At 41.7% G+C, this 144,179-nt stretch overlaps 1 protein-coding gene across 1 annotated transcript; it reads left to right on the top strand.

The window, feature by feature from the left end:
• Window positions 1-37,813: 37,813 nt before the first annotated feature.
• mav (maverick) lies at window positions 37,814-84,187 on the top strand. Its single transcript, XM_067139437.2, has 3 exons — window positions 37,814-38,406; window positions 49,822-49,978; window positions 81,118-84,187. Exons 1-3 carry the CDS (start codon window positions 38,122-38,124, stop codon window positions 81,975-81,977), a joined length of 1,302 nt encoding a protein of 433 aa, XP_066995538.2. The 5' UTR covers window positions 37,814-38,121; the 3' UTR covers window positions 81,978-84,187.
• Window positions 84,188-144,179: the final 59,992 nt, after the last annotated feature.

The following is a 144,179-nucleotide window of genomic DNA, read 5'->3' as shown; positions in this document are numbered from 1 at the left end:
GGAGAAAATTCAGAGATATGAATTTTTCAATATTAGTAGAAATCTCAATCCAACTGAGCTATACTATTTATACGGTACAGACTTGTACCAAATTCAGTAGACTTGAACTAAACATAGTTCTTCGTCCACAATATTTACTGAATATCACACAAGCCATAAGCTTGTTTCGTTTCTCGTAGATCCGATAACATAACCAAAAGTACTGTATCGAAGTGATAACACATTGTACAAAAATAATTATGTCGCGGAGCGACCACACACTGTTTCAAAAATCACATCACGTCGTTCAAAGTAGATGTTCACAGTAGAAGTACTAGTGATGGAGTATCTCGTTAGGATGTTAGCTTCACAGCAGAAGTTGTACTTAGTTAGGTGCCGTTCTCGTGTTAAGAATCAGTATATATCCGGGCTCACCCCCACTCTTGGTAACAGTTCAATCTCAAAACTCATATACAACGAAGTATCTGATTCGATAGATCGAAGCATCAACTCCCCTTCTCTTCCTCGACAAGTCCAGAAGGCGTGGTGATGATATCGCTGACAAGCTTGCAAGCCTCGCGCACGGGTCGCTGTTTACTAGCCTTGGTCATAAAATAAACCCATGACTAACGCAAAATCCCAAGCTTCAAGAATAACCCTCCGTATACACAAACATGAGATGAAATGAAAACAACTATGTCTCAACATATTGACCGTATTTACAACATAATGAATTCTTATCCTACATAATATAATGATTTAAATAATAAAACCATGTTATTATATATACAATATGATTCCAAAAAGCCTTGATTACAAATGATTGACGTTGAATAAATATGTTATTACAAATAATTGCCGATGGCGGATAAACTTGATATCAAATGATATCGCGTAAAATGAGATTATATTAAATTAGTATGGCTGGAGAAGCCTGGACGGTTACATCGTCTCGAATTACATCTAGATTTTCTAAATGAATTTAATTCCAGATACTAATGTGTTCTAAATTTGTTGGGGGATTATTGTATGTAAATAAAATTATAGATGCTAAACCTATAAACTCGGTCATAATTAGAGACGGGATTTTGAAAGGAATAACTTTTTTCCTACTTAATTGGGAACAAGAAATAATCGATACTATGAATGAAACTGTATTTAAAACTCAAGATTTCCGTGTTTTTACTTCCCGTTCTTAGCCCTTGTTCCCTTTTTCTCCTACATCTGTGCTTCTTTTCCCTTGTTTTAAGAATATACGGCAAAAACCTCAAGGATGTATTTCACTTTGAGGGAAAATACCTGCATAAAATACTGATGCAGCGTAAGAGAAGATCAGTGATTTTATGGGTTTTAAAGTTAGGTTTATACTTCCGCACACTATACGGACCTTACCAACGATTAACCAAATGACTATCACAATGGCGAATTTCCTCCATACTTTTACCGTAGATGTAGTTATTCATGAGTTTAACACAAGTAGTTTCAAACGTAGTAGTAGCACCTTGACGATACTCTGTATTTAAATCCATTTACTGACAGTGCTTGCTGTATAAAAGGAACGATATAATGAACGTACTCTATTTGTAAACTATGTTAGACATTGAACAAGACACTGAATGTGAATAACATATCGCTTCTTAGGTTTAGATGTTTAGATGTATGGTCAGGTGGAATCATTCGCACAACACAGAAAGGAACGTCGGAATGACCATTGTGTAATTTAGAGGGTTAAGCCAATTCATCTCCTTAAACATACCCGCGATTGGGACTTTTTGCAGCTAGATGAACGTCAAAATGTTCAGTCTCACTCTTCGACAGCCTGATAAAATATTTACCTGGTAATGGTTGTGACATCGCATATCCGTACAAGTTATTAACATCATAGTGCATGAGACAAGAATCGCCTTTCTGAGAATGAGAATGATCCAGTTACGGATTATTTGCAGTTAACGAGTGAGACTAATCTTCATCGAATGCCACATTCGGAAAACAGAAACATGTCTATATTTGTGAGAAGATGATGTTCGAAACCTGAGTATCTCAAGATAGCGCACCACGAGAGACCTGTGCTCGCGTAGTGGCATGGTCTTCTAACGTTTCCCAGCTGTTTACGTAATCGTAAGGAAGTACTCCCTTCCGAATAGAGAGCTGAAATTCATTAGGATCAGAGAAATACTGGCGGATGTATTTCAAACCATTGGTAGGAATACCATTGACGAGCGTATCAAGGTAAAATCTCATAAGTTCGTAAGAGTCTAGGAAGCGAATTCTAAAGTCGTCTACACGTTGTGTAGACGAAATAAATCGTTCTGGTTGTGTACAATCACACAAAAACGACTGCATTCTAGACTTAGGAGCTTCTGTACAACGGAGTGCAAGCAATATCCAGAGAGGTTATGAAAAAAGCAGGTAATGAATTGGGCCACACTATCGCATGATTGATGAGCAGGTCCACGATAACGATATATGAAGTGCCAGTGATCTCTAGCTTTGAGCTCTCTGCGTGCGATAGGTTGTTTACAGATGTGACACTGATCTGCTTCATCATGAGCAACCGTTATCGTCTAATGTAATTTCAATAGGATATGGAGATGCTATGAGTGAATGAACTCGGCAAGTTAAATCCTCAAGTTCATTCAACAGCCCTGCAGTGCAGATCGGCGCTTGAAACGTCTTAAAACTTACAATGAGGGATCGAAAGAACAAACAACATGATAGACCACAGAAAAAGGTGTATGCCTCTGAATGCAGTGATTATCCGTCTGTGACGAATCTGGCTAGCATTGTTCAATAAGGAGTCTGAAAGACTTGAAATCTGCGTAAGCAGTAAACGGAAATATCATCTTCGCTTCTTCATCTTTGAGAAGAATGATCTTTACAGCAGTATGAGAATCATAATCAAATACGTGACTATCTAAAGTACTCTACGATGAAAAGTACTACGAACGACGTTCAAGAGCGTAGTGGCTAGTGTTTCATTGCAAATGTTCAAGAGTTCGGTATCATGTGTGTGTGCTTTTTTTTCAAGTTGCTTTACGTCGCACCAACATAGATAGGTCTTACGGCGACGATGGACAGGAAAGGGCTAGGAGTGGGAAGGAAGCGGCCGTGGCCTGAATTAAGGGACATCCCCAACATTTGTCTGGTGTGAAAATGGGAAACCACGGAAAACCATCTTCAGGGCTGCCGACAGTGGGATTCGAACCCACTATCTCCCGAATACTGGATACTTGCCTCAATTAAGCGACTGCAACTATCGAGCTCGGTATCATGTGGTTTAGGAAGAGTAGCTGCATGAAGTGGTTCTATGATACGATCTCCCTCTAAACTGAGCATCTGAAACGAAAAATATGGATTGTTTCTCTCAAATTTATATATATTCGACAAGTCTATGGGAAAGATAATGTCTTTAAAATTTAATGCGTGACTTAACTGATTAAACATATTTTCATATACTGCATTTTTATTGCGATGTTGATAAATTGGTTTTAATGCTACAGCTACACATCTAGAAAAACAACTGAAGTCGTTATTCTGAACATTGATGACAGATTTTTTATTTGAAATGGGTGTTTGAAGTGCGTAAAACCGCTGGACAGGATATAGAGGGTAAAACTGACAGACTCCAAGCTGAAGATGTAAACTACTTTCTAGCGCTTTACCACTAGACCCTTCTTCAAACTTTTAAAATTTAGCGAGAAAAGGGTCTATTATACACTGACTGACAGAGCAAATGCAACACCAAGAAGGAGTGGTTCGAAAGGGATGAAAGTTGGGGAAAAAACAGAGACGGCACGGACGAATAATTGATGTTTATTTCAAACCGATATGCAGGTTACACAATGCGCACGGCATCGACTCAGTAGGATGTAGGACCACCGCGAGCGGCAATGCACGCAGAAACACGTCGAGGTACAGAGTCAATAAGAGTGCGGATGGTGTCCTGAGGGATGGTTCTCCATTCTCTGTCAACCATTTGCCACAGTTGGTCGTCCGTACGAGGCTGGGGCAGAGTTTGCAAACGGCGTCCAATGAGATCCCACACGTGTTCGATTGGTGAGAGATCCGTAGAGTACGCTGGCCACGGAAGCATCTGTACACCTCGTAGAGCCTGTTGGGAGATGCCAGCAGTGTGTGGGCGGGCATTATCCTGCTGAAACAGAGCATTGGGCAGCCCCTGAAGGTACGGGAGTGCCACCGGCCGCAGCACATGCTGCACGTAGCGGTGGGCATTTAACGTGCCTTGAATACGCACTAGAGGTGACGTGGAATCATACGCAATAGCGCCCCAAACCATGATGCCGCGTTGTCTAGCGGTAGGGCGCTCCACAGTTACTGCCGGATTTGACCTTTCTCCACGCCGACGCCACACTCGTCTGCGGTGACTATCACTGACAGAACAGAAGCGTGACTCATCGGAGAACACGACGTTCCGCCATTCCCTCATCCAAGTCGCTCTAGCCCGGCACCATGCCAGGCGTGCACGTCTATGCTGTGGAGTCAATGGTAGTCTTCTGAGCGGACGCCGGCAGTGCAGGCCTCCTTCAACCAATCGACGGGAAATTGTTCTGGTCGATATTGGAACAGAATGGCGGTTGACGTGGCGTGCGGGGCTGCCACCGCTTGGCGGCGGATGCGCCGATCCTCTCGTGCTGACGTCACTCGGGCTGCGCCTGGACCATCTCGCACGTGCCACCTGCGCCAACCATCTTCGCCACAGGCGCTGCACCGTGGACACATCCCTATGGTTATCGGCTGCGATTTGACGAGGCGACCAACCTGCCCTTCTCAGCCCGATCACCATACCCCTCGTAAAGTCGTCTGTCTGCTGGAAATGCCTCCGTTGACGGCGGCCTGGCATTCTTAGCTATACACGTGTCCTGTGGCACACGACAACACGTTCTACAATGACTGTCGGCTGAGAAATCACGGTACGAAGTGGGCCATTCGCCAACGCCGTGTCCCATTTATCGTTCGCTACGTGCGCAGCACAGCGGCGCATTTCACATCATGAGCATACTTCAGTGACGTCAGTCTACCCTGCAATTGGCATAAAGTTCTGACCACTCCTTCTTGGTGTTGCATTTGCTCTGTCAGTCAGTGTATGTTCGTGAGACCATCCAGAGATATTATAAGAACGATACAACTTTTTCATTTTTATTATCAAACATAAAGTTTCATGTACTTCAGCATCTTCTTAGTATAACACAAACATACACACAAATTTCGCTGTTTAGTTTAAGTTATTCTAGCCATAATGTTTCTTTATCGCCAAACACGTTATAACATGAATTTAGAAAATATTATGGATCAATAGTGTTCATAGAATTCTTTATGATACCACTTGTTATACGTGTTCAAAAACATGTATTAATTGTTTCCCGGTGAGAAGCTATGGTAAAAGTAAACAAAAACAAGTTTTTATTAAAAAGCTGAGATTATTCAAAATCTGTAACATATATCAGGATCGAATAATTCGGTGCGATTACTAGCTCAAACGTATTTAATTCTTTTCTACACTCAAATTAGAAGCATGGTTAGTTTACTAGAAGTAATGTGAATAATTTTCATTAGAATCTATACCTCATTCAAGCGGAAGATACACGTAATTTTTGCATACCCTTAAATTTAATACAGATGCTACCTTTGTTTAAATTCTCTAGTTCGTTATCTGAAAATGCACTGAATCTTGTATATAAGAACACTTTAAAATGTTCACAAGTATATATTATGTGACGGTCAAATCTTTTGTTTAAATTCTCTAGTTCGTTATCTGAAAATGCACTGAATCTTGTATGTAAGAACACTTTAAAATGTTCACAAGTATATATTATGTGACTGTCAAATCTTGTAGATATTGTTAGAAACGAGATAACACGGAAGATTACTTGACGGGTAACACACTAGGGCGCCGCGTTTCAGCTCCTATAGTACGACCGACTAGGAGAGGGCCACCTATCCGTAACCAACGATTGCACTCAGAGAGGTAATCAAAGAGGAACCAGTAAAGGAGGAACCTCATAAAAAAGATGCGGCAATCAGACGAGATCTGAACTTCCCCATCAACAGCTTTTTCAGTGTTTCCGTTGTATGAATTGGGGCCAATGTCAATTAAGTTGGCCGGGCTGAGTGGTTCAGATGGTTGAGGAGCTGGCTTTCTGACCCCAACTTAGCAGGTTCGATCATGGCTCAGTCCGGTGGTATTTGAAGGTGCTCAGCTACGGCAGCCTCGTGTCGGTAGATTTACTGGCACGTAAAAAGGACTCCTGCGGGACTAAATTCTGGCACCTTGGCTGCTTCGAAAACTTTAAAAGTAGTCAGTGGGACGTAAAGCAAACAACATTATTATTATTACAAGCAAGCTGTGGACTCCAGGTACACTGCAACCACTGCTCTGGTGATCTCCACCATACAGCTTGCATGGCACCTAGGCAGGGTGCGAAATCAGTAAAAACTGGTGGGGGGAAAAGGATCGTAGGGCTTAACTACTAGTGTTTACTTCAAACAGTATATAGGGGTATATACATGCCTTCTAAGTAAAACCCCCTCCCCTTAAAAATGTAAATTTAAAATGTTTTCGTTTGAATTCCGTTGTTATAACGAGAAAGATGTTCAATGGAAAATGATTCCCGAGTTTCAGATGGACTTGTCAGAATGAAACATGAAAAGTAGGCTGCATGTGCGGAGTTGCCACCGCTGCGTTGTTTTATTGCTCAAGGTCTGGCAGTCATCCTGTTATTTCTAACTTATGTGTATTATTGTTGATGTTTTTATGAAAATATGTACAGTAAAATACATTTATTTCAGTAATGTATGTGTTAAATTGTCCTCATTTTATAACGAAAGAATCCCACCTGGGCAATTTTAGTTGGGGGGGAACCTTTGAGATAAAATCATCGGGGGGGGGACCCTCCCATCCCCCCAGCGATTTCGCACCCTGCACCTAGGGAGGCGCAGGTGTTCATTGTAAGAGGAGAGACAGCAAATAGGATTGTGAAGAAGTGATACTGTGGGGAGTATCCGCCAGTCACCTAGGCCAGATGAAACATTATTATTACTACAATTAAGCTGTGGGCTCCAAGTACACTGCAACCACTGTTCTGGTGATCTCCACCATACAGCTTGCATGGCACCTAGGGAGGCTAGATGAGGTGGTGAGGTACCATAGTCGCATAATCGGGTAGTAGGTGTCAGGGAAAACCACATACGCAGACATAGGAAGATGTCTATATGTAAAACCTGACAAGATAAATTGTAGATAGCACATGCAGGGATATGGGCTTGTGACTTATCCTGTCATAATATGCCCACTAGCTCAAGGGGGTAAAGCGCGTGTTAACGTCCGATGCAAGGGCGAACTGAAACATTTCAATAATATCATACTAATTAGTATATCGACAGGAGATATGGATACATCATTTTGAATGGGAAATATCTGTTAGGGGGAGAATGGATCTATTGTCAAACATATCAGTGATCCATACTAAGTTAAAAATCATGTAACTGGCAATACAAGTCTAGACCTCAAATGTGGTCTTAAGACACAAGATAGCTCGAACCATAAAATGAATTTCAACGAAATAAATCTATAAAACGTAAGAAATTGGGTAACGACCCATGAGAAGACAAAATAACACATTATTTACATGGGGTTCATCTGAGTTAACGAGATCATATGTGTGCCTATGTCTGATGGCCATCGGGTTCTGGTGCCAGGTGTCAGGCCTATTTTATTGTGTTAACAGAACTATCCGTTTCAATATCTTGGGTGTAATATCGACAGGAGATATGGATACATCATTTTGAATGAGAAATATCTGTTAGGGGGAGAATGGATCTATTGTCAAACATATCAGTGATCCATACTAAGTTAAAAATCATGTAACTGGCAATACAAGTCTAGACCTCAAATGTGGTCTTAAGACACAAGATAGCTCGAACCATAAAATGAATTTCAACGAAATAAATCTATAAAACGTAAGAAATTGGGTAACGACCCATGAGAAGACAAAATAACACATTATTTACATGGGGTTCATCTGAGTTAACGAGATCATATGTGTGCCTATGTCTGATGGCCATCGGGTTCGATTAAGAACCATCCTAGCATTAGTTCTCGATGTACGAATACACTAGTTTCAAAATAACTAACCTAAATTTACATTCCGACATGTTCGGATAAAAGTATAACACACTTTGGTAAGAGGATGGCTCCGTACACTGTCCCCTCTAAAATAGCACAAAATTGAATTATGAGTCGTGGCTCATATGCAAAGGAACAGGCAGAACTGTGAACCTTGACAGTCAAATTAGCTTGCGAGCGAACATCCCACATTACACAACAACAGACATAAATATCAACACACAAGGATAATACGACAAAATACAATCCTGAAAAAGAAATACACGTAAATAAAGTAGGTATCGGGTGTGGCTCCCGACTGTTGTTGGTTGCATATTCTAGCGTCTCGGAGCAACACAACTATTCACTTCACGTGGTTTACACACAGCTGTCAACAACAAGATCAGAATGAACACATGGACTTGGCAGGTGGGTTGGAAGACCTTCAGTAAGGCATGCATATCACTCTCAATGGGCTAACTGTACATAACCAGCTGAGCACAACCACTCCACGGGGAGCTAGATTCACAACGGCCAAGGCCGGTATTTGAGACAAGGGACAGCAGTTTCTCCCTCAGAAAAATCGATACAAGTGAACCGCTCTGCGTTTCTAACCTTCGCAATACATTCAAATATGTACTCATATCATAATCATGGCTCACTGGCCTCTCATATATAACTTCTTGGCTCCACGGCCTATCACATATAAATCAGCTTCAAACATAGTGTACAATAACAGTGACCCTCTATACCGCATATCCAGGTTTCGACCACCCTTTGCCATCTCCAACCAAACCTTCAATCCATTTAAATGACCCTACGATAAACCAACGGCGCATACGATAATACTGTGCGTCTCGTAGTCTCTGACATAAAGCATTCCACATGCATAGATGGCAACCTAGCTATTCTTTGTTTCTAAATATATGAAAATATAACAACGCAGCGAGCGTATTGCTCATATGATATTAAAGGATTCAACCGATATAATCCATATAACTCACGACAATGGAGGAATAAATACACTGCACAAACATGAAAATCATCTACAATAAACCTAATATTCCCTTGGTTCCCATCTATCTAAGTATATACACAAAGTAATAAACTGGATTAACACATGCATCACCAGCCCTGACCAAGATTTAACGTTAAGTTTAACTTAAGCAAATCATTTGCCCATCTGGCGGACATTTAAATAATAAAATGCGAAATATAACCTGCACTAGCGTTACGTATATATGAAAACATGCTTAAAAGACATATTAGCATACAGCCTTTACAGCCACACAGCATCAGCTCACGGTTCACATGACAGATTTAGCTCGCCCTCTAGCCCATCATGGTCACAGATGTCACAGGTAGAGATGTCCTGGGCTCACGTCCTGGCGTCTTCATCATCTGCTTTAGCTGGTACCTGTTGATATCTGCATTAGGATGGTGATTAGCTAGTCTTCTTCACAGCTTCGTACGCACGGTTGCACAATACTGAACCTAGTTTAGGGCTTCAATTGACTAAGCCTACGCACTAGAATTAGTTCAGAATCGTGCGCAATTAGATCAAGGGTTTGTTACCCACTTAGTATATGTCCTTCACAGCGGTTTAGCATTTTACGGATCGCACACGCACTTTTCAGGACTCGCGACCGCGTACCGACCGGGTAGGTGATAAGCGTCAGTAAAGTTATTATTACTGCTACTGATATTTGTTTTACGTCAAACCGATACAGATAGGTCTTATGGTGACGATTGGATAGGAAAGGCCTGGGAGTGGTAAGGAAGCGGCCGTGGCCTTTATTAAGTTACAGCCCCAGCATTTGCCTGGTGTGAAAATGGGAAACCACGCAAAACCATCTTAAGGGCTGCCGACGGTGGGGTTCGGACCCACTATCTCCCAGATGCAAGCTCACAGCTGCGGGCCCCTAACCGCACGGCCAACTCGCCCGGTGAAAGTTATTATTATTCTCAACGAAGATTTGAGTAAAATGTTTATAAGTCTCGTTGCTATCTACAGCTTACTGGTGCCTGCCCGCTCTTGGCATATTAAAAGATATCTCTACTGAACTAAAGTACAACCGTTAGTCACTATGTCAATCCACAAAGAAAATACCGTCTCTCGCGGACATCGATGCGCGCTACATGCAACTCTCAGAAAATACTACCTGTGAATGAGAGAGCTTCTCCCTCCATAGGGTTTTAAGTAGACTCAGAACTTGGTCTTTGACTTCGGAGGTTCCCCGTATGAAGAAGGCGACAGCCTATCAGTGACTCTGCTCAGCCTAACTGCTATGCTTTCAAACTAATCGATACGTAAGAGCGCTCAAGTACTCAATGTTATAGTCAAAACGTGAATCATAAATATGCTCTTAATTTCTGACTGATTCCGATCTGTGGAGTAGCAGCTTGATAACGGATATCTGCAATTGAATTCAGAACATATCAGCACTAGGAATAGGAAGTTGGTCACTCTGATTTCCTTGTCTCACGGTTCCTTTCGTTCGAATGCACCACGCCCTCAGGATGTAATTGGCTGTATTTGAACGGTGGAGTGAGATCTCCTTGCTTCAATCTGCCAACAAAGGTTGGCTTTAAATTTGAAAGAAGTTCGCTACAAATGGAAAAGTACTAGTAACCTCGCCTTGTATGCAGGCGTAACGGCTTACTGGCTTCTCCTTCAGCGCCTTGCCTTAGAAATAAATAAAATCATTTCCACAGTGCATTAAATATGTAATTGAGGCATCTATGGAATGGCTCAGGCTGGAAAAGTTCAGAAAATATTGTTGCTGAGGAACAGGTATTATGCACACGTCAATAACCCAGTCCAAGCTGGTCCAGGTATTCGGAGTATCAGACTTTCTAGGCACTGCTGTGGCTAGCGTGGGCCTTGCCGGTTACGATGCCATACCGCGAAAAATCCTAAGACCTGCTGCACAGCCTGATCTCCTTGGGGTCCTTGGTACCCAGTCTCCCATCCCGCAGAATGCGGCCACGCCCACCGAGGCGCGGCCGCCTGGAGGGGGTAGACACATGACGACGGGCCTCCAACCTCTCTGCCCGAGCCATGGCTCTGTATACTGGGTAAATGCGATGAGAGGCCGGATGGCCCCACGTGCCATGGCTGATCGCGACGAGAGCGGAGTGGACTTTGCCCTTCCCCCGAGAAAAATAAAAGTGGAGTTCTTCACATTCTATCTGCGGATAGAACGCCAACAGCTGGTTCCCCATACTCTTACACCAAGCCTGTGGAGGACTGCTAAAGAGGCCAGGTAATATTTTGGTGGACAGGGGAGCGACTCAGGGGCAGACATTTCCCCCAATTTCTTTCGGTGGACCGAGGTACAGCCCAGGGTATAACCCGTCTCATCCCAAAACTGGTCACTAACCTGAGCGACGCACTCTTCTATGCAGTCTGTGAGGTTAGGTTAGAACTGTTAGGTTTAGATGTCATGATGACGTCAGAGATCATTGCCTTTGTTGACGTCTGCATCAATCAAAAATTCTGAGTCATCAAAAACGAGCGGTTGCATAACTGAAATTTGGCGTAAATATGGCTTTGCTGAACTAGATATCCAAATGAAAAGTAATCTAGAGAAGAGAGAAAGTGCAACCTCGTAGACTTCTTTGGTGCTGGTTTTGTCATTGTGTCGGACAGTATCGTATTGGGTGCTTAAAGGTGTCCTTATATGTTATAAAGGAACTCGAACAGCCAAAAAGTACCAGAATGCCATTCCGAAGTAATACGTATAATTAATCAAGTGTACAACATTTGTTTGACAAGACTCCTCCACCTAGAACTACCATAGTGGATGCATCCAGCTGTGTGGAATGGGCAATCGATTCCTCTCATCCGCACTCTATGCGATACGAATGGAATGCACTTGTACGACTTGTCGGGAGACGTCGGTACTCTTCGGGGACATTTCAAGGCCCTAAGGAGGAGTAGGTGGAACAGTCTTACTACTAGACAAACTTGGGAACAGTGGAGAAGGCAGTTGTACTGTGTATGCAGATGTAAGGAGTTGCTATAGGCCCCTAAGTGTGTTTTACCTCCAGAAGTCGGCATTATGGTAAGGAGTGACCTTTGCTGTGTAGCCCTAGATGATTGATTGCGGTTGGCTGTTAAAACGGTTGTTAAAATAGAGACTAGCGATTCCTGTCTTCAGAAGGTGAACCTTGAAGTCCTTAGGGAATTATACTATCGCTTGTTTTCTTCACATTTGTAATATTTTGGCCCCAGTAACGTACGATATTGGGTTGCAAAAACGATTACCGTCAACTGGCCTGACTATGGCCAGAGAGGTGAGTATGCTCAAAAACTAATAAACCTGCGACTAAAACATATTGAAGCCACATCCTGAACAGTCAAAGACAACGCATAGGGTGTCAAAGTACTTGTGTGAGCCGGAGAGCGAGCCTCAATTATCATTTCATAGCGGATAAGAAAAATCGATATTTTGGAACCTTGCAGGTCGATTGCTTGGCTGAGCGTCCCGTGACCCGAACCATTGATGAAGGCGGGAGATTTTCTGAATTCTTAGGGGTTATACAATACTAAATTATTGGTAACCGACTAAACTAAGATATTTTGGCCTGCATTAAATATATATATATAAGTCGTATGGTTGTACAAGTACACAAAAGTTTACAAATAATCAAATGGAAATATCCAAATTTGATAGCCATTCCAGAGCACATGGTGTCACTTGGTGAAGAGTCTTCAGACCACCGTCAAATGCACGAAGTGGGCACTCTTGAACAATGTGTTGTATGGTTTGGTCCTCCACTCCACAGTCACAGGTAGCAGATGTACGGAAAACCCATTTATTTAAGGTGTGACCACACCTCCCTTGACCCGTTCTAATGCGGTTCAGCTTCAACCAGGTTTGGCGTGGTAGTTGGAATCCCTCTACCTTCTTTGTAGGATCTTCAACCAGGTGAGCATTGTTTTGTTTGGATGTTCGTTCCAACGTTGTTGCCACTTGTAGATCATGTTGAAAGAATTGATACCTTCTAAATCAACCCAGGGTGGCTTACGTGATTTCAAGCGTGTTGTTGGTGGATCTTCGAGGGCAACGTACAACGGAGAGTTCTTATGAGAGATGATCTTCTTGAGCAAATTTACCTTAGCTGCTTTCCTCCTTAGATCTTGCGGAGCGATATTAGCTAGGACTGGTAACCACTGTGTGGGAGTAGATCTAACAGTACCAGTGATAACCCTCATGGTCTCATTGAGTTGCACATGAATCGAGTGGTATGAGCGCTGTTTTCCCATACAAGGGCACAATATTCACCAGCAGAATACACAAGAGCGAGTGCAGCAGAACGTAGAGTATTAGCGTCTGCACCCTAGCTGCTTCAGGCAAAATTTGCGGAGTAGATTCACTCTTGAGCCAAGTTTCCTCGATAACTTGATGCACTGTTGTTTGAATGCCAAGGACCTATCCAGAGTGATTCCAAGATATATTGTATTGTAGTTATGGGGTACTTCGATTCCGTCAAAAGTCACATGTAGTTTCCTTTAGGCTTCTTTATTATTTAGATGGAATGCAGTAACCTCAGTCTTGTTTAGGTTGGGTTGAAGTCTCCATTTGTGGAAGTAATCACTCAGTTTCGCCAGATCACTAGTTAGAACATTTTCACAGTTCATGAAATATTTACTCTGGATAATTAATGCTAGGTCGTCTGCATACTGGATTTTCACGGAATCTGTGTGAGGCATGTCATGGATATACAGGTTAAACAAAATGGGGACCAGAACTGATCCCTGAGATAGGCCATTGTTTAGAATCCTACGCTTCCTAGCTTGCCCATTCAGGAACACCTTAAAGCGCCCGTCAGAAAGCATATTGTTCTTTAAAAGTGCCAAATTTTTGAAATGGGATGATTTCAATAAATTTGGACATCAAGCCCTCACTCAATACAGTGTCGTAAGCTGCTGTAAGATCCACGAAAATTGCAGCTGATTTGATATCTCGTTGAAATCCAGCTTCTACTACAGTTGTCAACGTTAAGACCTGGTCGCAGCAACTCCGATGTTTCCTAAAGCCACCTTGTTCGATCGGGATGATTTGATCAATGGCCTCTTGAATGCGATTTAGAATAAGCCTTTCTAGTAGCTTATAGGTCATGCTGAGTAGTGATATTGGTCGATAATGAGAAGCATCAGTTCCATATTTTCCCGGTTTCAGGATGGCAATTATCTTAGCCTGTTTGAAAAGCTTCGGTAATTTTCCAGTTTTCAGAATTTCATTGAAAAATCCAATAAGCCATATCTTTGTTTTTGGTCCGATGGCTTTAAGAAACACTGGATATATGCCATCAAAGCCAGCTGCTTTGTTTACCTTTAGCATATTCAAGGCTTTATAAATTTCCTCAATGCAGAAGTCATGTGAGTAGATTGAGTGTGGTTTTAGATGGGACCACTTTATGAACAGTTCATTCTTCACAGTTCGTGTCTGTTCTTTGTCTATTGTAGTTTTTGAAATATTCATCAGTCTAGAAGCAACAGCATTAGCATTCACATGTGTGACTGTACTTGACAACCTGGGATCTGTACCAAGTTTTCTAATGAGGTTCCAGGCTTTCCGACTAGAATGTGTGAAGTTGAGCCCTGCCGTTGTTTTATGCCATTTTTCTCTTCTGTTCCTATTCAGAGCTTTCATGAGGTCATCAGCTGTCACGTCGTAGTCAGATTCCTGATATTTGGCATATAACTCATCACATTCTTGGAACCATCAAGGGATGTACTCTTTCCGAAAACCACGTGGGATACATCTCCTGGCATTTGCTTTAATCGCACCCACAAATCGTTCGTAATTGGATGGTACTGGAGGAATCCATTGAACGGTATTATCTAGACCTTTCTGAAATAGTTCCCAGTTTGCAAGTTGAAAATTCCATCGAGGTTGAGGTACGAAGGTGACTAATGAAATTTCAGTACCAAAATGAATTATGACTGGCCTATGCTGGCTGTGTGGGAAAGACTTGATGACTTTTCGTTGTGTCATTTCATTATTTCCAGATCTAGATGTGATGAAAAAATCAGGAGAATAATCGTTTAACCATCTGCCAGATCGGAACGTTCCAGGATCTTTATTATTACACACAAGCTGAAGATTATGCATGTCCATACATTCATTTGGAATAGATCCATTTTGGTCTTCTTTCTGGTATCCCCAGACATGACTTTGACTGTTGAAATCACCAACATACACAACTGGATGACTGAAGAATCTTACAGGTGGATTTGGCCAACTAACTTGCGGTTTGTTTGTAAATATTTGCAACCGTGGTGCCGGCAAATTCTACACCCAAAAATATATCTGCCGTTCTATCCTGGTAAGTTACTTTGTAGTCATTATGATGGGACATGACATATGTTGCAATGCCATACTGTTCATCATTTATGGACCCAACCAGAACGTATCCATAAATTCTTCCTCTTCTGTAAAGATCTGCATCATTCTTTGTGTGAGTCTCCTGTATTGCTATAACATCTACTTCGTTCTGCAGCATCAGGCGTGAAAGGTATTGACTCTTAGCAGAGGAAATCGAATCAGTGTTCAAGTGACATATTCGTAAGCTGTAACCAATAGGGATTGATGAGTGTTCTGTGCATGGTTGGTCCTGAAAAGGACTTTTCATTCGTAAGTTCTCTTGCATACTTGTTGCTGTGTAGCAGCACCACTGTGGAAGAATTAGCCGGTATTAAACCCTTGCCCAGGAATCGCCCGACTGCAGTAACCACAATCTTCGGAGAGGCTCCTTCCTTGATCCCCTGGATTAAAAATGACATTATTAGAAGGAATTTACTAAGATTTTGCCACAAATTCTCAGTTCAAATGGAAATATTCATGTTAATATATCATAAAGAGGGATTCATCGTTCAACCAACAGGGAGTAAACACGTGCGCGTGCAAAATTACGTAATCAAGTCGAGGGAAAAGTAGCAAATTACGCTTTTGCGATGCCAGCCTCATGAAGATGCGGAAATTTTGAGGCTGTCACCATTGTAAAGATCGAATTTTAAGGAATTTTCATAAAATTTCAAACGGTATTGGCAATTTATTGTGCAAAAAATTCGACCCTGTGATTGGTGTCATCTAGGAGGCTATAAATATCCCCAACCCTAAGGTCTCTTCATTCTTTCTGGGTCGGCCAATGAGACCTAATATGTTGCTAAGTATCGGGTTTGTTAACAGTGATAAACTAGTACGAGTAACAATTTGTCCACTGCTTAGTGCTGTAATATTAACAGTGTGTCTAAGCATCACGAACTTCTTCAAGGAGAGAGAAATTCTAGGGTTGGTCAGGTTACAATAAAAACATTCAACCCTGCTTTGCTACCCGGGAGTTATTATAAGTCTCGTCAGTCAGGGAAAGTGAAAGACCGGCGAAATTTCGGCTGTGAATTTAATATTAGGGTCTAAACAATTTAAAACATTTAGAATACTTAGACTGTCATAATAAATGGAGAAATCAATGACAGTCCAAGAAGAAGCCGAAGAAGAAGAAGATGGTATGCTCAATTTTCTAGATATTCAAACAATTCGGAAAAACAACATTTTCCAGTTTAAAATTTACAGAAAACCTACTTTTACACTGACCACAATAAAAAGCGATTCTTTACATCCCATTTCACAAAAGAAATCTACTTACTATAGTTTTACCAACAGGGCCTTTGAAATACCGTTAACAGAAACTGACAGAAAGAAGGAACTATCTTACATTCGTCAACAAGCCCTACATAATTGTTTCAGTCTGAAATTCATCAACAAAATCATCTCTAAATGCAAATATCAACAACAAATTTAAACAGCAATCAGAAAAGACTAAGAGGTACGTCAAATTCACCTTTAATAACCCGAGGATTTGTGCAATCACGAATTTGTTTAAGAAATACAAGGCCAAAGTAGCTTTTTCAACCGAAAACAATACGAAACATAGATTCTTTAATCTCAATAGAGCCAATAAACTTCAAGATGACGAATTCCAAGAATCTAGCATTTATAAGTTGATATGTCTTCAGTGTAAAAAAACATATGTGGGATAATCAGGAAGGAGCTTCATAATTAGATATCAAGAACACGTCAATGCAGAGAAATACAGAAGATTCTCTGCTATGGGAGCTCATATGAAAGAAGCGAACCACAAATTCACTAATATCAAACAGGACCTTCAAATCATTAGTAAGATCAATAAAGGAACACTAATGAACAACCTAGAAAACATCTATTTTTTTCTTGATAAATTAGAAAATGGGGAACGGAATCTTAACGAAATGAATGAGCAAAAGACCTCTTATACGAGCACATCAGCAAATACATGGAATGGGTTGAGAGACTACAAATAAGACGAAAAAATGTAATAATCAAGCACGACGTCGCTGAATCAATGCTAAGTCTCCCACCTTCCTCAAATGACGTACTAGATGATGACACAACTCCACTTCCCATTTCTTCTGTGGATTGCACGAACAATCAAACAGTGTCACATCGCTACTACACAAGGTCGTGCACAAAGACAGATCCCCAAGGCAGCGCGGAATAAACATCTTTCCATGATATGATAACGTGAGACAAGCTGCCCTAACCAGATGACCGCCATTTTATAAGAGAGAAGATACCAAAGAACTTTTACCAATCAAACAATCGACACAGCAAATATTTTTTCCATAACCTAAAGATTAACGCTTGTGCTTATTGTCCAATATTTTTCATCTAAGTTTTCCTTATACAGCTGATGATGACCATTAAATGGTCGAAACATGTTCTGGGAGTGATTATGTATATTTAATTTTGCCCAACGCAAAAATAAAGTACCGAGCTCGATAGCTGCAGTCGCTTAAGTGCGGCCAGGATCCAGTAATCGGGAGATAGTGGGTTCGAGCCCCACTGTCGGCAGCCCTGAAGATGGTTTTCCGTGGTTTCCCATTTTCACACCAGGCAAATGCCGGGGCTGTACCTTAATTAAGGCCACGGCCGCTGCCTTCCACTTCCCAGGCCTGTTCTATCCCATCGTAGCCAAAAGACGTATATGTGTCGGTGCGACGTAAAACAAATAGCAAAAAAATAAAAAATAAAGTATCGATTAGGTGGTTCTTTAATTATATTTGTTGATTATACTAATCGGTGCGGTTATGAAGTGGACAACTTGCAATGGGATGAATCTGTTAAGATCGATCACTGGATGCCCTTCCTAACGTCAGAGAAGATAAAATGAATGTCATGATATATGGAGGGAGGGTAAAACGCAGTAGTGGCACATAGTCTTCTCATGTCGAATAGCATCGAGAGGTCTGCTCAAGGCTTTACATATCCATCAAACGGACGAATAACCAACAAAAGCGGTATATGCCCTCACTGCGGAAAGGATTGGAACGCTTTTTTGGGCACACAATCTAGTAATTAGAAATTGTATACTACGACCTAACTTACCCTGCTAGGCTGAATGGCTCAGACGGTTGAGACGCTGGCCTTTCCGTCGCAAAATTTTGCCTCGCCTTATACACGGCCCTCCACTTCCTTCTCCAAAAACTCATCTCTACTTAGTTGTCTACCTGTGTCAGAGTTGTCTCTGACGGGAATGAGCATGTGCTATACTAAGGTCATTCCGTTTTAACCTGCAGCGATGACGTCGACATGGTTATGCATGTTTAGATTTGTTCATTATCAAGGTCACTTTCTATTAAACTCAAGCCGATATAGGTGGTATGAGTTTGAATATTTTCGATAGGTGTGAGGAGGCAAAGAGTATGCAATAAGTAGAACTTTTTGAATTTAATGAAAAACTTATTGTGTAATTATTTACAAAATTAAACCTACTACTACCGGTTATACAACAGTCTTGGTTATGCTGCCGACAAAGGTTGCTGTACTACCTAACAGCTTACTGCGAAGAGGTAGCATGCTTCCAAAATTGTAAACCCTCTGCAACATTCAAATTAAACAAAACATGTATTGTTTATGAAATTAGTTTAATGTATTATACTATGTATGCTATGCTTTACAAAGAAGTTAATGCAGTTCTTGCCTTGTTGTTATTCATATGTTTTTCCTTTATAAATTATTATCAGTTACTGTAATGAAGGGAAAAAGTTCATCGATAAACTGAGTACAGTTTACAATCTTCGGATTAGGTCCATCCCAATCATCTGAAGCATTTTTACCTCGATGCTTGTAATGACGTCGACAGGGTCTGTATAAAGCTACATCGATTGACATCTTACTGTGGAGAGAAAGCATGTCCCAAAAAGTATCCACGAAAGGAGCAGAATACGTAAATAAAAATCCTGGTGGTAAACATTGAATCAGATGTTTTGGCATTTGATATAAGGTTCTATGTTTATAGAACATATTAATAGGCTCACTTACTTGTGTGAGATAAATATGATGTTCCGTTTTAGTTACGTTGGTAAGCGAACGGGATGCACATTCACAGTTTTGTTTGTTATCAAGACTATTGCCTGTAACCGTGTAGTCATTTTCTTATTTCTGTTCCATAGTGTACGATGTAGAAGCACACACTTATGTTTATGATATTTACAGTCTTGTAACATTAATCGTTAGCGGATGGTAAGTGACATCACTCATATGAATAATAATACAATAGGCTATTGTATTAGCAGGAATGTTTTCAGATGTTTCAAATTCTAAACGAATATCGACAGGAGATTGCTTTATAGATTCTTCGTGATAAGAGCAGTCTATAACTGCAATCGGTGCTTTATTTTTAAATTCTTGAAGCGAAAAGAACGAACGATCTTCTTTCTGATAATACGATGATTGGAATTTACAAAACATATCATAGAGCAACGAAAATTTATTTTTCTCAAAATTAAAGCCCATATTTTCGTAGGGATACGTAATTCCGTTGAGATATAGTGTAATATTTCTTAATTTACAGTGATCAAACAGTGAGCTTTTTCATGGTTGAATTTACGATGGGTTTGAAATCCACAAATAATATACAAAGGCATTTCAGTAAAACGTGACGTTTAAGCGAAGCTATGCTTGTTTGTAGGTAGTAACACAGGATATTCATGCAGCTCCCAACTTCGGAAGCGTATTGGTAATGGTGTATTATTTTATACAATCTTAAGCAATTGATGTTTTTCTCGATCAAATAATGTTACGTGTGGAATCCTCCACAATAGAGGATGAAGTGTAATTTTCGAGTCTACTGGTGTTTCTGTTGCTTTATGGGAATTGTAATCACATCGATCACGGATTAGAATTAGCTCTTGTATTGCGTTGAATATAATGCGTCTAAAATCATCTGCAAAGCCGAGAATATGTTCAAATGGTAACATACCAGAAAGAGTACCGTCCTGATTAATCATCCATTTGTTATTAGCTTTCGGACACCATCCTTCCATCCGTAAAATATTACTTTCTTCATCACTATACGAAATGTAGAGTCTCATTGCACTTGTAATACCAACAAGTATTTCCATATTATTTACTTCATAACGCGCTTCAGAAAGAGAAAAGCTAGATCATGGCTGTATAGTTGAGATGTGCTTGGTCTACTTCCATCTACTTTATCTAAGCGTCCTTCAAATGGAGGTAGCTTTCATGTGGTAGGATGTATACATCTTGCTAATTAATGATAAAGCGAATTTCATCACTGTTATACAGTCCAAACGTAAACGGTTGATAAGAATGAAGCTCACTTTGTACTACACCCTCATGAGTTTCTACTGTGATTATAATGTCTACCATTTCTTCCATTTTGTTGTAATAGCGTATAACCTAAATCTTGGATAATCTGCTTATGGTCATCTGTTAACTCATTGAGTCATCGCAAACATGTGGTATGTCTCCAGCATGTACACCGTGTTTTATAGAATTTTCATACTGGTTTAAGATAAAGTTTGTAAGCTACGTACGTGTGTCGATCTAAATTAATAAGCTGATTATGTTTATTCACAAGCGTACAAGTGATGTTACTAATGTGTTTTACAGACACAGAATGATAAGGAACAACGGACGGTTTCTCACGAATAGTATAATCACTTTCCTCTGTAATAATAAAGTCGTGCAGGACGTGTGAATGTTGTAGATTACAATTCAAGTCTGTAATAATATTTCAAGTGATATTTACATGATGATCATCAAAGAGTGTTATAGGTTGATCAGACTCGTTACGTACGTTCGGTATGAGCTCTCTTCGTGAAAATCAAAGCAATGGTCCAATCGAAGCAGGTTGTGATTTGAAGTCAATCTTGAATAATGACTCAATAACACATTTATATTTGATGTTGCTCACAGTAATTGAGAACTTGTAATTATTATTACTAAAACTCTCTTCACTAAACTGTTCAATTAACGTACTTCTAACGTAGTCATGAATATCGTCTACTGAATAAATGCCTGATGGTAGCGTTAGCACATACTCATCGTAATAGAAATTGTTCAGGCAATCGCGCACATTAATGTAGATTCCAAATGACACAAGTCCAAGACTATGTAGCTGTTGACCGAGTTCGATCGGTGGATTAAAGTAGACGGCTGTTTCAGACCCTTCTCCGCGTACAGCGAAGGTTCTTTCACCGTGAGTCATAACGTGTACACTGTTGCTCTTTGCCTACTGTCTGGGTTTGATATAAGAACATATGACATAATCGCCCTCACGTGCGTGTATTGAATTTTTCACGCGGTTTTTATTGTAAACAATGTCTGCACTGCTTCCGAAATAACGTATGAGCTCGAATGAAAGAGGTAAGTCTCCATAGCTATCGAAATACCATACTTTAGATTTACGTTTTACGTAGGGGGCCGATGACCTTCGATGTTAGGCCCCTTAAAACAACAAGCAAACAAGCAGTTTTACGTAGGCAACGTAATGAGTTCCATGTTCGCGACTGTTGTCTAAGTTAATAACAGTGGGTATGCTGATAGTTGATCGCTCATATCCAAACCTCGAAAATAATGAATTCCTAGTTGATTAGCAAACGTAAAAACTTCTTCGTGGGATAGAGCTCGATGTGGCAGTGCATTCAGCAGACGTTTTTGGAGATATGTAGATGATAAGCCCTTTTTTGTATGACGCAAGCGACATCTGTACGCCTTCGCCTCGTAATGCAATTGCCTCCATTGTCTTGTTATGACGTTCACACTCCTTCAACTGTTGCTTCGCTTCTTCTACTGTTTTAACAGTTCTTGCTACAGTACTAGCACCACCCAGCAAAGATCCTAAGGCTGCTTGTCCAGCAAACAGCGCAGGAAGAAATCCTCCTCGTTTTGGTACAGGTATAATTCGTGCATGTTTACCAAATATTGCTCTGCACTTTGGAGAAATTATCGCTTTTGGTGCTCGTAGTGCCTTAGTAATAGCTACTCGCGGATTGCGTTCGCCACAAATAGCTTTTCGTGCAGCCTTTACGACATATTTCCATCCAACTGTTTTTGTTTTCTTTTCATAACGTGTGGATATCTTTGTTTCAACATTCTGTACACAAATTTACTCATCAAGAGTGGATTATGAACTGACAGTTACCTGTTGTTTCGTTTGATATATATATTACTATTGCCTACATTATTATTCAGTTATCTTTTTTGCGATTTGCTTTACATCGTACCGACACAGGTAGGTCGTAAAGCGGCTATGGGAGAGGAAAGGCCTAGGAATGGGAAGGAAGCGACCGTGGCCTTAATTCAGTTAGAGTCCCAGCATTTGCCTGGTGTGAAAATGGGAAACCAAGGAAAACCATCTTCAGGGCTACCGACAGCGGGATTCGAAATCACTATCTCCAGGATGCAAGCTCACAGTTGCGCGCCTCTAACCGTTCGGCCAACTCGCCCGGTATATTCAGTTACCATCAAGATTATAAAGCAGCAAGGCACATTACCTGTTAGTGACGTAGTGCCACATCCCTTACCTAATTCTAGTACAACTTCATAAAGAAGACATGGAACATTGTTTCCGTTTACTATTTGATGTAATATATCTGGCCCATCAGGATGTGGGAAGACAAATCTTTTACTCACATTCATTACCTCTTTAAATGGCATACACTTCGAGAATATTTACGTTTTCGCTAAGTGACTCTATCAACCGATACATACCATTCTATAAATTGTAATGCACGATCTGGTTAAACATGGATTAAAATATTTTCAATTTAATGACATGAGAAAGTACTAACACCGGATGATGTGCTTCCCAATTCTCCTATAATCTTTGGCGATGTCGCAACAGAACAGCAAAATGTCGTTCGTGCATACTTTATTATGGGGCGACATAAATATGAAGAATGCATCTATTTATGTCAAACCTATTCTCGAGTGCCTAAGAAATTTGATACGCGACAACGCAAATATTATTGTGCTTTTTCGGCAAGATGAGCGCAACATGCGGCATGTGTATATTGATAATGTTAACACTGATATGATATTCAATGACTTTAAACGTATGTGTGGTACATGTTGGTCATCACATCGTTTCGGCTTTTTACTTATTGATAAAGAAAGTGATGTTCAGTATGGACGATATCGCATGGTTTTTGATCATCTTATATGCATCAACACAGAGTTACAGTCACCACTTGATCAAAAGCCACCATCATGTCAACATCCAGCAAAGAGGTTACAAAACATATAATCCATGCTCGAAACAATGTTCGACGGTAATTTAAAGAGCTTTAACGTATTTATTTTTGCTAGTTGCTTTACGTCGCGCCGACACAGATTGGTCTTACGGCGACGATGGGACAGGAAAGGCCTAGGAATGGAAAGGAAGCGGCCGTGGTCTTAATTAAGGTACAGCCCCAGCATTTGCCTGGTGTGAAAATGGGAAACCACGGAAAACCATCTTCAGGGCTGCCGACAGTGGGATTCGAACCTACTATCTCCCGAATACTGGATACTGGCCGCACTTAAGCGACTGCAGCTATCGAGCTCGGTTTTAACGTATTCAAGCAGGCACTGATTTATTTTTGAAAACGCTGCTAGGTACACCACTGAAGGAAATGTTTAATTCTACTTCATTGCCCCGGTCTACTACAAGTTTTGTTTCTATGCAATCATCATATAATAAAGAGAAGCATGAACAAGAAAAGCATGAAGAAGAAGAGAAGCATCAACAAGTAAAGCATAAAGAAGAAGAGAAGCGGGATGAGGAAGAGGAGAAGCAGGACAGAGATGAAGAATGGATGAGGAAGAAGAAAAGGACATTAACCGTCTAAGCGAGTCAAGTTTTTAACTACAGGTGTTATTGCTGAAACACCTACTACATCAACACAAGATCTACCTTCTTGGTCTGAGGTTTTGATCACGCCAGAGTATCGTAATCAGTTTAAGACTTTTATTCGAAATACCTATGGATTTCTCTTTGCTCCTTATATAGAGAAACTATTTACAGGACAAATTGACACAATCTACGGTATTCGCTATGAAGACGACTGTTTCTGGATAGGTAATGCAAATGTTAAGATTAATGGCAACAGACTCATCGTAACCTATAAACCTACTAAAGGATTCTTAGAACTTCTTTCTTACGAATACCTGACAAGGATAAAATTTTACAAGATGATCTTAAAAAATATAATGGAATACTTTTTCTACTGACGCAAAACGACGTAATTACAAGAGGACAGAAGCTGTAAACGCAAGAAAGTGTCACAAGTATCGAGAGTTTATTTCTATGCTGTTTCCGTCACATCAACCAACTGCATGTGCTCTTAATATTATCTACAAGCCATTGTTGCCGTATGTAGACGTAAGATACTGGAATGTCCCTGACTCACTCGTTGAACGATTTCAACTTCTAAGAGCTTCGCAGGAGCTGGTCACACAGGTCGGGAATAAGAAATTCTAGAAATAGATAGAGAATTACGACATGTGGGTATGATTCAGTAATGGCTCATCAAGATAAGACCTTGCCTGCAATGATAAGCATCGCACACGAGTTATATAAACCAGCATGTCGCACCTACTGATGCAGACGCGTTATCGCACGCGGAAAGGATGATCTCTGGTAAACAGTCTTAGTAGAAATGATTCAATATGCATCTATCAGTAAGGGGTATAAGTATCTACTTACTGTCATCGATGTGTACTCTAAATTTGATTTTGCACAACCTGTGCGTTCTAAGACAGCACCTCAAGTCAAAGACGCATTTAAACATGTTTGTGAACAATTAAAACGCTGCCCAAGGTATCATCAAACCGATCAAGGTAAAGAGTTTTACAACAAGGATTTTTCTTCATACCTCGCATTCATCACTAATCTACGTACAGCAATCTCAAAGCAAGTGTTGTAGAACGCTTTAATCGCACACTCTAAACATTGATGTGGCAAGAATTTACAGCTCAAGGTTCATATCGTTGGATTGAACTGCTACCTAGACTCGTGTCTACCTACAACGATACACCTCATCGCTCTATCGGCACAAAGCCACGTCTTGTTACATAGAATACACCACGCTTAGATTCTATTCATTGTGTAATGAAAACGGCTGATTCACGCCACAATCACTTTATAAAACGTGATTTCGTTCGTATCAGCAAACACAAGTCTGTCTTTGCAAAAGGATACACACCTAACTGGTGCACAGAAATTTTTCAAATCAGGAGTGTTAAGCTTGCTAATCAAAGTACATATTTACTTCGTGATCTCACAGGACAGCGTACTGAAGGTGGATTCTACTTCGAAGAACTGCAGAAAAAATGTCCTGATCACTGTTTAATCGAACGTGTTATTCGTCGTTGTGGAAATAAACTGTATGTCCAATGGCTTGGTTTTAATAAAAACTTCAATTCATGGATTAGTAAAGAGGATGTACTTTAAAACTTGAGTTTTTATTCTCGAACCTCTACCTCTCCTTTCTTCTATGTCATAAGGTATGATTAAACTTGCAAGACGACATTATTACTACTAGTTAATTTAGGACATAGTGTAGGGTAGCATTAATATTAAAAAATCAAACAACACCTTAAATATGTTTCACAATTCGTATTTATTTTAGAATATATACATTTTTCTTTCTTCAAGTAAATCTGTTCTGTTCTTTCTTACATAGATTATTTCAACGGCCTTCGCTGTTTAATGCCACCATCCAATAACAGTTTTCCTTTCATTGCATCGGCAACGACAAGTGCTGCTTTCATCTCAACAACTGTAGCATTAGGTGACGACACACGCTGCATAGTTTTATGACACAGATTTTCATCAGTTACACGTCTTAGTTCAGGATAGTTTTGACGATAAGCAATGTCATGCTCTTTGCATGCAGCATCTAACATATTAATACCAGGATCACTACATGTCAAGCGGACGTTGAGTTCCAGGGCCGTAGTACTGGTAACTAGGAAGATTAAGCTCATAAGGAAGATCAATCACCTTATTGATGAGTCCATGCCCTGTATGCTTCCTCACCTTTCTCCCAGCACGTTTCTTCACCTTTTTCTGTGACAACTTGCTTACTCTTTTCGTAGCCATGATAAGTGTTTATAGGTGAAGACAACTGGTTAGTTTTAGGCCCGTGATACAGTTTAATGAGATGACATGTACAACACTGTCTCTCTGAAGGTCTAGCTAAACTCACTTGTTCATGATATAAACTACACGTTTGAAGCTCTGACAAAACAGGATCTTGAGTCCACTCACGAGGTACCTTATCCCTGATCTTCTTTACAGCATTTGCACCTAGATTGGCTGAAAATACCTTTGGTAATGCACTCAACTCTTCTCCAGTAAAAATGCTTTTTTTGCAAGCAAAGTACTTTACGATTGCCTTTTCAACTGCGTTACACTTAGTATCAGATAGAAATGACATGATGTTCTTACTCTACGAGTGATTATTTCACACTAACGTCATTTCGGCACTGCAATTTACATAATTATGTTGCTCACCTCCCAGCATGCACTGCAACACAAGCAATCAAAGAGCATGCATGCATATCGTAAAGACTACTTAATTGTTTCTCCATTGTGCTCCTTGTGAAAAGTTTTAAATGATGGACACCCTAATTCATGCATGTCGGTAATTTCACACGTTGATGGTAGATACTCAAGCAACCATTCCTTCTTTTCATAACCGTTTAAAAAACAATACCTTTTCTTGACAAATGAGCGTTCATGTTCATAGTCAGAAAGCGATCAGGTATTCCTTTTTCTTCCCACTTCAGACCTAAATATGTTTTTATTCATTGTGTCTGCTTTTTGTCTTCATCTGTTTACAAACAGTAAGTAAAAGTCAGGCTAAATACTAAACTGACAAGTTTTGGAGCCCTCAACACAGTGCAATCCAACACAGCCATCTCTTTGAACACAAATTTGTTGCCGTTCACTTTGAAGCCTTGTACATCAACTATTAATGTTCTTGTCATGATGGAATAAAGTGCTCTACTCTCTGTCATAGTATCTTAAAGACTAAGGAAAAATTCATACTTATACAATCTATAAAGGCTTGAATTTACTGTAGAGTAACCTTGATAGCGAACAAGTCCAATCTTGCATAACAGTAACAACGTAATCGGTGCATGTTAAAAATGGAATTTTTACATCGCCCGCGCTTATTACGTCACAGCTCTGTCACTACACCTAGGAGGGACTAGGCCAGATGAAGAAGAGGAGGAAAGGGCATCTGACCGTAAAACTGGTCTCCAAGATGGCGACTGTGCGGTTAGGCCCCTCCAAAATGGTGACGTGAAGGGTATCGGTCCATAAAACTGTGCCAAAGATGGCGACTGTGTAGTTAGGCACCTCCGTAAATGGCGACAGGAAGGCACCCATCCGTAAAACTGGGCCCAAGATGGCGACAGTGTTGTTAGGCCCCCTAAATATCGTCTGTGAGGAGAGAAGGGTATATCACCGTAAAACTGAGCCCAAGATGGCGATTGTGTAGTTATGCCCATCCAAAATTACGATGGGAAGGGCATCTGTCCTTTAAACTTGGCCCTGTGTAGTTAGGCCCCTCCAAAATGGCGAGAGAAGGGCATCGGATCGTAAAACTGAGCCAAGATGGCAACGGTGTTGTTAGTCCCCTCCAAGATGACGTCGGGAAGGGCATCTGGCCGTAAAACTAGGTTAGGTCATATGTGCCTCTCTGGTGGTGCCCTTTTATAGATGGCAGGTGAATATTGCTAAGAATACGGACATTTGCTTTCACGGTTTCATTATAATAGAAACAATGCTCAGAAATCTCCAGCCAATACACTTCAGTATTTTGACAGCTTCTACATTCACCAGCACACGACGCTTATGATGGCTATGTTTTGGATTAACAGATATAAATTTTTAGGTATGACACAAAACTTGGTGTTAAAAACATTTTTTCAAGTGAATCTGCCAGGCTGTTAGCTATTTTTTTGTTGTGTTGGTTGCATACTACTGAAGCTATAGACGCTTCTAGTCTTTTGATATTGATCTTTGCGTTAATTATTCTTATCCTCAAAATGGCTGTTGTAGGTCTGTGAATCTAGTGTCCAGCCCGGAAACTCAGTACCTCGAGCAACCTAGGTGACACTCGAAGTAGTTCTCTATCACCGCCATTCTCATCAACTTGAAGTGAATTGCCCGGGATACAGTCTGTTGTTCATGTGGAATTACGTGAACCAACATCATCATCATCCGGTTAATGCATACTATTAATATGCAATCACAAATCACGATGCAGAAACAGCCTGTGTCCATAATATTGCTCAAATGAGTTAATAGTAGTTGTGAGCTTATTATTTCAATATGTTCAAATTGTGTAGAACTCATTTATGTCCAGACTATCAGAGATTGAAGAGAGAACAATGAAGTTTTCATTAAGTTCTGGGCAGTACAAAACTTACTTAGGCAGCCATGTTGATTCTTTCAGCTAACGGATTCGTCTGATTCTGGTGCTGATCTGCGGCGTTTCTTTCCACAATAGTGCAGTTATTCGAGAATTATATGATGCCATCATGAAGTAGGAATGAGAACAATCGAGATGGGCGTGAATGACATTGTACGCCTAAATCGAAACCAAACCCCATGGCGCAACAGCTCCGAAGGGCCTTCGACTACCAAGCGACCGCTGCTCAGCCCGAAGGCCTACACATTACGAGGTGTCGTGTGGTCAGCATGACGATTCCTCACGGCCATCATTCTTGGCTTTCTAGACCGGGTCCACCATCTCACCGTCATATAGGTGGAGCTGTGTGGAGCTCAAACCAGTCCTCAGATCCAGGTAAAATACCTGGCTTGCCGGGATTTGAACCTGGGACCTCCCATACAGCGGGGCGGTACTCTTGAACGCCTACATCATTAGTTTATGTTGCTACGATGCCCAACCACAAGGGGGAGGGGGGGTAAATATTGTTTGTATAAGGGCAATGAACATTCATTAATTTCATGTAGGTACTAAGGGAATTTAACGTAGCAAACCGCTTATTTGTCATTTTTTGTCCTTTCTTTCTTTCTTTCTTTCTTTCTTTCTTTCTTTCTTTCTTTCTTAATCCGTTTACCCTCCAGGGTTGGTTTTTCCTTCGGACTCAGCGAGGGATCCCACCTCGACCGCATCAAGGGCAGTGTCCTGGATCGTGTGCTTTTGACTCGAGGGGATACAATTCGAGTGGGGGACCAGTACCTTGCCCAGGCGGCCTCAGCTGCTATTCTGAACAGGGGCCTTGTGGAGGGATGGGAAGATTGGAATGGACAGGCAAGGAATAGGGAAAGAAGTGGACGTGGCCTTAAGTTAGGTACCATCCCGGCATCTGCCTGGAGGAGAAATGGGAAACTACAGAAAACCACTTCAAGGATGGCTGAGGTGGGAATCGAACCCCCCCTCTCTACTCAGTTAACCTCCCGAGGCTGAGTGGACCCCGTTTCAACCCTCGTACCACTTTTCAAATTTCATGGCAGAGCCGGCAATCGAACCTGGGCCTCCGGGGTTGGAAGCTAATCACACTAACCACTACACCACAGAGGCGTATGTAGTGTCTTTCATTATTTAAATTCTCCCATATCCATACCACTTACTTCCATTTCTTGATTGATGCACACCTGTCTCTTGGTACACGCCAGAGCAAAATGTAGCTTCCACCAAAATCTCAGCCTCATTTACGGCTTTGACATTATGGAAGCTGCTCAGGAATGAGTGGTGCTGAGTAATGACATTCGAAGCATGACTACCGCGCCTGGATGTTATGAAACGTGCTACGCGTAGGGCCGGTCGTGTCTGGTCCAGTTGACAATCTCATAACTAACACTAACCCCATAGCACTACAGTCCTGAAGGGCCTTGGCCTACGAAGCGACCACTGCTCAGCCCGAAGGCCTGCAGATTACGAGGTGTCGTGAAGTCAGCACGACGAATCCTCTCGTCCGTTATTCTTGGCTTTCTAGCCCGGGGCCGCTATCTCACCGTCGGATAGTCCTCATTTCTAATCACGTAGGCTGAGTGGACCTCTAACCAGCCCTCAGATCCGAGGAAAATCCCTGATCTGGCCGGGAATCGAACCCGGGGCCTCCCTACACTATGGTGACAATCTCATACCATCGGTTTTTTCGAGTTCCTTATAAGTGCGTAAATGTTGATGGTGCTTTCTTGAGGGTCCAACCAGCCTCCGGGCTGGAGATCTAACAGAGGGATGGACTTGTCCATGACTTTACTTAGTTAACTACTGTTACAGATATGAACTTGGAACTTTGTAGTAATACTCTTCTGTGATAGGTCCGTTAACCTACAAGCTTTAAATGTGATGCTAGACAATACAATGGTGTTGTGCAGTTACGAGTATTTGTTGCTACTAAGAAAGCACTCGATTAGACATGAGGAGACCGGGCGAGTTGGCCATGCAGTTAGAGGCGCGGGGCAGTGAGCTTGCATCCGGGAGATAGTGGGTTCGAATCCTACTGTCGGCAGCCCTGAAGATGGTTTTCCGTTGTTTCCTATCTTCACACCAGCGAAATGCTGGGGCTGTACGTTAATTAAGACCACTTCAGCTTCCTTCCAACTCCTAGATTTTTCCTGTCCCATCGTCGCCATAAGACCTATTTGTGTCGGTGCGACGTAATGCCACTAGCAAGAAATGAGGGGTTTCTGAATTTTGTGTTCCATAATGAACAGTGCCCGCCCATCTTGCTGTATTTCCTCCAAGTCTGAACATTTCCTGATGGAAGCCTTTAGTGAAGATGCCATCAACTTTCAGATTGCGAAATTAATGTACCTTGCTACGTACTTCTGTATTTCTATGGGATGAGACATGTGTCAAGAGAGAACTGCGAAGACAAGTTGAGTGATGTTAGATCGAGCAACAGCGACTTAAAGCAGTCATCCTCAGAGCTGTTTCGTTCCGCTTTCCCCAGTCTCACTCCATTCAAACAATGTACCTTTCCTCAATCCTGGAACCCATAACACATTCCTAACTTTAAATAAGTGTACATAATCACGTGAAAGCTGTACATATAGCACATATTATAATCACAGAAAAATTTCAGGCATAGAAGTAAAACGGGACTGATGAATACAATATTCCTAGTGGCATCAAATGTCCTACCTTGCATTAGACGATTAGACGATTAGACGAGGTGACTAATATTAACGAGCTATTGAAATTTTCCTATGATAACAGCGACATATATAATAAGATACAAAGTTTGAAAACTAGAAAAGCATCTGGAATTGATAAGATTTATAGGGATATGCTAAAGACAATTGGTTGGGATATAGTACCATATATGAAGTACTTATTTGATTACTGTTTGCATGAAGGAGCTATACCAAATGAGTGGAGAGTTGCTATAGTACCTCGGTGTATATAGGATAAGGTGATAGATATAAAGGTGAACATTACGGGCCAGTCAGTTTGACATGTATTGCATGTAAGCTTTTGGAATGCATTCTTTGTGATTATATCAGACATGTTTCCGAACTTAATGACTGATTTGATAGAAGGCATTTAGGGTTTAGGAAAGGTTATTTCAGTTAAGCTCAGCTTATAGGATTCCAGAAAGATATAGCCGATGTCTGGGATTCAGGAGGTCAAATGGGCTGTATCGCGAGTGTCCTATATCAGACATTTGATAGGGTAGATCTTGGGAGACTACTGGCAAAAATGAGTGCACTTTGGCTAGACAAAAGAGTGACTGAATGGGTTTCTATATTTCTAGAAAATAGATCTTAGAGAATTAGAATAGGTGAAGCTCTATCTGACCCTTTAATAATTAAGAGGGGAATTCCTCAAGACAGTATTATTGGACCTTTATATTTTCTTATATTATAAATGATATGAGATAAGGCTTTTTGCGGATGATGTTATTCTGTATAGAGTAATAAATAAGTTAAAAGAGTGTGGGAAACTACAAAATGACCTCGATAATGTTGTGAGATGGTATGTTGGTAAACGGGGTTAAAAGTCAGGTTGACAGTTTCACAAATAGGAAAAGTCCCCTCCGTTCTAAATATTGCGTTGATGGGGTGAAATTTGGGCTGGGTGTATGTGTTGTCTTCATCATCATTTCATCCTCATCACGACGCGCAGGTCACCTATAGGCATCAGATCAAAAGACTTGTCCTCGGACACTCCCCGCACTAAAAGCCATGCGCCATTTTTTTTCCTTTTGGAGATCATTGTAGGTACCTAGGTCTTAATGTAAGGAAAGATCTTCATTGGGGCAATCACATAAATATGATTGTAAATAAAGGGTACAGATCTCTGCCCAATATTATGAGGGCATTTAGGGGTTGAAGTAAGTACGTAAATGAGAGGACATGTAAGTCACTGGTAAGACCACAACTAGAGTATGGTTCCAGTGTACAGTTTGGGACCCTTGAATAAAGAACTGGAGAAAATCCAAAGAAAAGCAGCTCGATTTGTTCTGAGTGATTTCCGAAAAAAGAGTAAGTTAGTGTTACAAAAATTTTGCAAAGTTTGGGCTGGGAAGACTTGGGAGAAAGGAGGCGAGCTGCTCGACTAAATGATATCTTCCAAGCTGTCAGTGGAGAGATGGCGTGGAATGTCATTAGAAGTTTCAGTGGTGTCTTTAAAAGTAGGAAAGATCACAATTTGAAGATAAAGTTGGAATTCAAGAGTACAAATTGGGGCAAATATTCGTTCCTAGGAAGGGGAGATAGGGATTGAAATAACTTACCATGGGAGATGTTTACTAAATTTCCAATTTCTTTGCAATCATTTAAGAAGAATCTAGGAAATAACAGGTAGAGAATCTGCCACCTGCCCTAAATGCATATCAGTAGTGATTGATTGGTGGCCCCGGATTCGATTCCCGGCTAGATCATGGATTTTTACTTGGCTCTGAGGGCTGATTCAAGCTTCACTCAGCTTACGTGATTACAATTGAGGAGCTATCTCACGGTAAGATAGCGGCCCCGGAATAGAAAACCAAGAATAAGGGGCGACGGAATTCGTCGTGCTGACTATATGACACCTCGTTATCTGCAGGCCTTCAGGCTGATGAGTGGTTGGTTGGTAAGCCATGGCCCTTCGGGGCTGGGGCTGTTGCACTATGGGGTTTGGTTTCTGCCAGCCAAAATGTCTCTATCCCTCGACGTTACCAGAGCTTCTTTCCCAGGCTCTGGAATCAGGTTAACGAAATTAGATTGGATCAGACTATACCCTAAAGTTGCTTGTGCCCCGTTGGAAGAAGATTTCAGGACTTTCCGGCTGATTAATATATTTTAATAGTAAAGCGGAAGAAATAACGAGACAACTGATTCATTCTATCGTTACCAGTAGAGAGAGCAATACATTTCAAGAGGGTTGTGCTTGTTTGTGCGATACATCTGCAGTAACGTTCGTTTCCTCGGAAGTGGAGTAAAGACGTATCACACATGCATACGTGTGTGGGGTGGAGGGGAGGAGGGTGTTGCTGGATCATCAGTTCAAAGTTTGATTCGATCCTCAGGCGCGCTATCACAGGTTCAGTAGTGAGAGGGAAACCCCTAGAATCCAAAGCAAGGGTCAGAGAAGCGTTATAAATAAGGAGACCAATCAGGTGGTAGTAGCGATTTCAAATCTCATTGACTCCAAGTGAAATTTATACAGGAGTAAGTAGAGCAGACGGAGGTTTCCTCCAAAATTTCTGGTTTTCATCCTCTACATTATTTTACCCAGTATGATACGTATATAAGTCTTACGTAGGCCTATTGGGTACCAAAGGAATGTTCAAACATAGAACTGTAAATCACACGTTCAACGCTTAAACTAGTTATGTCTAGGGAGTGTTGACACTTGCTGAAGTTCTCAGCTAAGAATTTTCTTCCCTAGAAATCTGAACGCTAAGTTTTAGATGATAGGGATACGTGTGCGTTCTTACAGTATAATGCTATGTAGGGCCTAATTGCGTTTCCTGGACTACTACGAATGTTTATTCTGAAATAAAGTTGGAACTGGGGAGCTCCTCAACGTAACTTTAAAAGATCAATCAATCAATCAATCAATCAATCAATCAATCAATCAATCAATCAATCAATCAATCAATCAATCAATCAATCAATTATTTATTTATTTATTTATTTATTTATTTATTTATTTATTTATTTATTTATTTATTTATTTATTTATTTATTTATTTATTTCCTAGTGGTTTAATGTCGCTCTAACACATCAAAGGTTTTCGGCAACCGAAGGATGGGAAAGGCCTAGGATCGGGAAGGTAGAGACCGTGGCCTTAAATTAAGTACAGCCCTTGGTGGGATTCGCACCAAACATCTCCCGAATGCGAGCTCATAGTTATGCGACCCTAACCGCATGGCCAGCTTAGTCAGTGAAGCTGAATCTCTTCACATTCAGATGAGAATGTCCGTGGTTGTAGTGACCTGGGATCAAATTGCTCAGTTTTGGTTTCCTTGCTGTGCCATAGGTTGCTGCTGTTGATTCACGTGGTAGTTGAAGCATCATATTCACCAGCTCGCCGTGTGAATTCTGTCCAATAAACTGTGCGTACATGTGGTGTGTATTTTGGTGTATATTTGTATCCCTTGGACCATGACTGGGAAATATGTGGTAATAATAAATGTTCAGTCGAGCTTAAACGAGAAACTTTGTCGAAGATGTTCAACCGTGAGATTCGACGTTCATCAGCCTCATTGGTCGCTCCTATCCCACTGAATGTCATTTGACGCATGCGATTATTTAAGAGACTGAATCCTCTTTGATCATAATCAATAGTCGTGGAAATATCAGGAAAGTCTACAAGAAGTTTCACTGTGAAAGGTGCAAGGGCTGGGAGGATCTTGACATAATATTTGCTGAGGAAGCTGAGACATTTAATTATGAACTATATGAATGATTCTCCGTCCCTTTGGATCTCATCTTCAATTTCCACCTGAAAGTGCTGAAGTTTGTGAGCAGAACTTCTTGTCGAATGCACCCTCTAAAATTAATAAAATGAAGTGTTGTTACAGTTTGTTTAATCTTCCATTATTTGTTGCCTTATCAGGAGACGTTTTTACTGCCTAACAAGGATCCTAACCTTCTAATATCCTCTACAATGAAATATGATACAACGAGCGAGTTAGTCGTAGGGTCGCGCAGCTGTGAGCTTGCATTCTAACCCCACTGTCGGCAGACCTGAAGATGGTTTTCCGTGGTTGCCAATTCTCACACCAGACAAGTGTCCGACTCGTTGGCTGAACGGTCAGCGTACTGGCCTTCGGTTCAGAGGGTCCCGGGTTCGATTCCCGGCCGGGTCGGTGTTTTTAACCTTAATTGGTTAATTCCTACGGCACGGGGGCTGGGTGCATGTGTTGTCTTCATCATAATTTCATCCTCATCACGATGCGCAGGTCGCCCACGGGTGTCAAATAGAAAGACCTGCACCTCGCGAGCCGAGCCCGTCCTGGGATATCCCGGCACTAAAAGCCATACGACATTTCATTTCACCAAGCAAATGCTTGGGCTGTATCTTAATTTAAGGCCACGGCCACTTCTTTCCCACTCCTAGCCCTTTCCTGTTCCTTCGTCGCCATAAAATCTATCTCTGTTGGTCCGACCTACAGCAAATTGTAAAAAAAAAAAAAAAAAAAAAAAAAAAAGGAAAGCAATGAAGGAGAAAAATGTCTACGCATACAGCATTCAACAATAAGTATCTGTGCCACCGTCGAAGTCTACACTACGGCATGTTAGCTTCTTGACAAGGTTTGTCCGAGTTCAATCCTCGGTTTGGAACAGAGAGCCCAAGAGGGCAACTAAGAAGAGAAGTGGTTACAGCAGTAATCGACTTCCTAAATAGTTCCAGTCCTAGTCTCAGTTAGTATGCACCATAGGCGTTAAGGTAATTAGACACACCTCTTGTACATTAAGTACACGGTGCTGTTGACGTCAATGTCCTGAATTCCTATTTTAAAAAAACAAGAAGACAATACCGAGTGAATTGGCTACGCGGTTTGAGGTATGTATTTATGCGCTTGCATTTGGGAGACGATGGATTTGGAACATCCATCGGCAGCTCTGAAGATGGTTTCGCCTAGTTTCCCATTTTCATATCAGGCTAATTCTGGGCCTAAACATTTTTAAGGCCAAGGTAACTACCTTCCTAATCCTAGTCCGTTCCCATCCTCGCATCATCGAAAACCTTCGGAGTGTCAGTATAACGTTAAACCACTATAAACAATAATTATCTGTACTACATATTTTGCGTCACAACCTTCCAAATGACAGTTGTATTTTGATTTTCAATCCAAACCATTCGTGCTGCGGCAGCCTTGAGTTTACCATTTATGACGAATGATAGGTGACACTGAACTTGACTTCAGTGCCAAATGAAACCATTTTTATTTAAAAATTATGTCTGAGATGAAGGGGGCGGTGTTTTGTATGATTTGCAATTTTCCTTAAAAATCTGTAAAACTGGCCAGGGTCGATATTTTTGAACTCTCGATATAACTTTCCTAACAAGCCGGACGTCTTTCGAGCAGATATATATCAGTTAAATGTATTAATCTGCACTTGTATTTCATTGTTTTCAGTTTTCATGGCTCGAATGTCAAAAAACGTCTATCTTTTTTTTATTTTTAGGGTGATTTTTCACATTCTCTTGCAGATATTTCAGTACAGAGCACCCACACATTACACAAAAACTATCTTGAATTTTAAAAACTAGACTATGAGAGCATTAGGGTATAATCGAAAGAAAAATGCCGGTATAATAAACGTCAACACGTTTAGAGAAGAGCGGGGTGAGTGACACGCTTCCCGAGGTTCACCAAATAGGAGATGATACACATGCATAAGCAGACGTTAGGGATTGCTTTACCGTACTTCTAAGTTCTAGAAAATATCCCACTATTCACGATCGAGGCCGGTAGGCTACACAGCATGAGGTTCACTAACCTACAAGAAGATGACACGCCGAGGAGATCCCCTCGTGACGGAGAAGGCAGCTAGACGCTAACCTCCAGCCTTAGCAGGCTCCCAGCCCCACACTGCGACAAGCTCCAAGGCTCAACTCGCTACCAACAGTTCTCCCCACTCCCCCTTCCTCCTCCCCGCCGCCAGGCGCACAGCGCACACCCACGTGGAGTGCATGGCCGTAGCACGCTGGACCTACCTGTAGGTATGTTAGGAGGGGAAGGTGGGGAGATGTTTCCACGAAAACTCAAGCAATGTGAAATGCGTCCCCCACTCAAATAACAAAAAAGGCATCCCCTCTTGCATCCTCATCACCCTTCTGGACACTGCTAGACACGGACCGAGTACCATTTACCTTAAGCCAGACTACAATATCGGTGGAGTTGCTAGTCACTTCCGGCAACAAGATTCTTTGTAGAACGAGAAGCGCGACCAGAGTCAGAGAACTAACGAGGCCCCGCCCCCTCATAGATTAGCTTGGCCAATCAACAGCTCTCAAGAGTACCCCTGATCTCAGCATATATAAAGTATTTCCCGAGCCAGCTCCAGAGTGTTGTGGTCGGGCACCTCGTGTGTGCTAATTGTAGGGCAGTGTGTCTGTGAGTGTGTTACATTGTTACATGACCAGCTAGTGTTCATTACGTCACCGTTCGTTGAGCTCAGGATGAACTTCAGGACCTGTTCCTCGTTATCAACTTGTTAGTGTGTCCAGAATCTCAGCCGACTGGAGCTGGCTATGGGCAGACATCCTGTGAAGCCAGCAGGAGTGCCCGGTCCCGCACGCCTTCCCCAATTCCTTCTCTTGCTTGTGGCATTGTTGTCTTCTCTACCTGGCATTAACTGTCGTAGTTTCTTGAACGCGACGGCCGACGTTTACCCCGTGCCCTCAGAACCCGACGAGCTTGAGGACACTTATTTCGAAGAAGAGGAGGTGCCTCAGCTTAGTACAGAAGAAATTGAAAGACTAAAGAAGCGAATCCTGGAAGGCCTGGGTCTCAAACGAATTCCAGACGTCACAAAGGTAAGCCCATTGAATAGTCCCTACAAGACATAGTGATTTTTTCGTTTGTAATTTGTAATATGACAGTGCTTTCGGTATGTAACAATTGGTCTTTAAATTGCATGGTCCACGAATTAGCTGTTTTTAAAATGTAGCCCATTTCTGTTAGTAGCCTGGGGAGAACGGGTGTCTAGTAAGGGGGGGGGGGGGGGGGGCGGCAGCTCTGCAGAACGCTCAGCGTAGCTTCACACTTGACTCCTTTTTTATTGGCTCGTGGGGAAACCCCAACAGGTGAGGAATTGCAAAGAGACGGAGGGGGTCCTTGGAGCACGCCAGCAACCCTCAGCTCTCCGTCGACATTCCTTCGGTATTTCCGTTCCCTTGCGGCCATTCTAGCTTTCGATCTCAGCATGAAAGAGAGTCACAAATATTTCAGATCATTTTCATCCAGAGAGGACGATGATCTGGTCCACCTAAATTGGAACAGTTTTGTCAAATATTTAATTGCATATAAAATCAACTAAATCCTACAAAGCAGTCTGCTACAATGACCTTTCAACTTAATTGACATATGGAACTTATTCCACTCGATTGTTCCCTTACTCACTACTACTCTAAATTGATTATCCGGCAGGAATATTGTCTAGTAACATTAATAAGATGTATATGATTTCCAGTTATCTGACTATTGACAATTTGTGGTTGGGGGAGTCAGGGGTAGTTTTAGCGGATTAGTTATGTGTGTAATATATTAATAAATTACTGGGGCTGAGTACTCTTCCTCTGCTTGTGAGTAAACTGTGATATTTACGTGACAGAGGTGAAATGATACCGCTGTGATCACAGCAGTTACTCATAAGATCGCGGTCTTGAAATTTAATGTAGAAAGTATGCACAGAATGACGTCTGAATTTTAATTTTAATGTTGGGCTAGAGTGCATAAAATTCCTTAACATTGCATACACGTGAAGCTTGGAACATAGTCCAGGTGATTATTCCCTGACTTACTGCTATTATGGAACGATAAGCCGGCAAAAGTATTGTCTAATGACATTAATGAGTGCTGTACGATTCGCAAGTATAAAACGATTAATAATTTTGGGAAAGGAGATTAGATATCTTTTTATCGGACTATAAATGGCTTTCCTACTCTAAATCCTTTACAGAAACGCTGCTAGACATGAAGCTACTGGATGAAAATATAGGAATGTAATAATCAGTGAAATCCAATAACTAAATTTGCGTATTTCGAGGCTAAGGCTGTGAGCATTAATCAGAACTCTAAAATAAGTCTCCAGCCTCCAAGTACTCAGCTGGTTCTAGTTGCTAGACATGCACAGACAGTCAGAAGGAACATACACTAATTCTAAATACTTTATAATAATACTGCATTTTATTTTAAAGTATGTAGTTCATATGAGACTAACTAGTGAATCTTTTTCTGCCGATGATGGAGGATTACTGACCTGGCAGTGTTGTACATTCATTCGATCCAGGCCTATTCTTCTGTTAGAAAGTTCTGCATGTTGCATGTCTTTTTTGCTGTTTATTACCGAGAAATGACGACTTACTGCCAGCAGAAGGATGTAGTTTTAATTATGTAATGATACACATTTTATGTGCCGGGTATTCCCAATGTAAGTGTAGCCTTCAGAGCTTTGTCGTAGCTCTATCATCCTGTTCTGTTGACATGTAGTAGGAATGGAAATATTTCTCAATGAAATATGTTTTTCCTGTTCCTTCACAATAACTCTCACCACGATTCACTGATTGTCATACCTTCTACCATCCCATGTCCTAGTTAGTAAATGTCTGGACTATAAGAATTTGGAGACCAGACGAGGCATGAGCACTCATGTTGTTCCCTTGGCCATTTGAAAATTCTGAGCGGCTAATGGAGGACACTTTAGCTTAAGAGAGTTTCTTTCTTTAACGACAAAACTGTAAATTTCCTTGTGAGCTTTGATTGCAAACAAACACCAAACAGCGACCGTGTAACTGGGGTCTTGTTCTAGCAGTATTAACCACGAATCTAAGCACAAACGTGAAGGTAAGTTCAACATTCTTTCGGCTGAGTGTATTACTAAACTATAACGTCCAAAGAAGCAAGAACTAGATATAATTATGCCATACTGAAACTCAGTAGCCTACTTGGTTGTAAAATGCGAGTAATTAGTTTTGTGTCTTTAGAAATCCCGTTAAATTTAGAGCTTAACTGTAAGTTTCATAGTATTTTCATCGATGAATATTGAAAACATCCCCGTTCTTTCAGACATTTTTCTCATTAGCTTAGCAATGTCGGCAGTTTTAGCCGGTCGTTAGTTTACTGGGTTCTGGAAAATTATTATTTAAATGTCGGCATTACACGTTACAGGTCCGATCACGCTATGCAGTCCGAAAATTGAAAATCACTTGCTCCAGATTTTGCCGTTCGTGACCACAGTTTGGAAAATAGGTCATCTTCGTTGATAAAGAAAATGAAAAGTGTCCCAAGACTAAATTCTGTAAAGAAATGTGCTCTCTCTTTCAAATAGATCTTCTCAATAGCTGCTAGTTACCTTTCTTTCCTCATGAACTAAAACAGTATATATTCTGATATAGGCATTTTTAATACACAGAAATAACCGTCACAACAACGAAAACAACAACAACAACCACGAATATATGTCAGTAAATGAAAATCAGCGGCGAAAAATTGATACTAACGGCAGTATTGGTAAATGAGAAATGAAATGAAATGTCGTATGGCATTTAGTGCCGGGATATCCCAGGACGGGTTCGGCTCGCCAGGTGCAGGTCTTTCTATTTGACTCCCGTAGGCGACCTGCGCATCGTGATAAGGATGAAATGATGATGGAGTCAAGACATACACCCAGCCCCCGTGCCGTAGGAATTAACCAATTAAGGTTAAAATCCCCGACACTTCATGAGGAGACAATTTTTATTTATAGACAATTAAATGAAGGTAGGAATCGCGGTCAAACATGGTGCCTACTGAGTAGAAATCTACATGTTAGGTCAATATTTTCGACTTCATGAAGATCGAAAGGTGCATGCAGCGTGACAGTGAGAAAGATGATGACTACCATACAACGCAGGTTATTTCGTGTTAGGATAATGTTATACAGTCACACCTACCTGTTTCATGTGTAGCGCTTGATGCTTAGATATTCACCTTGCACTGACCTCAATCTTTTAATGGCCATTCAGGATGATTTCAACACTGAAAACACTGTTTTTCAATTCCCTCACAGGCCGTTCTGTAGATAAGCGATTATGTAGCTGGGATACTTCAAAAAAAGTTGCAAGCATTTTGATATCATGATATACGTCTTGTCTTACCATATTATTCGAGACACAATGCTAATCCATGAGCCAGCTTGTTTTATATTTATACACGAAGGGCCACCGCTTCCGATCATCATCCTGGCAATGACACTGTGTCATACTATTCCTAGTTTTTACTTCAGAAAATCAAGCTTCAGTGCAGGAGAGTCCAGCTCGATGGCAAAATGGTTACGATGCTCGCCTTTCGTTCAGGGGCCTGGGTTCGATTCCCGTCCGGTTTGGTAGGCTACATTTTAACTTCCATTAGTTAATTTGAGTGGTTCGGGGACTGGGTGTTTGTGCCATCTTCGGCATTAGAATTCATCCTAGATAGGGCCCCATCCTCATAGGCGCGCAGGTCGCCTACAAGGTGTCAACTCGAAAGACATGCATCAGGCCTATCCGGAGGCCACACGCAATTGTTGTTGTTATTATTATTATTATTATTATTATTATTATTATTATTATTTTCTCTGTTTCCAATGATAGCTCTAAATATTCAGTAAACTTTATTTCACACGTTTGGGCGTTGGATTTTCCTTTTTTCTAACATGGGCGTCCGACATGAGATTGTATGATAGATGTCTAAATTATCCATGTGGGTTAACAGACCATCCGGCCTATATTTTATCGTTGAAACTCTTCAAGCAGTAATGCTTTACGACGGTATTAGACATAATTTGTTCAGTGCTCCTATCCGAAGATGGGTAATAGAGGTTTGAAAAATTTCAAATGGATCGTCAGCCACACTGCATGAAATCCGAGGCCGTTAGAATAGCTGCTGTAAGAGTAGGAATTTTAATCAAGTGCATTTGCAAGTAATTGCGATGGATAGTGATATAGTTGTCTTGCGATCGAAGACTTCGGTTACTTGCAATTCATAACTCTTTTAGAAAATTACTGTTTGGAAGTTCATCAAGATTAACCTTAGAGGTTCAAACTTGATTGTGCCATCTTTCTTTCTTGCTTTCCTAATCTGTTTACCCTCCAGGGTTGTTTTTTTTTCCTCGGACTAAGCGAGGGATCCCTCCTCTACCACCTCAAGGGCATTGCCCTGGAGCGTGAGACTTTCAGTCGGGGGATACAACTGGAGAGGAGAGCCAGTCCCTCACCCAGGCCACCTTACCTGCTATGCTGAACAGAGGCCTTGTGGGGGGATGGGAAGATTGGAAGGGATAGATAAGGAAGAAGAAAGGAAGCGGCCGTCCCCTTAAGTTAGGTACCATCCCGGCATTTGCCTGGAGGGGAAGTGGGAAACCACGGAAAACCACTTCGAGGATGACTGAGGTGGGAATCGAACCCACTTCCACTCAGCTGACCTCCCGAGGCTGAATGGACCCCGTTTCAGTCCTCGCACCACTTTCTAAATTTCGTGGCAGAGCCGAAAATCGAACCCGGGCCTCCTGGGGTGACAGCTAATCACACTACCCACTACACAACTGAGGCGGACTGATTCTTCCTTCACTGCGGGGAACAGATCTGAGGGAAATTTAGCTGGTAATCAATAGTGTACCAGATACGAACGGTGAAACTTATAGCTTTACTAACGACTTTTCATTAGGAGAATACTCATACGTTAAAATAATGTTTTTACGGGAATTTACTTCGTAAATTTGTGACAAGAAATTTCTACAAGTTCTACGTTTTGAGATGAAATGGATATGATGGCGCGGGAGGCTGCATCAAACCTGTTGATAGGTCGTGTTGGTGTTTATTGTTTTAAGAGTAAGTACAACTAGGCAACCATCCTTTATATAACACCAATCAGAGAGAAAATGGATGGGATCCGACACTTGGAAAAATCAAGGTCTTGTACAAAAAGTGGCAATGTCCAACTGCGCCCTAGTTCGCGCTTATCCACAGTTGTATTTCTCCGTGTGAGATAGTGGTCTTTGGGATCAACCTGTTGTGGCCAGGAATACGTTGACTTACGGAAGAGATTTAGCTAGCCAAACGATGGCTACACCAATCCAGGTAATTCTTGTCACATCAGACGTGTGTATTAGTGTAATAAGTAATGAGTAAAGTAACGAGGACGAAGGGTGAAACCAGGCGAAGGAAGGTAGCCTACTTCCGTCTTACCACACTAAACTGCACCTCGCGCTTTCCCTTTCCCTCCCGCGCCGGCACAAAACGGAATGAATCACCGTGGACCAAGGCCAGTGTCCTCACTCCACATTTGCGTCTGATAGACTGAGTGCCCAACCCCTCCACGGTACTTCTCCCACATCGATCCGGCGAACAGTGCCCTCAGTTATACTGCTTCAGGTAACGCACACTTCATACTTGAAGTGAAAATTCGTGAGGTTTTCAGATTCTCACTCCTTTAAGTTTCGAACTGTCATATTTAAACTGCCAAACTCCGTACGAAATGTTGAATGATCTTAGCGACTACGAATAACCTTGATTCACTGAATTTGTAAAGAAAGATGACAGAGATGAGAAGGGTGCGGTTCATGGTATACTTCATGACTGAAAACTAAAGCTTGTTAGCAGAAGAAAAGTAGGGGTTAATACTACCTAATCCTTTTAGAGAGAATACTTTAATACAGTTCGTGATACGGGTTGCTAGGAGAGAATAGATTACGAAAAATGTAGCCCTTTCAGTATTACTTATATGTTCAGTTCAGGAAAGAAGTCACCAAGCCAATAATAATAATAATAATAATAATAATAATAATAATAATAATAATAATAATAATATGCTGTCTCAACTGTCAATTAGCCTACATGTTTTTGATCTTAGTCGAATAAGCGTCAGTCAGTACTTTTTGGGAACAAGAATGATGATAGAAAAGAAATATTTTTGGAAGATATGTTCAATTTTTGTAGGATGGGTCTGGTGAATGCTGAAATACGATCAGTGCTGTAGCCATTGTAATTTAATGTTAATGTTATTTGCTTTACTTCCCACTAACTACGTTTACGGTCTTCGGAGACGCCGAGGTGCCGGAATTTAGTCCCGCAGGAGTTCTTTTACCTGCCAGTAAATCTACCGACACGAGGCTGTCGTATTTGAGCACCTTCGAATACCACCGGACTGAGCCAGGACCGAACCTGCAAAGTTTGGCTTAGAAGGCCAGCGCCTTAACCATCTGAGCCACTGAGCCCGGCCAATTGTAATTTGGGAGCCGAAAGATCTCCATACAACATCCTCTGTATGAGTGTCTTTATTTCATGTAGCTTCAGCTAGATTAATGATCAGCTCTAACACACTATCAACCAATGAGACAGGCCAAGTTTATGAGAGCATACTTTGTCGGCCAAACCACACTCCATTACTCACCAGTTTCTCAAAAGAGGTATTACAATGGGAGGGGCAGGTTATTGCTTTTCTTCGAAAATACAGCCTGCTTTCCATGAGCGGAAATTGAATCCATGAATTAATAATGCGGTATCGAGTAAAGTACGATGGTTTCGCAGAAATGTGTACACTACGGAGAGGGGACTCACCGATGTGTCATAGTGAGAAATAGTGCTTCCGGGAGGGAGATGGGGTCGGCAATTACGCACCTTGACTTCTCCACGATACACGAAACCATTCTTTGTACGAGAGTGTTTGCTGGGTTTTTACCCACTTTTGTTTATATACACTCTACAGTCTAAATAGAGGCTTGGCGAGTCTACTCAGCTACATTTAATTCCTCGTTGGTCTCGATTTGAGTGATGACGCTGTAATGCTATGTTGTTTCAAGTGATGACGACATCTCTCTATACCTGAAGCAGTGCCTGATAGGTACCACACGAACTCTAAATAGAAACAGCCTCTTACTGTAATTTCATTTACCGGAAGGTCACACAGGTTAATCTACCATTATCACAGTCTGGCACGATTATATCAAATGCTGTAGTTGCGGGAATTTTTTTTCTCCTCTCACTTCACGATAACAGGTGAACCTTCACTTCATACGAACTGTCCAGGACTTTTACCGTTGTACGAATAGATTTCTCACTAATAGATGAGTCCTGCAATGAATGTCATTCCCTCTACACTTGATTTTCATAATCCGTAAATAATAATAATAATAATAATAATAATAATAATAATAATAATAATAATAATAATAATAATAATAATGTGATGGCGGTGTTAGAAACCTACGATATTATCAAGAAATTACTGAACAGAGATTTGAAGGATCCACAGCTGAAGAAAATCAGAAAATAAACAGTGTTTCACGAGGCTTGAGTAGTAATCATTTTTTACAATTTTGCATTACGTCGCACCGACACAGATAGGTATTATGGCGAAGATAGAGATAGGAAAAGACTAGGAATGGGAAGGAAGTGGCAGTGACCGTAATTAAGATACAGCCCTGGCATTTGCCTGGTGTGGAAATGGGAAACCACGGAAAAACCATATTTAGGGTTGAAGACAACGGGTTCGAGCTCACTATATCCCGAATACAAGCTCACAGCTGCGCGACCCTAACCGCACGGCCAACTCGCTCGGTGAAAGTAATCTCGTCTTGTAAAACTATAGCCTATATGGGGAAATCCAGAAAATAATACAAATCTTCTTCTTCTTCTTCTTCTTCTTCTTCTTCTGCAGATTTTATCCCACCCTGAGGGATCGCGGGTGCAAACTATGTAACGCATGTCGATTTGCCACTGTTTTACGGTCAGATGGTCTTAGTGGCGCCAACCCTATGTGGAAGGGATATATTGACACTATTGCGCGTTTGTGTCATGGTTGGTAGTGTGATGTGTTGTATGAATATGAAGAGGAGAGTATTGGGACATACACACAAATCCAGTCCCCGAGTGAGAGGAATTAACCAGAGATGATTAAAATCCCCGACTAGATCGGGAATCAAACTAGGGGCTCTCTGAGACGAAGGCTTCAATGCTGACATTCAGTCAAGGAGTCGGACAGTTGATGACAATAATAATAATAATAATAATAATAATAATAATAATAATAATAATAATAATAATAATAATAATAACAATAATAAGAGAAGAAGATAAAGAATAATAATATCATCTCCATTCGGGCCACAGTGGAGCAGTGAAAGATAAAGGCTTCCACTATCCGTAACTCGGCACTAATTGGGATTGAATGGTTCGTTTTCTGTCTCCGCCTTCATCTCAGGAATTAGACTGGTACATTTTTTCTGTAGCTATAGTAAAGCTGAGGATCATGTGTTCCTGAAGATTTGGTAGTCTTTCTAAGTAGGATTTCGACTTCCTGTTGGGGAATTAATTTCACGTTCTTGCTCGGATACACCATCTCCCAAATGCAAACTTGCAGGTTTAGCCTACGTGTACCATGTGTTTTAGTGTTGTTTCTCATAGGTGAGGCTCGATCATTTTGGTCCTCTGTTTCGTTTTCTTATCACATGTGATAATCTGTGTGTCTGTGGTGCCTCTACTGCTGTATGCACTTGCAATAGGTAAGGGAACGTCACTAACATTTTGGGTACCATCCAGGGATTTGCTAGAATTTGAGGTGGTGAAGATGCCGAGTGCACCCCATTCTTATCCCTAAAAGCTGTCTTAAATGCATGACAGTGCCGTTAATTTAATCGGTGAAATTCGGACTGGAAGTTACCAGGTGTTGTTTGGACCGTGCTTTCCGAACACAACGTTCCACAGAAGCGATGGGTAAGCAAGTACTGTATGCTGACATTACTTCCCTGTGTCGAGAACTTCAGTCGCTGTGGTTCAACACAAGCGTACAGTCCGGGGCGTAAGTTATCGCTCCGAGACAACCTCTGCTAAGTGAACTACGTCATTATAAGTCAATTAGTTAATCATTTTTAGTTGTTAAGTAGACTTGTGTAATGTACTCTATCCCTGGTAACTGAAGTGAGCTTGTTCACACTCACTAGTGGCATGAGATGAAAGTTCACTGGGTTAAGTAAATATGTTGCAAAATGTTAGAACTCTACGTAAACAACTCATAATTGCGTAACTTCCTTTATTGTTTCGGGACATTTTCATTGAGGCTGTGGCAACCTGGCATTGTAGAAAAGATGCCCTCTCTCATCTTTCCTCGATAGGAGATAAGCGCGCGTGGTCGGCGTAGGTCATGCGTGTACAGGAATTTTACAGTATGCCTTCACACTTATATTGAATAGCCTCTTCTGTGAACTGAAGAGAATGAGAATCTGCAGACTGTTTAATTGCTGATGAACTTTATGACAAGGCCATGTTCCAATCATGGGCAAGAAACCTGCTGCTCTCATACCAGAACTTGATCCATGTCCCATTCGTATAATTACCAAAAATTTAATGTCTCGTACTTATATTAATTGAATAATTCTGATTGACTCAGGGGCCGTGAAAGGTATAAGTACTTTCTGATAGTTATACGACATTACAACTAACAAAACACGCTGTGCGCTGGCATTTGGACAGAAGAGGTACAGTCACTCCAGGAAATATTATTCTAAAAATTACAGCTTATGAGGGAAGAATACAAGCCATATCAAATACACACCACACGAAATCTCATTCTGAAATACTGGAATATCATAGCGTCCATTCTGAGATATTATTCCATAGGTGACATCTCTCACCTCGCAATAAGTGCTATATTTCTCCTTTCGATTCTTTAAATATTAAGTGTCAATACTGTTCGTTTAAATGTTTTTGGACGTTTTCCTTACCTTCACGCAGTCTTTTGTGTATTATTTTGGCCGAGGGAATGTGGCAGTCACAGACCTTCATTCTCTGGACCGTTAGTCGACATTCCCTCAGATTCAGCACTTTCGAGTGGGCGATTGCTGCATTTGTATGAAAGAGAAAGTGACTAATCTGCATTTCCATTTCCGAGAACATTATCACGAAAGCAGAGTTACTTACGGTGGTTTTGTATCCTTAACGTTAGGATAACCTTCATGTTAAAGAAGATACGATAAAACCCGTCTCCTATAATGTTGGAACCGCAGATCAGGGAGAGGGTATTGTTCATTGTAACCTTTTGTTATTTTTATACATGCAGTATACCAAAGTTTATAACCTATAGCATAATTATAAAATACAAAAAAACACAAATAGAGAAGTGTCCCGAAAACATCATAAACCGATTCAACACTTAAATGATTTAGAAACTGAATAGAGAAATAATGGCCATAAATAAATGTTAGAAATATTATGTTAATAAATGAAACTTCAAAAATAAAATAAGAAAACACGAAACTTCTCGGACATGTATAGGCCTAGAGGTCCATCGAACACTCCGGAAACGTGACCCCTCCAAAGTGGGGTTGACCAAAGTAATCATCCTCAGCCCCTGCATACCACGTCCGAAATCTCAAATGAGTTTTAATATTATATTATCAACTCAGGCGATTTAAATAGAATGTGCCGGTTCATTATTTATATAGCATAAGTATAATCTACGTACCTAATAGCTCTAGACTTCAACAAAGTTATATTGTCCAGGTTACCTTAGGCACAATGCCGTCACTAACTAGCATGTATGAATTCTTAACTCTATCAGTTTATTTCTCGACATTCCCTTAATAATGTTGAATAATTTGGCAATTTCTCCACTCTCTGTTCAATAACGTTACAACAGTATGCAACTGAGTTTCGTTATCAATGTTTCTCTTATCGCCCTCATCCATAAATTTGTCTCTTATTTCCCTTGTCTCTAAACAATCTTTTATAAGATTTGCCCATCCCATTTCTTTAGAAGATAATAAACACTTTCATGTTAAATAGATAAGCACCGAGCTAGAGGACAACTTTCGTCAGTTTTCAAAAATAGTTCTTACAGATTAGATATTACTTAAAACAAGGTAATATATTTGTAAATAGTTCTTCTATTGGAGATCATCAACCCACCTGTGGCATTATGTGTGTATTCTATGTCTCTAATAACTTGCTGGGGTTAGTTTGGAAGCGGTCATAATTCGTGAGGAAGGGACCATCATAGGACTTTCCCGGAATGGGGACCCATTTCCTGTATGGGTAGTGTAGAATTCGAAATCATTCGTCTCCCAAGCCCAGCTTCCTAGGCTGGAGGATAGATATTTAGACTATACCTGAATTTTGACTATCAATACGAAAAAGAAATGCTTGGGTGGACTTATTTGACGTTGTTCTGTCATATTTTGTGCCCTCCGATTGTATGCATATATTATTTTCTGTGTGCAGATGAATGTGAGTCAAGAGGAGTACGAACGCATGTACAACATGTACCTGACAAGTGTGGACGAGAACAGGAGGCAAAGGGCTCGCCGGTACGCCCTCGAGGAGGATCATATGGATGGGCACATCACGGCGCATCGATTCTACAGCTTCACGCATGCAGGTAATGATCGTGTGCAAAAAATAACATACGTTTATTTAGAATATGTTTAAAAGTAATTTGCTGCTGACTTCTTAAGTTATGTCAGAGTTCACTTAATTCCCACGCTAATATTCTACCCCCACATCCCCATCCTGTCAAGCACTGCCGTCAGCTGTTCGGCCTACATGTGTACGATGTCCAACCCTTGTCCCGTTCCTCTACGGGGTCGTGTATGAAGAGAGATGAATCTTCGTAGCGAGTTATGAAGTATTTGCCTGGTTCTAAATAACTAGTTATTAAACTTCTTGGACTTCATGCTCCATGGACTGTGAGGTGATAGGTCAGTGACATCACTGCGATCTTGTCTGCAGGGTGGTTAGAGTTTGGATTCGAATTGATGGTTACAAATGAGATTGTTATATGAACCTAGCGAGTTGGCCGTACTGTTACTGTCGCGTAGCTGTGAGATTGTATTCGGGAGAAGATGGGCTCGAATCCCACCGTCGGCAGCCTTTAATTAAGACCATGGCTTCTACTTTCCCAATTCTAGCTCTTTCCTTTCCCTGCGTCACCGAACACCTTCGGTGTGTTAGTGTGACGTTAAACCACTGGCAAAAAACAAAAGTTATGCGCAATTGGTTTAGATTTCTTATAAAACGGAAGATACCGGCTAATGATCACACAATATTTAAACCGGTTAAAGTCGTCTTCGGTGCTCAGTGAGAAAGTAAGTGATGGGTAACTTTCAACATCAGAAAGATTAACTTGTCGGTGAAAAAAGTAAAATTATGAAATGGCAGAAACCATTAAAGAAGTTACCAGTAGTTTTAATAATAGGCCGCCTCTGTGGTGTAGTGGTTAGTGTGATTAGCTGCCTCCCCCAGAGGCCTGGGTTCGATTCCCGGCTCTGGTACGAAACTTGAAATATGGTACGAGGGCTGGAACGGGGTCCACTCATCCTCGGGAGGGTTCGTTTTCCACCTCAGCCATCCTCGAAGAGGTTTTCCATGGTTTCCCACTTCTCCTCCACGCAAATGCCGGGGTGGAACCTAACTTAAGGCCACGGTCGCTTCCTTCCCTCTTCCTTGTCTATCCCTTCCAATCTTCCCATCCCCCCACAAGGCCCCTGCTCAGCATAGCACACGAGGACGCCTGGACGAGGTACTGGTCATCCCTCCAGTTGTATCCCCAGACCCAATGTCTCACGCTCCACGACACTGCCCTTGAGGTGGTAGAGGTGGGATCCCTCGCTGAGTCTGAGGGACAAACCAACGCTGGAGGGTAAACAGATTCAGAAAAAAAGAAGCTTTAATAATAATGTTATTTGTTTTTACGTCCCATTTATTACTTTACCTGCGGTTTTCGTAGACGCCAAGGTGCAGAAATTTAGTCCCGCAGGAGTTCTTTTGCGTGCCAGTAAATCTAACGACACGAGGCTGACGTATTTGAGCACCTTCAAATATCACCGGACTGAGCTAGAATTGAACCTGCCAAGTTGGAGTTAGAAGGCCAGCGCCTCAACCGTCTGAGCCAGTCATCCCGGCCCCAGCAGTTTTATAACCATTGCGATTCTTTCACGTCCGTTGCGACGGCTGTCCGACTTTAAATGTTCAGTCCTCTAGAATATATTAACAAAATATACAAGTAGTAATAGAATCGAAATGGAAGGCGCGATTAACCAATTGGCTTCGCTGCCGGCTTTCCAACCGGAAGGCTGAAGTTCGACTCCCGGTCGATCTTGGGTTGAGATTTTTCATCTCAGAATCATGTGGTGTCAGGAAGGGCATCCGGCCTTAAAACCTCCGACCAAAACCAAAATGAGCCAGGTGGCTCCAACCACCCCAGAAATAATTGGGATAAAATGAAGAAAGTGTTTAGTAGTTTAATCTGAATCCCTTCAGGATTCACCACCACACTCCTTACCTTCCAAATCTTAATCATTAGACACCACCTAGGCATCCGTTAGCTTCATAGCCTACTTTATTTACTGTAATCGTATAGCTTCAACACATGTGTTTATTCTTAAAATGGTTTGTATCTCTTTTATTACGCACACTCACCTAATTTTCTTCCTTCAAGTTTATGTCGGCAGTCACTTCCACTGCTTCGATGTCTGTTACCCTCAGATAACGTACTTTCAATCCCCTCCTGGTTGCATTTAAATGCCAGGAATGATGAATGTTTTCATAAAAAACGTTTCAGATTCATTAAACAAATAGTTATCCTAATCACTGATCATATGATCAACCTCCTTGGTCTGTAAAGAAGAGTTCTTTATCTACTGTAGTCAAATACGACAGCCCCGTGTCGGTAGATTTACTGGCACGTAAAAAAACTCCTGCGGGACTAAATTCCGGCACCTCGGCGTCTCCGAAGACCTTAAAAAGTAGTTAGTGGGACGTAAAGCAAATTGCATTATTATTATTATTATTATTATTATTATCTACTGTAGTTATCAATTACGAAACGCTATTCTGTTCCTTCACAACTATCAGGCATTATATAAAACCAAGTACTTAAAAAAGTACTTATTTGTTCAAAAATTTAGCTTAGAAGGACAATGGTAGTAAGTTGTCTCTACTATTTGCTTCAAGTGTGACTTCGATTTGAAGGGAAGTTAAAAAAAAAGGTGGGGGGGGGGGAACGTTCCTGTTCTCACAAGTTCATTATGTCGAAGTTCAAACAACAATAAGTATGATTCGAGAGGCAGATGGTGGGGAACACTGCTATTACATCACGTCCAGGAATGTCAAGTCCGTAAACGTAAATATCAGCTGTCTCATCAAGAATAAAAGTAAAAACGTAGGAGTGCGCCTTACGTTGTCCACTGCACGTTTGTAAGAGAACTCGTTACGGGAATACAGGAGACGATTAAATCTAAATTTTTCTTACTACGGATGTTCAATAACTTTCATAGATTCTATGTTTAGAGGGTAGCAAGTAATATACTAGAAATGTGGCCAGTGAGTCAGTACTTGGCGCCCACGACCTTGCAATACATTCGAGACGGAATTCGTCCACTGTTGACATTGACAGGTCTCCCGCCGGATTCCGCACGAGCCTTCAACTCGCTGCCAGCTGACGCAATCTTATTTTGGAGTTGTAGTGCGGTTAGTTGCGGTGGCGGAGAAAGCGGTGAAGTAGGACGCATGCGTGCTAGCTTGCTAGCTGTGTGTGTTTTCAGGAGAGAGCGGCTAAATTTAACTCGTGAAACGTTTGTGTAGTGAAATACAGGCAGGCAGACATGTCCCACGCTGCACGTGTGTGGAGCTCCATTCATGAACAGAGTCCCCCTAAAAACCGCGCTATGCTGACGCTTGCCTCGACTATTAACGTGGTGCTTGAAATAAAGAATATGAATTCAAATGGAGGAGGATTAAACTTTTCAGTAAAAAACGAAATGGCGTATGGCCGGGAGTGTCCGAGGACATGTTCGGCTCGCCATGTGCAGGTCTTTTGGCTTGACTCCCGTAGGTGACCTGCGCGTCATGATGAGTATGAAATGATGATGAAGACAATACATACACCCAGCCCCTGTGCCAGAGAAATTAACCAATGATAGTTAAAATTCCCGACCCTGCCGGGATTCGAACCCGGGACCCGTGTGACCAAAGGCCAGCAAGCTAACCGTTTAGCCACGGAGCCGGACAACATTTCAGTGACGTAATGTGATCCAAGGCAAGAGTTCCTGTGCTTACTTATCGTTTTTCGTAAGTATTTTTCCATCTCAGAAAGGATGTAAGGAAGCTGTTTAATTTTGAGATTTCATAATGGTTGAGAGACTATTTATAATAATAATTTATACCAGATACAAAATAGGACTTCTAAACAAAGGGGGGAAAATGATTTCAAGATTTTCTGTTCATGGAATGATTCGAAATTATTAATTTTCTACCAAAAGTCGGATCGAACACATTTTTTACAATTTTTCTTTACATTTGCCTGGTGTGAAACCGAGAAACCACGGAAAAACCATCTTCTGGGCTGCCGACAGTTGGTTTCGAACTCACTATCTCTCGAATTCAGCCTCACAGCTATGCAACTCTAACTGCACGGTCAAATCGCTCGGTCTAATACACATAGAGAGAATTGTAATTCATAGACAGATAGATTGATAAAGTGATTGCTTGGTTCACTGAATATAAAAGAAGGATTTAGTAGGTCTTTCAGCCTCGCCAAAGGGGCTGTCTAGCCAAGGTAGTAGAAGGCGTGGTCGGTTCACCCGGAAAGATTTGGGTTCGATTCCTCGCCAGGAAGACGAAAAATTGGGAGAAATGAGATTTTGACTTCAGGAGCGGACAAAGCCGTGAGGTTCACTCTGCCTTCACCAAATTTGAGTATTCTTGGGGTCAAAGGCGGACAGGCATACAGCTAATCCCTTTATCCCACTAAGTACCGAAATTAGTTATAGTGGTAGCCTTTACCTTTCACTATTCCATGGGCCTTCTTGCCATGTACGGAGAAGGCTTGGCTTTGCTTCGCTTTTCACCCTAACTACTTACGTCTGTAGAGATGCGAGGGCGAGCTGGGAATTAGATCTAGGAATGGGATTGATGAACAAGAACAATGGGAATTCACCAATCCAAATGAAAAGGAGAATCATTTCTAGAATTAAAAGAGGCATTTGCGAACAAGATCACACTTTTTGAATTGATGATGTTGATGATGCTTGGTGTTTTAAGGGGCCTAACATCGCAGGTCATCGGCCTCACTTTCTGAATTAGCAAAGAGGGAATAAGTTAAACAACTAAGCGGTTCAATTTTGTCTACACGAACTAGTGGTCGTTGTCTACAGTAGTATTCGGAATCCTTTATTGCTACACTACTTTTTTCCTGAACGAAATATCTATTCGTAATATATCGTGCTGAACTTGGGGATAGTGCATGTCGTAATTTATCACTGCTCTTGAAACATCTGTGAAATACGTGTATTATTTTACAAGTACGGTAGTTCTACTTTCCTTATTTTTAAACGCCCATTTTGATTATAATTATAATATTAATAATTACTATCATTATATTCCCGTTATAACATAGAAATGCCTAGCAATGAAAAGTTATGGTTACTGTATATTTAATTATATATAGACTTCATCTTCACATTGGCCCAGCTTGTTCCTGTAGCCACAACCGTTTGGGAATGGTAGTGCAGGGGACTAAGCCAAAGCAGATAAGGAACGCGGATCGGTGCGGGACTAACAGATGCCTTTGCTGCGTTGGCCTACAGGAAGCAGTAGGCTAAGTTTTATGGGTAGTAAACCGTAATATATATGGGTAGCTCAAAGCATATTTGAAGCATTTTATGATAAAATAGAGGAGAAGTATTCAAATAAATAGCAGCGATTGCTACATCATAATGTGACGCATGATGTCTCCCTAAGTTCTCAGTTCACTGCCGAAAATAGCCCGTTACTCGCTTGCTGGAGTTTTATGACCAGTCGTCATGCACAAATAATAAAGAAAAGGGAAGATGGAAAGTAGCCTAAGGAATGGGAACACAAGAGGAATGAGTGTTATTGTAATTACGGATTAGTCACCGTTATTCCTGAAGCCAAGCGTGCGATGATTTGTCGAATTGCTTTTGAGAAAGTAGTTCCTCGGAAGGAGTACATCGAGACAACACGATGTGATGTGAGTCCAGATGCTGAAGTACACGTTCTCCTCACTTTTGTTGGGAGAAGAATCATTATACCAACTTATAACTTTTTAATAATCGTATTTATAACACCTTACAGCTTACAGCTTACAGTACAGTTAAGGGACTGTAGCCTACTCTGCCGAGTACAATGACGACCCGGCATTCCGGGTGATCTTATTCTTTGCTGCAGTCTTCTTTCCTCATTGCTTACGCTGTGTTACCCATACAGATATAAATCCAAATCCGTCAGTTTAACATCTACATTCTGCGCTTGTCAGAAGGTTCGTTCGTAATCTGTTTACCCTCCAGGGTAGGTTTTTCCCTCGGACTCAGCGAGGGATCCAACCTCTACCGCCTCAAGGGCAGTGTCCTGGAGATTCAGACTTTGGGTCGGGGATACAACTGGGGAGAATGACCAGTACCTCGCCCAGGCGGCCTCACCTGCTATGCTGAATAGGGGCCTTGTGGAGGGATGGGAAGATTGGATGGGACAGGCAAGGAAGAGGGAAGGAAGCGGCCGTGGCCTTAAGTTAGGTACCATCCCGGTATTTGCCTGGAGGAGAAGTGGGAAACCACGGAAAACCACTTCCGGGATGGCTGAGGTGGCAATCGAACCCACCTCTACTCAGTTGACCCCGTTCCAGCCCTCGTACCACTTTTCAAATTTCGTGGCAGAGCCGGGAATCGAACCCGGACCTCCGGGGGTGGCAGCTAATCACGCTAACCACTACACCACAGAGGCGGACTGTCAGAAGGTTAAGGGACGATATGTCTCTCGCAATAAAGTGCAATGACCCTTTGCAATTACGACGAATTAAATTAAAATACCAATATACAATAACCCTCCGTGGCTCAGGCGGCAGCGCGTCGGCCTCTCACCGCTGGGTTCCATGGTTGAAATCCCGGTCACTCAATGTGACATTTGTGCCGGACAAAGCGGAGGTGGGACAGGTTTTTCTCCGGGTACTCCGGTTTTCCCTTCATATTTCATACCAGCAACGCTGTCCAATATCACTTCATTTCATCTGTCAGTCATTAATCATTGCCCCAGAGGAGTGTGACAGGCTTCGGCAGCCGGCACAATTCCTATGCTCGTCGCAAGATGGGGCTTCATTCATTCCATCCCTGCCCGGTCACTGAATGGAAAACAGGTTGCAGGTTTTCATTTTCACCAATATACAGTTTCCCCAAAACGTGCACATGTATCCACAAATCGGATTACTTTACTTGCTATTCTTATATAGAACTAACGATAAGAAAAACTCGTTGGCGCATTCATTCCTTACATTTTCATTACCTCAGTCCGCGCGCGCGCGCGCGCGCGTGTGTGTGTGTCTAGAGATTCAGTAAGGATGTTTAGGCTGTTGGAATTAATTTCATTTTATATAGGCTTGTATTGGCTTCAGCAACCGGCACAATTCCTATCCTCGCCGCTAGATGGTGGCTTCATTCATTCCATTCCTGACCCGGTCGAATGACTGGAAACATGCTGTGGATTTTCATAGGCTTGTATTACGAAAATGACATTTACGGATATACATACTTACGAAGTATTTGATGAATTATCAAGAACTTAAAACTGCACTATTGTCTCGACAATTTTCATTCGGGGGAAATTATGGAATTTACATTGTAATGCTATTTAGCGAAATATACTGCCCGTAACGAGTATGGAAACAATGGCACGATTTCCAAAATAAGTAATTTAAAGAAAATTCTTCCTAAAATTGTTTAAGATAGTTCTTATGTCAAATATATTTTGTGAAATAAATTTAAATTTAAATTCTTCTGTCCTCGCTTACTAAGTGAAATTTCATTTTCTTGCTGTTTAAATAATAGAAATACCTGCAAAGTCTTTTGCATGTATCGTCTGCATGTCCTCGTAGCTACCCGTCTCTGACGAGGGATGTTCTGAAATATGTAGATAAGGAATGATCTAAGAGCCGTCACTTTGACGAACCACTTTCCTCTAACATTCTCTTCATCCCAAAGACTTATCTTGAAAATTTCACAATTTAAACGCATTCTTTTAGGATTAATTTGCAATTTCTTTTGTTGAGAAGTATATTGAAAATGTGGAATTATTTCTTCAAAATTCGTTACTTTATTAAGCTGTACATCCAACGTTGGGAGGCATTTATTTAACACACACACACACACACACACACACACATATATATATACAGGCCCTACATGCTATCTTTAATCTTGTTTGAGTTCACACACTTTTCGAATTGCTTTATTGCCGGGAACATTTAACGAAATGACAAATAATCATGAATAACCTTAATTCCCAATAATATAATATAATATAAACTTAGTAACATGAAAGTTTGTTTCTGACATTATTTTCTTTAAATGAAGACCAAAATATGTTTTTCAGGGCAGTAGGATTGTTCATACCAACATTTGAAATTCTTTTGGGGTTGAGTTTTGTTGAATTTTACATTTTCGACATTTGTAAACATAGTGAGATATAGAGGAAATATTCTGCGCACACCTGTCACCACAGGGTCACCTGGTGCATGATGCAATGACTCGAACCGGAACTTTGAGCTAAAACTAACCTTCATTCATTATAAACTGGCACACTGCTCAGTTAAGGGGAACTCTTCTTTTACGATCGTTGCCGACGAGACCAATGCCTCAGTTCATATGAATTATTATTATTATTATTATTATTATTATTATTATTATTATTATTATTATTATTATTATTATTATTATTTTAGGTTAGGAAGGGTTCACTTTTACCTTCGAATTAACCATAGTAGGAATATTTCTGCTAGCTAAAAGTATACAAAAGCTCTAAGTGGTGTTTAACAACCGACCGGGATAACTCAACGACAAGGTGCTACCCATAGTGGTAGGTGGGTTTCAATCCCATCGTCGTCTATCCGTGAAATCGTACTTCGAGGTTTCTCCTTCCATCTGCCGGGGTTGTACCTGTCTTAAGATCCCGGCCGCTAAACGCCTGCTTCTAATTCTTTTCCTGGGTTACAGCTAGGTGATCTCTGGTCATATTTTATTAGAAGATCAACTAAGAATAGCTCAAAAGAATTTGGGAACGAAGCGATCATGGCTTATGAGAATAATAACAATCCGTCATCTCTCCGATATTCAGTGTTGTACTCCTGGAATATCATTGGGAGATGAATCTAAAAAGGAATTCACGCTCAACTATTTCCTGAATCCAAACTCCCGCCGATGTGGTCTGAGATTATTACATACGTATAACTTAATTCTAGCCTGCTATGCCTTTCAGAATTCAGTCTGCAAGTCTCTGTGAGTTTATTAAACGACTCGACAACACACTATTTGTCACCAGCTCTCTTACCTCATTTAGTTCCATACCTCCTATCTTTAAATCGTTAGAAACACTGTCTAACCATCGTCATCCTCGTCTCTCTGTGCTTCTCTTACCCTCCATGAACGAGTCCGTTATTCTGCTAGGAAACCTATCCCCATCCATTCGCCTCACATGACCCCTCCGCCGAAGACTGTTTTTTTTGCATACACCATTACCATTTGAGTTCATTCCTAACTTAGCCTTCATCTCCTTATTCAGAGTACCCTCCTGCCATTGTTCCCACTTGTTTGTACCAGCGATCATTCTCACTACTTTCATGTCTGTTACTTCTAATTTATGAATAAGATATCGTGAGTCAACCCAGCTTCCACTCTCGTTAAGCAAAGTTGGTCTGAAGAAAGACCGGTGTAAATATAGTTTCGTCCGGGAGCTTATTTTTCTTTCTTACAGAACACTGTTGATCGCAACTGCGAACTCACTTCATTAGCTTTGCTGGACCTTGATTCAGTCTCACTTACTATACTACCATCCTAGGAGAATACACATCCTAAATACTTGATATGATCTACCTGTTCTAGTTTTGTATTCCCAACCTGACATACTGCTATCTTAGGTTTATTCCCTACTGACGTCACTTTAATCTTCAAAAGGCTAATTTTAATTTCATACTCATTGCATCTATTTCCAAGATCCATGATACTAGATTTCAGGCTTTAAGCACAGTCTGTCACTAAGACCAAGTCGTCAGCATAGACCAAACTGAATCCCTCCCTGACATTTCATACCTTTTGGTTGATGACCCACATAAACGCTGAACAGCAAAGGTGAAAAAATACAGCCTTGTCTAACTTCTGTAAGTACCTTGAACCAAGAACTCATTCTATCATCAATTCTCACTGCAGCCCAATTGTCAACATAAATCCCATTGATTGTTTTTAATAATCTACCCTCAGTTCCGTATAATCCCCAAGTACGGCTAACATCTTCTCCCTCCATCCCTTCTCTAGATAAATGAAATATAAGAATAATGCATATTCCTCTCGCAGCATTCTTCAACTACCTGACGCATTCTGAAAATCTATCGTGACAGCCCGTCTGTGGTCTAAAGCCACACTGGTTTTCATCCAACTTTCAATCACTAATCTCAATCTCCTTTCCAAAATGCCAATGAACACCTTGCCTTGTATACTGACGAATGAAATACGAAATACCTGGATAGCTTTTACAATGCTTTCTGTTCCCTTGCTTGTAGATAGGTGCAATTACGGCTTTCTTCCAATCAGAAGGTACCGGTACTTTACTAACAACCCATTCTAATCTTATTACTGTATGAAGCAATTCCATCCCTACTATCCCACTATATATCACCATTTTAGGTCTAATTTCATCTATTCCTTATGTTTTATGCAATGGAGTTTATTTTCCTGAAGCGAAATTTCACTGACATCGTTGTCCTCCTTCCCGTGAGCTCGGTTATTCGCGACATCAACAGAAATATTTCCTTCTACTTTGAGAAAATGTTCAAATAATATTCCTTACAAGTGTCCAGTGATTCCCTGGAATCTAGTCTCTAGTGTAAATTCGCCTAATTTACCCAAAACACTATTAATTTCCTTTTCCCCTCCCTTTCTAAGACTCTTTATAACTGCCCAGAAAGGCTTTCCCGCTGCTTTACCTTGCCTTTCGAGCACGTTACCAAAATATTCCCATAACTTCCTCTTGGATTCAACAATCATTTGTTTCGCTATTTTGCTTTCATATACGTGCAACTCCCTGTCTGCATCAGTCCTTGTTTGGAGCCTTTTCTCATACGCATTTCTTTTACCTTTACAGGCTGTCATCACTTCATCATTCCACCAGGATGTTCACTTTTTCCCATCTTTACTCACAGTTGTTCCTCGGCAATCCCTTCCTACTGCATCCCTGAATGCCACCCATACCCTTTCTACATCTTGAACCTGTTTACTGTTTGGAACTTTTCACTAATCACAGCAATGTATCTACAGTACTTCTGTCTAATGTCCTCGTCCTGGGGATTTTCTACCCTTATTCATCTGCAGACAGATTTCACTTTCCCTATCCTAAGCCTAGATATACTTAGTTCGGTACAAATCAGATAGTGACATGTGTCATCAAAAAATCCCCGGAAAACCCGCACATTCCTAACAGATTTCCTGAATTCAAAGTCGGTTTTGATGTCTTCAATATGGAACCTAATATGTAATTATCACTTATATTTTACTGTTAATTTAGAACTTCCGTCCGACCGAAAATGGCCGACGAGAGTGTTGACCTGTAAGAACTGAACGTAGACATTCCTTTCCCCACCCTCCCACATTGCTTACCACCGTATCCTGACAAGGAGACTAGGGGAGATGGCGGTGTGCACACAGACATCTTACCGGTGACAAACAAACCGTCGAACAGCCTGAGAGCCACTAGAAGTTGAAAAGCGGACGGTACTACTAGTGACCTAATAAAATACAGCAGTCCTCGGTTACAACATCCTTAGTGTAAAATGAAGTGTAGCAAACTTCTATCTGGGTGGCCTCGGGTTCATATCTTCTACGCACGTACTCATTTCTCGTAGACTATGTGACATAGATTCTTTATTTAATGCAAAAAAGTATGTTGGAGGAATAGGAGGGTTCTTTTGTTACAATTTGCTTTACGTCGCACCGACACACATAGGTCTTATAGCGACGATGGGACAGGAATGGGCCAGGAGTGGGAAGGAGGCAGCCGTGGCCTTAATTAAGGTGCAGCCTGATGTGAAAATGGGAAACCACAGAAAACCATCTTTAGGGCTGCCGACAGTGGGGTTCAAACCCACTATCTCCCGAATACTAGATACTGGCGGCACTTAAGCGGCTGCAGCTATCGAGCTCGGAAATTGGAGGTTTAAATCCGAGATACTTCTTGTTTGTACATGCATCCAGAGGGCACAGACATTGCATTCGGTGGAGAGTAATAAGAACCCATGAAATATTCCAATATCCATTCCCGAAAAGTATTGAACTACTTACTACGTTATGCCAATGAAGGAAAGGAGGAACGTCAATGACTGAAGAGATATTAAAAATGTCATTATTTCACAGATCATGAGCATTCCTCCAGCTCTAGTCGATACATTTGAAATATAATTAAATATATACGGTACTTACGAACATATATAGAACTTTCTTAGAAAATTGTACCGATGAAATCGAATGTCTATCGCAATGCTCTCAAAGTTAACCAGAACGAGATTATTCAGTATTGTGTCTACCATATCCGGATTGTTGGTAAGAGGCTGGGACCTGATTCATAGCTCTCAAAACCCGCGGAGTCATCATTTAATTCTGTGGTGTGAATCATTGACGCGGCTGACCCCTGTGTTTGCAAACACACTGCTGCCTGTTAATTGAAACATCCTAGAGGCAGAATGGAGTCTCACGCAATCACGTTTCTCATGAAACCTGACGTAATCTCCAGAGCTAGTTTCGGAATTTTGAGGAACACAGACTAGAGGGTTTCAATGGCGTTAGACGACAACAGAATAGACTTATCACTGTAGTTCGCGACAACTCATTCAGAAACAATGATATATTATATCCTAGTTACTACTCCTGAAGGAACAAGCTCGACAGACCTGTTAGTAGCTTCAGATTAATCACCGTTATTAGCCGTTATTCTCTCTGACATTACGTCACGGTATAGTACGTGCTCTAATTCATTAATACCATCAGGTACAACTTCCATTCTTAGATTACTTCTTCGACTTCTCCTCCACTTGGCGATGGTAGTACTTAAGAATAATAGAAGAGGCAAAATGCGAAAAGGAGATCGAGACATAAACAGTATCATCCTCTGATGTTATTGTCGGGTGTTAAGGTCTTATGACATCTTTGGCCACCAGCCTTTGTACTCACGAGTGAGGAAGCAATCTGCCGAACTAAGGATAGCAGTTGCCAGAACCGGAATTTGGACGTCGGTATTTTGACAGTGCAACTTCGTAGCCCTGTTAAGGAACTTACAAAACTGCTCGACCTCGGAATCCCACAACGTGAAGGAATATCATATGAATAGAAGTGCTAACAGGAACTAGATCTTTCGTTTTCTTAGAAATGCAGCGGTCACGCTGCGGCAGCGATATAATGCGAGGAAAATGTGTGACCAACCTCTAATGAGCTGGCTTCTGAGTCCAGTTGCTATTTGAGTTCAGAAAACACATAATGCGTTATGGAAACTGGATCCACAAGTTATTTAGTTGTCCGGAATCGAGAGCGTGACGATACAGAAATTATTCTGTGCTTAAAACGAATGTCTACAGAATATTTATGAATACAACACTTACAGTCTGCCTCTGTGGTGTAGTGGTTAGTGTGATTAGCAGCCACCCCCGGACGTACGGGTTCGATTCCCGGCTCTGCCACGAAATTTGAAAAGTGGTATGAGGGCTGGAACGGGGTCCACTCAGCCTCGCGAGGTCAACTGAGTAGAGGGGCTTTCGATTCCAACCTCAGCCATCCTCGAAGTGATTTTCCGTAGTTTCCCCCTTCTCCTCCAGGCAAATGCCGGGATGTTACCTAACTTAAGGACACGGCCGCTTCCTTACCTCTTCCAAACTGTCCCCCTCCCACCCATCCCCACCAAAGGCTCCTGTTCAGCATAGCAGGTGAGGCCGCCTGGGCGAGGTACTGGTCCTCCTCAGTTGTATCCGCGGATCCAAAGTTTCACGCGGTAGGGGTTGGATCCCTCACTAAGTCCTAGGGAAAAGCCAGCCCTGGAGGGTAAACGGATTAAGAAAGAAAGACATTTACGGAGCTGGGAAGTGAGATGAAATGGCGTATGGCTTTTTTTGCTAGGGGCTTTACGTCGCACCGACACAGATAGGTCTTATGGCGACGATGGGATAGGAAAGGCCTAGGAGTTGGAGGGAAGCGGCCGTGGCCTGAATTAAGGTACAGTCCCAGCATTTGCCTGGTGTGAAAATGGGAAACCACGGAAAACCACTTTCAGGGCTGCCGATAGTGGGATTCGAACCTACTATCTCCCGGATGCAAGCTCACAGCCGCGCGCCTCTACGCGCACGGCCAACTCGCACGGTCGTATGGCTTTTAGTGCCGGGAGTGTCCGAGGACACCTGTAGGCCACCTGCGCGTCGTGATGGGGATGAAATGATGATGAAGACGATACATACACCCAGCCCCATTGACAGCGAAATTAACCAATGATGGTTAAAATTCCCGACCCTGCCGGGAATCTAACCCGGGACCCCTGTGACCAAAGGCCAGCACGCTAACCATTTAGCCATGGAGCCGGAGAGTTGGGAAGTAATGGAGTGTATGTAATCGAATTATTTGTAACGATTACATTTTTATTACTTGTAATCGTCACTCGTCACAAAATGTCATTTTTATTCGTAATTTACTTCTGGAAATAAAATTTTTATCGTTACATTTAGGAATCGTCACATTCTACTAATCGATATACACTGATAACTTCGGAGCTCCAGCACTCACAGGGCGTCGCGCCAAATGTATTAAACCACGGATACGACGGGCAGTCGTCCATTTACTCGTAGCTTTTTGTGGTTACTGCTTGACATTTACAGTAGATAATCGTGTACTGAAATGAAACGACATATGGCTTTTAATGCCGGAAATGTCCGAGGACATGATCGGCTCGCCAGGTGAAGGTCTTTTGATTTGACTCCCGTAGGCGACCTGCGCGTCGTGATGAGGATCAAATGATGATGAAGACGACACATACACCCAGCCCCCGTGCCAGCGAAATTAACCAGTGATGGTCAAAATTCTCAACCCTGTCGGGAATAGAACCCAGGACCCCTGTGACCAAAGGCCAGCACGCTAACCATTTAGCCACGGAGCCGGACAATCGTGTACTGCGTGGGCTAGAATGGAACCGGAGTAAGCACGTGACGAGGAAAGGGTTAAGGAATTTCCATTCCCCTATTTGAATACATATTTTGAATTAGCTGGCACAAAAAGTAACGAAAACACGAAAGTGGCATGCAGACTTTGGTTGGAAGGATCATTTTGAAAGTCTGTTTAGTCTCTTTTAATGGCAATAGCTACTTAATATCTCTATTTAAAAAGCAAACAAAATGGAGTAATGGAGTTATAGATTCCTTGCAAACTTTAGTATTATTCCAGCCCCAGCTTGAAAAACTTCAATGATTTCATTAAGACTCGCGTTCTATGAAGTAATTGTAATATTACTGATTACTTGGTGAACAAATAATTAGTAATTGTAATTAAGTAAAATATTTCTTAACTAACTATCATTCAGACCAATTACTTTCATTTTTCTACATTTTCCATCAACGAATATGTATAGCTTTTAAGGAGCTTCATTTCGTGAAATATTATACATGTGTTTGAAGATTAGTCATTCTAAATTCCCCCTAACACTCGACAATGTGGTTATTTCAAAACTGGGTTTTAAAATCTCAGTAAGCATCAGAGACTTAGAACTCCAAAATTGTCTACGCTCTTAAGGCGATGAATTATTAAGGCAGTAGTGAAGTCTTCCTTCCCTAAATATAGCCCTACGCCTGTCAACCTCTGACGAGCACAATTTGGGAACGTAGGCACTGCTTCTACTATTGGCCATCATCTTTGATAATATATACGACAGTTTTCCAAACAGTCAGATACTCGTGGTACTCCAATCATTACCATAATACTCAAGAAGTAGCTACCATATAACTTATCCAGAGAAGAATCTAATTGACGGTCGTTATCTTGTTCATGGAATGGGAGATTAAGGCAGACTTTCTTCGTATACTCCCTATCTTCAGCGTTAATCGCCGTAAGTGTCCACAATAGTAAGTTCTGCCATGGCCACGTGGAACAGCTTCTGCAGAGTTGTTTGACAAGGAGATAGAAGGAACCCATCAAGCGGGAAAGCCAGCATTCCAGTAGAGAGGGTCGTCGCCGCAAGGTTGTGAATATAAACGCACGTCTTTTTGTCTTGTCTAGCTTTGAAGCTGAAACCAGTTTTTAACGCAACGTACTGGTTGGAATCAGTCACACTTAAAACCACAGCAGACAGACACGACGGCCAGACAAGCCCAGAATTTGTGAAGCGAGACAATCGTAGCGTGACTACAGCGGGAACTTGAATATAAACTGAAATTAAATGTCCGGAAGAAATCCTGCAAGATAGGAACACATACTGAACTAAACACTTCTCAAACAGGTCTGAAAATGTCCTCATATTACATTGAAGATGTCCGTCTCCTTGTCTGAATGGTCAGCATAGTGTTCTTCCGTTCAGAGAGATCTAGGTCCGATTCCCCGCCGGGTCGGAGATTTTAACCGCGAATGGTTAATTCCATTGGCTTGGTGACAAGGTGTTTTCATTGTCTGCAACATCCTTGCAACTCACACACGCAACACAAGACTATCCACCACAATAACACGTCGTTTCCTATACATGTCATATGCCACTCACACTCACTGGAGGGTATTCCTTACAAGGTCTGTACCAAGCTAGAAATAGCCACACGAAATTAATATTATGTTATAGATTGTTTTCAAAGTGTAATGAAGGGTAACATACTATACAGCTGTCTGTATGATTAGTAGATGATATCATTATACATGTCTTTACCACACAGTGTTCATCTCAATGGAGAGAACATAAATGATTGAAGCGTATATTATAAATACTCTATACTATAATAACTCTAAGGACTCGGGCAACTTTTAATATTGGGGTTCTGTCGACTGTCAAGTTCTTTTCGTTACGATGTACCAATTATGCCAAAGCTATACTAAATTAATACGTAAGAATCAAAATGAACGAGGCGTTAATTCGAACATTACGTTGGTACTGCTATTGGTGTAGATGTGGGAGCAATGCACACGCTGAAGGATGCTCAAGTGCAGTTTCAAGGACAACCCATCCTAGGACACCACGGTGTCACCACAGTCCTTGAAGTAAGAGTATTTTGAGAAACCCCTTCTCGGAAGAAGTTCGTTATAAGGTGAAAGGGTAGAAGATGTTACTGGGAAACTACTGTCTGTAGGTTCACAGAGATGATCTGTGGTCAGTTTCATAATGGTAATAGTAATAAAGGCATGCGAGCTTAAATTTTGTATGTGGGGCTATGTTGCTAGTCGGCACCTTTCTGTAACTGACCCCCTGTGCAATGGATAGCATATGAATGTGTAGTTAACAGGTAATGTGTAGGAACAAGAACGAATGAATTATGAAGTACTCGATAATAATACACTTTACCCAAATGAAATCTCTGATTCGAAAACAATATTCTTTCACTTTCACACCTAGTACTCAGTACCTAGTTTACGCGACATTTCCCACTTGCCACAAATAATACGATGCACTATGTTTTCTTTGATTTGGTGTTATATGTGGATTATGTTCATATATGGCATTAAGAAGAAGACATGCAGAATTCAGAACATTTCGTTTAGAAGTAAATTTTATTGTCAAGGTACCATGTTAGGTTTTATGTTTGGAGTTTTATATAAAAACAAATTCTCATAGTTCAATAACAAAAAATATTAGGCCTATTGATTTTCCATCTCACTAACGACTTTATGGTTGTCGAAGCCGCCTAGGTGTCCGAATTTGGTCCGAGCGGAGTTCGTTCACACACAAGTAAATGTTTCGACATGAGATTGACATATTTGTTCACCTTTAAATACTACCGGACTGAGCTAGGATCGAACCCTCCAGCTTGGGCTCAGAAAACCAGCGTTCTACCACCCGAGCTACTCTTCCCGGCTTTCATAGTTTGCAGATGATCTGTAAATATTGAAAGGCTTGTTTCTCTAGTGTGAAACCACGGACTGCTTTTGGAATTACGAAGTTTAATGAAAAGCTACGCCGGCCCCGTGGTGTAGGGGTAGCGTGCTTGCCTCTTACCTGGAGGCCCCGGGTTCGATTCCCGGCCAGGTGAGGGATTTTTACCTGAACCGGAGGGCTGGTTCGAGGTCCACTCAGCCTACGTGATTAGAATTGAGGAGCTATCTGACGGTGAGATAGCGGCCCCGGTCTAGGAAGCCAAGAATAACGGCCGAGAGGATTTGTCGTGCTGACCACACGACACCTCGTAATCTGCAGGCCTTCGTGCTGTGCAGCGGTCACTTGGTAGGCCAAGGCCCTTCAAGGGCTGTAGTGCCATGGGGTTTGGTTTGGTATGGTTTTGAAAAGCTACAGTATTCTCCTTCTTTCCTTTCTTAATCCGTTTACCGTTCAGGGTTGTTTATTCCTCGAGCTCAGCGAGGGATCCCACCTATATCGCCTCAAGGAGCTTGAGACTTTGGACCGAGAATACAACTGGGGAGGAGGACCGGTGCATCGCTCAGGTGGCCTCACCTGCTATGCTGTACAGGGGCCTTGTGGGGGGATGGGAAGATTAGAAGCAATAGACAACGAAGACTGAAGGAACCAGCCGTGGTCTTAAGTATTTACCATCCCTGCATTTCTCTGGAGAAAAAGTGGGAAACCACAGAAACCAATTCGAGGATGGCTGAAGTGGGAATCGAGCCTGAGTGGACCCCATTCCAGTCTTCGTACCACTTTTCAAATTTCGTGGCAGAGCCGAAAATCGAACCCCGACCTCCGGGACTGGAAGCTAATTACAGTAACCACTACACCACATAGGCAGACTGTAATATTTTCGCAGATTAAAAAATGGCATACTGTACTGGGTGGTTCACCAGGGAAAGGGACCGATATATTTCAGAATTGTAGTAAAAGCGGCGGGATGCATAAAACTACATCGCAAGGGGCTTATCAAGCGGCCGATATAAAGGTGTCTTTCCATTTACTTCTACTTTGTAAAATGAAATGGAAGTTAAATTAGGTCTACCCATATTCCTGGTCGAGTAACGATAATCCCAACGGGACATGGAAGCATAATTGTTTAAAATCAGACCTTCAAATCTTGGGACGAAAACTGGTTACTCTGAAAGTATCTTCCTTCCAAATTTACTCAGAAAAAATTCTGATAATATCTCGTTTAATATTCCGAGGTACGCGTCCAAGTACTAAGCCAAAGAATTAAAGCTTACTTATTGATGGAGATTCTGCTGTATCTACAGGTAATTTTTACCATTTGTTTTACGTCGCACCGACACAAATAGGTCTTATGGCGAGGATGAGATAGGAAAGGCCTAGGAGTGTGAAGGAAACGGCCGTGGCCTTAATTAAGATACAGTCCCAGTATTTGCCTAGTGTGAAAATGGGAAACCACGTAAAACCATCTTCAGAGCTGCCGACAGTAGAGTTTGAACCCACTATCTCCCGGATGCAAGCTCACAGCTGCGCGCTTCTACTACTACGCGGGAATTCAAAATAATATGATTTGGGGTTGACTCACAGATAGGGCATTCCCCTCATTAGCTCTAACATCTCGTTCCGGTTGCCATCTTGTTGGTTGCGAATGCCCACGCTCCTAGACAGCAGCGGGCTCTCTGCAGCTTGGAAGGCGTTTTCTCCTTTACGAGGTAACTGCCATTCCTTCGAGATTCAAGCAGTCGAATATATCGTAGGCACAATTTGCTCGCTGCCACCCAGATGGGCGGAGAGAATTTTCTAACCTGGAGCTGTTATAAAACTCATGACCTTAAAGAAAAGAAATACCATTGCGGTAATTTCAATACTTTTACGCGTGTTTCTGGTGTAGTAGTAATAAGAGACGCCGCCGAGATAGGTCTGGGATGGTGAAACCGCAATGGCTGTAATAACTCTTTAACTGCAAACGGTTTTCAGAGACCCCTGAGAACCGGGATTTCGGTCTGAAAGGAGTTCTTTAGCGTGCTATTAAACGAGTCTTTCTCTCTCTCTCATTTCAACATCTTTTAATTTAGATCGACTATATTGGTTTGTGATCTTCCGACTCATTCGCTGAATGGTCAGCGTTGAGGCCTTCGGTTCAGAGGGTCCCGGGCTCCCCGACCCGGTCGGGGATTTTCATCGCCTTTGATTAATTCTTCTGATCCGGGGAGTGGGTGTTTGTGTTTGTCCCAACACTTTCTTCTCCATATTCACATAACACACTACACTACTAACCACCAGAGAAACACGCAATAGTGATTACATCCCTCCATATAGGGTTGGCGTCAGGAAGGGCATCCGGCCGTAAACTGGGCCAAATCCACATGTATGACACAGTTCGCACCCGCGACCCCACGGGTGTGGGAAAAACGGTAGAAAAAGAAGAAGAATATATTGGTTTTTGATCCTATGACCTTGGACAGACGAGATGAGCATTTAATCCACTATACCACACTATCGGCTTTGTGCAGATGTACGCAAATTCGTTACATTATAATAGGACAGAATCACTCATGGCGATGAGAAGGGACAAACCGTGTGACGTAGCTGGTTAGACGTCCGCCTTCTACCCTGTAGGTTGCATGGTAGAATTCCGACAGAGTTGATTAGCATTTGCGAATGTTCAAATACGAGAGACCCGTTTTATTCTTGTATACTTCCTTGTAAAACAATAATCACCATCACCACCATTTTTATTCTCGTTAGCTGTGTATTTGACGTTGTACTAATGTAACTCATACTCTACATGTACACGGCGACGATAGAACTCAATAGGTTTCGGCCTTGGCATTTATTAATTGCCTGCTATGAAAAATGGGAAGCTACGGTAAACCATATTCCAAGTTATCGGCGGTGGGAATTCAAACTTATCATCTCCCGAATGCAATACTACAGCTACACGACCCGCACCATGTATCCAACTATATCAACGATGATGATGATGATGACGCTTGTCTTTTAAAGGGGCCTAACATCTAGGTTATCGGCTCTATATCAATGTGTTTTACAATTTGCTTTACGTCGCACCGATACAGATAGGTCGTAGGGTGACGATGGGACAGTAAAGGGCTAGGAGTGAAAAGGAAGCGACCTTGGCGTTAATTATGCTATAGCCTGGTGTGAAAATGGGAAACCACGGAAAACCATCTTAAGGGTTGGCAACAGTGGAGTGCGAACCCACTATCTCCCGAATGCAAGCTGATAGCTACGCGACCCAAACCACGTGGCAACTTTCTCGGTATATATATCAGTATTAGTAGATTTTCAAGTGTGACAGGTCGCAATTCCGCCATTCTGGCGTCTTTAATATTTACAGCAACTGACGGAACGTAAACACATAGCAGTATTGGTAATGAGTTTTGAGTTTATATATTGTGAACGACAGCCACTTTTAATTTTAAGCCTAGTCACCAGAACTACAAGTACTGCTCATAGGGCTGGTCGTGCTACAATAGCACTTTCTGGCCCAATGAGGAAAACAATGGCAAACTACCTCTCTTCTCATCCTGCCTAGCACACCTCACTACGGAGGCACCATCGGTTTTTGCGGGTGCTATTTGAGGATCCAAACAGCCTTCGGCTTGATGACTCAGCAAACAAACAAACAAACAAACAAACAAACAAACAAACAAACAAACAAACAAACAAACTCAAGATCACAAATGAAATATAATTACTAGCTTTTCCTGATTTAAAGTATTCTTTATTTATCTCAGGTCCGCCTTTGCGGTGTAGGGATTAGCGTGATTAGCTGCTACCCCCTGAGGCCCGGGTTCGATTCCCGGCTCTGCCATGAAGTTTGAAAAGTGTTACGAGGTCTAGAACGGGGTTCACTCAGCCTCGGGGGTCAATTGAGTAGAGGGGTTTCGATTCCTACTTGAGCCATCATCGAAGTTGCTTTCCCACTTCTCCTCCAGGCAAATGCCGGAATGGTACCTAACTTAAGGCCACGGCCGCTTCCTTCCCTCTTCCTTGTCTATCCCTTCCGATCTCCCCCCCCCCCCCCACTAGGCCCCTGTTCATCATAGCAGGTGGGGCCACCTGGGCGAGGTACCTGTCCTCCTCCCCGGCTGTCTCCGCCGACTCGAAGTCTCACGTTCCAGGACACTGCCCTTGAGACGGTAGAGGTGGAATCTCTCGCTGAGTCCGAGGGAGGAACCAACACTTGAGGGTAAACAGATTAAGAAAGAAAGAAAGAAAGAAAGAAAGAAAGAAAGTTTTATTTCAATATCCAGCCTTGAGCATTTAAAATTAATGTCCCGCAGGGCATCGCTCACATTCCCTCGAGGTCGATTGGAGAAAATATTGACTTTTCTGAAGTCTTCAGTTGTAATGATGCAAGTCACTGTGGAAGCTGATTTGAATTTCATTTACATTTTCATAAAAATTGTGTATCATTTACCAAAGAGAAGTTGTAATAAATTATTTTCTAGTCCTTAGAGTACATTCTAAGGATAGGTATCTTATTAACCTTAGGAGCATAATGAGATCCCTGTACACCACCAATTGTCAGCTCAAGTTGGTGTGAGAATAGCTAAAGATGATGAGAAGGAATATGTTGTAGGCGAAGTATTTCGTCTTTCTATAACATCTCAATTCATTTCATCTCCCCTTCAACTGTTTTGAACAATCTGATTACTGCAGAATATGTAACATTACTGGCACGAAGTTGTTGTGCCACGCTACATTTACTTCTAACATGAGTTGATATTGTCCGTAGGAACTGTAGTGTAATAGTTGGCTGAGGAATTGGTTGAAATAATGAAAAATAAAACGGGAAGGAAACATTTTACTGTTGTATTGAAATGTGGACAACTTGCCAAGTTCCCACGTAGTGACCTGCAGGCAGAATAATCGAAAGAGTTGAAGCATCTCTTCTTGGAGACCTGAATGGCCAAGCTTCCTCCATTTTAAAACTAAACAAAATTTTATTTTCATCCCATCTATCATTCTTCTTAAATTCTCAATAAATTTTCTATGATGGAGTTTTACCTGTCCATTATTACGAACCTTTGAAGTAGTGTGGTGTTGTGAACATGTTTTCATTTGATATTGTTAAGACTGTTAATGGAAAGTTCGGATGTATCCTGCCTGCCGGGCTGAGTAGCTCAGACGGTAGAGCGCTGGCCTTCTGAGCCCAACTGGCAGGTTCGATCCTGGCTCAGTCCGGTGGTATTTGGTGCTCAAATACGTCAGTCTCTTGTCGGTAGACTTACTGGCATTAGATTTACTGGCACGTTAACCCTCAAGCACACGCGCCAGATATTAGGACGCAGGCACACGCGTGGGGGTGCTTTCCACCCCACATATCATTGTATTGTAAAATATGAATTACTGTATTAATTGGAGATTTTAAGATAGATTATGTAAGAATGACTCTCCCTGCGGGGATCCAGCCAGAAAGGTACAAGAGCGGGGTGAGCACAGGAAAGTTATTTGTACATTTTACTAGGAAATAAAATGACCTGGGGTGGATTCCACCCCATATGCGTGTGTTTGAGGGTTAAGGAACTACTGCGGGATAAAATTCTGGCACCTCGGCGTCTTCTAAAATCGTAGAAGTAGTTAGTGGGACGTAAAATCAATATTATTATTATTACGTATTAAACACGTGGTAATACCATTTTCAAAGCCTTTCGCTTTTCCTGGATTACATTATAGTACGCCATCGGCATTCTTCTTCAGTATAATGTAAAGTTCTATTTCCTTTATTGACATACCAGGATTACGTCGGCTGATATTTTCAGCCGCAGGCAAACCATGCTAAATATAATTAAAACAAGAATTAAACCTCGTTGGAAGAGGCCTGTTTGGCCGTTATGACATTCATTTAGATTGTTGACGGTACAGTTGTTATAGAAGATTGCTAGGTCGGTTTTTCTGGGAGTTGCCGACTGAGAGTAGTATGAAGCTGAACGAGCGATAAGCGGTGACCCTAGGCTGATACACTCTGTCGCCCGACCTCTCCTGATTGCTGGGTTGCCAGCCCTCTGCATGGCCCACATGGGCTGTACCACTTTACTTGAAGTAATATAGATTTTAGAAAAGAAATCAGTGGCATATACTGAGGGCTACCAAGGCTATCGGTGAAGCCCAAAGCTCCAAAAAGAGCAATGGAAATCTAAAGCACATTATAATGTAAGTATCTGGCACACAGTTCCATTTACAAAACTTGAAAACAATGAGAAAAAAACGTCCCACGTATTTCTGAGAGCAAGACAACGGGGACTGACATTGCAGCCAAGGCTTTCGACCCTCGCCCCTCGACTCACCTTGCGCGGCTTGCTGCTATTAATCGGATAGGTGCGAGCACCGGGGTGAAGGGATATCTGTGCTAGGCTTCGCTCCGTCAGATCGCCACTGCTGTCAACCATGCTTTACTCATGGTAAATACTTCCTCACCTTATACTTCTAAATTAATTATACAGATAACAGGGTGCTGATATTTAACTCCCGTTTATTTCTACATCCTTGTAGGAAGACAGTGCAGGGCTGCAGTAATAGGGGTAATGCAGCTTTCTTGTTGTAGGTAGATAGGTAGATCTGCGAAAATGAAATGCAATCTTTCAGGTTTAGTATTCTCTTTTGTTGGATGGAATCGAACCCGTGATCATGGGTTGGACACCACCACTAATGTCCAGAGGAAGCTAACAAACCATTGAACGATGGGTACGACCGCTGTAAAATGCAACATTTAATTTAATAATAATAATAATAATAATAATAATAATAATAATAATAATAATAATAATAATAATAATAATAATAATAATAATAATAATAATAATAATAATAATAATAATAATATATGCTTCATGGCATCTGTATAGGTTTGGTGGTGACCTATTGAGGATGAAATGAATGGCGAAGACGTCATAAATACCCAGTCCCCAAGCCAGTGGAAAATTTTTGTTGCTATTTGCTTTACGTCGCACCGACACAGTTAGGTCTTATGGCCACCGTGGGATAGGAAAGGCCTAGGAAAGGGAAGGAAGCGGCCGTGGCCTTAATTAAGTTACGGCCCCAGCATTTGCCTGGTGTAAAAATGGAAAACCACGGAAAACCATGTTCAGAGCTGCCGACAGTGGGGTTCAAACCCACTATCTCCCGGATGCAAGCTCACAGCTGTGCGCCCCTAACTGCACGGCCAACTCGCCCGCTGCCAGAGGAATTAATAGTACAAGGGGGTTAATTCTGAGAATTGAACCGGGGCCATCGGACCACATGCAAGCATTCTGTCCATTTAGCCCACTGATCTCTATCAGTGATTTAGCCACAGAGCAGGACTTTCTAAACCTTAGGCTACCATCTCCACTGATCAGGTGTTGAGTACTGACAGTAGCAGAGGCCAGAGCAGTAGCTTGTGAAGCAGCCTTGACAACACAGCAGGCTTCTCCGTTGGTTATTGGCTGCAGCTCAAAACGCTTAAGGCTTAACGTTCACCAATCTAACTTATCGAAAAGGGGTAAGCTAAGTCTAGTGGTAGCCCACGTCTTGATCCCAGCATACGCTACTGAAAGAAATATACTCACTGGTTCACTGTTACACGTCGGTTAATCCCCATATTTGTTGCATGAACTGCAGCCATCGGCAAGCACCCCGAAAGTGATTGCTCTCCTCCATGATAGGGTGGTGGAGTATACAAGTCACTTTGGGGAGGTAGATGGGATATTCTAATTCTACTCGACACGCAGGCAGAATTATCAAAGGTGGAGCTATTTCATGCGTCAGGAGCGATGCGCTAGGATGGCGGGCCAACAGGAAACATGTATAGCTACTGTCAAGTGTTGGATGCTAGGCCTGTCCAGACCAAAATTAAATTTCCTCGTGATCAAAATAGAGCATATGAGGTCATCCAAATTTAAAAACTTGCCACTGGTAAGTTCATCGGGCACTGAGTACAAATATTTATACACTTCTCTATGCACTGGAAAATTAATGTGTCGCGATACTAAGAAAATGGTACTTCCGCCGTACTGATAATATATTCTGCTCACACCAGGCAAATGCTGGGGCTGTACCTTAATTAAGGCCACGGCCGCTTCCTTCCCACTTCCAGCCCTTCCCTGCCCCATCGTCGCCATAAGACCTATCTGTGTCGGCGCGACGTAAAGCAACTAACAACATATATATATTCTGCCGCGCTGGTGGCAATGTTATTGAGAAAAGTACGTTCTGATTGTTGGAATTTATATTTCTCTTACCGAGCGAGTTGGCCGTGCTATTAGGGGTGCGAAGCTGTGAGCTTGCATCCGGGAGATAGTGGGTTCAATCCCCCCCACTGTCGGCAGCCCTGAAGATGGTTTTCCGTGGTTTCTCATTTCACACCAGGCAAAAGCTGGGGCTGTACCTTAATTAAGACCACGGCCACTTCCTTTATACGCCTAGGCCTTTCCTATCCCATAAAACCTATCTGTGGCAGTGCGACGTAAAGCAAATTGTAATATATATATATATTTCTCTTATACAAGTGGACTGAAATAGATTAATATACTTCATTAACGAAGGAATTGAAGGAGAGATGATGTTTTAAAGTTCATTAATGGACCATGTAACTGTCTTCGATGACCTTTATCAATAAGAAACAAAAAAGATGGCTGTTATCTACAGCCGAAAGATAAGCGCTGTTACTCTGGTGTGGTGTTGTGCAGCCATGAGTGAACTTCCAGCGTGGACTGACTGGAGCTTTCGCGCCATTCATCTATTCCTTCATGGGTACATAAAATGAGAGAAACTACTTAGCATGCTGTTGCTTCCCGTTTGCTTTACTTTCTATGGAAAAATAATTGCATATTCTTCCATGATCATTCGTTTTAGCTACAGTTTCAATGTACAGAATTTTGTATTTTATCTTACACTAGCAAGATACCCGTGCTTCGCTACGGTATTATACTGAAATTTATAATTGAATGCTTATTGTTTTAGATATATAATCCACCGAAATTCGCGATCTGCCTCGTTTTCTGCGAGAATCCACCAAAATTCCCGATCTGACTCGTTTTCTATTAGATTACGGCACGTTTCCTCCCATTTTTCAATCTTCCTTTCCAGCAATCGATTTCGTACTTCCCGGGCTAGGCTCAGGTATTCCTGACGGTCAGTTGAGTCCGTAAATCTTTGCCATCTTTTCCTATAATAATTGTAATATGTATAAAATCCTTCAGGAGATCCGGCGCGGTGTCATATTGGGTGCTTTGGCGGCACTGAACCCGCGGCCGGACTGCATTCTTAGTCATTACTCGTCCAGGAGCCGTTGCCAGCGCGGTCCGCACATTTGACGACGGTCCGGAACGTTATTATTATTATTATTATTATTATTATTATTACTATTATGTGTTGCTGGAGTGGCTGATGACAGGGAAAACCGGAGTATCCGGAGAAAAACCGGTCCCGCCTCCGGTTTTTCCAGCACGAATGTCACATGGAGTGACCGGGATTTGAACCACGGAACCCTGCTGTGAGAGGCCGGCGCGCTGCCGCCTGAGCAACGGAGGATACTTATAAGTACATTAAGAACAGTAAAGTCAATTGGTCTCACCTCCTTCTACACCCCACCGCCGTTAAGTTTATTTACCGCCACCCCCGCACCTCCCCCCCCCCAAAAAAAAATTAAAAGAAGGCTTGTTTCTTTATGTTTAAAGGAGATTCCAAACACCAATGTTCACGTCTATTGCCTTCAGTTTTGAGATGTAAGTATCCCCATAAAAATTATTTACATTTTTCACTTCATTTCACACTACTCTTCCCCCCCCCCCTAAGTGAATTTTCCCGCAAAAAATACTTGTTTCTTTAATAGTAAAAGATCTTCTAAATACCAATTATCATGACTCTAACTTCTTCAGTTTTGATTTATGTGTCCCCATGAAAGGAATTCAACTCCTTTACACTCCCACCCTCCAAGATGGTTTCCCCACCAAAACGCGTTTTTCTTTGTTTTTAACGGAGATCTAAATACGAATTTTCACGTCTGTAACAACTTCAGTTTTTATTAGATGTATGCATTCTCATACAATCAAGTCAATTAAATTTTCAATTCTTGCACACCCCCCCCCCACCTTCATTGGATTTTCCGAGAATACGTCTTTCTTTACTTTTAAAGCAGATTGCAAATATCAAATTTCACGTCTGTAACATCTTCATTTTTGAGACATCAGTAGCCTAATTCAAAGAAGTCAACACCATTTTCAGTCACTTTTACCCACCCCCCACCAGCCAAGTGGTATTTCTGAAAACTAAAAATACACGATTCGTTATGTTTAATAGAGATAAAAAACCATTTTTCACTTCTGTAATATGTTAAGTTTTTTTAGATATACTGTAAAAATTCTCATTTTAAAATTTCACCCCTTTTGAGTTCCCCTTAAGTGGAGTTTCCAAAAACAAATCACCTATGTTTCTTTACATTTACAGGAGATTCCAAACACCCACTTTTTACGTCTGTAACATTTTACGTTTCCAAGATATTCTGTAGATATAGTCTTTCAAAAAATTCACCCCAATTTGTCACTCCTGTTTAACCGCCATTAATTGGTTTTTCCAAAAACTAAAAAATACGTGTTTCTTTATTTTTAAAGGAGGTCCCATATACAAATTTTTAGTTCTGTAATATCTTCAGGTTCTGAAATATAAGTATCCTCATTAAAGGCATTCAACCCATTTTTCACCCTTTTACACCCCTCCTATTGGGATTTACAGGAAACAAAAAATACGTGTTCCTTTATTTTTAGAGGAGATTCTAACTACCAATTTTTACATCTGTAAATTTTAAAGTTTTAAGATGTAGACACACTCATTTTAAAAAAATTCACCCCCCTTTTCACCCCCCAATATTTGGATTTTCCAAAAACGAAAGAATACGTGTTTCTTTACTTTTAAAGTAGATCCCAAATACCAATTTTCAGGTCTGTAATATCTTCAGGTTCTGATATATAAGTAGCCTCATTAAAGGCATTCAACCCATTATTCACCCTTTTACACCCTTCCTATTGGGATTTTCCGAAAACAAAAGAATACGTGTTTCTTTATTTTTAAAGGAGATTCTAAATACCAAGTTTTATATCCATACACTTTAAAAGTTTTGAGATATAGATACACTCATTTTAAAAAATCACCCCCTTTTCACCCCCCCCCATTAATTGTATTTTCAAAAAACAAAAAAATACATGTTTCTTTATTTTTAAAAGAGATCCCAAACACCAATTTTCAGGTCTGTAATATCTTCAGGTTCTGAGATATAAGTAGCCTCATTAAAGGCATTCAACCAATTTTTCACCCCTTTTCACGATTCCTATTGTGATTTTCTGAAAACAAAAAAATGCGTGTTTCTTTATTTTTAATGAAGATTCTAAATACCAATTTTTACATCTGCAAACTTTAAAAGTTTGGAGATATAGATTCACTCATTTTAAAAATTCACCCCCTTTTCACCCTCCCATTAATTGGATTTTCTAAAAACAAAAAAATACGTGTTTCTTTATTTTTAAGAGAGATCAAAAGTACCAATTTTCAGGTCTGTAATATCTTCAGTTTCTGAGATATAAGCACCGGTATCCTGATTAGGCATTCAACCCCTTTTTCACCCTTTTTCACCCCTCCTATTGGGATTGTCTGAAAACAAAAAAATACGTGTTTCCTTATTTTTAAAGAAGATTCTAAATACCAATTTTCACATCTGTAAACTTTTAAAGTTTTGAGATATAAACGCACTAATTTTAAAATTTCGCCCCCCTTTTCACCCCCTTAGCGACGGACTATCCAAAAATCCTCTCTTAGCGAGCACCTACATCTTAATATGATTATATCCCCAAAATTTCATTTCTTTATGTCCAGTAGTTTTGGCTCGGCGATGATGAATCAGTCAGTCAGTCAGTCAGGACAAGCTACTTTATATATATAGATTAGACGGAAGACCTCTCATATGGCCTACAGTACTTAACCCGCACTCTCGTTTGAAGGAATAGTGAAGAGCGTGCTGTATTATGCGCTAAGTTGGTCATTTGGTAGCATGACTCATCTTGAGAGCGTGCACCTGTGTTAAAATGTCACAATCCGTTAATGTTCTGTAAGGTGTGATCAACCTTCCTTTTGCTTCGGACAGTTCGAATATCCTATTAAATGTACCTGGATGCTTGAATACTACTACTACTACTACTACTACTACTACTACTACTACTACTACTACATTTTCTTCCAACGCCACCTCTCTGTATGTATACAGAATGTTCGGAAACAACGTGAACAGGGTATATGAGCCTTAGTGGTTTGGTCATGCTTCTTCTTCTTCTTCTTCTGTTCGATTGTGACCACTATGAGCCACGAAGTAACAACTGTGATATCCTGGATCATCTTTTCACTCTAATGGCTTTGGTCTTGTGCCAATACAGCTTCACTCGTTGGCATATCTCCTTCTTTCTTTCTTTCTTCTGAAAATACCACTTTTGAATATTTATTTTCTGCTTCTCCTCGGAAGTCTCTGGAGTCATAAACCAATTGTCGTAAGTGGTTCCTGTTTTGAATGTCTTATAATAATAATAATAATAATAATAATAATAATAATAATAATAATAATAATAATAATAATAATAATAATAATAATAATAATAATAATAATAATAATAATAATAATGTATGGAATCCACATTTTGACTTTTGAAGTCACACGTATGACTTGCTTGTCAAATTCTACGTCACATTCTCACCACCAGGTTCACCACTCTAGTCAATTTTCTACCAACAGAACTGAACATTCTATGTAGGCGACCAGTACACCTACGAATAACATTTCTTGTTTCGGAAGAATGTCTAATGAAAGTACCAATTTAACATGCCACAATGGACGACAACTCGATCTAGGCATAGGTTTTCTGACGAATCACTCGGCCGCCGGCGTGTGATTCCAATGTACATTAAAACGTGAAATAGCCTTTCCTTCTTCCTGTTTTTTCAAGTGGGACTCGGTTTTCTCCCCTTGATGAAAGTCTCTTCAACTATGGGATACCGAGCTCGATAGCTGCAGTCGCTTAAATGAGGCCTGTATCCAGTATTCGGGAGATAGTGAGTTGGAACTCCACTGTCTGCAGCCTTGAATATGGTTTTCCGTGGTTTCCCATTTTCGCGCCAGGCAAATGCTGGGGTTGCACCTTAATTAAGACCACGGCCGCTTCCTTCCCACTCCTAGCCCTTTCCTGTCCCATCGCAGCCATAAGACCTACCTGTGTCGGTGCGATGTAAAGCAACTTGTAAATATATTTAATATGCACCCTTACACCGCTCTTTTCTAGAGCGAGGAATGTTCCTAACAAATCCATGATATTTGTAACTTGATCATCGTGAAATGCATTTGCTATGTCCTTTTCTCCATCTGATATCTCACTTAAATTATTCATTTCTTTGCAGATCATATGAGCACAAGAGCTCATCGAAGTCACAGCACAAAGGCCGTCAGACATAGGCACGATGCAAGCATCTTTTTATACTTCCCAGTGGAGATTCCTGAGGCCAGGCAGGGTCAGCTGGTGGAAGTAGACCATGCAACCCTCAGACTGTTCGTGTCGGGCCTCCATCCTGATGAGGCAGCGAGAGGAGGGAACACCGTGGAAGTCCGAGTATTCCAGATTGTAGAGTCAGATAGACTGCTGGTGGATCAACGCCGAATTCATCTGGCACCAATTGACTCCAAGTGGACTGAGTTCGACCTAACGCGTACGACTGAGTCTTGGGTGAGTGGTGATTCGAGCAACATGGGAATCGAGGTAGAGTGTTTGGAATGTGCAAGACGAGGCATCACTTTGGTCACACCGGAGACTCGAGGCAGCAACAGCTCCGTCAGTCCAGTGCTGAACATCCTAGTCAACGTTCAAATCGGTGGCGGGCGAGACAAACGGTCTACAGCCATGGACAGCAAACTCGATTCATTCCGTCAGAACAGACACATTGAGTGTCATAAGCCCCGCCAGCGTTGTTGTAGACATACCATGGAAGTGATTTTCAACGATATTGGTTTCAGTTTCATCAAGCAGCCCAAGAGTTTCGATGCTGGGTATTGTAGGGGTCGATGTCCGCCCAGGTTCAATCCGGCTCATCACCACGCATTGCTCCAGTCTCTTGTCTCGAAAGATAAAGGTGCTCCTCGCCCATGTTGTGCCCCCAGTAAACTGGAGACACTTGAGATTCTACACGCAGATGATGAAAGCCCGGAGAAACTTAAGTTAACGGAGTGGGAGAAAGTCAGGGTTATTGAGTGTGCATGTTCCTAAACCGAGTCTCTTGGCTCTTCGAGCTCTACCAAAGGAAACGCATGGACCTTAAGAAACGTTTGTGGACTACTAATTTATTACGAAAAACGGAATCTCTACCGTTTGTAATTATACGGGTATTCTTAATTTATAGAACCTCGACTCGAGTCCAAGAGTGACGAGGTGCCATTTGGTCGTTCCTCATACTCCAGTCTGCTGAAGTGTTAGGTGAAGACGAAGAATAAGAAGAAGAAGAAGAAGAAGAAGAAGAAGAAGAAGAAGTAAAGAATGCATTTCCTCGCTCAGCATTCGTTCATAAATAAATATTATAACTGTGATAATGTGTAGATTCTCGTAAATCGAGGGCAGCTTAACATGACACAGCTAGTTGTTCTCATTGTTTCTGCTTACAAATACTCATCAACTAGGCAGTAACATATTGCGTATTTTATTACACTTTTAGATTATCAGTGGTCTAACTCAATCCAGTTTCCGTAATACTGGCAGTATTGTACTAGGTCTGTACTCGTCTTCGATAATCAGGTCGTCTTAGATATTAGATAAATGTTGTATAAACAATATAGAGTTTACTTATTTAAAAACTGAGGTATTTAATGCATTTCTGAAAAGGAAAGTAGCAAGTTTGGTACATGTAACCGAACAACCGTTTTCTCTCACCATGTGAAGCGATACTCACGTAGAAAAGGATTGGAACTTTAATAGTCATTCTTGCTGTTTTGAATATGCACCATTGCGGTGGAATACGTCCACTGTTATACTCGTGTTCTTAAATTTTGTCCATGAAGGACGAAAATCCGCCTAATTTGTTATTATCATATTTTTTAGTGTACTTGTCAGCCTCCTATTTTATCAGGGGGATCATTCGCTCGTCACATTCTATGTTAGTATAATTTGGTGGTCGATCATTTCATTATAGATCATCAATGTAACCTCATGATCCACCATTATAAAACAATTCTCAGTTCCTAGTGTATGTATGGATGTATGTTCATGCTGAATGAATGTTCGGACAATATTTTGTGTGTTTTGCTCATTGGTGTATAACGTATATCATTGTAAGTGGATGTTAACATTATATGACGATATCTTTAGATCTTTCGCTTGTATTCACCTCCACGTCAAGAAACATAAATGAATTACCGTAGTCAAATATTAAATTCGAAGATAGCCTGTGTGTGTCAACATGGTTAGCTTGTGGTGCATCAATCCTTTTCAACGTTCCATTAAAGCATTTCCATGGGGATAAGATCTCCACTGGACACTATCTTTTCACTAATTGAGTGTATAAATAGCACCATTGTATTATCAAGTTATAAATAAGATTTTTTGTAATTATGTGAATTATATATTTCCATTGGCTATTATTTTGATACAACATAGCTGGAAGTCCAGACGGAGGTTTTCATTCGATATCATTGTCTCTAAAGCTCTTATGAGCCGACTGTTTATAAATACATACATAGTTCATGTAGTTATTACTGTGTTGAACACTTCTCATGGGAGACATTTACTTCAGCAATTTTCCAACATTATCTCTTATATTAAATGTAACTTGAGGTGCAGCGACCTCATTGGAATAACTAGTTGATAATGACTTGCATTTCTCTCATCTTGGGAGTTTTCAACATCCCAATACGATACTTCTACACCAAATTCTGGAAGACTGAATTCAAAATTCTCCCCTGTTAGGTAGAAAATGTGCAGTGATAGTAAATATATGTTGTTTTTGTATCTTTTGTCACAGATCTCAGATGCAGACTTCATTAATGTTTATCAAAGTTCTGTGCCAATGGAACTTAGTAAGTTCCTTTAGGAATTCTGTGTCCTCATCTGCTAAGACCATGAGTGTTTTTACTTCTTCTCAAGTTAAAAGATATCTTGTCCCATTCGTTTCTCCAGTATTTGAATAAATACGGCTAGTGTTAAAAATAGTCGCCCAATACAGCATTAGAAGTTAAATAAACGCCTCGAATGTGGACCTATCCTCTGAGTAAAGGAAGACAACACAAAAACACTCATGGTTGCGAAGACTGTCCCCTACTGAGTAGGTAGACCATGTATTCGTGAGTACTTCTCCCTGTGTCCTCATCCCGTCCCTTCTTCCAACCCCTATCTCATTCATTACGATAATTATTATCTGTATAATATTTAACTTTGAAATATGAAGTGATATAGTACATCGACGTTATACTTATTTTAATAAATTATTAAGACCAAATTATATACATGCATTATTCTTTTGTAAAATGATTCCCTACACCCCTCTCCAACAATTTTTTGACAATTTACTTTACGTCCCACCGACACAGATAGGTCTTATGGCGACGATGGGATAGGAAAGGACTAGGAGTGGGAAGGAAGCGGCCGTAGCCTCAATTAATGTACAGCCCAGCATTTGCCTGGTGTGGAAACGGTAAACCACAGAAAACCATCTTCAGAGCTGCCGACAGTGGGATTCGAACCTATTATCTCCCGAATAAAAACTCATAGCTGCGCGACCCTAGCGGCCAATTTTCTCGGTTTCCTCCAAATTGACTCTATTACAAACCTCTCTCCTCTTCAGAAAGTTGAATGATATACTGGCATTGCTGACAAGCTATTTAAATAAATTATGGAAATAGTCCTTTTGAAAAGATTAATCAATATTTGCAATGTTCGCGCGAGATTCTGTAAGCAGTTATTTAAAAACCTTAAGGCTACCTTCTTGGTCCTTTAACAGTTAGGAGCAAACTTGCTGTGGGAAGACAATATAATAAACGTCACCCCTACCCGGGTTGACATATTTTAGTTGGGCATTTCCTATATTGGCAGACGGATGACGTACAGGCTAGGCACCAGAGGTTCAACCAAAGGAGTCAACTTTCTGAGTCAAGACTGTATGGTGTACGTTCGATGAGCTCCATTTCCGGATATGCACTGCTGATCAGGAAGTACAACAAGAATTATGAAATGTCATGATACGAACATTTTTTAATTCAATGTATAAAATGTTCACACCAGGCGAATGCTGGGGCTGTGCTTTAGTTAAGGCAACAATCGATTCCTTCCCACTAGTAGTCTTTTGCTATCCTACCGCCGTATAACTTATCTGTAAGTTAAATTTCTGAATCAAAACTTTATGGTGTACGTTTGATGAGCACCATTCCCGGACATACCTGCTGGTAGGTAAGTACAACAAGAATTATGGCATGTCATTATACAAACATCTATATTTTTGAATATTCACACCAGGTAAATGCCGGGGCTATAATTTAATTAAGGCCTGTTTTAAATGGAACGAGGTAGAAATGGCCTCCCGTCAGAATGTTGAATTTAACAACAATTGAAAAAGAAATATTTTATATGTCGAAATTTTTAACTATTCTCACTGTCTCACATCAAAGTAAATATAGTCGAGAATTTAAAGCTTTAGGTGCAGTCTTAAGATGGCGGGAAAATTCTGAAACAAATCCGAGGAATGAACGAAAACCTTTTCCTGAGCGTTACAATGTTTCGCATAGCCTATACTGTACAAACAACCTTCCTTTACTGTATTTCTCCGACCTTATTTGACCAACTGCAGCGGTTCGTGTACTTATTATTGCGAGTTACGCACTCCAGAATTTTTAAGGTCGTAATTGAAGGGGTCGGAGCAAAAGAGTGCCAAGCAACATTTTTGGCAAAACTGAGTTGTCGAGGTGCCATCTGTTGACGATTATGATAAGCTATCAGTAAATACTGGAAACTTGCATAGAAACACATTCAGGTGACACTGCTTGTGACTTTAATCTTGTTGCCCCCAACAGTTTTTGGAAACACTCGGAGCAAAACAGTGTCAAGCAACCAGGAGACCCAGATTATCATGGATTGTAGGAGGAAGCTTGTGTTATCGAATGATTCTGAAGAATATCCCAGTGATCCTGATGTAGACACTGACTATCTTCCTCACATAGCATGTGAAATTTCCTCTGAGAGTGGAAGCGAGGGAAGTGTTGCTTGGCATTATTTTGACCATAAGTAAAGTTTCCGCCGTTGTTGATGTGGTTATGTAACTTATTAAGTCATTAGCTTATGTTTTTTTTTTTGCTAGGGGCTTTACGTCGCACAGACAGAGATAGGTCTTAAGGCGACGATGGAATAGGAAAGGCCTAGGAGTTGGAAGGAAGTGGCCGTGGCCTTAATTAAGGTACAGCCCCAGCATTTGCCTGGTGTGAAAATGGGAAACCACGGAAAACCATTTTCAGGGCTGCCGATAGTGGGATTCGAACCTACTATCTCCCGGATGCAAGCTCACAGCCGCGCGCCTCTACACGCACGGCCAACTCGCCCGGTAGGTTATGTTTTAGGAACCGTTATAGCACACTCTTGGATCTATAGCAAGTGACTTTTTTAGTTCAAAGTTTACTCTGGTTAGTTTAAGGCCTTTGTTGACCAATATACGCAAATATGCATTGTGTGGCTTGGCATTATATTGCTCCAATTTTAAATCTGTTGCTGTCAGTCATCATTTTTCTCAAGAAAGGTTACATTGCCACTTGTGACCAGAGGTTTATACGAGTTAACAGAAAAACTAGTGCATATATTTGCAGCAATCTTGTTAAAGTAATCGTTATTTGTTATATAACAGAGGATACAACATGGGTATTTCTCCAACTAAGACGTAGTGTTTTGCACTGTTTAGGATATCCTGGATCATTCAAGGTCACCGTTACATTCACCTGAGAAAGGTCTCAATTCTAGGAAGAGAACGAGACGTATTAAGAAGATACAGATGAATAAGAAGAGGTGAAACGAAGGAAGAGAATATGTAGCGTGTAAGACCGGAAAAGTTGTTCCAGGAGCAAAAGTTGGAGAGCTATGTCGCTGTCCCCTGAGCTGTTTTGAACTTGAAGAACAACAGATATTGTCAATATTTAATGGGTTTTGGTATCTCGCTGATTTTCATAAGCATATTGGTTATTTATTTGGATGCATTGAAGCTATTCCTGTAAAACGGAGATACAGGGCACCTGAAGGCGAGCCAAGCTACAAACAAAATACCTTTGTTTACCGAGTGAAAACCGATGGTGTGAGCCGGCGAATCTGCAAGAAGTCATTCATGTGTATTCATGGTCTGCAGAACCACCGAGGATGATTAAACAATATAATAAAAAGAATAAAGTCTAAGGTAAGCACACCTCCAGCAGATAAAAGAGGAAATCATAACAACAGGCCTAATCGTGCTTCAGATGAAGCTGTAGCACTAGTTCATTAGCACATTGAGAGGTTTCCGAAGTATCAATCACATTACAGTCGAATGCAAAACCCCAGTAGAATGCTCTTAGAAAGTAATATGAACATTAAACAAATGCATGGCTTATACTTAAAATTTGCTGCTTAAAAAAACGCCCCAGCTGTGTCAGAGCATAAATACAGACGAATTTTCAGTGAAGAGTACAATATTGGCTTCAAACTCCCTCCCTCAGATACCTGTAAGACGTGCGACTCCCTACAAGTGAAAATAGATCATGGTACCGAAGAAGAGAAAAATCTTCCAAAATTGAGAAAGAATTCCATCTACTGTCTGCAGATGCACTGAGAACAAAGATGGCTGAATACTGTGAGTTAGCAAAAGAAAATTCTTCAGTTCATGTAATATCTGTCGATTTACAGCAGATCTTACCAACACATAAATTCACCTGTTCACTAGCATTTTATCTACGGAAATTGTGGATATACAATGTAGGAATTCATGACTGTGGTAAAGACTTTGGGTGCATGTTTTTGTGGGATGAGAGTATTGCAGGAAGAGGCAGTGACGAAATAGGTAGTGCAATTCTGAAGTATCAGAGAACAAACGCCGTCGATGCTAAAAAGCTTGTAATTTTTTCTGATAACTGTGTGGGGCTAGAATAAAAACTAGAATAGAATGGCACTCTGGTCTTATTTAATTCATACTAAACGATTTAATGAGATAGTACACTGGTTTTTAACTTCTGGCCACACATTCTTGCCATCAGATAGAGACTTTGCCAAAATTGAGAAGTACTAACGAAATCAACCGCATGTATACGACCATGCCGACTGGAAACGTATCATTCAAGAATGTGGGAGAAAGAAGAAGTTCAGTGTAACAGACATGAAACAAGACGACTTTTATGACCTGGCTGCATCAAAAATTGGACTCCTGAACACCAGTAAAAAACATGTGTAAGTGGCATGGAATTTAAACTGACAGACGTAATTTAAAACTGAAGCAAGTAATCCATGGTTTATCAAACTAAAAACAAGAGTGAATATGGATTTTGAAGACTGTAACGTGCGAAAAAGAGGAAACACCACAACGTTGAGCTTGAAACAAAAGTGCACTACTGTGCGAAAAGTAAAGAAAAACAAACTACAAGACGTGTTGAAACTCCTGGCCTATATCCCAGCTGTCCATCGCCAGTTTTATCTCAGCTTGATTTCTGACTCTGAAGACACTAATGAAGTTGAAGAAGTGTAGGAAAGGAGCAGCTGATCTGTTAGTTTTAATGTTATGCATGTGCAGTTATAACTTCCTAAATTCCATATTTTGAAAATAACAGCATAGTGAAAAGATACAAACAGGCCTTTTTCCGGGACGGATTTATGTTGATTAATTTAAATTTATTTTCAGTTGCCAGTTCCACCCCGGTTTAAACTGCTGCCAATTTAAATATTATTGGTGGAAATGTTATTTTAGCTGAAGATTGGTGTTAGTTTTTATTTCTGATTAAAATAGTTGAAATATCAGACATTGTTTCATTATCATAAAATAATATTCCTAAGATAAGTGTCACTCCCATTGGGGCAATAAAGTGCCAAGCCACAGTATTCTGTGACGTGGTATTAAAACTATTGACTTTTGTCCCTACAAATAGCAGCCAACAAGAAATTATGCCTGGAAATCACATACAATGAATATTACTGAAACTTTCAAAGCTATTAATACATCATTCCCGTGAATGGTACGATTTCACGATTTGAACAAACTTTCCAACTGCTCTCCCTTAAAATTAAGAAAACGTTGCTTGGCACTCTTTTGCCCCGACCCCTTCAATTACAATATTCTTCTTATTAACTACCATAAACATTACAGAAATAGTCAAATGTTAAAATATACACTCAACAGTAAAGGTTAAGCATACAGGGTGATTTTTTCCACCGTTTGCAAACTCTAGGGGTCGAGGAGAAGATACGGAACAGAAAAGTCTAAAGCACGTGTGTTCGGAAATGCATGGTTTGTTTGTTAGGGGCCATTTATTCAATCATCCTTTGTTACAGAGACGGCGGTCTAAGACGCACTGTTTCATGCAGCCACAGTTACAGTATGTGTTGAAAATGGTTTCCATGTCCCTCCAAGTATCCATGTACTCGCCGTGGCATGTTCTGTCTCACACGTTCACATCGGCCAGGCTGCATCCGAACAGTGTCAAAGTCAGCATGAATACGCTGCTCCAGTGTCTCCTCATCTGGAATGGGCTCTGCATACACGATACTTTTGAGATGGCCCCATAACCAGAAATCGCACGGCTTGAGGCCTGGTGAACGAGCAGGCCATGCAACTGGACCTCCTCGCCCGATCCATCGACCAGGGAAGACACGCCTGAGATACGTCCGGACGTTCACGGCGAAGAGGGCTGGAGCACCATCATGTAGCAGCCACATAACCCTGCGAATCATCAATGGTACGTCTTCCAGCAGGAGAGGCAAAGTCACCCGCAAGGAACGTGATAGCTCCGGCCTGTTAGGTGACGTGGAAGGAAGACTGGTCCCAAAACACGGTCGCCAATTATCCAGGCCCACACATTCCGGCTAAACCCCAGCTGATGGTTTGCTGGCACCTAACCATTGGGTTTCTGCATACAATCCCACAGATGACTGTTATGAAAGTTGAAGATACCACTCCGCGTAAAGGTGGCCTCATCTGTGAATAAGATGGATGCCCCAGATCCCGGAATGGTGGTTGCCTGGTGAATAAACTAGTAACAAAACCGCTCCCGATGTGGAAAGTCTGTCCCTAGTAAGACCTGCACACGCTGTAAGTGATAAGGATAGTAAAAATTGTCATGGAGAATGTTCCACACGGTCGTCTGGCTTACCCTGTACTGGTGGGCCAACTGCCTAGTACTGACACGGCGGTCGCCTTCCATAGTGTTAATCACATTTTCCTCCACATCTGGTGTTCGAACAGGGCGGCTACGTCCTTCATGACTTCCTGCTTGCTGAAACGACCCTGTCTCAGACAACCGGTGAAACACTGTTGCAAACATTGAATGCTGTGTTTGTTGTCGGTGGGGTTAGGTCTCCCGATACAACCGTGCTGCCCACCGCCCGTTGCATTTGCCTAGCCGTAAGTAAACACCATGTCGGCAAGCACTGGATAGGTTGCGAAATATTATTAGAAAGCATGGCGTTTATTACAAGTTATTAACAATTGTCACAATCTGAAATAAAATTCCATCATGTGTTGTCAACTCGTGACACCCTTAAGTTATATAAATCCCGATGCTGAAATATGCATCACCCCAAACATATGTTCAGAATGAACCGACAACACTTGAACCGAGGGGATCCTACGTTACATCGTTCTGAAGGAACAAAGCTGCGAAATGCAGGGAACCATGAATTCACTATGCGTTTAGAAGAAACGCCAAACACTAAAGTTAAATAAAAGCGATCAGTGACTTGAAAAGTCTCCTTACTATACCACCTTTCAGGTTATGAAACAATTACGTCGTTAAATTAGTTAAAGTATAAGTCCACAATATAAAGGAAACAACTTGAAATCTTTCCAATTCTACACAACTACAACTGCAATTACAAATCTGTCTACCTACACTTGTCCCCATCAACTAAACTACAACTGCCGGGCTGAGTGGCTCAGATGGTTAAGGCGCTGACCTTATAACCCCAACTTGGCAGGTTCGATCCTGGCTCAGTCCGGTGGTATTTGAAGGTGCTCAAATACGACAGCCCCGTGTCGGTAGATTTACTGGCACGTAAAAGAACTCATGCGGGACTAAATTCCGGCACCTCGGCGTCTCCGAAGACCTTAAACAGTAGTTAGTGGGACGTAAAGCAAATAACATTATTATTATTATTAAACTACAACTGCAATTACAAATCTGTCTACCTACACTTGTCGCCATCAACTAAACTACAAGTGATCGGTAGACCAACGTCACAACTAAGTAATGCAAATATAATGTAAAATAAAATATTATAGCAGCTGTGGAATCGAAACCGCAGTCGTAGTGTAAATTCCTGAATAGAAAAAGATTAACTTAGTGTCAGCACAATGCACTATCGTAACAAACCGTACACCCGAACAATAAATCTCGAAGTTAAAGAAAAGAAACAATGTCAAATAGAAAATGAAAGATCATCGAACTTAAACGCACGCGGCTAAGTAGCAGGGATCCGTCTCTATTAGCCAGGTTTCCACGTGGGACTACCCTTACATTTGAGCCACTACTGATGCAACGATATTATTGGAGCACATTCCGGCTAGTAAAGGTTAAGCCGAAACGTGGCCTAATATCTTCCGCACCTGCATCCACTATGGTAGACACTATCATCGTTCAAGTCGATTTATAAAAATGGCTAACCTATGACTTTGCTATGTACAAACGGCGTCCCGAACCTATCAGTGAGCCAGCGCTACAGTATCTACACACCTCTAACAATAAAAATGAACATGCGCATCCCGAACCTATCGTTGAGCCAACACTAAAGTGTATACACATCACTAACAGTAATCATGTACATGCGGCATCTCGAACCTATCGCTGAGCCAACACTAAAGCGTATACACATCACTAATAGTAATCACGTAAATGCGGCATCCCGAACCTATCGTCGAGTCAACGCTATGGTGTCTACACATCACTGATACTGTCGGGCGAAATTAAAAACATTAAAACAATGTCCGGACCTTTAAATCTAATTCTCATTGAAATTTAAACACATGTAGTAAAATCCACTACAGAAATGAACTCGAATCTGGAATAATATTGACTACTAGCAAGATACCCGTGCTTCGCTACGGTATTATACTGAAATTTATAATTGAATGCTTAACGATTTATATATAATTCGCCGAAATTCGCGATCTGACTCGTTTTCTGAGAGAATCTGCCAAAATTCATGATCTGACTCGCTTTCTGAGAGATTACGGCAAAGTTCCTCCCATCTTCAATCTTTCTTTCCAGCAATCGATTTCGTACTTCCTGGGCTAGCTCCAGGTAATCCGTCCGGTCAGTTGGGTCCCTAAATCTTTGCTATCTTTTCCTATAAGCATTGTAATATGAATCAAATCCTTGAGGAGATCCAGTGTGGTGTCGTCTTGGGTGCCTTGGCGGTATTGAACCCGTGCCCGGACTGAATTCGTAGTCATTACCCGGCCAGAACCCGTTTCCAGCGTGGTCCGCACATTTTGACAACGGTCCAGAACATTATTATTATTATTATTATTATTATTATTATTATTATTATTATTATTATTATTATTATTATTATTATTATTATTATTATTATTATTATTATTAATGTTCTGGACCCCGCAGCAAGATGCAAGACCGCTACTTGGCGGTAAATTACACCTGCTGCCATTGTCATTGCTGACAATGTGACAAGCACCATTGTCGCGCGTAGGCAAGTGTGCGGGATTTCTGGCGATACCAATGATATACTTCCGTGCATTATTGACCTTATTATAGAAGTGAACAATTGTACGGTTAATTTCATTCCTATCGTTTATTTCAAACGTGTTCAAATTTTTATTTATGTGCCAGGAGAATCTACTGTAATCTAACTTTAGGTTCTCCTGAGGAAAGGATGGGTCTTGAAAATGAACCCAGGAAAGATGAAAAATGATCGATTTATGATCAGAATCAAGTACATTATGTGCAGCAAAATCAATTGGTCTCAACTCCTTTTTCACCCCAACGCCGTTAAGTTTTTTACCCCATTCCCACCCCTCGAAAAGAAGAAGGAGTGTTCCTTTATGTTTAAAGAAGATTCCAAACACCAATGTTCACGTCCGTTACCTTCAGTTTTGAGATATAAGTATCCCCATAAAAATAATTCCCTCTATTCACTTCCTTTCACACTCCTCCCGTTAAGTGAATTTTCTGGAAAAATGCTTGTTTCTTTATTAGCAAAGAATCTAAATACCAATTATCACGACTGTAACATCTTCAGTTTCTGAGATATGTGTCCTCATAAAAGGAATTCTAATATTTTCCACCCCCGCCGCCCAAGACGATTTTTCCCCAAAAATGCGTTTTCCTTCGTTTTTAAAGGAGATGCAAATACCAATTTTCACGTTGTAACAACTTTGGTTTTTTTTAGATGTAAGTATCCTTATACAATTAATGCAATTAACCTGCCAATTCTTTCAACCCTCCCCTTTTAATTGGATTTTTCGAAATTAAAGGAATACGTGTTTCTTTACTTTTAAAGCAGATTCCAAATACCAGTTTTCACGTCTGAAACATCTTTCGTTTTTGATATAATAGTATCTTCATACAAATAATTCAACTAAATTTTCAATTCTCCCCCCCCCCCCCATCCCGTCTAAATGGATTTCCGAAAAGAATTCGTATAACTTTATTTTTAAAGGAGATTCCAAACATCAATGTTCACGTCTCTAACATCTTCAGTTTTGAGGTATCAGTATCCTAATAAAAAGAATTAACCCCCATTTTCAGTCACTTTTAAACCCCAACCAAGTGTTTTTTCCGAAAACAAAAATTACGTGTTTCTTTATTTTTAATAGAGATTAAAAATACCATTTTTAACTTCTGTAACATGTTAAGTTTTTGAGATATACTGTAGCCGTGCTCATTCTAAAATTTCACCCCCTTTTTAGTTCCCCTTAAGTGGAGTTTCCGAAAACAAAACTCGTATGTCTCTTTACATTTACAGGAGATTCCTAATACCAGTTTTTAATAATAATGTTATTTGCTTTACGTCCCACTAACTACTTTTTAAGGTCTTCGGAGACGCCGAGGTGCCGGAATTTAGTCCCGCAGGGGTTCTTTTACGTGCCAGTAAATCTACCGACACGGTGCTGTCGTATTTGAGCACCTTCAAATACCACCGGACTAAGCCAGGATCGAACCTGCTAAGTTGGGGTTAGAAGGCCAGCGCCTTAACCGTCTGAGCCACTCAGCCCGGCGCCAGTTTTTACGTCTGTAACATTTTACGTTTCTGAAATATACTGTAGATATTGTCTTTCTAAAAATTCACCCCATCTGTCACTCCTGTTTGACGCCCATTAATTGGATTTTCCAAGAACAAAAAATACATGTTTCTTTATTTTAAAGTTTTTTTAAATACCAATTTTCAGGTCTGTAATATCTTCAGTTTCTGAGATATAAGTATCCTCATTAAAGGCATTCAACCCATTTTTCACCCTTTTTCACCCCTCCTAGTGGGATTTTCCAAAAAAATACGTGTTTCTTTCTCTTTAAAGGAGATTCTAAATACCAATTTTTATATCTGTACACTTTTAAAGTTTTTAAATATAGATACACTCATTTTAAATGTTCACCCCGCTTTTCACCCCTTAGCGACGGAATATCCCAAAATCCTCCCTTAGCGAGCACCTACATTGTAATATAAATGTATCCTCAAAATTTCATATCTTTATATTCAGTAGTTTCCGCTCGGCGATGATGAATGAATCAGTCAGTCAGTCAGGACATGTTCTTTTACGTACAGGGTGAACAAAAATGCCGCACGTGGATGTCGACTATTTTTAAAAACGAGACTCTGCCAACGCTGAAACGGCGTGCAGCGTGGCCAAGCACAGGTCGCATGAACTCGGCACTCTGTTGAATCTGTCTCATTAGCTCATTGAGACGAGATAACGCCATAACTGCCGGTTGTGTGGACGCGCCGATGTTCTAGTCGCGTTCGCGCCAATTCCTTTTCAGTTAATGTATCAAATTGTATCCAATGTACACCTCCACTATGCAATACAATATGTTCTGTCTTACCGTTAGAGTTACCTTTATTTAAACATTCAAACATAACATGAACTTCTTACAGACATAAACGACCACTTTGTTTCTTCCATGAAACAAATAAAGCCAATACGTAGAACACAATAGTGGATACAGGAACATCTTCTCTATCCAATGCGATACAAAGAAGCACAATACAGTACAGTAGGTAGGCTACACTGAATTGCCCATTACGCTACGCACAATAATTCCATAGTGTACATGTGACGTCCAGTCTTATCTTCACAGAGCCGGTACGTACACTTACGAGCAACGTTCACTTCACAGCAGATGTTCAAAGCGACCATCTTGCATTTGCAAACACTTCGCCACTCGCTGGAACATACTTTGCCGGACCCTATGCAAACACGCCTGCATCCACCATTGCCGATGGATCATGCACGCGAGCTATTAGGTCTTGTACATCCATGGGTGGAGTACTATAAACATGTTCCTTTAAGTGTCCCCAGAACATTGGACCTGCACTACCAATCCATGGAAACGCTTCATTTAATCAGTTAAGCACAGTCATTCCAAAGTGTGGCAGTGCACCATCATGCTGAAACCATAGGTGTCGCCGAACACCAAGTGGAACGTTTTCTAAAGCGTCAGGCAAAGTATTGCCCAGAAACGTACGATAGTGGGGCACATTCAACTTGTCCGGCAATAGGCAAGGGCTTAAAAACACTCCTCCCACAGGTTTATGCCAAAGCGTTCCTGAAAGCCACGTTCATGGGTGAGATATAGGTTGTGGTCAGACCAATAATGGCTGTTGTGATGGTTGAAAATACCTTCCCGAGTGAAGCTACATTCCTAACTCCATATCACATTCTTTGTAAAATGTTCGTTATCTTCAACTTATTGCAAAAGCCATTCATAGAACTGTACTCGTCGAATGCGGTTTCCTGGCCGCTGCTGTTGAGTTAACGTGTAATGATATGGATGCAGTTTTTCGTCGTGCAACAAGTCAACAACCAGTGTTTGAGATGCCAGGAACTGCCTTGCAATATCACGGGTACTTCGCCAAGGTGATTGGTGAACGGCTCAAGAATGTCGTCCTCTGTTTGTGGAGTACGTCTAGTCCTTGGACGACCTCTGTCCACTACTTGTGGACGAAGATTACCGGTTTCCCGCAGGCGTTGCCGAAGGCGACGAAAATCATTCTTATCGGGATAACGCCGTTGAGGGTACCATGCTGCATATTCACGGGCAGCGGCAGAACCTTGGTTATCGGATGCACCCAAAACTAAAAACATATGGATGTATTCGCCGTTTGTGTACTCCATCAGTAAGCCACCCTACATGCACTTGACAGGACCAGTTACGGTTGTGCACTACGTGGTTAGTTGACTCATGCATTCAGCTGAATGGATAACACTGTCATGTGTTCGACTATTGTCATGTGACAACAGGAAGTCATGCTTACAAACGCAGTTACACGACGGGAAGTAGGGGCATGACGTCACAAACACAAAAGGAAAAAACAACCTGACGTAGATTCGAGCCGAAGCTCCATGGTGCATGAGGGTTTGATAACCGAGCAGTCTACCCAGTGTGCGCCGACGGAGGACACGGTAGAGCGAGATGATGAGCACGTTTCTCTATTACATTCCGCTACGCTACAGGATGTAATAGTGTTACCAGCTACTCGTTTTCGACTTGATTTCCAATAGCATCAGATCCGACTTGGCTATAGAAACTTTTGTCTTGCAATGGGCTGAGGAATCGCAGGCCGACCTCCAAGTGCGGCATTTTTTGTTTACCCGCGGCTTCGCTCACGTGGATTTCATAATTTGTTAAAAGTAATCGTTCCTCAGTAATGTACTAAGACATTATTTGAAAATCAATAAAGTATACAAATTCACCGAAAAACTGAGTTTCATTTATCCCAGAAACTCTTTGTAAACCACGTTAGTGGTATTGCCTTTTGGGGCTAAGATGACCATGCGACATGGAACTGTACACGTGAGAAGCACCTTCTCTCTAGTCGTAAACAAACAGAATACAGTAATATGTTTCCTTATTTTTAAAAGAGATTCCTAAGACCTATTTCAACGTCTGTAACATCTTCAGTTTTTAAGATATAAGTATCCTCATAAAAATAATTCAACTTCATTTCTTTCCAACCCTCCTCCCCCCTTAAGTGGACTTTCCAAAAACAATAAATACGCATTTCTTTATTTTTAAAGGAGACCCAAATACTAACTTTCACGTCTGTATCATCTTCGGGTTCTGAGATATAAATATCCTCATAAACAGAATTCAACTCCTTTACTTATTTTCACTCTCACCCCTTTAAGTCGATTTTCCGAAAACAAAAACGTACGTATTCTTTTATTTTAAAGGAGTTTCGAAATGCCAATTTTCACGTCTGTAACATCTTTAGTATTTTAGACGTAAGTATCCTCATACAAATAATTCAACAATTTTGCAATACTTTCACCCCCTTCACTAATTTTCCGAGAGTAAAAGAATACGTGTTTCTATGTTTTAAAGGGAGATTCCAAATAACAATTTCATGTCTGTAACATCGTTAATTTTTGAGATATAAGGGCCCTCATACAAAGAAAACAACTAATTTTTAAATTCATTCACCCCCCTAAGTGGATTTTCCGATAAAAAAGAATATGCGTTTCTTTATTTTGAAAGAAGATTCCAAATACAAATGTTCGCGTCTGTAACATCATCAGTTTTTGCGATATAAGTGTCCTCCTAAAAATTATTCAAATCCTTCTTCACCTCCCACTACCCATTAAGTTTATTTCCGCCCCCCTACCTAATGTGTGTTTCTTTATTAAAGTAGACTCTAAATACCAATTTTGACGTCTGTTACATTCAGTTTTTATATACGTATCACCATAAAGTGAATTCACTTTCATTCACTTCCTTTTACCCTCCCCCTTAAGTGAATTTTCTGAAAATAAAATAATGTGTTTCTTTACTTATAGAGGAGCGTCCAAATATCAATTAACACGACTGTAATTTTTGAGATTTATGTATCCTCATAAGAATAATTCATCGCCTTTTTCACACCCGCCCCTCGCCCCAAGTTGAATTTCTCCAAAAAATGCGTGATTCGTTAATTCTAAAGGTGATTCGAAATACCAATTTTCACGTCTGTAATCACTTAAGTTTTTTACATATGAGTATCCTCATACAAATAATTCAACTAATTTTTCAATTTTCCCCCTCCCTTAAGTGTATTTTCCCAAAACGAAAGAATACATGTCATTTTATTTTTAAAGGAAACTCCAAAGGCCAATTTTCACATCTGCAACATCTTTAGTTTTTGAGATATAAGTATCCACATACATAGAATTCAACTAATTTATCAATTCCTTCACCCCCCCCTTAAATGGATTTTCCAGAAACAAAGAAATACCTTCTTTATTTTTAAAGGAGATTCGAAAATACCAATTTTCACCTGTGTAACGTCTTCAGTTTTTGAGATATCACTATCCTAATAAAAATAATTCAAACCTCTGTCCAGACCTTTTTACCCGCCCCCTCCCGTAAGAGTTGTATGTAAACAAAAAATACACGTCTTTTCATTTTTCATTTTCATTTTTAAACAGATTAAAAATACCAATTTTCACATCTGTAACATGTCAAGTTTATGAGATGTTCTGTAGTTATTCTCATTTTAAAAATTCACCCTCCCCCTTTTTTCAGTTCCCATTAAGTGGATTTCCCGAAAATAAAATATCTATGTTCCTTTATTTTTACAGGAGATTCCAAATATCAGTTTTCACCCCTTTAACAATTTACGTTTCTGAGATATACTCTCACCGAGCTCGATAGCTGCAGTCGCTTAAGTGCGGCCAGTATCCAGTATTCGGGAGATAGTGGGTTCAAACCCCACTGTTGGCAGCCCTGAAGATGTTTTTCCGTGGTTTCCCATTTTCACACCAAGCTAATGCTGGGGCCGTACGTTAATTAAGGCCACGGCCACTTCCTTCCCACTCCTAGCCCCTTCCTGTCCCATCGTCGCTACAAGACCTATCTGTGTCGGTGCGGCGTAAAGCAAGTTGCAAAAAAAAAGAGATATACTATGCTACGACATGCCACCGTGTTGAAAGACGCCTAAGGACAACAGGCGTGATTTCCAAACAGCCACCAGTCCGCGATAGGCCCGTTACATAGGGTGAAATAGAAGAGGCTGTTCTGGAGACAGCTTGCAATAATCCACACTTCAGTACAAGGGCGATTGCTCAACAGGTGAACACCAGCCAGCCGTCCGTCTGGCGAATGCCTTATGAACATAAATTTCACCATACTAACTTCAGTTACTCCAAGAGCCCCATGGGCGGGATTTCGAAGCTTTCGTTAGGTGAAGTGAAATCTAAGATATGGTCAACCATCTTGTAGTGTACCGCAAACCCAGTACCAAATTGTAGATGTGTCTTGATAACTCTTTCACCAGGTTTCCCCTTGTAGATTCTGTACACTCCGGACTCTATTGTATCCTCATCGGTAAACCGAGCCCCTTGTAGCGCTGCTATCATAACCTTGTACTTTTCCAGCAAGTCAAGCGTTTGTTTGAGCTTACCTACCTTCAGTAGGGAATTAATGTTTATTGTAGCAAAATACTTGATGTTTCTCTTTGGTTGTCGTTTAGCAGAATTAAATAGAATTGGGAAGCATGAAGGTGCAGGTTCTCCAGAATCCGATGACCTGCTTGCCCCAAACTGTGTGGGGGTGGATTGTTTACCACCTGGGGTACATTTCTGAATATTCGTTGTCTCCATGTTTTGAGTATTACGAGAGTCGTAATGGTGGTTACCTAAAATGTAACGGGTTTTTAACTATCAAGGTTGTAAGCCTTGAAGCCACCAGCACTGATCGGCTCACCGACGCAGTTTCCCGCTGTGATTGGTTTCCAAACCTTCCAATGGGTTGCCAGGTTTAACAGGGACACCTCTTGTAGGTTACATGCTGGAGTTGGAGTGAAAGAGGCTAAGTTGGGTTCTCTTGCTGAACCCAATATGTTATAGTTGCAGATGACAAACAACGACGCACTTCACTCCCATTTTCCCAGAGCCATGTGATGACAAAAGCCACATGGAATTCTCCCAGGTTAATTCCTGGGACCATAGGGTGTATTATTGTTAATAATGATGACAATAATTATATGATATTTTATCCTCAACAACCAAAGTAAAAATAACTTGGTATTATATAATTATCATCAGAGACGCAAGGATGCTTGGAAAACCGTTTTTATGGAGTTATTGTCAGCACTGATCAAACATTTAAATGTCGTATATATATTTGGGCGGGATTATATCGTGTACATTTCTTCACAATTAAATTACAGTAAATTAATTGTTTTCTTTGATTAGGAGAAACCAGTATAGCCAGAATGTTTAACAAAAGAAGAATCTTTATCCGTTCCCGAGAAAATGGTTTTGGGAGTGACGTCGGAGTGCGTAACTCCACAGGCCACACCTCCTGGAAGGGGAACACATGTGACGTTGCCTTGCTAACTTCCGCTTCACCCTCTGGGTTGGCCAAAATCTACGCCCAATCGTTACCTGTTTTCCTTTCCACCCTGAATTCTTGTGATCACAAGTGTACAGATGTAGTACCTCACACGCGTTTTGTATTGCTTCCCCATGAATGTGGAGCATGTCAACGTATTCCTCTGTGGGAAACATGCCGAATGACAGCAGATTTTAGATTCAGGCCCTAACCAGCGGTGCATGTGCAGGGCACAAGATGAATAACAGCGTCGTTGTACAGTTTGAATGCGGCAAACATGGGCCTGTGTTTACGTATTGTGCTCGCTTCGGCGGTATATATACTAAAAGAATTGTTTACGTATTCAAACATCATATCAATGCAAAAATACTTGAACGATGCATGATTCGAACCGCCGGTGGAACATTACATCGATTGCTAGACTAACGCCTTACCACATCCGCTACGCTACACAGCTGGGAGCATGCTTGTTGTACGACGAGAGCATATTACATACGCCATTCGATTCGGTGCTTAGGATATTAATTACTGCACTGATGCCTTCTTTTAGGCATTGATTCCCTTCTTCGTTACAACCGGTCACGAGGTACGACACATTAACATAGTTACATGGTCAAAGGACGTCGCTACAAAATTTCAAGGCGTCATGTTTTGCGAGCGGACAACATAACCTGTAGGTATAATTCAGAATCCTATGCAAAAATGTGCTCACTGGACATAAGTACAATACAGTACGCCTGCAGGGGAATACCCACCTTATAACCATGTCGCACGTTAGTTGGGTTGCATAAAACTGCATTGGAAGGGGCTACTGAATCACACGGTATATGGCGGGCAAGGATAGCTTCACTTATTTTGAATAGAGATTTTATTAAGCCGCCTCTATGGTGTAGTGGTTAGCGTGATTAGCTGCCACCCCCGGAGGTCCGGGTTCGATTCCCGGCTCTGCCACGAAATTTGAAATGTGGTACGAGGGCTGGAACGGGGTCCACTCAGCCTCGGGAGGTCAACTGAGTAGAGGTGGGTTCGATTCCCACCTCAGCCATCCTGGAAGTGGTTTTCCGTGGTTTCCCACTTCTCCTCCAGGCGAATGCCGGGATGGTACCTATCTTAAGGCCACGGCCGCTTCCTTCCCTCTTCCTTGCCTATCCCTTCCAATCTTCCCATCCCTCCACAAGGCCCCTGTTCAGCATAGCAGGTGAGGCCGCCTGGGCGAAGTACTGGTCATACTCCCCAGTTGTATCCCCCGACCAAGAGTCTGAAGCTCCAGGACACTGCCCTTGAGGCGGTAGAGGTGGGATCCCTCGCGAAGTCCGAGGGAAAAACCGAACCTGGAGGGTAAACAGATGATGATGATGATGATGATGATTTTATTAAGCTTATTGGACGATATGAGAATAATTGGGGTGGAAGCTTTTGAGGTTTTAGTTAGAGGAGTATTATTGCATGTCTCCAACGGAGAGGAAGAAAGCCAGTTCTGATTATGATTGTATAGACTGTACTTGATAGTTGCAGAAATGTGTAGGGTGTTCTTTTACGTGTCTATATGTGAGTCGGTCAAGGCCGTGAGTTGTGTTTTTAGCTTTTAGCACATTTTGAATATCTCTAATCGTGATAGGGTTGTTGGGAGGATTTGGCGATTCTAAGCATGAGGAGGTTCGAAGGAATGGCACAGCGGTTGTGTAATATTAGAGTACTCAGTTATGATATTATGGTTTGGATCGTAGAAATTAGGATCTGTGCACGAGGTGAATATTGCTCTAAAGTGGTCCGCAAATAGGTCGGATTTTGTTTTAGATCGTTTGGTGAGGAATTATTGTGGATAATTGGGTAGCTGAGGGTGGTATTTTTTTAGTCTGAGTGAGTTGGTTTAGTTTAGTTCACTAATTACGAGCGTCTGTAGTTTTTGATATTTCTGTACATGTGATATTCCAGACTTTTCGTTTAATAACTTTAATGAAAGAACAGCCATGCAGGAGGTTTTTCGGTGTTCTCGTAGGGTGCTGAGGTCTCTTTTTCGGGGATATGGTTTATGTATGTTTTGATAATATCGTGAAAGTTGGAGGGCTTTAGGACGGAGTGTTGTATCTTGAGGAGTGGGAGGAGTGGTGAGCTATATGCTATTTACCTACAGTAGTGATAGCTAATTCTAGTGGTTTAATTGTGGGTTGTAGTTCGTGTTGTGTCGTAGGTTACGCAGTATTTGGTAGTAAATCAGTTATGGTCTATCCATATGGTACACAATTTCTTCGGTTTGGTGGGGTGCGTTGGTTATGTCGACGCAGGCGTTAGTTAGTATGTTGGGAATAGTCAATATACATGCTACATGATCACTTCCTATAGATAGTAGCATAGTGATTTGACTAATGTACGCTATGATAGGAGAAACAGTTAGAACATCAGGAAATGTGCTGGATATTAGTCGGGAAAGGCAGCGAACAGGCAGGCTAACAGCACGGATATCATTAGAGATTGATCATATCTATGCTGTTGTAAGAGATCGTAGGATTTTAATAACATTTGCTAAAAATGCTAGGTATTATATTTGTATTAAATTCTACAATTTGTTTAGGTGCTGAGGATCCTACAGGGACGTAGATGGTAGCATGGGAGATAGTTTTGATTCTAATCGTAATTTCAATTACGTTTTCTCTTTGGAATTCTGGACTATTATGATGATGAATTTGTGACGAGATTTGTTTGTGAACTCCAATAGCTACCCCTCCTCGGACTCTATTGGGATGGTCTGAGCGGTAAAGTAAGCAATTTTTACATTTTGGTTTCTGTTTTTTTTTGTAATAAAAATTTTCTTTAAAAATCATGACATCCGGGCAATATTGGGTAACTTTTAGGTTTAGTATTGGACGGTTGGCCCTCAACGAAGAAATGTTACCATAATATATTTCTATCTTGCAAACGGACTGAAATTTAGAGGGAAGAATGCACATTGCATTATTGTCCCTGAATAAGTTGCATCAATGTAGGCTGAAAGACCAACCGGGCAGCCAATTGGACCTGGTTTAGGACATGAGGCTTTTGAAATTATAGAATGTTCTAAAGCTGCACATATTGCCTTCTTCGTCTCCATAAAGGCATTTTCGACTCTCACCTACCTCGCACCGTCAATACCGAACTGGAATCACAGATAAGGCTTTTATGCAGATAATGCTATACAGTACAGAGTAGTAAATAACTAACTTTGTGAGCGACACCAGAAAGGCCTCGAAAAAACTTGAAATAGGCAGCAGACAATGATATGATGATAAACAGGGTGAAAAGTCAGGTTGTATATTTCGCGAAGAGGAAAAGTCCTTTTGATTTTAATAACTGCTCGATGAGGTGTAAGTACTTGATGGGAATCACTGTAATTAAGGAGAGGTCCTCAATAAGTATTCACATTAATGAGGCTGTAAATGTTATACATCTCTTAATACGTTTATGAAGGTATTTAGGGGTTGTAGCTAGGAAGTAAAATAAAAGGCATGTACGTCACTGGAAAGGCCCCTATTAGAGTATGGTTCCAGTGAATGGTACCCTCACCAGGATTACTTGATTCAAGGTTGGAAAAATATCGAGGAAATCATCTAGATTTATTCTGGGTGAGTTTTGACAAAAGAGTAGTGTTGCGGAAATGATGCAAACTTTGGGCTAAGACTTGGGAGTGAGAAGACGAGCTGCTCAACTAAGTGTTATGTTCCGAGCTGTCAGGGGAGAGATGGCGTGGAATGCATTAGTAGACGAATAAACCTCAATGGACATTTACTTAGTTGGAAAGATCAAAATATCAATATAAAGTTGAATTATAATACAACGGCGTGTGGCCCCCCCCCAGGCGGCCTGACACAGGTCTTTCGAGTTGACGCCTTATATGCGACCTGCGCGTGTATGGGGATGTGGCCTACCTATGATGAATTCCAATGATGAAGACGACACATACACCCAGTCTCCGAACCATTGGAATTAATCAATGAAGCTTAAAATCCGGGAATCAAACCCGGAACCCTCTGGACCAAAGTCAAGCATGATAATCAGTTGGTCATGGAGCTGGAGAAGTTGGAATCGAAGAGGACAAATAGGAGCAAATATTCATGTACGGGAAGAGGAATTAAGGAGTGGAAATTTTACCAAGGAAGATGTTCGATAAATTTCCAACTTCTTTCAAATCGCTCAAAGAAAGATTAGGTGAGCAAATTATAAGGAATCTGCCACATGGATCACAACCCTAAATGCAGATCGGAGGTGACAGACTGATTGATTGATTGATTGTTTGATAGATAGATAGATAGATAGATAGATAGATAGATAGATAGATAGATAGATAGATAGATAGATAGATAGATAGATAGATAGATAGATAGATAGATAGATAGATATTCAAGCTATCTCTTCGTTCGCTGCGTGATAGCGCACAGAGAAGAAAGAAGGTCTTCGAAGAATAACGGTATGGTATGATGTACGGCTGTACTCTCACAAAAATATACTTTTATGAGAATCTCAGTAGATCACCTGCATAGTTCCAAGGGTCAATTTCCTTTTCAATCTGATTAAATAATGGGAGGTGTTGATTACAATTCAGGCGCTCTTGTTTATATTCACGTTAAGTGTCGAAGTATGCTACCCCATTCCTCGCGAATAAACAAATCAGAAAACTCTTAAGCAGTCGGTTGTCATGTAAGATTGCTTGAGCGAGAGAGAATTGTCGGTAGAGTTATAGTCACGTTAAGGGCACCTGCACGTGAAATTAGCATGTTTTAAGGTCCATTTTGCAGATTCATGTTTAAGAAACTAGCTTTGCTCGCCGTTTTAACCTCAACTAGGTACTGCTCCATGGCTATATGATTAGCGTCCAAGGGGTCTCGTGTTCAATTCCAGACCTGTTTGGGGAATTTATCCTTTATTTGTTAATTCCTCTGGTTCTGGGATTGGATGTGTGTGCCGTCTTCAACATTAGAATTCATCATGCGTAGGGCCTCATCCTCACAGAGACGGCAGTTCGTCTGTACCAAAGTTCGAGACCCCGGAGGACAGTAACCACTAAACAGAGCAACAACTAGGAAAAAATATATGTATGATATCAACTACCTAACTACCTTAGTTCGTCAACAGGGATACCACCACATTTAATAACTGAAATTCTGTCAAAACTTTAGGTATAATTTTCTCGAAAGCTGTTACTTTATGTCACAACTGTTTTCTTGAAAGTTAGTACTTACCGGTAGGATAAAGACTCATAAGGGTATACAAAATGTATTTAACCCTGTTAAGCGGGTTCTCAGAAAGAAAATATTCCCCCTTTAATATTTGGAGTTGTTAGTGCCATACTACTTCCATTTCAGGGAAAAGTATTTTTTTCACTCTTCCTCGTAATTTTTTATAAATTAAAGTAGTTCACCTAGTTTATTGCTCTAGCTGTTATGGTTACTGAGAAAATCGTAGCCCAACAACAAAAAGATTATTTCGGAAATCATAATATGTTAGCTGATAGCTGAGAGCAAATGACAGTGGTGCTGCCCTCTATATAGGTATTTAAAACACTTTTGTTGCGGGGACATGCGTAATATGTTTACATCCAGATGCCCTTAAATCCTATAATACTTAACGGGCGTTAAAATCATATTAACATGAACAGTTTGTATGTGAAACCGAGAACTTCACGTGGCAGTTCAATGTACAATCAAACTTTTCACACATACCGCAAATACCATCATATAATATCCCTATTGTGTAAGACAGAAATACGATAAATAATTTTACGTTAGATTTAAACTATATAAGGAAAAAAATCTTTGTATTTCACGTTCAAAGTTGGAACATTTAACGTACGTTATACCATTTAAAACACTCGCGGAACAAATTCTTGCTCCTTATATTAATGATCATGTTTTACAAGTTGCTTTACGTCGCACCGACACAGATAGGCCTTATGTCGACATGGGACAGTAAAGGCCTAGGAGTGGGAAGGAAGCGGCCGTGGCCTCAAGGTACAGCCCCAGCATTTGCCTGGTGTGAAAATGGGAAACCACGGAAAACCATCCTCAGGGTTGCCGACAGTGGTATTCGAACACACTATCTCCAGAATACTGGATGCTGGCCGGACTTAAGCGACTACATCTATCGAGCCCGGTATATGAATGATCAACAGAGCAGAAACTCACACTCAGGATCCCGGATTTGATACCCATCCGGAACGAGGAGTCTGACTGCGTTTAGTTAGTTCCTCCGGCTCTTGATGTCTTTAATGTTTTAATACACACGTCCACATTTACATACAACTACCACAGAAATACGTAATAGTGGAAGTACTTGACGTGGCATTACTGATCGGGTTGGCATCAGGAAGGGCATCCGACTTAAAAATCGACCAAGTTTACATGAGCTACACAGGTCACAACCGTGATCCCCCCCCAAGGTGATAGAAAAATGTGGTGGAGAAAGAAAGCCAGTGTGAGGGATCAAATGGAAATACTCCACTTCTATTCAGCGTCAGATTATAGCCTACGTCTGGCAACCCTTTGTAATATGTATGTCAGTTAGAATGTATTGTATAGCATATATTTTTATTTTAGGGGTCTTCAATTGTTTTCTCTGGAGTCCGGATTAATGGTAATATTGCAATAAAGGGGCTCTGGGTTCCAAATATTTGGTTGAGTAAGACAGGTGCTGGTCTTTCTCGTGCTTATTGGTTACTCAGTATAATAATGAGAGAAAGAAAGCAAATGCTGTGTAGAGCCTATATTAGTATCATATAGCATTGCATTTTCATACATTAAAATATCAACCAGTGGAGTGTTTACACATAATACATTCACATGCAAACAACATTTTAGATGAATGATTTTTAACTGAATGATCATACGCACGTTTGAAAGATACAACTCACCCACCCAGCCTCATTAGTGAGAGAAGCGGCACTTACAGGGGTGACAAATTATTCCTTCTTTTTCTTTTCCTGCCTAAAATTCAGAATACTTTTAATATGCCCGTATTTCCTTCTCTTATTCTGTAGTAACTCGTTCCATGCATTCTTGACCGGCCCCTAATGAATCTTTCAACTGTTTAAACTTCCGGTTTCTTGCATCACTGATAAGTGGAAACTGTTGCTCGTAACTGCAGAGCAAACTACAATCTCCAACCACGATGCCCTCTGTCCAGTTCAGGTACTTGAGTGGGTCGTCGAGAACTTACATAGCCACGTCCAACTAACTACGTGCGTGGCTCAGACGATTGAGGCGCTGGTCTTCCGGCCCAACTTGTCAGGTTCGTTCCTGGCTCTCTCCGGTGATACTTGAAGGTGCTCAAATATGTCAGCTTCGTGTCGGTAGATTTACTGGCACGTAAAAGAACTCCCGCGGGACAAATTTCCGACACAGCGGCGTCTCCGAAAAACCTATATATATTGCATCATGAGGTTCCATAGACATCTGAGAGTAGATAATTTTTATTTAAGAGAGTTGCGTGATTTTGTAATAATAGCGACGATACCTCGCTTGTTCATTCGACTGTCACCGACTTCTTTCACAAATGCGTTTAATCAATAGCTACTAGCAGTTTTTCTCTTTCACGTGGCAAGACCCCAATAAATATCACGTCTATTAATCTGAGCATTGTAAGCATCATTATGAACATACATAGCTAGAGGGAAATATAATAATTTTATTATTCATTACTGTAATTATTTACACTAATAATGTTACTGATTTTTATGTTCCACTACATAGATTAGCCTATAAAATTATTGCAATCAAAGAATTTAAACCGAGTGATCCTAAAACCAGGAGTAAATTTTATTAATGAATTTTGACTGAGGTGCATGGTGGAGAAATTGATTCTGACCTCATTTTGTTCCGGGAAGAATTTTGGTTCCATTTCAATTGACATTTTAATTCTCAAAACGGTATTTTCTGAAAGCGCTATCTACTTCACTGGAAGAAGTACATTTTTAAACCTGAAAATAGCTCCGATTTCGGGAAATTATTTGTATCGGTAGGAAAACCATGTTTGCTGAATCAACTGTGAGGGAACGTTCTGTAATGGCGTGTTTTAAATTAGGGATATGCGACAGCACTTAAAATATGCAGTACAAGGAGCATTAAACAATGGAATTATCAGTAAAAACATGTGATTATTCTCTCTGGAGCACATTGATTATGATAGCGGACAGGGCAAATTCACACAACTTAAATTACTTGAATGGTGCAGTGGAACAAGACAAACTGAATAACAATATTCGACAAGGGATAAATTGATTTTTCAAAGATTAACTTACTACGGAGGGTAATAAGTAAATCGTTAACCGGATGCCAGGAATGTGTGGGAAAACAAGTGAGGGAGTTGAAGTATCGGGGACAGGTAGGTTGCGTCCCACTTCGTCGGTTCTCTTTGATTCTGAGGGAGAAATTCTTGTTTACGTAAGTTGCGTCCCACAAGGGGTGTACTAATGTTTTCTTAACAATCTATTTAAATATCAATTATTCTGAATTCGCCTTTCATATGCAGTATGTAGCGTCATAGCTGCCTAACAGCAGATTATTTTCAACATATTACTTACAATTAATTAATATAATTTTATGAATATGGGCGATGGAATGCATTAGTTTAAAGCACTTATTTGGAGCATTCGCAGGATACCTTCATGTGAAATTTGTTAAGATTACTGCATTTAAGAAGCTCACAATATAAGCCAAATGTACTCAAATGTGAATTTGTCCTGTACGCTATAAAAGTTAAAACCAAGGCCCATGGTGTGCTCGTGTATATCATGATGAATTACACGAACATATTTGATCATACTACCAATACAGATAAAACTTGTTGATGTCAATGTCAGTTCTATGTCTGTAAATTGGAAGAAGAATGTTTGCTTAAAATTCACTATGTTTCTTTGACACACTCAGTTTATAATACCAGTATTGTCCGATATTGGACATTATAAATTTTCCAGCTAACTCATTCCTGGTTGCTAGCGTTTCGCCCCCGTGTGCTAAGTTGGGCTCATCAGTTGGTACACCCACCTAGACGCACGGCTAGTGCATACCGTGGAGGCCACCGCGTAGGCTACTTGTAGCCACCGGTAGTGCCAATGCACTATGAGAAACTTTGTCTCATTACCAAAAATTGACGCCTGCTTGGCCACCAGATGATATAGATGATATGAATAATGCCCAATAACGGACCATTTGTATTGGTATTAAAAATGTACTGATTCGGGACAAACATTCCAGGTTCCCTATTTGAATCAAGATCTATATCACACTCAGTTTATACATGTATAGTGTTGTTCTTTAGTATTACACCATATTTTATAAATAATAGCACCCCTTAATTCTGGAGAACCACGGGATGAAACTTACATACCATGAAGTAAACATCGGGGGCAACTTATGGAATGTTTATACCAGGGCGCGCAGCATACGGTTCCCGGAAATATCTGCTTGCGTGACCTGGGAGGCTACATTACTTAAGAATTTCAATTTAAAATTTCATTTGAGAGTCATTCTAGTTATTCATGTAACCGGGAACTGTATTTGCTAGCCGATCTGACCCATCAGATCCTCGCCACGCACCAACCCTTCACTTAGTACATACAGTTTGAGGTCCTCTGGTATGGTAGATTGGTAAATCCAAATGCCTGAGATGATGGATTTCCACAATTCCAAATTTTTCAAGATTTCGTTCTTGTCCACATTATCTAATATATCTACTCAGCAACATTTATTAGATCATTCAGTCGTTGCCCGTGTTTCATGAGTAGAAAACACATTTCGACGTATTTTTCATTGAATGATGGCAAGGAATATGTGGTCCTTGACCAAATTAGGGTTGCATACCGTAGTAACTTACAAGTAAGCCGTCGCGGAAATGATACAGATTTTGCCAATCCCTTTTGCGCTTAGTATATCGAGTGGTCGGAAATGACCGAATAAGCTCACGAAGGTGTGAAAGCTTGCATTGAAATAAGTATAATTAAGACAGGAATCAATACACTATCACCACATTTATCACCTCGGTTAAATTGGACACCTGAACGTTTTAGCATTTAAGTCATATGGAACATCTGCATGCATTAAAGTCTGCACAACATGACAGCTCTGCATAAACGATTCTTTCGCAGTATGTGAGTAGGTTTTGTTATTACCTATCTGGTCACTATCTGCAATCTACTTCCTACAGTACCCTGCGTACAAGATAAACTACCTATTAAACATCAGTTTGTTTTTCATAATTTAACAATTATTTAGCTTTATTTTGCCAGGCGCTAGTGCGGTCGTCGTTAACTTTACGCAATAATGTAAAACCTGGATTGCACTTTCCATTTACGACTGGACTTTCCGTCTAACTTTTCAATATGATTTCTGATAATTTACAGAATTAATTCATGCAACCAGCTTAAATACTTCAATCCTTGTCAAATGAATAAAAGGGTTCGTAATACTTTTTGAGAAATTCCTAAACGAATATAATGGTTATAATATTGTGAGATTCCTCCATCAGACTATTCTATATGGTGAGTTTAATTATACCCCGCGCGTTCTCTTGGTGTTTATCGACGTGATTTAACCCAGATTCCAGAAGTACCTTGGGGAAGGGGGTCTATCTCTCCCACGCCGTCCTGTGTGCTGCGGCCTCACATCTGTCTTCTCTCCCTTCCCTCCTCAGCTTCCTGACTCATGTGGTTATTTTTATGAAAGGAAATCGTCAAAGCCACATTGTGAGTTCACTCAGATAGAAATAAACGTATGCTTTCTATTTCTAATGATCAATGAAAATATTTTGTTTATCAGTGCATCCACCTCCTTTTATATTTCGGTTCGCTTCCATCAGTGCCTCAATTCACGACGCATATCAGACAGCAGTGGAACCAATTTGTGGGTGTGTACTTCCGCTTGATTCATATCATATCTCTGAAAACTGATGTCCATGGTCATGTCTGAAATTAAAACTGATCTCCTGTAGAAGCTTAATGATAATGGCTGTATAAGGGATTCTTGATTGAAGTTGGAATGAAAATAAGGCTGAAAGTTACTTATTAGTAGATTTTTCTTGGGAGATAAATCAATTATACCTAACTTGTAATCGTTCATTTTCTAAGAATACCCATAACTGTCAGCTTGATATTCGTATTATTTACTGGAATTATATCACAACTGTTCAAATATATCTGCATTTGTGCATGATTTTCCAGGCACATTACACTAAACACGCGGTTTGTATTTTTACCGTGTAATCGGAATAGACTGCTGGAAAATATTGGCGTTTCATAAGAGTTGTGACCTGCTGCTGTTTCCCTAAAAAACAACTATTAAGTCATTAATACAATCACGATCTATCAATAGAAGTTTTGTCCTGTAAATGATGGACGATACTCACACGTTCCTGATGACCAGCAGTCCAAAATTTTTGGCTTTATTGACACAATATGGTTTGTTCAGAGGACGAGACATGAATAATGTCACACAGTTTCTTTAGTTTTCACCGTACAAAACTCGGAGCATTCCGACATGTATAATTTAGTTTTCTGGTGTTATCAGATGTGTCAAGTTAAAATGCTGGTGCTTGGAATGATCTAGGACAGAAGTATTCAGTTATTTTTCCGTGGGGTCCAGATTGATGGTAATATTTTAATAAAGGGGGATGTGGAATCCAGATATTTGGTTGAGTAAGACAGGTGGTGGTTTTGCTTACGGTGTCTGGTTACTCCCTATAATAATTTACAGAAAAGAAATACATGTACTTTATATTAGTATAAATTAGCACTGTACTTCCATGTATTTTTTACATTCCTATATTAGTATAAATTAGCACTGTACTTCCATGTATTTTTTTATATTTCAACCAGTGAAGTGATTACTTACATACATTCACATAGAAACAAAATATTAGATCAATGATATATTCAATTCTGTGAATATAGACACGTTTGAGATACACAATTCGCTATCCAACCTCACCAGTAAGAGAAATGTTACGTATTGTTTTGTGAAATCACTGCAATGTCTGGAGTGTACGAATTTCTAGCAATGCTTAAGCAGTCCTGCAAGTATTCCTGAGTTATTCTAGATCTTAAAATGTTTTTCACAAAATTCGTGTTGGAAATCATACTTTCGCACACAGATATGTCTATCTCAACACTGTCATTACATATTTCGAAAATTTGGGGAAGTTAGGGTACGCATCTCTATCAAGAGAGGGAGAAAAGCCGCATACATTTTCTCTGCCCCTTCTTCTGTAATCTCCAGCTGTAGCATTTCCATATGTAATTATGTCCTGTGAAAGTTCCATAATTCAGTTGCTTTGGTACACCATTCTCCTCTAGGACCGATGGAAAAAGAGTTTCATCACAGCCTGAAAAATGCCTTAAGTTATAATTTTCATAGTTTTCCGTACTGAAGATAACTACAATGCAAATGAAGAAACAGTTCTACCTATTCAATATTCATTTGAATTGAAAGATATTTTCCAATTTGTTGAATTGCATGAAGTGGTCATAAAGTTCTACCTTTAGTTAGTAAGGAAAGTATGACAATTTTCATTAAAAAGTTTCGTTACAAGAAAGTTAATTCTATCCTCCTTCAAATCTTGAGTAAAGAGACCTAGTTTAGCTCGAAATGGTTGTACGGCTTCGTGTAGTTCATGGGCCAATTTACCTGGTCCGCGTTAAGATTGTTAAGTGGTAAAATATGTCACTCAAGAAAGCAACCTGCTGGATTATTTCTTAATCGTCGAGGAAATGGATGAATTGACGTTTCTGATTACTATATTTAACGTCGCAAGCATTGAGAAAACTTCTGATTTCCTTCTTCAGTTCAAAGAATCTAGAAAGCACATTTCCTTTGCTAAGCCAGTGAACACTGTTATGAAGCAAAATACCTGTGTCCATATCATCAGATTCGTGAAGGTAAGTTCTGAAAAGTTTGTGCATCAATGATGGCCTCTCACGCAAAAAAAGTAACCATACGAGTGGCTGTACTCATAACGTCAGACAACTCAGGAGACAACTTGCTGTACGATTCGGTTTATTGAGTTACGCAGTGGCAAAGCACAACATTACTGTTTTGATCTCGAATATGATGCAGTAGGCCACTCTTATCTGCTGCTTTCATGTTATAACCATAATTTGTTATTACCGATAACAGACGTTTGCACTTCATAACATTCTTGGCGCATAGTGATCGATATATGTCTTCTGCACGACTGCGTTCAATATCCTTGAAGCCAAGCAGTTCTTCCCCAAATCGCACACCATGAAAGAAACGAATATATACCACAGTTGAGCGCAGTCAATCCTATCTGAAGATTCGTCCAGAGCCACAGAGTATACAGAGGAATCACTCACTTCCTTCTTGAGTTTAGTACAAACATCCATTGATATCAATTCTACCTGCACGCATTTGTAGCAGCAGACAGTGGTGTATTTTTCACGTCTTGAATTTTTCTTTACTTTTGCATCACTTGGAAGTGAAGTGCTGACCGTTTCAACAAGACACTCTTTTACAGGTTCTGAATTGACAGATGACGTTTCTTGACCTCTTACTAAAATCGAGGATACTTTTGAAGACGCCTGTGTTGCTTTCTCCTGTTAACTCGTCTCATGCATTCTTGACCGGCTTCCAATTAAGCTTTCAACTGTTTAACAGTCTGGTATCTTGCATCACTGACAAGTGGAAATTTTTGGTCGTAACTGAAATGTTTACTGGTGAAATTCCGCTTTAAACTCCATGTCTTAATCAAAACAACTGTCTGACTGCATATTAAACATGTCGGTTTTGCGTCTGTGCTAAGACAAAACAAAGAAGAATTGCTGTTCCCATTCAGGCTTGGAGATGCGATTTTGATAGTTCTTTCTACATCTCTAGTAGTCACTCATGACGAAAAAATTCACTGAAATAATTTGAAACTTACACTGATCTATAAACAACGAGTTATATTTAAATTCGTGTTCGGAGTAAATAGTAGCTAATTAGTCTACTAAGTGATGCAAGGAAGAGGGTACAGATAGAGAAAAATTAAAATAAATACTCACTGCCATCTGTGAAGCAAATGGGATATCTATTCATTCTCATATCTTCAAAATTCGGTATTGCTATTTGTGAAGCATACTATTCTAGGCCCCGGGAACGTGTAAGTCCTACATTACTGTACTCTCGATGATATGTTTAATGCATTCAATTGTATTTTTCCCTTTCTTTCATACTCTTCACACCATGTAAACCGTGCAGGTCCATAAAAAGGCATCGGAGTCTGGATACGGACCGGAGTCCGCCATATGGAGATCTCTGATTTAGGAACCCGGAAATACATTAATTCCTTGCACATCCCAGGAATTATATTCGATTTAGCTTATCTACTGTACATTGACGTTCATATATACGACTAGTCGTGATCAATAAACATATGGACTATAACTTATAAAATTACAAAGTAGGACATCACCGGGTGCCGATCATCTTTCCTTGGCTTGGTATCCTGGCCGAATTATTACACGTGTGGACTAAGTTACTTGATCAGCTGCAGTTACATTATACACTAGGGCCTAGACCGAGTAATCCACCGTATAATCTCGGTAATGGTCCTTTCTTTCGTCTCCTCATGTCCGCGATGATCTGAGGAATGTGAACTGCAACTGACGCAAAATGATATAAACCTGAGTATTAGACTAATCGTCTAGAGTAGAGATATTGAGTCCTTAAATTACTGATAATGTGCATATTAAAATGTCTCTTTTAATCTATAACCTTCCCCTATCGAGCAATAGCTCTGAGGGGCCTTGACCTACTAAGTGACCGTTGCTCAGCCCAAACCCCTACAGTTTACGAGGTGACGCGTGGTCAGCGCTACGATTCTCTTGACTGCTATTCTTGGCTTCCTAGACGGAAGCCACTATTTCCCCGTAAGACAGTTCCTCAATATCAATTGCACTCACATAGTTTGATGCGGCCTCGAACCAGGCCTCAGATTCAGGTAATAATTGATGACCCGGCCAAGAATCGAACCGGGATACTCTGGGCAAGAGGGGCAGGCTCACTACATTATAACATGATCCTAAAATCAACAGTACGACTAATTTTTTCACACACTTTGAAGACAAATTTCCTCTTTCGAATCTTGCTCATAACGGTCCGCATATATATATTTGTAAGAATATTTGCAGGTCACACTTGCCTCGAAAATTTTCTAGAAATGACAACCTCCTCAGAATTACTCTGACAGTAGCAGTTAGAGATTTCGTATAAAAGATGTTAGGATGAAGAGTGTTAGGACAAACCAGTACTCATTGCCGATAAGGTGTACTGTATATACAGTACTAGAAATAAAAGATGGCAGACATGAATTGACGAAGTCTCAGTTAGTAGACACTGTGCCTAAGCAAAAACGCAAAGCGGTCCTTACACGCTGGTGTAAACGAAGGACTGATCATCGCAACGAATGCTAAGTGGAGCATATCTAGCCGAAAGTAGATAAAGTAGCGTCTAATTGGGGAGGGAGACAATGACACAGGTAATACACGTATGCTTTCACGCTACATGTCATGCAGACACAGTACGGACTAGCTGTCTTTCAGATCCCCTGGTTGAAGATTCGAAACGCTCGGCGCCGGTATATATACAGTGTGATTCAACAGCCCCTTCCAATATCGTTTGCTGCAGCCCAACTAACATGCACATGGTAATAGGTGTGCTACTCCCCTGCAGGCGTACTGTACGGTACTAATGTTCAGTGAGCACATTTTGCGCACGATTCTGAACCCTAGCGAAATGTTATATCATCCGTTCGCAAAACATGACGACTTGAAATCATGTAGCAACGTCCTTTTACCATGTAACTATGTTAATGTGTCGTGTCTCGTGACCGGGTGTAACGAAGAGGGGAATCAATGCATAAAACTGGGTAACAGAGCAGTAATTAATGTCTTAAACACCTAACCGCATGGAGACTGTACTCTGCTCTCGTCGTACTACCAGCATGTTTCCAGCAGTGCAGCGTAGCGGATGTGGTTTGGCGTTCGCCTAGCAATCGACGGAATGTGCCAGTGGTGGTTAGAATCCTGCATCGTTCAAATACAGTATGTTTGCATCGGTATGATGTTCGAATGCCTAAACACGGGCCCACGTTTGGCACATTCGAACAGTAGAATGACGCTGTTATTCATCTTATGCCCTGTGGATACTCCGCTGCTTAGGGCCCGAATGTACAGTACTGTATTCCCTACTGTCATTCGGCATGTTTCCCACAGAGGAATACGCTGACATGCTCCTCATTTATGGGGAAGGAAAACAAACCGTGTGCGAGACACTACTTCTGTACCGGGAACTGTATCCCGACAGACAACACCCGGCTGCTACGATATTCGGCCGTGTTGAACGACGACGAAGTACAACACGCGTGATTTCCCAATCAACCACCAGTCCGCGATAGGCCCGCTACATCGGGTGAAACAGAAGGGGCCATTCTGGTGGCACCTCGTAATAATCCACACATCAGTACAAGGGCGATTGCAAGAGAGGTGAACACCAACCAGCCGCCTGTCTGGCGAATACTGCATGAACATAAATTTCACCCATACCATCTTGAGCTACACCAAGAGCTCCATGGGCGGGATTTGAAAACTCGAATGGAGTTCTGTCGGTGCTGTCAGGCACGCTGGACTATGATGCAGCATTCATATTGCATATCTTGTTCGCGGACGAATCGTGCTTCAACAATAATGGGAACGTCAATCGCCACAACATGCACTGTTGGAATTCGGACAACTCGCTGGGTGCAACAGGCGGCCCATCAAGTAACATGGTGAGTGAATGTTTTGTGTGGAATCTTGGGGGATCGCCTGATTATACCTTATTTCTTTGAGGGCCATCAGACCGGACCACGCTACTTGCACTTTCTGCGTCAGGAACTCCCACTGCTGCTGGAAAATGTGCCCTTGCACGATCGTTTGACGATGTGGTTGCAACAGGATGGAGCTCCACCACATTCGACTTTGGCCGTTCGTAACCATCTGAAAGAGGAACTGCCTGGGAAATGGAGAGGACGAGGAGGCCCTGTTATTTGGCCCGTCAGATCGCCGGATTTAACGCCGCCAGACTTCTTCTTGTGGGGACATTTGAATAACGTCGTTTACACTCACATGCCGGAATAACCCGACCAGCTCTAGCAACACATCACGGACGCCTGCCGTTCAATTACACCTCGAATGCTTCAGCGCGCAACACGATCTATTGGACACCGGGCCCAAATATGCATAAACCAAAACGGTCAACACATCGAGCATTTGCTGCGATAAACCGTTGGAAGGGCAGTTGTGTTCCTCTTACTTCCAGTCTGTATTTGACCGGCCTGCTAACTAATCGGCTCTTCTTAGGGCAACAAACACATTCACTCATACACAATTTGGATGAAGGTGTGTGCGGTACGTATTAAACTAATGTTTCAATAATTTGTAACCTTCGCCCAGGACTCGAACCTCCCACCTGCCATGTAAGCCCGCTCCGCCACGTCTTCACCATCTACACTACGGTTCCGTTCGGTGCGCTGGGCAGCTTATAGCAAGTATTAGGTTTACTGCGGTAACAATATCAATTTAGCGTTTCGACGGCGTTGCAGGTTCATATGACCTAGAAGGCACACGCATGTCTTCCAGTGTTTAATACGAGTATAACATTACAGCGCCCTATCATGGTGAGGCGGGTAATACCAAGATATCCGGTTGTGTTGTCTGACCATACTGCCTGGACAGATGTTTTCAGGATGGAATGAATATTGTGGGTTACATAAAACTACATTGGAAGGGGCGGCTGAATCACGCTGTATATATATTTTAAAGCAACATTTCACTTACAATCATTCCATTTTTCTATTGCTGACATGAAACTACTTATTCATTCCACATTTCGCGTGCGTTTGGTATAAGTTGCAATAATAATAATAATAATAATAATAATAATAATAATAATAATAATAATAATAATGACGAAAGCCTCCGTGGCTCAAGCGGCAACGCGTTGACCTATCACCGCTGGGTTCCGTGGTTCAAATCCCGGTCACTCCATGTGAGATTTGTGCTGGACAATGCGAAGGCGGGACCGGTTTTTCCCCGAGTACTCCAGTTTTCCCTGTCATGTTTCATTCCAGTAACACTGTCCACTATCATTTCATTTCATCTGTCAGTTATTAATCATTGCCCAAGAGGAGTGCGACAGGCTTCGGCAGCCGGCACATTTCCTATCCTTGCCGAAAGATGGGGTCTTCATTCATTCCATCCCTGTCCCGGTCACTGACTGGAAAGCACGTTGTAGGCTTTTTAATAATAATAATAATAATAATAATAATAATAATAATAATAATAATAATAATAATAATAATTCCTTAGCTATACTATGTGAAATTTTGACTTGACATCATCCTTGCTGACTGCGCGTCAGTTTGTACGTTCCGTTTAAATCCAGCAGATGGCAGATTAAACTGGATCGTTCATGATGATATTTGGCTGGGTATTTAATTCATTTTCTCGGGTAAACGCCATATGTGTCACCAGAGATCTTTTACATTCCGACATTGTGCGACATGGAGTATCTTATGGACTTCTTCCCGCCGGTCAAAAATACGAATACCCCTACAGTGTTTGAACCTAAACAATCTTGGGATCCGGAGGACTCCACTCCACCAGTGATCCCTAGAGGAATCTACTGCCTGAAGAGTCATAATCTTCGTAGTCGGAGGACCGCTGGAAGGGAGACCTTGACAGAAGAGCGTGCTGTGGACCAGTCTTGCCCATGCTGAGCTTTTCGTTACACGGGCACCCAACATATACAGGAAGTATAGGTGGACGGGCGATCAGTGTGTGCGCGCTTCAGCTACAATTACATTGTGGTTACGTCACAGGCCGTGAAGGTCAGTGAACGCTGGACGTTTATTTGAGCATTAAGCGAACAGTGTTTCTTTTTTGTAATTTCCAGTGGACAGAAATCCCAAGCTCCTGTCCAAAATGAACCTTTATCATTTGCGGCAGTAGAACACCACTTACAACTTGGCATTACCCTGGATGAGAACTTGTCCTGGACTGCTCATATTTCTAATATAATTAAACGACTATTTTCTTCACCTCACTCTCAAAACCATTTAAAATAAATTTTGCCAGAGAAAATAAAAGGAACAATGGTGGGAGCACTTGTTTTCCCTCATTTCGATTACTGCAATGTTGTGTACAGGGACACAGGTGTGATATTACAATGCATATGCACGCTACATCTGCAATCTGAGGATCTCTGACCATATATCGCCATCATTTACACGCTTACCTTGGCCACGTCTAAGCGTGCGATGTACTTACCACTCCCTTAGCATCCTTCATAAAATACTACATTCTTCTCACACGCCTACATAAGAAATTCCTTCAATTATCTCTCCTAACACCACGATGGAAATACCCGAGCACGTAACACCACCCTACTTGCACTGCCGACCCACAGAACTACCATGTTTACCACCTCCTTCTCAGTTTTCACATCTCGTGAATGGAACAGAATTCCTGAGAATATCAGGGCTATAAAATAGTGGAAATGCATTCAAAGCAGCTGTTTGGGGATTCCTGTGTAAATGAATTTCTATTACTAACCGTACTATTTTTCTTTTACAGTATATCCTCCCAATGTAACTCGCTGACTCTGGTTAAATTCGTGTATAATCATGGTTCAAATAGGTGTGTTTGTTTTAGTTATACTTTTAGTTTAATGAGTTATAAAGGATTTAGTTACTCATCATCATCATCATCTGTTTACCCTCCAGGTTCGGTTTTTCCCTCGGACTTAGCGAGGGATCCCACCTCTACCGCCTCAAGGGCAGTGTCCTGGAGCTTCAGACTCTTGGTCGGGGGATACAACTGGGGAGTATGACCAGTACCTCGCCCAGGCGGCCTCACCTGCTATGCTGAACAGGGGCCTTGTGGAGGGATGGGAAGATTGGAAGGGATAGGAAAGGAAGAGGGAAGGAAGCGGCCGTGGCCTTAAGTTAGGTACCATCCCGGCATTCGCCTGGAGGAGAAGTGGGAAACCACGGAAAACCACTTCCAGGATGGCTGAGGTGGGAATCGAACCCACCTCTACTCAGTTGACCTCCCGAGGCTGAGTGGACCCCGTTCCAGCCCTCGTACCACTTTTCAAATTTCGTGGCAGAGCCGGGAATCGAACCCGGACCTCCGGGGGTGGCAGCTAATCACGCTAACCACTACACCACAGAGGCGGACGATTTAGTTACTACTTACTTAATTTCTTACTTTATATAGGTTATTGATTATCATCATTTCTGAAACGTTCCTGTATGTATATATATTTGTATAACTACTGTTAATTCATGCTATCATAACTCAATAACTTTATTTTTGTATAACATTCTAGTCAGTTTAGTCAGGTATGAATAATTTAGTTATTAATTACTCACTCAATACTTAACTTACTTATTATATATATACAGGGTGAAGCGTAATTCGCGCACTCGGGCGTCGCAGCGCGACTCCTCACATGCCAGCAATAAAAAAATCTCTCTTACAAATTTTCGTCTTGCGAGTATATCCGGTAGAAAACGGACGTTCAAGAGTAGCAATCTGGCAACACTGTAACCATATGTAGGGTAACTACCGCTGTCAGCACGTTCTTGTCGTGCTGTATAGTTGGTGTAGTGGGTAGAGTTTTGGCTGGCATGCAGGAGGTCGATGGTTCGATCTTCGGTTGAGGCGCATTTTTATTTGCTAATTTCCGTCTGACATTACCTACTGTAATACAGTAAGACACCATTTCTGAGGTCACATGTATTCCACATTTACAACATTTTGTAACGCCGAAACAACAAATACCTGGTTAGACTAATAAGAAATAGACAGCTGAAACAAACAGGTTTCGCATCTAGTAGATGAAGTGGTGCGAATAAATTCACGCCCACGACGTGAAAGGGCGTCTTTCAAAGCTGACCACTGAAAGCGATTGTTCGTCCATTTCTAGAATCGTAGTATGAAGTGCAAATGGTTTCTAGAGGACCCACTGCAATCGCTGTTGACGATTAAGATGCCAGATACCATACCACCTGGACTACATTTCATCATCATCATCTGTTTACCCTCCAGGTTCGGCTTTTCCCTCGGACTCAGCGAGGGATCCCACCTCTACCGCCTGGACTACATTTACGAAATAAAAAACATCCGCCTCAACCCAGGATCGACCACTCGACCTCCTGCATGCTAACCCAAAACTCTATCCACTGCACCGACTGTACAGTACGACTAACTTCTGCTGACAGAGGTAGTTACCCTACATATGGTTACAGTGTTGCCAGATTGCTACTCTTCAACGTCGTTTTTCTGCCGGATATACTCGCAAAACGAAATTTTGAAAGAGACATTTTTTTATTGCTGGCATGTGAGGAGTCGCGCTGCGACGCCCGAGTGCGCGAATTACGCTTCACCCTGTATATTACAATTTGCTTTAGGTTGGTCTTATCGCGACGATATTTCAATATAAGACCTATCTAAATCGGTGCGATGTAAAGCAAATTATAAAAAGAACACAAATTGAAATTGTTTAGAAGGTAAGACACAATATTCATGTCTATTTATAGTCTATAGTCCGGCTTCTTGGCTGAATGGTCACCCTGGTTTCCTTCGGTCCAGACAGCCGCGGGTTCGAATACCGGCTGGGTAGGAGGTTTTAACTCTTCATGGTTATTTCCCCTGGCTCAGGTACTGGGTGTTTGTACTGTCCGTACCATTTCTGCAACTGACACACAACACTATCCTCAACTACAATAACACGCCGTTCCTTTTTAGGAAGACGATTGAGGATTTAGAGATTGGATTGACTTATCAAGGGAAATGTTCCATACAATTCCAAGTTCTTTGAGACCATTTAAGAGAAGACTAGATGAACAATTCATGGGGAACCTGCTATCTGGGTGGATAGCCCTAAACGCTTATCATTGATGACTGATTGATTTATGGAAGTGCATGAATGGAGTACAAAACATCTCCAATTACTGTCTTTTGGATATATTATATATTTTAATTGCTCTCAGTATGATCTTCGCTGTAAAGATTTATTTCTACAAGATATTACATTGTTTGTGCCGTAATAGATAATGGTTGAGTGGATTTTTTTTGCTATTTGTTTTCTGTCGCACCGACACAGATAGGTGTTATGGTGACGATGGGATAGGAAAGGCATATGAATGGGAAGGAAGCGGCCGATGCCTTTATTAAGGTACAGCCCCAGCATTTGCTTGGTGTGAAAATGGGAAACCACGGAAAACTATCTTCAGGGCTGCCGACAGTGGGATTCGAAACCATTATCTCCCGGATGCGAGCTCACAGCTGCGCGCCCCTAACCGCATGGTCAACTTGCCCGGTGGAATATTTATAATGCTGGCAAGAGCCAGTAACATCTCACCCACCGAAGGCACAATCTTATGTTTGTCATTTATAATCTCTTTCTCATTCGAACTAACTAGCCTACGAACTCTTTCACGTCCTTACTCTATCGCTCCCTGTTTCTGTTGCTTCATGTAGAGGCGTTGCGGTACTGTGGTGTACAGACACGTAGTGCTTGGTGTGTCGGTACGATAACTTCTGTTATTGTTGTGCTCATAATAATGCAGACTAGTATTGATGTCGCGGTAGTGCTGAAAGCTAAGCCCTTGGAAAGACACTAGTATTGAGAAGGAAGTGGAAATTTCAACATGAAACTGCTGGTAACTACTTTATTTCAAGTATCAGAGTACCCAACCGGATCTTCTTGGCCTTATCTCAACTTTCTTTTCTGGGTCGACAGTGAATGTAGATTGAACCCAGATTTACGGCTAGATATCCTTCCTGACGCCAACCCCATGTGGGGGATGCAGGGTTCACTGTTACGTGTTTCCGTTGTGGTTGTTAGCGTGATGTTCTGTGAGTAAATGAACATGTCTACTAAGCCGAAGAGAAAGTCACAGACCGTGCGAGTTGGTCTTGCGGTTGGGGGCGCGCATCTGAGAGCTTGAATTCGGGATATAGTGGTTTCGAACCCCACCGACGGCAGCCCTAAAGATGGTTTTCCGTGGTCTCCCAATTTTACACCAGGAAAATGGTGGAGCTGTATCTTAATTAAGGCCAAGGTTGCTTACTTCCCACTCCTAGGCCTTTCCCATCCCATCGTCGCCATAAGACCTATCTGTGCCGGTGCGACGTAAAACAATGTGTTAAAAATCTCTCAGGTCGCGAGCTAGATGAATTAGGCCTAATGAGCTGTGGTAACAATTCCCTGCATAGACGGAAAGTGAAACCGAGGCCCAATGAATCGAAGATCACTACGCTGACATTTCATCCATGGAGCCAGACAGGGTACCTAGCCCAGTACTAAACCTAAATTATTTAATTTTAATATAGTCCTACAAAGCCCACAGAAACGCAGGACTGTCATACAACTTCTAGAGAAAGACATACATACACGGGCTGACGACGTCAAGACATTTACTGAGGATAATAAGTCCAGTGACCATAAGTATTTTCCAAGGACACCTCAGTGAAATTCTAAAAGATGAATTGTTGAAGTCCGTCGTCTTGAGGAACTTTGAAAATATTCTTATATCAGCGATTCTTCTTTCTTGATGCGGTATGTTACTGGATATTGGAGAGAAGCCACTATAATTCTACATGAACAATAAACAAAATGACCTTTCAAGTTGTCATTTCTTAAAAAATCATGTCTTCATAATTGTTTTGAATTCAACAGACACTTCCCGACATTCGAACATATACAGTTAATATGGTTAACGTCCGAATCGTTGGCTGAATGGTCAGCGTACTTTCCGGTTCAGAAGGTCCCGGGTTCAATACCAGGCCGGGTCGGGGATTTTAACCTTCATTGGTTAATTCCAGTGGCCTGGGGGCTGCGTGTTTGTGCTCTCCCAAAATTCCCTGCAACTCATACACCACACATGACACTATCCTCCACCACAATAACACGCAGTTACCTACACATCGCAGATGCCGCCCATCCTCATCGGAGGGTCTGCCTTACAAGGGCTCCACTCTGCTAGAAATAGCCGCACGAAATTATTATTATTATATTGTTAACGATCTCGATGTCGTTTGAAGACATTTCTTGCAGCTAATACGCAATTATTAATTTGCACAATAGCTTTAGAGATTACTTCAGAAGGTTGGAATAAGTATTAGAGACAGTTGAAGACACTGTGTGACCTGCAAGGTCGTGAAGAGTAGGCTGTACTGTACATACAACGAAGTTAGGTCACGAGGGTCACGAATTAAGTGTAAAATTCTACCTACATCCTGGAAAAAAGCTATATTGTCGGTCAAACTGACCACCGGTTCTTAGAAATAGGTAGATTTTGTGGTATAGGTGGGCTGAAATGTTCAGACGGAAGAGCGCTGACTTTCTGAGCCCATGTTGGCGACTTCGATCGCAGATCATTCCGATTGTACTACCAGCTTTGTGTCGGAAGATTCACCGGTAGGTAAAATACTCCTCCGGGACAGACTTTCGGCACACCGGCGTCTCCGAAAACCGTAGAAGTATTTAGTGGGAGATGCAATCAATAACATAATTATTATCGTACATTGGTATTTTTGACAGTAATCACTCGTTGTCCTGACTGACGGACTCTAAAGTAGGCTTCTTTCTAGTTTTTGAAAATACGACTTTCGACATAGGCTTAATTTCGTGAATGTGACGTACCCTGTAACAATTTTTAACAACTGAACGTAACCCCATCAATGCTGAGGGTATTCTTTCCGTCGAACCGGCACAGATAGGTCTTACGCGACGATGTGATAGGAAAGGGCTAGGAGTGGAAAGGAAGCGGCCGTGGCCTTAATTAAGGTACAGTCCCAGCATGTGCCTGGTATGACAATGGGGAAACCACGGAAAACCATTTTTCAGGGTATCGACAGTGGGGTTAGAATTCATAAGGATACAAACGGATATTTTACTTTTCAGTTTCAATGTTGTTGCCAGCTGCTGGCAGGTTGTTACACCAATTCTTACCACGAGTTCATTGTCAATGAGGGAGATACGAGGCCAAATATATTTCAGGGTTCTTCACTCAAATACATATGCTCTGTCAACTTGTCAACTTATTGCAAAGCCTCCTGAATAGTTCTGTGGTTGTCTGATTGTACCTTCCAAACTCGACACCGTACTTTCGGAGTTTAAGGGGAAGAATATTGTAGAATATGCCACTATGCCATTGGAGATGTGATGTTTTGAGCAATGTGAGATATTTACGAGTCTTTGATGGTGGATTAATACATATTAAACAGCAGCCTTTTCTTCAGAAATTGTAAATTGCTTTAACATATACATAAATTCAGACAGGATATCTCTGGCTGTGTACAGAGATATAGTTACATGGCAGCTAGAACTCGATTAGATGTCAGATGTCCATGTTTACTTCTTTTTAGGTTAATATGGGAAGTAATGAAGCCTCCATGGCTCAGGCGGCAGCGCATCGGCCTCTCACCGCTAGGTTCCAATGCCGGTCACTCCTTGTAAGATTTTGGCTGGATAAAGCGGAGGTGGGACAGGTTTTTCTCCGGGTACTCCGGTTTTCCATGTAATCTCTCATTCCAGCAACGCTCTCCAGTATCATTTCATTTCATCTGTCAGTCATCAATCATTGCCCCAGAGAATTGCGGCAGCTTCGGCAGCCGGCAAAATTCCTATCCTCGTCGCTATATGGGGCTTCATTCATTTCATTCTTGACCCGGTAAAATGACTGGAAAAAAAAGCTGTGGATTTTAATTTTTCATTGCAAATAATATAAATTTTAGCTCCATCACTGAATAAAACTTCAATACTCTCAGCACAATTGTTTTAGAAGGTATCACCAGTGCAAGTAGCACAAAAGCATCATTTTGATTGAGTCAAAAAGACACATGTCCATTTGTGTTACCTGTCACGGTCAGCACTCACATTACTGGCGAATAACCTTACTTATGCATTTTTAATCAGTGCCTTGAATGTTAACACTCAGAAGATTTTCCTGTGCGTAAATATTATCAGGTTAACTGGTGTATGTCTTTTAAAACAAAATTATGTAGATTGTTTTAGTAAATTTTTCTTTGGGATGTCTACAGAAGTTCACTAAGGCTATTTCTCCTACTTGATAACTAAACAATAACATATAAAGCTAAACGCAAAAGAAATCTATTATTTATTGGAAATCTGTAATATGAGCCCGCCTGGTGGCCGTGATCGTTAAGGCGGTGAAGTCTAAACGGTCTGACACCGTGGTTACCCGGTTCGAGTCCTGTAAGTAGAAACCATTTTACCATCAGAATGTTGACCTGCAGGGTAGAAGAGATGGTGGTATACAATTTCTAACCTCTAGATTGTGTGCCTAGAGCCTGGATTAAATTCTAAACCTCTCCGCCTTGTGCAGATCCCTTGGTGCTATTCGACAGGAGTAGGCCATGTGACAGTATTGGGTTTCACCCTCTCCATTCCTACTATCATTTATCACCTCATTCATTTCATCTCATTAACTCCTCTGATGTGGTTGACGTCAGAACGGCATTCGGTCATAAACACCCGCCACGACAGATTCACCTCACCTCATAGGAAACGGACAGCTGTTGGACAAACAAAATATGAATCTTCAACATTCTCTCCCTAAAAAATACGTTTTGGAGCAAATATGTCTGTCCTGTTTCCACAGGTATTTTCTGTGACTCAGAGGAACGTTTACCCTGGCGTCCTTCTGGGGCTGGAAACAATCAGATCATGAATTTCTCGTCAGAGAAGTCTAACCTTACATGTCGTGAGGCAAGAAACTGAGCTGAGTAGCTCCTTCTGAGCCCAACTTGGCAGGTTCGATCCTGGCTCAGTCCGGTGGTATGATGTGAAGGTGCCCAAATACGTCAGCCTCATGCCAGTAGATTTACTGGCACTTAAAAGAACTCCTTCAGGACAAATTCGGGGCACCTTGGCGTCTCCGAAAACTGAGAAAGAAGTAGTTAGTGGGACGTAAAAAAATATTATTAGAAGGAATTTCTCGTTATTTGTTAGTAAAAGTGGCATGTCTTGAAACTCAGTCCATTACCAGGAGAAAAATTATGTACTCATTAGTCACGCCACGTTGCATTCGGAGTGATGCCAGGGGTCGCGTGTAATTGGCTCGCAATTCTGGAACATTTAGTGCTCGTACAGAACATTGAGCCTACAATGTTCCTACCTGACCTTTGTAAGTGGACCTTCAAACTCTCATGCTCAATTTCTAAATCCTTCTTGAATTCGTCGTTATCATCTAGAAACTAAAAATAGGTAAACTGTTGAACCACTGCTGGTACTTAACCACGTGTCAAGTTAGGGCGGATGTGGGTATTTATGAACGTTTTATGGGCCATGACATACTAAGAGAATTGGCTTGCTGTCTGCAATGTAAATGGTTTAATAATAAAGAATTTCTCTCAGCTCGGGGGGACTGCAGCTCCTGCACGTATTAAAGCGGCGAGTCAAGTTAGTGAAAGTGCTCGAGGACTTAAAACACCTGGAACGGATCTGCCAGCCTTGGAGGAAACGAGAGATCAAGACAGTGTTCCCAACGTCTGTGATGAAATGACTCCAGCCAGAGCCGAGGTTATCATCGCTTATCGTAGCTCTGTGTTCAGAGGTCGCCTGGAGCTTTGCACACTGTGTGGCATTATGACGTCAGACAAGGGCATTGCACACATTACGAGATATCCAGTGCACCCCTGGTCAGAAAGCTAAGACTTAATTACCTCACATTCATAGATGAAAAAGGATATTAATCCACTTCAGCGATGATCTGTGGTTTTATGTTTCTGTGGTTGCAAGCCCGTCTAGAACAAACAGCTTCAGCTGTTATCGCTTTGAGGAATATACATTGCTGATGTTCTATAAAATGCAGATCGACCAATATTGAGAGAATATATCTTCAGTTATCTCCTATTGAGGCAAAATTCTCATCATCATCATCATCTGTTTACACTCCAGGCTCGGCTTTTCCCTCGGACTCGGCGAGGGATCCCACCTCTACCGCCTCAAGGGCAGTGTCCTGGAGCTTCAGACTTTTGGTCGGGGGATACAACTGGGGAGAATGACCAGTACCTCGCCCAGGCGGCCTCACCTGCTAAGCTGAGCAGGGGCCTTGTGGAGGGATGGGACGATTGGAATGGATAGGCAAGGAGGAGGGAAGGAAGCGGCCGTGGCCTTAAGTTAGGTACCATCCCGGCATTCGCCTGGAGGAGAAGTGGGAAACCACGGAAAACCACTTCCAGGATGGCTGAGGTGGGAATCGAACCCACCTCTACTCAGTTGACCTCACGAGGCTGAGTGGACCCCGTTCCAGCCCTCGTACCACTTTTCAAATTTCGTGGCAGAGCCGGGAATCGAACCCGGACCTCCGGGGGTGACAGCTAATCACGCTAACCACTACACCACAGAGGCGGACGAGGCAAAATTCTAATAAATTCAAATACGCCAGTTTGTGTCTTACTGCCTTACATTCCTCCTGGCCTTAATGTGATTACCTGATCTGTCATCATAATACTCGAATTACAGACGATATAATAAATACAAATACTATAACGAACAAAATAATAAGAATTCAATATACAATGTAATAAATAAAATCGCATATGGAAGAAGAGATTCGCTATGGGTTTTACGTCACACCGTCTCAGGCAGTTCTTATGGTGACGATGGGATAAAACAGGGATAGGAATTGGAATAAAGTGATCATGGCCGTAATTAAAGTTATCCCCAATACATGTCTGCTGTGATAATGGAAAACCATGGAAAAACTTATTCAGGAACGCCAACAGTAGGGTTCGAATCACCATCTCCCGACTGCAAGCTTACGGCTACGTCACCTGCACCACGCAGCCAACTCGTTCAATGGGAACAGAACATAGATATATATACATTTTAAATGATTAAGAGATAAAATAAAGAAATTTGACCTTCAGTTACCAAATACGCAGATCAGGAAAACAGGAAGACTCTATCTACGAGGCGTCCATAAGATGTCTACGAATCTTACTAGCTGACGAGTGGAATACATTCACCATCCCGCTAATTTCACTCATTTACTTCATGGACAGCACAAACCAAGTGCTCATGTGTGGCCAAATACATTGCTTTCCGAATAGACCAGACAAATAACAACTTTGACTATGTTTGTTGGTATAGTGGTCATAGCAACAAGACCTCCAGTTTTGTTTGGAAATCGAATTACAAAGACGTGTTTTTTTGCTTTTAAAATCCCACATGCGTTGTTCAGGAATAGAACCACGACCGCCTTGTTTAGAAGGCAGAACGATGTCTCTCGGCTACCACGCCTATACCCAAAACATTATTAATTTATCTCTTGGGTATTGCATGGTGTGAGAAAATCTTCGAATTGTGCAACACGACTCAGAGAACAGTTACTGCCGTAACAGCATTAACTCAGTCCACTAATTTCCAATACCTGTTATCACTGCCTACTTCCATTTCTTGATTGATGCAGTGCTTTTGCATCTGTCTTTTGGCACAGGCCAGATGAAACTGTAGCTTCCACCGAAGTCCCAGTCTCATCCATGGCTGTGACAATATGGAAGTTACTGGGATGTGGGTGGTGCTGAGTAGCCTAATGACATTCGGAGCCCGACCAGTGCGTACGTTTGTTATGAAAGATGTTGCTCATAGGGTCAGTCGTGCTGCAATAACACTTTCTGGCCCAGTGAGGAAAGCAATGGCAAACTACCTCACACCTCGTATTGCCTAGTATGCCTCATTTTGGCGCTGCCATCGTTTTTGCAATTTCTCTATAACCGTATAACCTCTCGGCTGATGACCTAGCAGACAAACACCTGCTATCAGAGGTCTGGTCAGGAGAGGGTAATCATTTTTCCAGACAGGAAAAAGGTTCAGGAGATAGGGCTGTTTGAAAAGTCAACATTGCATTTTGATTTCGTGTTGTATTATTGCTTCACTTCAGAGGCTTGGAGCATTGTGGTTTTGCCGCGAATAGAGTAGGCTACACTTCTTTTTTTTGCTATTTGCTTTACGTCGCACCGACACAGATATGTGTTATGGCGACGATGGGATAGGAAAGGCCTAGTAAGTGGAAGGAAGCGGCCGTGGCCTTAATTAAGGTACAGCCCAGGCATTTGTCTGGTGTGAAAATGGGAAACAACGGAAAACCATCTTCAGGGCTGCCGACAGTGGGACTCGAACCCACTATATCCCGATTACTGGATACTGGCCGCACTTAAGCGACTGCAGCTATCGAGCTCGGTGCTACACTTCTTAACACAAAATCTGATCTAACTCTTGTATGGGATAATCAATCTTTGCATATTTTCTCATGTTTTCGAAATACACGTATTTCTTTTTTTTCTTTTTTCCCTTTCTTAAAATTTGTTTTACGTCTCATCGACACAGATAGGTCTTACAGTGACGAGAAAGTATTTCTTATCTTAATCTTTAATATACTGGATGTTTGGGAGATAAGTACGAAAGATAGGGATGAATGTCCGCAGTTCGTACAATATATTTTAAAACAATTTAGTCAATGGTTTGTCCTAGGGAGGAGGTTGAAGTAGAGAGCAATGTTTGAGAAGTAGGTAGTAGCTTCATTTGCCCCTCGAGTTATACGAGTACTACCCATCGCCTAGGGATGACCGACTATTAAAGGAAGGAGTGAGGGGCAACACAGTCAAACAAAGGGGGACATTTCACAATTTTTGGGGACATTGCGTTTTTAGCTGTAACTTTAAAAGGACAAAAATTGTAACATTTTCAAAGCCATTGTGTTGACAGTTTCCCTCTTTTTTGACCAAGAGTACCCTTGCTGAAGTAATAACATAGAAACATACATTTCACTAATCTTTACAATTTATTTCCCGCTCTGTGGGTTGAATACCCTTCATCCATGAGAAACACTGAACGTCTTCTTGGAAAGTTTACAAAACGCCTTGTGGACGTTACTTCAATCAGGAGATAAGTATGGAGTGTTGGTTTCCCACTTTGCATTATATGCATACGCGTTTATTTTTCCCTTTTTCCTTCTCGGATTTAAATGATGGATATCTCTTTTCTGTAACGAAGTAGAAGTACTGTCATCACTATCCATTTCGAAAATCACAGGGACTTAAATAAAACCACCATTTAACACAATACGTCTATGTTGATGAACTTCGTACTACATAATGGCCACACACGCCACGGCCTAAGGGTAACTCGGAAGTCTGAAGGTACATCCGGAACGCTTCTCCAAAGATGCTATAGCCTTCTTTGCACTTTCCAAGATCATATTGTTGGCAACGGTTACACTGTGTTTAGTTGAAGCTAGATGGCAGAACAGTTGAGTATTGTGAGAAGTCGTACCGATGATAATAACACGAAAATTCGTTCAGATAGAAAACGAAACAATTGCGGGACATTGCCTTAAAATGCGAGACGTCCCACAAAATGCGGGGCGGTTGGTCCCCCTACACCCGCCTTACCATACTTCTTGCTTTCTTGCTTGCTTGTTGTTTTAAGGGGCCTAACATCGAAGGTCATCGGCCCTTACCATACTTCAGGCAGTGTGTATGCGTAAATGTGGAAGAAAGAATTCTGCACTGCAGTTACAGCATGTAGGTCTACCCTGCATGTGTAATGTAAAAGAAGCTATTCTAAGTAGGCTACATCACTGTATTGTAGCCGTACACATCACTTCACTACGGCTTCGGGATATATTACGCACGCGTAATGTGTAAGAAGCAATTCCAAGAGCCTTCTGCACTGCAGTTGAACACATCACTTCGCTGCGGTCTCAGGACATATATATGCGCAATGTGCGAGAAACATTTCTAAGTACATCGCTGCACTGCGACTTCATGTAGTATGCCTGCGTAAGTTGTATAAAAACGTTCTCCGTACAAGAAAGGAACGTTTTAACACCGGAAAATATTGTAATGTATCTCAGCGAAGCCCTAAGTCGTTCATCATTAAATACTACATGAGTTACAAACATAACTTCATTTTCCTATTTTTATATGCGGAGTATAGACAGTGTACGGCCTCCTATTTTGGAGTGAGTTTCAGCTGGAAGAAAATATCTTCTTTGGACAGTAATGAAAAATAACAAATAAACCAGTTTCCCAAAAACTTCCAAAGGAATTAGTGCAGAAATTTGGGCTTAGGTAAGGCTTGGCCTGACATTCTGCAAGTAAGGACTGCAAGGGGCAATCGGAAGATGGTGAGTTCCAATTACACCGTCGGCATCTCTGAAGGTTCTCATGGTTTTTCATTTTAACACCAGGCAAATTCTGAAAACCTCTGATGCCTTAGTGTGACGTTAAACTATCAGAAAAATATATAAGACAAAAATGTATTAAGGTGTGAAAGCACAAAAATGCTGCAACAAATTCTCGGTCAGACATCCCTGACAAAGATGAGGTGTAAGACCTAGACACCAATGTACCCGCCCTTCATTTTCCGTTCGTTCCGATCTGCGAGCTTCAAGGTGGTTACATTGGTTCCGTTACGCGGCCGACACCTACCGTTGAACACGTCCAGTAGACTGCTGGATTCTAATATATAGGATCGTGGATGATGATTATATTTGATGGGATAACTACATGCATTCACTGTGACTTAATGGTTAAAACATACTTTTTTCGACTGCGAGGAACTACGTTCAAGAGGTTCCTTGTCAACGCAAACTACTCTAAAACAGTACTAGGGAGATTTTCTCCATTAGAGTACTTCGTGTTAAGGTGTAGAACCATTAAAGTGTTGCGTTGGTACCGTGTTGAGAGTCGAAAAACGTGCGTTAGTATCATCGATCCTTTAACAGAAAGACTCATTTTACAATACCATGTAATCATATTCTTTGCTCGCCTGTACATACTACTATAGTACTTAGAAGGAGCTAGGGTGCTGGAATTTTGCTCTCTAATGTTCTAGTAAATATAATGTCACCATTCTCTCGCATTTATATGCCAAGCGACTATGCTACAATTCCATCTTACAACCCTGGGTGTAGGAGGCAAGCTCCTTACAAACTGTGCTACACAGCGCCTATTGATGATGACGCTGATGGCGATGGGTGACGGGCATTTTAGCCCACTTCGCCTTGCTCATGGAAGGTGAACTTGGAGTGCATTGCCATCCACCTCGCAATGTGATATGCTTCTTCATAACTCTGATTCATGTTTTTAGGCGTTTATTTTGCATTCTGCCACAACAAACAACTTCGTACAACCTATCGACTAGTTCGTATCAACGGAATATATATCACAAAGGTTTCCATTCTCACACCAGGCACACCACACCGACGGCAGCCCTGAAGATGGTTTTCCGTATCTCCCAATTTTACACCAGGTAAATGCTGGGGCTGTACCTTAATTAAGGCCACGGCCTCTTCCGTCTCACTCCTAAGCCTTTCCTATCCCATCGTCACCATAAAACCTATCTGTGTTAGTGCGACGTAAAACAAATTATATAAAAACAAACAAACAAACCCCATGGCCCTACAGCCCTTGAAGGGCCTTGGCCTACCAAGCGACCGCTGCTCAGCCTGAAGTCCTGCAGATTACGAGATGTCGCGCGGTCAGCACGACGAATCCTCTCGGCCGTTTTTCTAGACCGGGAATACACGTTATATATATATATTAAAAAGGCACGCAATTAACAGCATGCTTGTTGATTGATCTTTATATCTTGGCACGAAGGTGGCATATAGTGCTTTTTACTGTGCAAATCTGCCTCAGATAACGTTGCTGATATACTGGTAGCAAGCAGAGCAATATCGACTGTTAGGTCTGTGATAGATGGGTTGCGTACCTTCACGCAATATAAGGGGCTGGCATTGTCCTTAACGACATGATCGACTCGAAAATTAAATCAAAATAAGAACTATCCACTATTTCTGCTAATAACTAAAACAGGCCAAGGTCGTAAACGATTGACCGTAAGGCATATGTCCAACGGGACTTTTGTGTTGTTTTTGGGTGTACAGTACTATCCAACCACCCATTACTTTCCACATGTTTGAGAAGACGTACATATACTGTATACCAGGAGGTCCACAAGCCCCGTGAGGTAAACACAGCCAGGGCCTGCACCCCATATTCCCTCAGTCCTGTTTGCCCTGTTATAGTGTGCGAAGTGTAACCTTGTGGTGAACGTGACAACGTGACAACATAATGGCACAACGACGCCATTTGGACCCCGTTTTGCAGGGTACAATACCCGACCACCTGGAAGCAGGTCAGACAGAGATCGAAGTTGCCGTATCCTTGAATGTGCCACAAAGTGTCATTTCCAGGATTTGGAGACGATTTCGAGACACAGGAGATGTTAGTCGTAGGCCAGTACTAGCTCGACCAAGGGTAACCAACTCAGAGCAGGACCGATATCTGGCTTAACCGCCCGACGAAATCGGAGTGCACCCGCAAGACAATTGTCGGCGGAGCTTGCAGCCGTCTCAGGGGTTGCTGTTTCCGGGTAGACTGTGTACCGGAGGCTAAGAACAGCAGGGCAGTTTGCCCGACGTCCAGCGGTGTGCGTCTCGCTTACTCCAGCACAGAGGCCCGTTTACTTCGGAGCCGTCAACATCGAAACTGGACCATGAATGAATGGAGGCATGTGCTCTTCACAGATGAATCCCGCTTCAGTTTGCAGAACGATTCCCGTCGCACATTAATCTGGAGAGAGTTGGGTAGTCAATACAACCACAGGAACATCGTTGAACGGGACCAGTATGGTGGTGGTGGCGTCATGGTGTGTCGCGGCATCATGTTGAATGGCCGTACGGACCTGCACATCTTCATGGGTGGTCCGAGGAACACTGTTAACGCTCGGAGATACAGGGGTGAGGTACTGAGACCACATGTCGAATCTTCAGAGGTGCAGTTGGTACAGACTTCCTCTTAATGGACGATAATGCCCGACCGCACTGCGCTGCTCTGGTGGATGAATTTCTGACTGGAGAAGACATTCATCGCACGGACTGGCCAGTGAGGTCTGCGGATCTGAATCCTGTAGAACATGCCTGGAATGCATTGGGGAGGCGAATTGCATCCCGCCAGTCTCCACCAGGGACCCTTCAAGACCCACACTGCCCTTTCGGGGGAATGGGATCGATTGCCACAAGAGCTATTGGATCATCTGTTCGAGAGCATGCCACGTCGCTGCGAACCATGTGTGACCGTTAGGGGTGAACATACACCTTATTAACAGCATATTTTGTTGTGGAAGACATTGCCAAGTTTTGTTAGCTGTTGTTAAAGGTGTATCTTAGCTATCAGGTCCTTTCTGACACTATTTTTGGACAAGTTGTGTGACATATGGTATGTGATTCAGCTTCTGTTTGTTCAGCAATCCGTCTGACATTCCTATCAGGCGTTTAGTGATTATGCTTAACTTTTGGACACTATTGTACATGTACCGCTAATACAAACTAGTTAATAAGTTGTGCGAACTGATGTGCAATGGCAGAATGCAATATGAACGCTGTAAAACAAGAATCAGAGGTACGAAAAGGAGGTTACAGAGCGAGGTGGATGGCCATGTGGTCCAAGTACGACTTCTACCAGCCGAGCGCTGTATGGTAAGTATGGTTCAAGTGGCAAGGTGCCGGAGTTCCGATAGGGCTGGCAGAGGATGGACCGTTCGAGTACTGGGTGAGTGACTAAAAAAGCTGTACCACCTCAAAACGTGGACATGTGTTTATTTTCTTTCAGAAGCCCAACAAACGTATGGATTCGTAATCAGGTCGATATTTCTCTGCTGGCATTCCGCACGGTACAAATGCACTGAAAGCACACTCTGCAAACGATTCTTATCTATATTACCGTTCCCTCCATGTGACTGAAAACTGAAAACCGTTCGAAGAATATGAAATCCTTTCAACCATTATCGTACGTCAATCTACCGTGCAACTCATTTCAGATATCGTGTCAAGTAATCGGGTAAAGCAAAACGTGAGATTAACGCTTAAAACTACGATACAGTGAAGTGGAGAGCGCACGAAGCAGTGAACTGGAGAAGTAACGAATAATAATAATAATAATAATAATAATAATAATAATAATAATAATAGGAATAATAATAATAATAATAAAATAAGGCTCACCTACAGCTGTGGCGTAGCGCATGTGGTAAAACGCTAGCCTACCATTTAAAGGAGCATTGTATTGGTAGATCAAATCCTGTATTGTACAAAATATTTACATGGATATGAAGCTTCAGTGCTTGAACACAGGCCAATGTGCACCATACGCGAGAAGTAAAACGCTGGTATTATTATATTTTTTGTGCGCTGAGCCCACTGAACTCCTATACGATCGTAAGTAAGTCTCTTCAGTCATTGGCCATGTATTCCGCGGTCGAATACCTTGAAATTCTCCTTATCTACGGGGAAGCAAAAGAGAATTCGTTGAGGCACTGCCTCTGTATCAGGAAAGTTATCCGGACATCCGAAAACCGACTGCAAAAACTTTCCGCTGGTGTTGAAAGATGTTTACAAACAACAGGAATGCGTTAGACCATACCACCTGTCCGAGAGGAGACCGTAACGCCTGGTAAGAATGACGAGGCTGGACACAGCACGCAATAACCCACACACGAGTACACGGCAATTGCACTACAGGGGCACATGAGCCAGGGTTCCGCGCTACGAATATGTCATGTGCATGAATATTACCACTCAAACAGAAGCTCCACGGCCGAGATTTTGAAGGTCGAATACATTTCTTCCTATGGCTGTTAGGATATTTGGAAAATTTTAGTCGAAAATCCCGTTCTCGGTCAAATCGCGATTCCACAATAAAGGTACCGTCATTCGCCACATCATGCACTATTGAAGTGCTGATATTCTCCACGTAGTGCTACGGGCAGCCTATCAGGTGGTATGGGGAGTGAATATATGGTGAGGAGTCTAGCTGATTGCCTTATTGAACCACATTTCTGGGGTCGATTACCTTAGATTGATCCATATTTCCTTGAGAGCTAGCACGTTCTACACCACGAACTCCCACTTTTGCCCGAGGATGTGCCCTTGGAGACGTTAAAGGTTTAGTTTCGACGGGATGGAGCTCTAACACATTGGAGGTTAGCCGTCCATAGCCCTCTGAGTGAGATACATCCGGCGATATGGGTGGGAAGGGAAGGACCTGTAGCTTTTCTTTCTTAATCCGATTACCCTCCATGGTTGGTTCCTCCCTCGGACTCAGCGAGGGATCACACCCCTACCGTCTCAAGGGCTGTGTTCCTGAAGCGTGAGAGTTTGGGTCGGGGGATACAACTGCGGAGGAGGATCAATACCTCGCCCAGGCGGCCAAACCTGCAATGCTGAACAGGGGCATTGGGGGGGAGGATGGAAGATCGAAACGAATAGACAAAAAAGAGGAAAGGAAGCGGCCGTGGACTTTAGTTTGGTACCACCTCGGCATTTTCCTGGAGGAGAAGTGGGAAACCACGGAAAACCACTTCGAGTGTGGTTGGGGTGGAAATCGACCCCCTCACCCTTTATTCAGTTGGTCTCCCGAGGCAGAGTGGACTCCGTTCCAGCCCTCTTACCATTTTTCAAATTTCGTTGCAGAGCCGGGAATCGAACCCGACCCTCCAGCGGTGGGCAGCTAATCACACCCCAGGGTACTGCCCTCGAGGCGGTAGAGGTGGGATCCCACGCTTCCTTTCCAAAATTATGCAACGATAGTTACACAACCATGCATGGCGACAAATACAACACCAATACAGGTAATCCGAGAGAAGTCATTCACGCTGGAGCGTGAGACCTTGAGTCGGGGATACAACTGGGTAGGATGACCAGTACCTCGCCCAGGCGGCCTCACCTGCTATGCTGAACAGTACAGATGGGAGTTACATATCATAACATGATAATGTATCCTATTTCATCAGAGTAAGCTGTTCCAGAAAAAATTATGTTCCACCGGAGACCCTAATACAAAAGTAACTGTCTCAGCGAAACCAAGGAAAGGTGGGGAGTTTGTGACTGGCTAGCGGATATTAGGAAGCATAGCAGCTCGTTTAAGTGCGCACTCCTGCACAGGCGCTAGCGATACTTTTGTAACAGTTTAGAGGCAGTACTGGCATTTCTACTCGGTTACTTGTTGGCCGGTTACAGATGTTCTTTAGTTACTTGAAGTGCTTCGTGTTAGGCTTGCAGGTGGCAATACATACAGAAGTGTGGTGTGTGAGTTGCAGGGATGTTGGAAACAGCACAAACACCCAGCCCCCGAGCCACTGGAATTAATCAATGCAGGTTAAAATTCCAGACCCGGCCTGGAATCGAATCCGGGACACTCTGGACAAAAGGCCAGCACGCAGCTCCTGCCTCTCACCGCTGAGTTCCGTGGTTCAAATCCCGGTAATTCCGTGTGATATTTGTGCTGGACGAAGTGGAGGAAGAACAGGTTTATCTCCGAGTACTCCGGTTTTTCCTATCATATTTCATTCCAGCAACAGTCTCCAATATCATTTCATCTGTTATTCATTAATTATTGCCCCAGAGGAGTGCGACAGGCTTCGGCAGCCGGCACAATACCTATCGTCGCCGCTAGAGGGGGGCTTCATTCATTCCATTCCTGACCCGGTCGGATGACTGGAAACAGGCTGTGGATTTTCATTTTCAATAAGAGGAGATAAATTTAAAACGTCTACAATATGTAGTTGAGATAATGTACATGGTACTCAAATATCAGGTCCGAAAATCAATCGCAAGTGCCATCATATGTGAGCCAGTGATGCAACAGTTGCTATTATTATTTTTATCATAACAAGAGAAAAGGGCTGATGTACAGAAAAAGACGCTGGACAAGCAATTTACACAGTTATTTATCGCCTATTTCCAACCTTTTTCTACGGCGGAAGGAGAAATTTTTGAGCCTTTTATACTGGAATTTCCGAGCAACTTGGCTACGTGGTTTTGGTTACGTAGCTGTTATCTTGTATTCGAGAGATGCTCGTTCGAACCCCACTGTCGGCAGCCCGTAAGATGGTTTTCGGTAGTTTCCTTTTTTCACACCATACAAATACCGGGGCTGCTTCTTAGTTAAGGCCAAGGTCGCTTCATTGTTAGTTCTGACCTGTCCTGAATCTGATAACTGAAATTGAAAAACGGAAAATAAAATTTATTGGTCACATTCTAGCGGCATGAGGAGTTCCTTTGTAATATCATTGAAGGAAGAATTGCTGGAAAAAGAGGAAGAGGACGACCCAGAGTGTCTTACTTCAAGAACCTGCTTCTGAGGTTGAAGTGCAAGACCTACGCTGAGTTGAAAGGACTGGCTCAAGATAGACAGCTGTGGCTGCAGCGACAAGACTTAGCCTTTAGAATATGTTGATGATGACCTGTCCTATCCCATAGTCACCATAAGATCAGTCTTTGTCGGTGCGACGTAAAAAGAAAGTAGCAAAACGAAGTACTGGATTAAACTCTGCTTACTTTCTTCCTGATAGAAGGACGGACTATTTCCTCATCCTTCATTCCGACAGTATATGAAGAGTGTACGACACTCGTTCGTCAACGAACACTCATGTTCATAAAAAAACAGAACACCTTGAGAGACTAGTGAAAGACTAGTTCATATTCACAGGCCATGTTCATTAGTATGTTCTGCAGAAACGATTAGCATTTCAGTCACCTAGGTTCAGCATGTGTCCTGTTGCCTAGTAGGCACTGGTTCCTCCATGGGTACTGACAACTTGTTCCATGCGTGATGGCATCGACGCGTATAAGGCGCGAATGGCGTCCTGGGGTATAGCCATCAATGCTGCATTCACCTGGTTCCACAGTTCATCTTTGATGGTTGGCATTGGATCATAGCGCTGCACCCGTCGTTTCACCATATCCCACACATTCTCGATTGGCGACAATCCGGTGATCGGGCGGGCCAGGGCAACTGTCTGACATCCTGTGATAACAAGAAGGCACGTGTTCGTGCAGCAATATTTGGTCGCGCATTGTCCTGCTGAATTATGGCGTCTAGGGTGTCGTACAGAAAGTGTATGGCTAACGGGTCGCAGGATGTCATTCACGTAGGTCAAACTGGTTACAGTGCCCTAGACACGCACCAACTGTGATTTGTGGTTGTACCCAATAACACCCCACACCATAAGGCCTTGGTTTGGTGCTGTATGTCTTGTGCACAACGTGATGCCTCTCCCCCTGTCTGCGGCGAACCAAAATGCGGCCATCATTTTCAAACAAACAGAACCTGGATTGTGTCCGGAAACACTATCTGCTGCCATTCCTGTCTCCAGTGACGTCGTTCCATACACCATTGCAGTCTAGCATGCTTATGCACATTAGTGGAGAAATAGACGACGCGCCGGTAACCAAGACCGTAATAAACGGCGACGGACTGTCACTTCTGATAGTGTACGATGTGTTACACTGTCCCACTGTTGCGCCAGAGCTGAGGAGGACGCAGATCTCTCCTGCAATGCCATTCGGATGAGGTGTCGATATTCTCGGGGAGTAGTCTGGGTGATGCGACCACACCAATCTCGTCGTGTTCTACGGGCTTCTGTAAACCATTCTGTACACACCCGTTGCACTGCCGACACACTTCGCCCTACACGAACAGGTATTTCCCGGATGGATGCATCACGTTCTCTCATGCCAAAAATGCGCCCTCTTTCAAACTCACTCATTTGAGGGTACGGTTCTCGCATACGTCTACGAGGCATCGGCATCCTGCACGTTTGTTCAAGTGACACTGATCCATTACCTTCGGTTTATAGCAAAACGAGAGCCGCAGGCACATTTTACCAGTCGGCGGTGGTGCGCCCAGATATCGATGTGGACCTTGAACCTGAGGGCCGACATGCTTCAAATGCCAATCATTTCTTCAGAACATACTAATGCACATGTCCTGTGAATATGTTCCTGTCTCTAGGCTTTAATGTCGGGTCCCAATATATGCTTAATTAACTACAGATTCTCGGACATCTAGAATAAACATAGCTACCTAGCAACCACGATGCGTTACATAATGAAAGTTTCGTAGTATCAGTTCTCGGAGTGTAAATGGGTCGTTGCAAACATTTTATAGGAATAGTTAAGACTCTGAGTGACGAATAGGTGAAAGGGACAGTGGGAGAGGAGAAAGAGAGATGGAGAGATGAAGTACTGCTAGTTGCGTACTTTCTAAGGTGAGGCTAGGAGCTGCAAGAGCCAGCAGGGTGTAAACGACTGTTCCCTCCGAAAGATGGCCTGCAACTTGTATTATGTTACTTTTATATCCTAATACCACAGTGCAACGCATACACAGGAACATGATGCTGGAAAGTAACCATTTCCCCCATACCTACTGAACAGGGGGGGGGGGGGAGGAAAGAGGGCTCAGTGTGCGGATCACTAGGTATTTCATTGGTGAATCGTAAATCGATTGTCTAAAGAGCTTTATACAGTCTTCCTTTGTTTCTCTTGAGACAGAAAGGTGAAGTAATTACTGTATTTTCAAACGTGGCCATTGCATGGCCTTGACCTTCTAACAGTAAGAGACTTAATTCTAGCGAGTCAAGCTCTAGTTGTCGTCACAGGAAACTGAATACAAGCACAACCTTCATATATTCATTGTGGTGAGAAGCTTAGATGTTAAATCCTACTCAGATTTCTATTATCTTAAGTGTGGCGTGTCTGCCATCTGCTGCTTCTCCCTCCGCCTCTCTTAGAAGCGAGACCAGATTTCTCTAAAGGGAAATGAACTAGAAGTTAGTCAACGTGGTGAACTACCTGCAACAGCCCCTGAGACAAGGTAAAAGTTGCTCATTGGAATCTGAAGTCTCTTATTCTTTGAATTATATTTTTGATCAAGTCCCTTACAGGAGATCCAAAACCGAATGAAATACTTTGTCATTATGACCATTCCTCAAGGACTAATTTCAGCTGCACATAAGTCAATTAAAGCAAAGACAGACCACTATTATTTTAAGATCTACAGGGTGTAGAAAAAATGTCGTCCATTAATTACAGGTCTTGCTAAAGGCGATCAGGCAATGAAAATGTGAATAGGAACTTACTTTCTTACATATGAACATATCACAGGTTTTCGATGACGCAAGGATGGGACAGGATAAGGAAGGAAGTGGGCGTGGTCTTAATTAAGGTATTTTCCCCAGCATTTAGTTGGTGTGAATGTGGGTAATAACAGAAAATCATATTTAGAGCTGCGGATGGCGGGTTTCAAACCCACAATCTCCAAACTGAAGGCTCGCAGTTACGTGACACGCACTACGCAGCCAACTCACTCGATACGATGAAGTACCTCACACCTCATACCTATGAAGTACCTCACACCTCATACCCCTAGTGAGTCCCTTTAGTGAAGTCTAGGCTGTGTATGAGAGCTAATAGAGGTGTTGTTGAGAATATAACCAGCTTCTGGGTTGAGGACTCAATACACATTACAGTAACAACAACAATAACTATAAATAGTACTTGTATTTTATTATTAATACTAGTACTACATTAGCAGTGGTGGTTGCAAGCAGTGTACCGGGTGAGTTGGCCGTGCGGTTAGGGAAGCGCACCTGTGAGCTTGCATCTGGGAGACAGAGTGTTCGAACCCCACTGTCGGCAGCCCTGAAGATGGTTTTCCATGGTTTCCCATTTTCACACCAGGCTGTACCTTAATTGAGGCCACGACCGCTTCCTTCCCATTCCTAGGCCTTTCCTATGCCATCGTCACCATAAGACTTATCTGTGTTGGTGCGACGTAAAACAAATAGAAAAAGCAAGCAGTGTTATCAACAGAATGCTACGTCGACGTGCACGCCACTTGTGGTAGGCAAGTTCGACGAGAATCCTAAGTCATACGCTGACACGGAGATTTATGGCCTGTTGAACACGTGTTCAGTCAGGCGGACGGAGTAGCTCTCGTGAGTCCTCAACTCTGGACTCTCTTCAGGGTTTATCAACTATTCTTCGTCAGCCAGATTTGGGGATTCGCAGTGTTCTGGGTTAGCTCAAAGGTCAGCCGAGATTTCAACCCCAATCACAGCTTTGTCTCCCAAATTTTGGGAACTACTAAAGACTCCCGGGCCCAGCCCTCTTCTCGAAGCTCAGTCCGTCCTCACCTATCCTCATGGAGTACGCGACCAATACCACCACCACCACCACCACCACTACCACCACCACCATTGCACCAACCCGAACATCTCTATTCATTAGCGCCAGTCATCTAAATGGGATCATGTGCCAAGAAATCGAACGACTTCCATCAACCTCCACACATGCTCGCCATCTTGCAGGACACACTGAACCACAGCGGGAACCTTCTAGAAGGGTTGTCGCCAAACGCCCACGAACGAAGAATCCAGTGGAAAGCACAAAGAAGAAGAATACGAAGAAGTTTAACGCCGACGCACCATCGCACCGACCAGCAGCACCAGACTGTGCCATTGCCTTCAAATCTCCACCGCCCACCCCCAGCTAAATTCATCATTTGAATTCCCACCTCTCTCCCAAGCCCACCGTCCGATGACCGACATACAAAACATTCAAACCCGCACCCAAGGAACCCCCCAGTTTTCTTCTCATCAACCCGGCCCTCAAGTTCGGCTCCTCCCAACACATCTTTTGCACCCTTCATCGTTCTCATATAATGAGGGATGAGATCACAGGCATTCGCCCAACATTCAGTCGAGAACGAACCACCTTCAAGCTAGTCAACACCAAGTTAGGATCGTCATTCCCATTTAAATGTCTCTCTCAACCCACCACCAAGATA

This window comes from Anabrus simplex, chromosome 2 (genome assembly GCF_040414725.1).
Source record: "Anabrus simplex isolate iqAnaSimp1 chromosome 2, ASM4041472v1, whole genome shotgun sequence".
Classification (NCBI taxonomy): Eukaryota; Metazoa; Arthropoda; class Insecta; order Orthoptera; family Tettigoniidae; genus Anabrus; species Anabrus simplex.
This window is presented reverse-complemented; position numbering and strand designations above follow the sequence as displayed.

What these genes read in the sequence shown, in the direction of transcription:
- mav (XM_067139437.2), top strand. Translation starts at nt 38,122, where the DNA reads ATGGGCAGACATCCTGTGAAGCCAGCAGGAGTGCCCGGTCCCGCACGC. An exon ending in GAATTCCAGACGTCACAAAG is followed by an intron (nt 38,407 to 49,821) that starts GTAAGCCCATTG and finishes TTCTGTGTGCAG; the next exon opens with ATGAATGTGAGTCAAGAGGA. An exon ending in CTACAGCTTCACGCATGCAG is followed by an intron (nt 49,979 to 81,117) that starts GTAATGATCGTG and finishes ATTTCTTTGCAG; the next exon opens with ATCATATGAGCACAAGAGCT.